General features: G+C 41.5%; 1 long non-coding RNA gene across 3 annotated transcripts; it reads right to left on the reverse strand.

Annotated features, from left to right (window-relative positions):
* Nucleotides 1-9714: 9714 nt before the first annotated feature.
* Nucleotides 9715-117486, reverse strand: LOC121476344. 3 transcript variants are annotated; one of them, XR_005983921.1, is made up of 7 exons: nucleotides 117351-117486; nucleotides 107924-108075; nucleotides 49021-49287; nucleotides 37372-37610; nucleotides 32285-32348; nucleotides 26522-26672; nucleotides 9715-10471 (listed from the first exon to the last, which is right to left on the reverse strand). It is a non-coding gene; the product is annotated as an uncharacterized LOC121476344 (long non-coding RNA). The 3 variants fall into 3 exon arrangements; XR_005983919.1 differs by lacking the exon at nucleotides 9715-10471 and adding an exon at nucleotides 12839-13474; XR_005983920.1 differs by lacking the exons at nucleotides 9715-10471; nucleotides 32285-32348 and adding an exon at nucleotides 12839-13474.
* Between the last annotated feature and the right edge of the window lie 26693 nt (nucleotides 117487-144179).

A 144179-nucleotide genomic window follows, 5' to 3' on the forward strand; every position in this document is an offset into this window, starting at 1 on the left:
CTAAAATACAGCATGTGTATGTATGTGTGAGTGTATGCAACCTTGGGCAGCATGGGTTGGAGGTTCATGGATCTACATATACATGGATGGATTTTTTCCAGTGCAGTACTGTAAATGTATTTTCCTTATGATTTTCTTAATAACATTTTCTTTTCCGTAATTTGTTGTAAGAATGCAGTATATGGGATCCCTGGGTGGCGCAGCGGTTTGGCACCTGCCTTTGGCCCAGGGCACGATCCTGGAGACCCGGATCGAATCCCACGTCGGGCTCCTGGTGCATGGAGCCTGCTTCTCCCTCTGCCTATGTCTCTGCCTCTCTCTCTCTCTGTGTGACTATCATAAAAAATAAGAAAAAAAGAAAAGAATGCAGTATAGAATGCATTTAAAATACAAAATGTGTGTTAATCAAATGTTTATGTTACCAAGTTTTGATCAGCAGCAAGGTATTAGTAGTTAAGTTTCAGAGTCAAAAGTTATACAGAGATTTTCAGCTATAAGGGGGATTGGTGCCCCTAATCTCCACTTCCTCAAGAGTCAGCTGTGTGTATGTATATACGTGCTGGAGGAATTAAAAGAGCAGCATAGCCAGTCTTCCCTGCAACTCTCACTCAGGCTTATTTTAAAAGCATAATACATCCGGCAGATGCCTACAATCATACCTTTTATCATTATGAAAAGTCCTGTTGACCCTTGATCATTTTCCAGTATATTCAAAGAAAACCTCAGGCCCTCAAACAAACTTCGTAAAGAGATGACACAAGATCCATCTTTCCCTTTCATAACTCATTATTTCACGTTCCAATTTTCTAATATTATAATTTCATATTATAGAAATAGTGTGATTTTATAAGTGCTCTGGTCTCTACTTTGGCAAAATAAAAGAGTACCTTGAAATTAGAGAAAAACTAAGTGTATAGTAAGTGTGAAGATAACCATCACCAGAGTCATGAAGATTAAGTAGGATAACCAATGAAAACAGCTTCCAGGGTCCTGAGCATATTGAAAGTGTTCCATAATTCCCCTAGCCATCATGTGCCTTTTACAATGTGTTCTCTATATGGATTACATGAGACAGCATCCTGCAGGGCAGTGGCTAGGAGTATTGACTTTGGAATCAGAGAAGCCTGAACTCAAACCTTGATTCTCCCATATGACCTTAGGTAAGCACTGAATCTTTTTGAGACTACCCTTGAATTTCCCTACTTATGGAATGGGAACAATAATGCTTGCTGACTAGAGTTTTAGTGATTACTGAATGGAATAACACGCTTGAAGTCTTTAACTCAGACACCAGCCTAGGGTAGATACTCAATTAGCCAAATCTATTATTTTTTTTACCCTCATTTTTTTCCCTTGAGCCCTCTGAGCTCATGATCTGCATTTTTTAACGTAAGGGAATTAAGGGAAAAAGAAGTTTAAGGACTCCCTAATTGCTAGAGAAAAGATGAGGAAGACAAAAACGAGCATCTTTGGACCCCTGACTAAGCTACCCCCTTCCCAATGGAGGGCTGTGGTTATGGTAGTGTAGATACATAGAAATCATCTGGACTGCATTCTCCATTGCTGGCAAAACACAGTGGATTCCAAGATAGTAAATAAAGGGCTTGAAATGTATTTACCACATTAAGACATTTCGTTTAATAAGTGAAGAGCCTACTACTCATTTAATGGATTAATTTCAACAACACACATGTTACAAGGGTAAATTCACTATAATTTCAATCTGCTGTGAATTTAAAGACTTGAGGGAGAGCAATGTTGACTCTTTTAAAATAAACTTTACAGTCATCTCTGGGATATCCTTCTCGATGTTATCCAGGTTGATTGACATTATATGGTGCTATTTAGATTTTAGAGCATTTTTATCTTGGTATGCTCTTTTCAGATTTCCTGTCTAGTTTAGTTTTCACCCCAACTGATGTGGAAAAGAGAATCTGTATCTGAATTGTTTCTAATACAGATACGGGGGTCTAAAAAGGGATTAGCAAATTCCATTCTTTAGGCATCCACTGTGAGCTGACTCCATGTTTGGTTTAGCAATGATCATGTTAAGTTTAATGAAGTAGCATATGTAAAACACTAATTTTCTCGTCTAGTATTAGCTGTGAGTTCACTGATTAGTAAGATAGTAGCAGATAGTAAATTTCCCATCTTATTTGAAATGAAGATGTCAAATAACAAATTATACAATGGCAGGATCCAAGTATCTACTATCGATTTAACAAAACGACTCAAGCATATCTACACATCACTCTTTAATTTAGCACAACCTTATCACTCTTATCACAAGCCATGGTCAAATCCTTTTTTTATTGGTTTCAAGAGAATATTAAACACATAGATTGAAGTTAAACAGGTAGATACATAAATGATAGATGATAGATAGATAGATGATAGATAGATAGATGATGATGATAGATAGATAGATAGATAGATAGATAGATAGATAGATAGATGATAGATAGATAGATGATATCCACTCATACTAAATTACACCACATCTAACTCCCAAGAGTAGATACAATCGAGTATGGCCATTTTTTTTTTTTTATTATTAGAGAGTGAGAGAAGGAAGGGCAGTGGGAGAGAGAGAATCTTAAGTAGGCTCCACACTCAGTGTGGAACCCAATGTGGGGCTGGATCTCACAACCCTGAGATCATGACCTGAGCCAAAATCAAGTCAGGTGTTTAGCCAAATGAGCCACCCAAGTACCCTATGTTTGGATACTTTTAAACCCACCTTGATAATGTTTTTTAAATTATGTTCCTTTCATGCTACTAGCTGATTATTTTTATTGTCTTTCCAAAGCAGTATGCTAGTTCCACCACAATGTACTTGGATGTCTTTTGGAAACTTGTACCATTGCTCAAATCTTGGTTTTGTTATCTCTAAAATGGAGGCACTGAACAAGATGACATTTAAAGACATTTTCCAATTCTAATGCTTTTGGGCTTTCCTCTATTGAGGAAGCCAATCATGAGGTACCAAAGTTATTAAGAACTCCGGATCTACTTTTAGCTTCTTATATCCTCATAAGGTCTAAGTACACTGTTTCCCCAAGGTTTTGCAGACCCACTTCCTAGGCTTGTTGAATAAACAACTTCTGTGAGGTCTTATAAGACTTAGGGCATCCAAACAAACCAATAGTTTAAGTAGCATTGATGAGGACAAGTTGTGGGGTCCGGTAGACCTAGATTAGAGCACAAAGTCTATCATTCATTTAGTCTGTGATCTTGAGTGAATCACTTAATCTCTCCAAAGAGACCAATTTCCTCATGTGGGGCTAATAAAAATATTTATTGTGTGGTCTAAGGGTTAAATAGGAAATTGGACATAAAGTTTTTGATATGGTACTTGGCAGAAGAACCCAGTTAGGAATAATTTAATATCTTTTTTATTACAAAGAAGATATTTTTTATTTTAAGTCTTTTTTTTTACTCCAATTAGCTAATATACTCCTGTCCCATTGGAATCCCCCACAATTTTCCCCAATAAGTAAAGTATTCTGGTTTCTCACGCTTTTACATGGAGCCAGTAATGCAAGAATGTGGGGGAAGGACCCACCTTCATAAATGATTCTAAACGTGGCAGAGAATGGCCCTGTAGAACTTTGAATTTAGGCTAGGAAAAGAGCTCAATTATTTGAACTGATTTTTAAAAGCCTTAATATTCATTCAGTGAATATTTATTGAGCTCCTACTCTGCACCAGCAATCCTGGTTTCTGCCCCCGTGGAACATATCAAGAGAATTCAGAGAAGTGTGATGCACGTACCAGTGTGAAGTTTACTGTCTAGGGAAGTGCATGGAAGGGACACCAGTTCCGCACTTCACAGATCAGGTGAAGTACCTCAGAGATCTAAAGGATGCAGAGGAGGAGTCAAAGAAGGAGAAGATGAGTGTACTTGGGAGAAGAATGAATGCATTTCCTTTTTTTCACTATCTGATATGTCCCTTTATGGAAGAACAAAACGGGGAAAATTTCACTTGTTCATCTCGTCAAATAACTGTCTGTTAATGTCCTACATTCCAGACCCTGTACTCTGTGAATAGAGCAAAAGAGTAGTGAAGAAATTAATGAATGTCCTGCTGTCTTGAAGCTTAATTTCTAAAGCAGGAGTCAGACAATAATGAAACTAATTAGACACAGGGCCCAAGGTTAGTCATTGAAAAGCTTTATAAGGAAAAGTACAGTGGAGAAGGGGATAGGACAGTTCTTGGTAGTACAAGCAGTACAAGAGGAGGTAGCAGCTGAGTAGAGATTGGTCAGAAGTATATTGGCCCTATAAATATTAAGGGAATGAGTATTCTGAGCAGAGGGATTTCAAGTGCAAATGCCCTGAGGCAGGAATATGCTTGGCGTCCTGTGCACCAGGCACTCTGTGGGGCAATTAGCATCAGAGGCCAGACGTAAAGCTTTGGTAACCATGGACCCCAGGGGTTAGACTAGGTGGAGTCTGGAAGACAGAGACAGATGGTAAATTGGGTAATAACAAAAATAAAGTCAGTGACTCCACCCCAAGATTGCTAGAACTCATACAGCAATTTGGCAGTGTGGCAGGATACAAAATCAATTGTAAGACACAAAGAGATGGAAAAATATTCCATGCTTATGGATTAGAAGAATTAATATTGTGAAAATGTCAATGTTACCCAGGGCAATTTACACGTTTAATGCAATCCCTATCAAAATACCATGGACTTTCTTCAGAGAGTTGGAACAAGTTATTTTAAGATTTGTGTGGAATCAGAAAAGACCCCGAATAGCCAGGGGAATTTTAAAAAAGAAAACCACAGCTGGGGGCATCACAATGCCAGATTTCAGGTTGTACTACAAAGCTGTGGTCATCAAGACAGTGTGGTCCTGGCACAGAAACAGACACATAGATCAATGGAACAGAATAGAGAACCCAGAAGTGGACCCTGAACTTTATGGTCAACTAATATTCCACAAAGTAGGAAAGACCATCCACTGGAGAAAAGATAGTCTCTTCAATAAATGGTGCTGGGAACATTGGACATCCTCATGCAGAAGAATGAAACTAGACCACTCTCTTTCACCATACACAAAGATAAACTCAAAATGGATGAGAGATCTAAATGTGAGACAAGATTCCATCAAAATCCTAGAGGAGAACACAGGCAACACCCTTTTTGAACTCGGCCACAGTAACTTCTTGCGAGATACATCCACGAAGGCAAAAGAAACAAAAGCAAAAATGAACTATTGGGACTTCATCCAGATAAGAAGCTTTTGCACAGCAAAGGATACAGTCAACAAAACTAAAAGACAACCTACAGATGGGAGAAGATATTTGCAAACGACATATCAGATAAAGGGCTAGTTTCCAAGATCTATGAAGAACTTATTAAACTCAACACCAAAGAAACAAACAATCCAATCATGAAATGGGCAAAAGACATGAAGAGAAATCTCACAGAGGAAGACATGGACATGGCCAACATGCACATGAGAAAATGCTCTGCATCACTTGCCATCAGGGAAATACAAATCAAACCACACTGAGATCCCACCTCATCCCAGTGAGAATGGGGAAAATTAACAAGGCAGGAAACCACAAATGCTGGAGAGGATGCGGAGAAAAGGGAACCCTCTTACACTGTTGGTGGGAATGTGAGCCTGGTGCAGCCACTCTGGAAAACTGTGTGGAGGTTCCTCAAAGAGTTAAAAATAGACCTGCCCTAAGACCCAGCAATTGCACTGTTGGGGATTTACCCCAAAGATACAGATGCAGTGAAACACCGGGACACCTGCACCCTGATGTTTATAGCAGCAATGGCCACAATAGCCAAACTGTGGAAGGAGACTCGGTGTCCATCGAAAGATGAATGGATAAAGAAGCTGTGGTCTATGTGTACAATGGAATGTTCCTCAGCCATTAGAAACGACAAATACTCACCATTTGCTTCGACGTGGATGGACCTGGAGGGTATTATGCTGAGTGAAATAAGTCAATCGGAGAAGGACAAACATTATATGGTCTCATTCATTTGGGGAATATAAATAATAATGAAAGGGAATAGAAGGGAAGGGAGAAGAAATGGGTAGGAAATATCAGAAAGGGAGACAGAACATAAAGACTCCTAACTCTGGGAAAGAACTAGGGGTGGTGGAAGGGGAGGAGGGCTGGGGGTGGGGGTGGCTGGGTGGTGGGCACTGAGGGGGGTCCTTGAAGGGATGAGCACTGGGTGTTATTCTGTATGTTGGCAAAGTGAACACCAATAAAAAATAAATTTATTATTAAAAAAATTAAGTCAGTAAAATAACTAAGTGATACAGGTACTTAGGGCAATGATTGCACATGGCAGATGGAAATGATGGGTCAGAGGATCCCCTGAAGACCTCTCTAAGAAACAGGTAAACGTGAACTTTCTTAATTTCCACTGAATTATGAAATCACGAGACACAGAATACAGGGATCAAATCTGCTTCAAATGCTACCTCTTTACCTGCTAAGGAACATATCCATATATTTGAATTTTATGGATATGTTCTATTAATATTATATATTAATATATATTATATATGCACAATTAATATATAATGTTAATATATTATTAATTATATTAATATATTATTATATGTGTATATATGAAAAGGACTGAACTGTGCCTCTATTGAAGCTCTAACCTCCCAAGTTAGTCATTTGGAGATCAAGCTTTTTCAAGAAGTTAAATGAAGCTATAAAGGTGGGATCTTAATTCAACAGGACTAGTGTCCTTATAAAAAAAGAAAGAAAAAGAAAGAAGAAAGAGAGAGAGAGAAAGAAAGAAAGAAAGAAAGAAAGAAAGAAAGAAAGAAAGAAAGGGAAGGAAGGAACACCAGGGCTCACCGTCCCACGTGAGCGCAGAGGAGAAGGCAGTCACGCACAAACTAAGGCGAGGCCTTACCAGAAAGCAACCCCGGCAGCGTCTTGATCTTGGACATCTAGGCTCCAGAACAGACGAGAATGAATTGTTGTTGTTCAAAGCACCCAGTCCGTGGTATTTGGTTGTGGCGACCCACACCGACTAAAACACTATGCACGTAACTATCTTTACGCATCATTTGTCTCCTATTTTCCTAAGGCTTTAACTTCTATCAGCTCTTCACTGAACTGGCCTGCCCTGGGGTAGACTGATGAATCTTCTCCTTTTACATCAGCGACCCCGGCCCAACAGGGACCGTGGCCCACGAGCCATCAGCACCCAGGGGCTTGTCTTCAAATTGAAGTCATCTGAGCCTCAGTTTACTTGCTGCTCACAGCTGTGGAAAGGAGGAAGAAGAAGAAGAAGAACAAGAAGAAGAACAAGAAGAAGAACAAGAACAAGAACAAGAACAAGAACAAGAACAAGAACAAGAACAACAAGAACAACAAGAACAACAAGAACAAGAAGAACAAGAACAGAACAAGAAGAAGAAGAACAACAAGAACAAGAAGAAGAACAAGAAGAAGAACAAGAAGAAGAACAAGAACAAGAACAAGAACAAGAACAAGAACAAGAACAAGAACAAGAACAAGAACAACAAGAACAACAAGAACAAGAACAGAAAGAAAGAAGAAGAAGAACAAAGAAGAAAGAAAGAAAGAAAGAAAGAAAGAGAAAGAAAGAAAGAAAGAAAGAGAAAGAAAGAAAGAAAGAAAGAAAGAAAGAAAGAAAGAAAGAAAGAAAGAAAGAAAGAAAGAAAGAGAAACAACAGCAAGGACAACAACACCGCGTCGAGCGTCCAGGTCAAAGGGTGGCCCCGGAGGAACTGCTAGAAGCAGCCTCGCCGAAGTCAGCACAGGCTCTCGACTAAGGCAAGAGGGAGGCAGGAGGAGCCCCTCCACCTTCTCAGATGTTTCTGAGGGATGAAGTCAAACGTTTCGCCAAATCAAAGTTTTCTTCAGAGACAAGAACAGTAAAATGGTTCATGTGTGTTGGGTTCTGCGCATCACAAACCGTGTCATGGTTGTGACACGCACTGTTGGGTGGGAGACAGAACAGAACAGCAGCTGACACTCGTCGACCCTTGGAGGCTTGGGGCTTTGTGCTCAGGACCCCTCACCCCCGGCCTCCTGGGCCTCCTGCGAGGAGGAGAACAGTCGCCCCTGGGAGGGAGCCGGTGTCCCGAGAGCGGAGAGGTGGAAGGTGCTCGGCTGGGCCTCCAGGGCCTGGCCTCCGGGTGCCCTCAGCAGAGCGGGCAGGGGCGCCGCAGCCCTGGCAGGGGGCGAGGTCCCGACACAGCAGGAGCATCTCTTCCCAACCCCCCTCCCACAAGGGGACACGCCTCGGCCTGGGCTGAGGAGCCTTCGGGCCGGGCTCCCTGTCCCTGTAAGGCCTGATCCCGCCAGACAGACCAGAGGCGCAGTCGGCGCAGAGACAGAGGCCTCCGCTGCTCAGTGAAACACAAGAGCCCCGGGGGAGGGTGCAGTCCCGCCCCTGCCCTCCCCTTTCTTTCCCTAACGAAGCGGCCCTTTGTTCCTTGAGGGACCCTGTTTATTAGGAGAAATGATGGGGGATTGGACCCGGCTGGCGAGACAGGGGAGCCGGCAGGTCAGAGGCGAGCCTGTTCCTACCCTTGTAGGGCAGATGTCACCCTGGCAGTCAGGTACCCCTGCTCCACCCTTTCCAGCCCTTTGAGCTCCTTGGGGGCAGAGATGCCATCAAGCGGTGCCGTCCTCGGGTGGGGGGTCGTGAGGCCCAGAGCCAGGCCAGCCCAAGGGAAACACCAGGGGCAAAAGCCGGGAGGAGCCTTTGCTTTGCTCGTGCTTTCGTGCGTCTGGCTGGCTCGGTGCCTCTGCACAGGCAGAGTCCCGGGACCTTCCGGCCAGAGGGACCCCCTGCTGCTCCCCACAAGTGGCTTCCTGACCTGCCAGTGACCCATCCCAGAGAACAGTGGACGCCCCCAGGACCCAGTGCAGCTCAGAGGGGTCCCGACCCTCACCGCCTGGCGCGCCCCCGGGAAGCGGCTCCCCTGCCCCGTTCAGGGCCACCCTGGGTCCCTGTGAAGGCCTCGCTGTCACCAGGAGCCTCAGGTTTTCCATCACGAGAGCTGTGAAGGCCTCTCCTCTGCGCTGCTTCTGGCGGCAGCTTCGGAGACACGGAGAGATGCACACGTAATGTGTTTTCTGTCTTAAATAGCTCCCCAAAGCTGCGGGCAAAATGTAAGATTTTTTTTTTTACACTTGGCCACATATAAAATTACATAAATAGCTGCAAATGCTTTTGGGAACTACCTGAGTCCCTTCAGCACGGATGTCAGAGTTTCTCACTAATCCTGTCAAAGTTTCTATTGCTCTGCAAGAAGAGCACTTTTAAAATAACGAACATCTAAATTGAGGGTTACGTGGAAAAAAAAATAGCTTGCTATTGCTGCTGATGATTGGGTTTTTTTGTTCTGTTTTGTGGTTTTAATAAGCAGAAGGTTTTGCATGCCAGACTGCTAAAAAGACCCTTTTTGGCCCCAGTATACCTTTCAAGGCGGGGACATCAGCCCCTCTCAAAACTACCCTTGTTTCCTTTCTTCAGCAATCCACTCGACACGAGTAATGCTGCGGAAACGTGTTTTTGAAACAATAAGCTAACAAGAAGGAGTCAAATTGATAAGAGGCGTGAAATATAATTTCAGAAGACAGAAATGGAGGTTTGCGACTACATCCTCCAAGGCTATAAACAGTAAAGAGAAAACTCCTTTTTGCACCAGAAAACAAATTTATTTACATGATTGAAGGGTGTGTTAGGTTCAAGGTATAATCTCTGCTCCCCATCGCCTGCGGACGAAATAGTCCATGAGACGTAGCAGCCCTCTGATGAGTTCAATGCATTTTAACATCTTATTTACACTAAAGAGGTTTTGAACACTCCCCAAATCCAGAACATTTGGTGGAATTTGGTGTGTTCACAGCTGTGGTGGAGTTCTTGTTTTGCCTAGTAATGCCGTGCAATTCCATATGTTGTATATGTCAAAACTGAAGATAATTTTTCTTTTGATTGAATAAACAAACAAACCCGTCGTCTCAAAGGAGAGAGTCTTGCAGAACTGGGCAGCCTGAAGCTTCGTGTGTGTCGGGAAATATTAATCATCTGATAAAACGCACCTGTGGATCAGTGGCAGCATGTGGCCCGCACGTGCCCGCAGGCCCACCGCCCGGGGCCCACCTCCCAGGGCCCATCTCCCCGAGCACAGGGGCCGACTAGACGCTGACTGGCCCCGTGTATGGACGCAGAGGCTGGATTTTGTCTCACGAAAGCAAAATCTCACAAACCATGGCAGCAGGCGCAACTCCGAATGTGAACGCAGACCTTACAGCAAGGATCGGATTGTCCAGGGGCCTCTGAGTTTGCAGAAAAAAAAAAAAAAAATCTATCTAAACCCAGGAGTGTGCTCCACTTGTAGTTGATCATAGAAGTCTCGTTCCCAACGGGCTCTTCAGCATCTTCAGCAGCTGTGTCCTTCCTCCACCGACAACTCTAGGGAACCGTCGTACCTACCGTTGAGTTGACGGGAAGATACAGTGATCATTTCGCTTGAAGCTGTCCATCGCAGTATTTGTACCATTGGATATTGGTGACTCTACGTGCCCAATGGTAAGCGATGGTCCATCCGTACAGAATGACACGATAGCCCCAGCGGTGCCGTCACCTTAGAGATCACAGTACGATGTGCAACCACATATTCGTGAACTCAAATGTTTAATAAAAATCGCAAGGAAACACCTCAAAATGTTAGTTGAGTTTGTGTCTGAGTCCCGGAATTTTGAGGGAGTTTTATTTTTCTATTTGTCACATCTTCTAGAATGATCTTATAACATCCATTAAATCAGAAAAAAAAAAATTATCTTACAATGAATGAAGTTTGCTTGCCAGAAACACAAGAGTAAAAATTGCTCTGCTGCCTACCAGCTATGCTACTTGTGAGACTCACTAATCTCTCTCTCCCTGTTTTTACCTCTGCACGAGAAAAAAAAAGAAAAAAAAAAAACCTACCTCATGAAGTTGCGAAGGTGGAATCAAATCATACCTAAAATCTCCTTGTCGATGCTTGTCACAAACCAGATGTTCGATACGTATTCAATAAATATTCCACATTCAACTATATTACAGTATTTTAAAAGTCTGGGAAGATCTTTCTCCCAGCATCCCTCTCTACAATTTTGTTGCTAATTTAGGGAAAATGACCCAAAACTTGGAAATAAGGCACAAAGATGACGCCGCTGCCTTTCAGAGCCGTACAGAAGTATTGTTGAACAAGCCCATGTGAGGGTCCAGTTTTGCTCCAAGAAGAGGCAACTGTGTTTGATTTGTAATTGTCTTGATTAGGGCCCAGGTTTGGTAAAGTTAGAGCTTAATTTACACAAGATGGATAAGCTGCAAATTATTTTTGTCTGGTAAAGATGCAAATAATTTCTGTCCAGTAGGAAATATGACTCAAAAGGTTAAGATTTTATTATACTGCAGGACATTAATCAGTTTGGAATCTAATTTTGCAGCCTTATTTTAGCATTCTTTTTTTTTTCTACTGACCACATAAATAATATTTTTTTCTCATTTTCTCCTTTGAACTGGGTTTACCATCCTGCTGGTTCCCTTATTAATGAGGTCCATAAATCTTTGACACATGCTTACTATATATTTGTATCAGAGCCATGTTTTTAACTTATTGAAAATCATACTTTAACTCGGATATTGGACATTTTTTTCATTAGAGATTCAAAATATATTAATGGATGTTTAACTTTGTAAGCATAACATATACAGTTTTATCAAGCCAGGAATATAGCAGTTGTGAGGCACCTGGGTGGCTCAGTCAATTAAGTACGTGACTTTGGATTGATTCCAGCTCAGGTCATGATCTTAGGGTTGTGGGATGGAGCCACTCCTTGAGCTCTGCTTAAGATTCTCTCTCTCTCCCCCTCTCCTCCTGCCCTCCTCCCACTCTCTCATTCCTGCTCTCTCTCTCTTCTCCCTCCTTCCAAAAAAAAGAAGGAAGGAAAGAAAGAAAGAAAGAAAGAAAGAAAGAAAGAAAGAAAGAAAGAAGAAAGAGAAGGAAAAGAAAAAAGGGAAGAAAAGAAAGATGTAACATGGCATCTTATGTCGGGACAGCCAGATACTTCCTGGGGAATTGTAATCCCTCATAATGAGATACACCAGAAGCAAATTTTGAAATGGGGAAATGCAGGGAGGGAGCTGATAACTGATGATTTCAAAGGTGGAATTCAACCCGGGGATCCCACTTGAGACACTGTACCTCTTAGCCTATGAAGAGTGCTATGAGGCAAGGGGGGGCGTGGAAGGGTGGGAAGTGGAGAGAGGGTGTAGGGGAGGGGCACATGCAGTGACAGATGCCCTGAAACAAAGGCAATTCTTACCTACGTTAAAATTTAGCCTGGATATAGTTGTGTCTCAAATACAGAGGTTCTCAAAGTGTGGTCTGTGGAGCCACAGGGGTGCCCGTGAACTTTTTAGGTACAAAGGCAAAATGATTCTCAAAACAACACTATGATGCTATTTGCATTTTATTGTGTGGACATTTGAGCTGAAGGTACAAAATAATGGTGAATAACACCGCTTGGACCTTATTTTTTTATTTTATTTAAATTCAATTAATTTAACATATAGTGTATTAGTGGTTTAAGAAGTATCAGTCTTATATTGCACCCAATGCTCATCCCATCACATGCCCTCCTTAATGCCCATCATCCAGTTACCCTATCCCCCCACCCTCCTCCCCTCCAGCAACCCTCAGTTTGTTTCCTAGAGTCAAGAGTCTCCTATGGTTTGTCTCCCTCTCTGACTTCTTCTTGTTTTATTTTTTTCCTCTCTTCCCCTGTGATCCTCTGTTTTGTTTCTTAAATCTCACATATGAGCGAGGTCATATGAAAATTGTCTTTCTCTGATTGACTTATTTTTCTTAGCATAATACCCTCCAGTTCCATCCATGTTGTTGCAAATGGCAAGATTTCATGACTTCTTGCATCTTAATGTGGCACTAAACTAGCACTAAACCAGTAATCATTAGATTCTTCACCAAAAGAACTCACAAAAAGAAAGCCAGTTTCACTTAACAATGTTTGATGAAGCAGTGAATATCATTGATCTTTGGAATCTCAGCCCTTCGATATATATTTTTTTAATATTCTGTGTGACAAAATAGGAAGCATGCATTAGGCATGTCTGCTAAATACCAGAGCTATCTCAAGAGAAGTATTTGTGTGATTGAGCTGAAAACTGAATTAGCTACTTTTTGTTCATGGATCATCATGAGAGTTGGGTATCTGGCGAACGTTTCCTCAAAAAATGAATGAAGCCAGTCTGTCACTTTGAGAAATACTACCAGTAGTATTTATTGTCGATGGAAACATTTCAGCTTGCAAGCAAATATTAGAAGTTTAGAAAAGTTGCTTCCACCGCTGTGAGTTTGACAGCTTCCCCAAGCTCAAGGAGTTTTGTGTTGCAATAGGTGGTAATATTCGCAGGTGCAATATTTCATGCTGTGTAATAGAATGAGTCAACATTTAGAAGAGCTGCGTAATTCAGCGAACTAATATTTCCAAATGACTTTTGAATGATGTTACAAAGTTATGAATGAAAACGAGAAAAATTCATTCAAAGATAGACCAGCGGATTTTAATATATACAGTACCACCTGTCAACTTTTGGTATAGTATCAAAGAAGGATGTCCTCAATTACATATGTGAAATATCTGAAGTCAGTGATAGCACTAGTGGAATAGAACAGTACAGCAGGAGCAGGGCTGAAAAATAACCTTGACATTAAGCAGGAATATCCTCATCTGAAAAGGCTGGTAAAGTATTCATCCCTTTTTAACTACTTATGTCTGTGATGCTGAATCTTCATCCTATATTTTGCCATTTTATTTAGCAGAACCATATTGCCATAGTTTGAGTGCAGAAGCAGATATGAGAACTCAACTGTCTATTACACCAGACACTAGAAAATTGGAAGAATTTAAAATAATGCTATTCTAAAAATAATAATAATAATAATAATAAGGCTATTCTATTCACTACTCTTTTTTTGCTTTGGAAAATATATTTATATTTTATTTTTAGATGTTATTTATGTTGACATGTAATGTGTTGATTAATGTGTTTTTAAATCAATAAATATGTATATTTTTAATATTTCTAATATGGAAATTATCAATACATATGACCATATAACAAAAGCTCTTTGGAATCCTCAATAGTATTTAAGAGTGTAAAGGGGTCCTGAGAACAAAAGTCTGAGGATTACTGCCTTTATATACCGCTTTTATATATAAAGACCTCTCCATGCTCAGTTAGGTTCTGCATCTAAAGAACAAAATCATCTTTTACCTGGCTTAGTATAGAAAAATGAGGAGTTTAGGAACTTGGTGCATTACATAGATTGGGAATCATTCCAAGGAAAAAAAAAAGAAATTCTGTGAAGTTTTTACAACAGGCTGAAAGGCATCCATTGAAACTATGGTTTGACAAATAATATATATTCGTTGAATGTATGGAACAGTTCATATTAAGGCTTCCGATTAAATAGACACAATGCTTCTTTTAAAAAGCATTTACTTTATGAGTTTCTATATAAAAGACTTTCCTCTGCAATAGTGTTGATATTAGTTCTATTTCTGTGTGTTAATCTATGACCAAACATACAAATGTTTAAAGTTTGCACAGATGTCTAGAATGAGAGGTGGAGGGGCTATGTCTGATTTTCAGTTGGCTTCGGAGTGGAGGCAACATCTTCATCAACCCAGCAATAGAAGTTTTAGAAATACTGTCATTAAATATCCTTTATTGGCTTCACTTAACTTTTTTTTTTCGGCTTGAAATTCTTATCACAATAAGGAATCACAATAGTCCATTTAGGTGGCAGGCAACGTTCTGGATAGATATAGGCAGCCTCTTCCTCATATTAGCTTTCCTAATATGTTGTCTATTAGCTTTTAAAACTGATTCTTATGTGTTCTTCAAGTGCCAAGAAATAATCCCTGAGAATCTAAATCCAATATATTAACCTATGCTGGTAAACAAAAAAAGTGAGGAAAAGAGCACAAGAGTACTCAGTGTCACACTGACTGAAAAATGTCCTTTTAAATGGATTGAAGATGTCTTTTTTCAGTTCAGCTTTCAATGGTAAAGTAAGACTAAAACTGGTGATGATGAAGAAGAAATAATGATAAGAGGAAGAAGACGAGATGGAGAAGGGAAATACAGATTTCCTACTTTTCATCTTGCCAAGGAATGGCATTAAGTAAAACTCCTACTATCTTCCATACCCACTAGTTAGTGAAAGAAAAGGCATTTTAACATTGAGAAAAATGTGAAGGATACAGTTTCAGAACGAAGACAGTCTTTCCTAAGACAAGCTAATGACCTCATACGGATTAGGCAGGTAGGTAGCAGATGAGGGTGTGGGCATGTTATGCAGTCTCTGTACATGCACATACACACGACGCAGCGCCAGGAACTAAGGAACCGCTTGATAGAACATCTATTACAACTAGGCTGGGCACGGTTGGCTTTTTAGAGGAGGAAGGAATAGCAGGTATCACACCAGCAGGAAAAGGGGGGATGTAATTAAAAAAAAAAAAAAACACCTCTGCCTTCCTGGGTTTTTGCCTCATTTTATATTCTTACATTTCAGAAAAAGTTTGAAGTCACTGAAGATAAATCCCCATGCTTTCCCTGGAATCTTCTACATGGGCCTCCAAGAGCACGGAGTAAAGAATCTAAAATAATATTAAAGGCTATTTCCAGACATGCCTGCCACTGTTTAAGAGATCCTGGACTTATGTCAAAGCAAGAGTTGTTTATTTTCTTTAGAAATACTCCCTTTCAAGAGTTTACAAGTCAAGCAGAAAAACTTGCTCAGCAATTAAATTAGCAATAGGCCCTCAGCTGAATCACAGTAGCAAGCTTGTATATAAATAAGTTGATAGTAGGCATTTAATCAGAAAATAAACTATCCATACAAGTGCTTGGAGTTACATGAATTTAGTCCATGAATTTAGCCAATTCTAGCCCAGGGAAGTCAAATAACTTAAAATGAATGCATGTACTTCCTCCTCTTAGATCTATCTCAGGCATCATATTAACCATGCCTCTTTCTTCCAAACAAGTACAGATAAAAGAGTCTCAGAATACTTTTTTTTTTTTTTTTTTTTTTTTTTTTACACTAGAGACTAAAACTACCACCTGACCAGATTTGGAAGAAAAAAAAAAAGGATGAAATGCATTTTATATTTCTATCCCAAACTTTTTATTTCAACATCTATAGAAATTGTCAGTGAAGACTTTTGCTCCAAAAACTTCACTGACTCATTCATTTAATATATATTTATTGAGTTCCTTATATGTGGTGAACCCTAGGCTTAGGCATCTGGAGTACGGAGGCAGTTAGAATGAACTGACCTCGAAAACCGTACAGACTAGGGGAGAGATAGAAAATAATTCACTAATTACAATTCCGGATGCTAAGTGCCAAGTGAAGTATATTAAAGGTGCTGTGAGGACCCAGAGGAGAGGTACCAAGCCCTCTTGGGAGAAATAATTTTGGAAGATTTTTTTTTTTAAAGATGGCCCTTATTTGAATCTTGAAGCATGAGCAGGACTTCACTGAAATTAATGGAGTTTACGGGGTAAACGTATCTTAAATAAAGAGAAGAATATTTGTGAGTCTGTAAAGTTATAAACCAAAATAGAAAATTCTGAGATGCAGAGAATTGGTGAGAATGGAGAAGGAGGGGTGTTCAGACAAAGTTACAGAGGAAAGAGTGGTTCAGTTCATAAAACTTTAAATGTTGAAATGGGGCCATTCTAAAAAAAAAAAAAAAAAAAAAACCTGCAAGTCCCTGCATGGCTTAATAAAATTCAAATGTATCTAGGATCTTATACCTACTAAGAAGATTTTTCAACATGTATTAAACAATTGGTTTCATATAATTGTATATACACACACATAATTATATATATACACTGAATAGAATTAATTATGAGAATACAGCTCCAGATATTGACTTACCATATAAAAATGAAACCCCAGTTCAATCTACTGATCTCGCTGCGTGCCCTGACCAGGCGTACAGATACACATTACTCAGGTTTACCTCTAATCCTTACATTTTATGGAGGGCAGTGGTGCTGGTGATAGGTCATTCTATGCTGATAGTATACTTGATAGGAGCTTCCAGTTCTTTTTAAATGATTTTATATCAACGCTCTAAAAACTCCACATTGGGATTTTTACTTATTGCTAAACTAATTTAGCCTTCCTGATGTAACGACTCAAACCTATATCCGCGTCTGCTTAATCACCAAACCAGAAGGACAGAAGAAATCTGCTTGGGAACCGTGGTGGTATGGGAGCTCTCCTGCAGATAGGGACCACGCCACCTGGAGCCACGGCCCTGCTTAAGCTGCTTTAACCTTACTGAGCATCAGCTCTTTATTTTTTAGAATGAGGGGAGTAAAAACGTTTCTAGTAGAGCTCCCATGAAGACTCCCATGGAGTATCCGCGCTACCTCTGATGACATTTGAGGACATTTTCTCCCACAGTCTCCAGCTCTTTGTAACTTACGCCTCATCCTTACAGCTTCGCCCGCAACATCTAACGATGTTAGATTTGCCCTTGGCTCCCGTGTCTCTCCCTTGCACACCCACCTCTGGTCACTGAGCAACTTCTCCAGGCTCCATTTTCAAAATGTATCTATGATCTCAGTCTTTCTCACCTCTGCGTTGCCGTCGCTCTCGTCCAAGGCAGCACCAGCTCTCACCCGAATAGGCCCATAGGCTCCTTCTCCTCAAGGCAGCCACAGAGCTCACATAGCATCTCTTCAAAACGCCAATCCTACTCGCCACTAGAGCCAGTCTTCACCACGACCCCCCCCCCCCCCCCCCCCCCCCCCCCGGCCTCCTGCGCTCTCTTCAGGCTTCTCTCCCTCATACTCCCTTGCTCCTTCCATTTCAATCTTCCAGAGCTTCTTGCAAACGTGTCGAGAATACTCTTATCTCAGGGCCTTCACCCCGGCTATTTTTCTTGGACAACAAAACTCTTCCTTCAGACAATAAGACCTTGCCCATTACTTTCTTCATTTCTCCACTTAAGTGCGCCCTATCATTGAGGCCCTCCGTGATTGTCTTACATCAAACAGCCTTCCCCCACCCAGGGCTCCCTGGCTCTGTTACCGGCTTCATTTCTCTTCCAGGCTCCCCTCCCTGTAGGTAAGCACCTTCAGGGCCGTGCTCCAGTCCTCCCAAGCATATGGCAGCATTGTACTCCCTACCTACTTGGACATTCGGCACAGACACGTGACTTGGCTCTGCCCAGGGAATGTGACATGAGTCTCTTCTTGGTAGGAGGCTTTCAGAGTCGGAGCACAGTTCATCATATATCTTTTGAGGATCATGGTGTGTGGGTCACGAAGGAGCCTCTATTTTGGATCCCTGTGTAACTGATGAGTTGCAGAGCCCCTGGCCAATGTGCTTTAAACACGTAGCGTGAGTGAGAAATAAACTCTTATTGGGTTAAGCCACTGAGATTTGGGGTTATTTTTTGCTGTAGCATAACCTAGACGATCCTTAATGTATCACCTGATACACTTACACTTGCATTTGGGTATGATTCCCTCACCAGGGCAGGGTTTTCATCTATTCTGCTCACAGCTGGATCTCTGGCACTCAGGACAATGTGTGGCACATAGCGCACGCTCTCTAACTACTGGTTGAATAAGTGAATATATGGATGAATGCTATCTTAATATGAGGTGAGCACTGTTCCAAGTGCTTTGTAGCTATTATGTGATTTCCACACTGTCACCTTATAAGCCGGGCACAATTATTACTATATCCATTTTGCAAACAGAAAACTAAGACAGAGAAGGGCATGGCACCTAATATGAAGTAGAAAATTAGTCATGTAATTTCTCTGTCTTTCCTAAGAGGAGGGAATAGGAGTAATTAATTTTCAATTCCCTCACTTAATAAATGTTCAATTTATGATGGCTAAAAGATTTGGATAAAGGTAGCTTGAAAGAATCTACTGATGCAACCTAAAAAAATGATCAATTTCTACCTTCACTGTTGTCTACAAGTGGTGCATTATGAAGAGAAGATTTTGTGAATTATTCTAATGGTAGTAACTATTCACATTCAAATTAATACTCATCCATAATATTCAAGACCTTTCTTCATGGGTAGGCATTCCTTTTTTAGGCTAAGGTCATGATAAAGGCAGAAGGGACAAGTTTAAAAAAAAAAAAAAACAATTGAGGGGTATGGAGGGCAGATATTCCTGGATTTGAATTCTAGCTTAAAATCTTGCTAGATGGGCAGCCCAGGTGGCTCAGCAGTGTAGCGCCTGCCTTTGGCCTAGGGATGATCCTGGAGTCCCGGGATCGAGTCCCACATCGGGCTCCCTGCATGGAGCCTGCCTCTCCCTCTGCCTGTGTCTCTGCCTCTCTCTCTCTCTCTCTCTCTCTCTCTCTCTCTCTCTCTCTCTGTGTGTGTCTCTCATGAATAAGTAAATAAAATCTTTAAAAAAAATCTTGCTAGGTGTGTGGCCCAAGATAAGTTATTTAATAATTCTAGGTGACCATTTATTCATTATAAAATAAAGACATTAATATTTATTAATAATGCCCCTGTGAGGAGTAAAATGAAATTCTGTATGCAAGCCTTGGACAGAAGGTTGCTCAATAAAAGGTGGTAAAAGGAGAAAGAACGTGAGGTCCTTCTCATCCCTCTCCTCCTCTCTGTAGTGCTGTTTCCTAAACTGCATTTTGAAAAATGCTAGTTCTTTGGAATTTAAGTGCTGTCACAATACAAAACAAAACAAAAATAAAAGTGTATACTGTGTTTAAAATTCAGAAGTACAGCACTGTCTCCAACTACATGGGTTTCGTAGCTGCAGTGCTGGAGGATCCATCCCACTTACTAGGTGTACATTATAGGCCACTTTCATAAGCTCTTGGTGACTCCATTTTGTCATCTGCAAAATGTAGATAATAATTATGTCTAACTTACAGGGTGATCTTAAGTATTAAAGGAGATTATCTAATATTGGGTAACCATATAATTTTACACTCAACATTTTATTTTGAGAAGTTGGAAGAATTTTATCCACCATCATATGTACCTACTACTTGGATTCTATAATTAGTGTTTTTTTTTTTTTTCTAAATATCTTGATCACATGTATATCCATCTATCCTTCTATTTTTTTTTTTTCCTTTTTTCTTCAGGGACACTTTTAAGGGTGACAGAAGACAGTATTAATATTTATGCTAGGACAGACAGGTAATACAGGGATTTTCCCAGGCACCCCTGGATACATGGATGCTTTCCCTATGTCTGATTTACCTAGCACAGTAACTGGCCATGGTAAACACACAATAAATGATAATTATGAAAGCTTCTATTAAAGTCCTGAGAGCTCTAGGTTAAGCATTTTGTCCTGCAGGAACAGTCATGAATAATCTCCTGACTGCTCAACTCAATGATTGTCTGAGATTGCCTTCCTATGACTACAACTTTTATTTTATAGCAATCCGAAGGTTCAATAATGTTTAGTGGTCACTGTGGCATTTTTGCCCCACCCCTGAAACTTTGAGAAAATTAATAAAACCTAAAGGCCAACTTGGCTAAGAGGCGTTAAAATGATATCTGCACAGCTCACCACACTGTAAAATAAAGTCCACTTCTGCTTACAAAGTTCCCCAACTGACCACTCAGTAACTGTCCTACTCCAATTTAGCTTCCAGCCCGCAGACACTTGTTTGATTGTTTGCAGCTGAGTGGTTTATCAGAAGGATTAAAGAATGGGCTCACTAGCTAGGTTTGCAGACATCAGCCAACTTGGCCACGGATTGGTATACTTACAAATCAGCCTGATGTAGAGAATGACAATAAAAGTAATAACAAAATATAACTACCATGTATTAAACACTTACATATGCCAGAGAATGTGCTCTGTGCTCCACATGGAGAATCTCTGGACTTGACAGCCAAAACCGGGTTTATGTTTCTTCCTTTACAATCTGATTATGGGACTTCTAGTGGGTGATTTAACCAATTCATTTATAAAATCTGGACAAGGATACCTGACCACCCTGATTCTCAGGATTGTTGGGAAAACCTAATACGATACTGAAGATAAATGCACTGTGTCAAACACAGATTGCTATGCATAATGTATCGTTTTATGCTGGTTATCAATTCTCTATCAGTACCTGGTAAAACCAATGAGAGATTCTACTAGTTCAGTAATAGATGCTAATAAAAAATATTGAAGTTGTAAGGCCTGGGGGGTTTTACCTGGGAAGGGAAAAAATATGTTTCTTTATCATAATAATATAATAAATAGATAATAATATAATAAACACACCTTCCCACCATATGTAGAATTTATGACATATCAGCTTGAGGTTCTACGACCTTAGAGAAGTCTTATGATCCCCAAATCCCTCATCTTTGAAGTAAGGATACTATCATCTGCAATACAGGGGTATTGTGAGAAATAGGATATATAAAAGCAAGTTATGAAACTGAAATGGATTACTCAGATATAATTACTCTTTCCATGTACCTAAATATTCAGTTTCTGTAATTTAGACAACTTAGATTTTTTTTTTTAAGCTTTTATTTGAGAGAGAGTGAGAAAGCATGAGCAGGGGCGAGCAGCAGAGGGAAAGGGAGAAGCAGGCTCCCTGCTAGCATGTGGGGCCCGATCCCAGGGTCCTGGGATCATGACCTGAGCCGAAGGCAGATGTTTAACTGACTGAGCCACCACTGAGAATTTAGATTTTAGAACTTCTTAGAATTGGTATTTATGAAGCTCCCAGAATGGATATATTTTATATTATATTCAAAAAGGCATTTCATTTAATTTTTACTAATTTATAGCATTTCTAGATATCCAAACTGTGCTACCAAAAAAAAAAAAAAAAAGGTAGTATGTCATAAAATGGTCTGCAAATGTGTATTAAATATCTCAAAGACTCTCCCAAAGTAATGTTTTCAGCCTGGTCTCATTTAAGACTACTAAGTGACACCAGTTGGACACAGCCCCCATCCCACACAGAACATGTAAAATTCTGGCTGAGAGACTGTGTTTGTAGGATAAATTTAAAAAATGAGAAATAGTGATGCTGTCTTTTGTCCCCACCCAATATATTTTTTTAAGTTTATGAAATATGCCTTCAACAGAAATCAATCCTGCAATGCAAAATTAGCTTCTGGCCTGTGACTCTGTAGCCCTTTGTTAATAAATATCTCTAGAGTTGTCTTGTACTGATATGTAACTAGGAAAACACAGAAAGAGAAAGAGGGAGGCCTGGAGAGAGAAGAGAAATAGAAGAGATAAGAGCTATAAGAGTTTCAGTGCATCAATTCGAAATACCCCCGGAATACGTTTCCTTATTTCTACTTAGTCTTTTATTTCTGCTTCAGAAGGGGTCTGACCTGGAGGAAAGAATGCAAACTTCAGCACGAGAGGTTTGGGGGCGGGTTTGAATTCCACCTTTGACTATTAACCTCGAGGCAACCTGTCAACTCTCTGCCCCAACCTTATCTATACGGTGGGTGTTGTGATTATTCTACGTTGAAAAAAGATCAGAAGTCTCGAGAGCACCATGTCCTCTCTCTTTTTGCATTCAGTCATTAGCTCACTCAGTCTTTCACTTTATATAATGTAAAAAAAGTGTGTGACATTTAGAGACACAAATACTAATTTTGTTATTTACTACTTGTACAAACTGCCTCTGAATTTCAAATTCTTCATCTGTAATATTGGGTTCCATGGAAGTGCCCCTAAGGCTCCTCTAGGGGTATACTTGGAGCGAGTGAAAGAAAAGGATGGTCACATGGCAAAGCTCAGGACTCCTACACCTCCAACTTTTACCATATCAGCTCTATGCTTATCCTCTTTATAAATTGAGATTTCTTGCAAGAGATTCTTGCCAAGGAATAATAACACTGATGTGAAATAAAGAAAAATATCTGGACCAGCCAAATAGCTAATGATAGTTTTCCATTTCTATTTGAAATTCTAATCTGGTGATTTGAAGTATTACTTGTAGGCTTATTAAGTGCCCAATCTCAGGGAGCTGTAGAAAGTATGGGAATAAAACATGGCTCCTACTTTTATTATTATTATTATTATTATTTATTATTATTATTATTATTATTTTAGGATTTTATTTATTTGACACAGAAAGAGAGCATACACAAGCGGGGGGAGCAGCAGAGGGGGAGGGAGAAGCAGGCTCTCTGCTGAGCAGGGAGCATGATATGAGGCTTGATCCCAGGATTTTAGGATCATGACCTGAGCTGAAGGCAGATGGTTTACCAAGTGAGCCTCCCGGGCGCCCCAAACATGGCTCCTACTGTAAAGGAACTCACAATCTCAGAGACAATGACAAATCCGCTCATGGACTATTGAGAAATCATGGGAGAGTACAAGCACCACTGTGAATGGTGTGGAGGTAAGGTATGGGAACTCAAGATGGGAGAGTACCTCAAGGCCCAGCCTAGTGGGGGTTTCAGCCAGATGATGAAGAGAGGGGATGGGGTCGTTAAAGAGAAATGAGAAGGCCAATACGCACTAGCGAAAATAGCATGAGCAAACACGTTAGGTGAGAAAGGGACCTGAGAGGTGCAGTGACCTCTAAGAGATGAGCCATTTCCTACGAGTCAGTGATGAATACGGAGGTTTTATGAGGCCTTAAATAACAAGATGAGCCATTTGGACTTTAGACCATGATAACTAAGTTCAGTGGGAGTTTTTTGAGTAGAACATGATAAAAAACCATGTTTTAGGAAGCTAAATCTCATGGTATTGAGCAAGTTGGGGTAGAAAAAGCAGAAATCTAGCCAAGGAACACTTCAATGCTCATCATACTTGGTAGCATTTGACCTCTCCCTCGACACACTTTTCTTCACTTGACTCACAGGACACTATGGTCTTCCGGTTTTCCTCCTACCTCACAAGTTGATCTAGTTTGCTTGGTTTTTTTTTCCATTTCTTCAGAGTCTTTACCTTAGAACACCTTGGGGATCAGCCCTTGCATCTCTTCATGTTTCTGTCTACATTAACCCCCTTGGTTATTTCATCCAGTCTCATGGCCTTTAATAGCATCCATATGCTGATGGTATTAAACGGTACTTGATGCTAAACTTAAAGCTGTCAGCTGAACCTCTACATTGAGAACCATATTATTATCAACAACTGCCTACTTAGCATTTCTAATAAGCATCTCAAACTTAAGAGCTTCAAACACACTCCTCTTAGAAAATGGCAACTGCATTTTTCTAGCTCCTTAGGGCCAAAACTTTTCAGTAATCCTTGAATATATTTCTTTTTTTTTAAAGATTTTATTTATTTATTCATGACAGAGAGACAGAGAGAGAGAGAGAGGAGGCAGAGACACAGGCAGAGGGAGAAGCCGGCTCCATGCAGGGAGCCCGACGTGGGACTCAATCCCGGGACCCCAGGATCACAACCCGGGCCGAAGGCAGTGCTAAACCGCTGGGCCACCGGGGCTGCCCGAATATACTTCTTTGTTCATACTCCATGTCCAATTTATCAGGAAATTCTCTTGGTTCTACCTTCAAAATATATGCAGGACCCTGACATTTCTTTCAGCCTCCACCCTTCCTACTCTGGTCCAAACCATCATCATTTTCCCCATGGGTTACTGCAATAGCTTCCTAACTAGTTTCCTTACTTCTCCATTGGCCCTTTTAGAGTCTTGTCTCAATACAGCAGCCAGAGTAATTCTGTTCAAGCATAAGTTATATCAAGTCTTTTCTCTTTGCAAAATGCTCCAATTGCCGTATGTCTCACTTGTCATAAAAGCCGAAGTCCTTACAATGGTCTTTAGGCTCCTGCCAGCCTGGTCTCTGTCCCCACATCTCCTACTTCTTCTCTGACTTACTCATTCTCACCTCAGAGACTTTGCTATAAACTTCTCACTCTCCCTGGAATAGTTCCTCCGGTAGATATGCACATGACTGGTCCCTCACCCTCCCCAAGTCTATGTGAGGATTATCTCACTTTATTATATACTTAATATTGTAGCGATCACCCCCAGCATCCCCTATCTACCTTCTCAGCTTGATTTTTCCTCCATGTCTCTTAATCTGCTAATAGACTCTTTTTCTCAAGTGATTTATTTTCTTTATCTTTTAACTTTATGCTAGAAAGTAAGCTTCATGAAGGCAGGATTAAGTCAGTTTTGTTTACTCCTATATTCTGGTATCTAGGACTGTGCTTCTAATAAAGACTCGTCAAATACTTGTTCAGTGAATGAGCGTTTTTAAGCTTATAGAGATTTGACTATGATGGCAACAGTGGTTTGAACGAAAGGAAAGAAAAAAAAACAAAAGGAAAGAAAAAATCAGAAGTTCTAAGTGGACTGCTGAAAATAAGTGAAAAAGGAGAAAAGATGAAGATTGTTACACTAGCAACTCTTTGTCACTCATATTTCTTATTGTAGGTACATAAATCTGCCATTCACATAGGTTCCTGCTTTCCTGAAAATAAAAACAACATAAATGAAGAGAAGAAAGCCTCCCATTTTCAAGAAAAGATCAGTTTTCATAAGGCAGATCCTCTCAGTGAGTTAAGTAAGACAAAAAGTAACTCCATATTTCTCAATTTCAAGAAGTTGTAGATAGATATCTTTTCAAGACAGAGTGGTTGTCCTCATTGTTTGGTAAGAAAATATGTCTGAATGTTAAATGATTTGCTCAAAGGTACATCAACCCTTCCCTGGACACAGGGAGCCTGATTTTTTTGTTTGTTTGTTTTTGTTTTTGTACCTAGAACAGTGCCTGGCATTTAGCGGACACCTAACATATGCTTGGAGAACTGAGTAGAACCGAAATGAATGGATAAAGTTGAATTTGGTCTCATTCCCAATATCAAAATGCTATAATCTCCACTACTTTGATGGTGGAACAGATAACATCTATATTTTTTTTCAGGGGATGTCATATGCTAGCTACTCAGTTGTTAACAAAGGATTTGGGTAACACCTCAAACTTATGCCAACTATAGTATGACAGGTAGAAAGAAATTATAACATAGTCCATAACGAGCTCAATAAATATGTTTTAAATTACTTAAAAGCATGTGGTCTCTTGCCCTCAAGAAACCTCCAATCTGGCTGGGAAGGCAAGAATTGCATCCTAGGAAGAAACTTTTAGAAATCTGATACATTACCCAAACCAAATAGTAAAAAGATAAGCAAGACAATACGTTATAAAAGCATTCACATTAGGAAAAAATAACCTAGGCAAAAAGTCTTTAGGTGGCAAAACAAACTTAGTCCCTTTTGAGGAAATAGAAGGGAGGGAGACATGAGGACAAAGTGGCAGGTACGGGTAGGACAGCAGGATGAGAACATCTCAGACAGGAAGATGATCAAGAAAGGCAATTCCAGAACATGCCACAAACAACATAATGAAAAATACATAACTCTTCCCCAACTCCAGAGGAAGACACAATCTCCCAGAAAACATAATGGCCAGCACTTACTTGGGAAACAGCCTCTGGATCCTCAAGTCTTGCCAGTCCCCTGGGACAGTAGAAGATAGTCAACTCCCTTTTAACTTCTTCATGTTACAGGGAAGAGCCAGAGCCACAGGGATAAAGGGAAGGAGTAGCTCTCTGCAAGTCCTCCTGCAAACTAAAGGAAATAAAATCATTGAAGAGGGAGGAAGGAAGAGCTGAACTACTTCTAAATCTTGACTTTGCTCAGCAAAGCACCTTGCTTTAATAAAAATGAAATCTTCACAAGTTATACATATTTAATTTACTGATTCAAAGATGAGTCAGAAAAGGAAAACAATAGTTGTGAACCTTTCAGTGGTGGAAAGAGATGTTTTCTAAAGTGTTCCCAAAGCCTTTCCGAGGTCAGACTCATCCCGAGGTTGCAATAACGCAAAGGATTTGTATTCATAGATGTGGCTTGATGAGACCGGAGTAATCATAATTCTTGTGTAGTAGATGTCATTAATCAATAGGAGGGGTTATAAAAAGTTGCACTCCTCCCTCCCTGTGCCAGGAAGGAGGATGGCAGTCCATTTCCGGATGTATGCCACAGCCGGCAGAGTGACTCATCCTGTGCCAAAATACCACAGGGACGTGAGGGGGGAAGGAAGAAATGAGGACTGTGACAGGCCAAGAAAGCAGTGGCCACCACAATCAATCTGAAACAAACCTTCTCTAATAGCTACAGTAATAAGAGTTTTGCTGAATCAGAGGCCTTTTGAGCTGGAAGGGGCTTCAGTCCAAACCCCTCCTTTTACAGATGAGCAAACTGAGTCCCAGAGGAGGATGTGACTGGTCCAAAGGTAGAAAGCAAGTGAAGGACTCATCTTGGCACAGAACCACGATCTCCAGCTACCGGTCGCCTGTACTGCGTTGTCTTTTATAACAATTGCGCTAACGATGAAAACCTCCCAACCAGCTGAGGTCCTGAAACCACTTGTGTGTTGGCTGTTGGAACCTGAACTATGGCCCCTAAAGAAATCATGATTTGTGTGGTCATCGTTTGGGGATTTGGTGGAACTAGAGCTAAGGGTGGACGGTATTGATGGCAATTTCCAGATTAGCCATCCAAAGCTTACTTAACTCATAAGCTGGAAAGGACAGTTCTACAAATAAAATTTCCTTACAATTGAACCTCTTTCATAACATTTTTATGGAGAAATGCAATTGGAACACTGGTGCGGGAGGCAGGCATATACATGATATCCTAAGAGCAATACCAACCACTCTTCGTAGAGCATCTTGGGTGACTGAAGCCTTAGATGGGTGGTGGAGGCAGCTTCGTGTCCCAGGAGCATTTTACCAGGAAAGACAAGCCTGTCACTTCCTAGTTGTTCTGATAAGAGGCTAATGGGGGTGGATGGGTAGGTGCCTTAGTGAGTTGAGAGGCCAGTTTTGGTTTTGGCTCAGGTCACGATCGTGGTATCCTGGGCTTGGGCCCTGTGCTGGGCTCTTAGCTTAGCAAAGAGTCTGCTTGAAGGATTCTCTCTCTCCCTCTCTCTCTCTGCCCATCTGTCTGTCTGTCTGTCTGTCTCTCTCTCTCTCTTTCTAAGATGGATAAATGAATCTTAAAAACCAAACAAACAAAAACCAGGGTAAAAGGGAAGTCTATCAAAAGGTAGAGCCTGGCTGTGCCAAGTCTTCATTCAGATTTAGGCTTTATTAATAAGTTGGTTTTCTAAACCCAAGTGGTTTGCACTGAGATGGATTTTTTTCCTGTAAACCAACTTATCAACAATGGCTAGCAGTTGTTAAGTGGTTAGACAGGGCTGGGTCTGATAGCACCATGATAATAAAAATAACTAATAGCTAAAGAGCGTTTACCTATCGTGCTAGGTATTATGCTAACCATTTTATATCCATTATAAACAATCTTTACAAAACGTTTTAGGTTGATAATATCATCTCCATTTTATAGAAGATGAAAATGGGACTGAGGGCAGTAAAACGACTTATTTATTCAACTTGGCTAATAAACAGGAGATAAAGGATTCTATCCCAGGACTATCTGACTCCAAAGTACAGTCTTCTAAATATGCCGCAAAAAATAAATGAATAAAAACATATGCATAAATACACACCTACGTAAGGACATAGATAAAAAGCATAATAAACATGCTGGGAAGTAAAACCATCCGGGCCATATTGGATTCTGCCTCCAGCTGTAATTAACACTGGACACCAGCCAAATGCCGTGACCTCCATGTGTCAGTGGGCTGGGATGTGGTAAGTCTAGGGTGTGATAAATTTTCATTCATCAAATACATTCATTAAATGACTACCTGTTAGGAACATTATGGAAGGTGCTAGAACAACAAGATAGACCAAGCCCCAGCCCTCATAGCATTTCAGAACCATATATTAGCTTGTCTTCCTCATCAGTACTTTCAAAAACAAACCCTAGATCACATTTTTTTTTTTGATAGCAATCATATGCCCTAAATTTTCCAGGCCAATTTTTTTTTTATATTTTTTTTTTACAAAAACCTACCACTTTGTCAGAGCTTTCAGTCAATGTCTTAGCTTAGATCTTTATCACCATTTCACCCACTCGTTTCTGAAATAGTCTTTTGGCCACTGATTTTTCTTGCCCCACTAGTTTATCATACGTATTTCTGCCAAATTGATTCCCCTCGAGTCCTAGCTCCTTAGTATCCTGTATTTATTGATGAATAATCTGAGGCTTAGAGAGTTTAAGAAAACTGGCAAGACTATCACAGTCAAGAAGTGGTGAAAACCAGAGCGAGCTTCACCCGACTTTGAGCCCAGGCTCTTCCTTGCCATCCCCATCCCCATTTTGGAAGCAGAACCTGAATGGTCATAAAACTCTCGGGTCATAGCTCAAGGAGGAGCAGTATGCATGAAGGGGCCCATTTCTAGCTGAATCGAGGAAAAGCATCTATGACTTTTTAACAGGTTTACCATTTAGAGAAGGTGAGGCAAGCACCAAACTACAGAGGGAGAAGACAGAGGCTTCTTGAAGCAAAAGAGAAGAGACATTGGATCAGATATTCTAGAGAAGAGGAGGCACAAGATGGCAGGTAACACCTGTCTCTGAGGAAACAGCGAACACATCACGGGCCCGCCCAGGAGCCTGCACAGAGAGCTCCTTGACCAGAGAGATCCCCTATAGCTTCTGAAGTCAAAGCACTAAATCTAGGGAATATGGATTTGCTAAGCGCACACTGCTCTGTGGCTTGTAATGTTCATATTTTTAACGTTAACGGCAATCCTGTTACTTGTGTTATGTCTTCCTGAGATTGAGGACTCGCTTCCCTTCTTTCAGATCTTCATGTCCAGTGGCTTGCACATGGTGAGGGGAAATCCTTACTAAATATTCGTTCACTGATTTATGAACCGATCTCTTCACAAATCAGTCCACATATGGAGCCAGATTATGCTTTTAATAGGAATGCAGAGGTGGCCTATCAGTGACTCTACAATAATGTGCCCCACTCATTTAAAGATCCATGGCAACACCATCTATCTGAAACGTAGCCACAAAGCAAACTTGGAAGGGGGGAAGCATGGGAGAGAAAGAAAATAACTCTCATGAAGGCCGTGCTTTTTGCCGCAGAACGAACAGAAGCCAACCTCAGACCAACATCAAAGATCGGAGGCCTTCAGGATGTTAAACGTTTTTCTGTGGCCCTATAGAAAACAAGCTGTGGCGTTAGCTCCCCAGCAAATAAGAGGTAGGAGATGGGTGATCGGTACTGGAATAGAGAGAGTAGAGAGCTAACAACCGACCAGCTGCACGGGAGATAGAAGGAGTAGAATTACCAAGACTAAGAAACCCAAAGCAAAACTACAAAATATCACTCAGACCAGAGGTTGGTTAGCATTGGTACAACTAGTTCTACCTCATTCAACAATATCTGAGAAGATTATGCCCTTGTGTAGTAGATTTTAGAGTATCTAAGGACCGTCGTGATAGGATTCAATCGGTTCACTATTTAGGTGGCAAAGAAAGAAGGCAGGGACACCAGTGTCATGTCTAAGGTCATTCACCAGTTACCAAAATCCAATAAGCTTTTAGCACAAGTGGACTACACACTAGTATATATGTGATATAAGGACACACACACACATTAAAAAATAAAATAAAATTCCATCTTTGCCCTCTAAGAGTTCATTTGTTCAACTGAGCATTGAGCCTGCTATGCAATCCCTTGGCCAACGCTCATTTGTTTCAGCTTGGAGAGAGAGGAGACGGCTGCCGTACCAAGGAAAATACCATGGAGAAGGGAAAGGGGTCGCGAAGGTGCCCACAAAGTCTAAATCCATCGCAAAACCAACGTGATCAACAGCTGCAGCCTTTCGCCAACCCAGGATAGTGACTCTAACCCAACAGAAGATGGGGTTAGTGGGGTTCATGTGTTTCGTGTGTGTTCAGTGATCCGTCGCTCACTCCACAGGACCATCAGTTCTTTTTACCTGCCTGCGACCACACGTTCAAGTATCCACTTTGGAAGTTTGCTAGGAATTAATGAGCTTGTGCTTTCTACAATAGATTTCTCTTCTGTAGAGAGAATTGACTCAAAATCTGAAGATGAGGGATTCATGAGGCCGACAGAGTTAAGGAGGGTGACCCATGGGCAAAGTCGACAGGTACTGTCATCAGGTGCCAGCAGGGGGCAGCAGATAGCAGTTGAGGATGGAGCTGAGCATGTACCTGGAATGAAGGGTACAGACTGGGGTACCCAGCTGGGCAGCTCCCTTGATGCAGAGAATGAGATGGGGAAAAACCAGAAAACTGAAACTCGGAGTGCAAGGTTGTGTCCAGGGGGTCATTAGGTAGTGGTTATAACCAGAAAGGGTTAAACAGGTTTACTACAGTTCAAGAATGCACAGAGGGGTGGCAAATGCTCTAGAAACATTGTCAGCAAAAGCAGTTAGGCTTTGGGGGCGCCTGGGGGGCTCAGTCGGCTGAGCATCCACCTGTTGCTTTCGGCTCAGGTCCTGACCTCAGGGCGGTGGGATCGAGCCCCACTTCGGCTCTACACTCAGCATGGAGTCTGCTTGAGATTCCCTCTGCCCCTCCAGCTCTTTCTCTCTCTTTCTCTCTCAAAATAAATAAATAATAGTTTTAAAAAAATGAATAAAAGCAGTTAGGCTTTGTATAAAGGTTACTGAGTCTGAAGAGCTGACTTTGTTATCCAGAAAGCTCTCTTTTCTGGAAAATACCAATTGCTGAAGTCACCATTTAAGGGACGCCTGACTGAACTGAAAATCTACGTGTGTGTATGCAAGTACGTGTGGGCCGTGGGGGAGAGGGAGAAGGAGGAGGAAGGGAAAGAGAGGAGGAGCTGATGAGACAGAGGAAGAGAATCCACCCCGAACTTATTTTCCGAGTTTTCCCATAGTCTCCTTAAAAATAAGTTCTTTTTAATCTTAAGGTGTCCACACTTCGTCTGAGCTCTAAGTTGAATATCTTCAAAAAGTTTTACGTGAATCCATTCAGCTCCTTTTTTAGTTATATCGGGATGAATAAAGCAAAACTTTCTATTCTAAAAAAAGCCTGCAATGATTATTTTTTTTTTTTCTCTCTCCGCTCCTCTAACTTCACAAATAGTCAAAGCTAGAAAGTTCAAGGCTGACGGGAGTTTAGCTCTCCTGGAAGAAGGAAGCTCATATCAAATATTCAGGAAAACAACGGTTACGTGTTTTGAAAAGTTTTAAAGCTTGAAATCGAAGGTCTCCACACGGGTAGGGCCCTGCCCTTTGGTGTTGGGGGCTCTTCTGTACCGTCAGCTCTGCGGAGGCGCTCCACGGTCAGGACGTCAGCTATTCCAGCAAGGCCCAGGCGCTACTAAAAGGATGGAGATATTAAAAAAAAAAAATTAGGGAGGGTTGTCAGTTGTGGATTTGCTGTGATAAATTGCCTTCGCTTGGTTTCCTGAAATTACGAGAGCAGAACCGTCTCGGTCATTAAAGATTCAGGGAGTTGTGGGGAAGGAGCAGAGGTGAAAGGGAATTTGGAGTCGTTCAAAATAAATCCTCAACTTGCTCTCTGCCCTCTGCATTTGTTTTCCGCCGCTTGCCATGCTCTCTCCATTCTAACCACACTCCTTTTTTCTTCCCAAGCTATCGCAAGCCCTCCCGCCTCCCCAGTTGTTTTTTTTTTACATTTTATTTTTTATTTTTATTTTTTTATAAATTTATTTTTTATTGGTGTTCAATTTGCCAACATATAGCATAACACCCAGTGCTCATCCCATCCCCAGTTTTGCTCTCGCAGCCTCAGCCTCGTAGACTGCTCCCACCTCCAGCACGCTCACAGCAGCCGCTCCATCTAGCAAACTCCGAAGCCCCTACTTACACTTCAAAGGCCCGTCTAAGTGCCACCTTGTCTGGAGGAATTCCTTGATTTTTCTGAGATAAGAATAATCACAGAATTTTAAACGTATCTCTATCATGACTCTTAAGATGGGTTATTATAATTGTCTGTGCATGTTGTCCCCCCGGTTAAATGTGACCTCTTTGATGACAAGAACTCGCACTTTAGATGACAGGGATTCACAAGAACCTCTGTATCACCGGCATTGTGGCATGTGACACACTACTATGCACATAGTAGGCACTTAACTTGCGAAACTAATGAGTAAGTGATGTCCTATTAATTATTTCATATAAATATACAGCTATGAACATCCTATCAACCAGTGATTCTCAAACATGTTGGTAAGATTGCATATTTTTAACACAATGAGAATTATTTGGGTATTTTGAGCAATAATACTCAAGTATTACTGTCTTGAGGTACTGGATAACTTCCCAAAGAAGATCCTATTGTGTTATTCATAATTTTGTATTCTAGTATTTAGAAAACTGAGGTGACCACATGCACCCAAGATAGAACACTAAGCCATGTATGAGGAGCATCATGAGAGAAGCATCACTAGAGAGCATCGCCAAAGAAGTAAGACAGAAATTTCTTTGCAGAAATGATCTCAAACCTATATTCGTCTAGTAAGATAAAGCTCTGGGTCATCCCAGACTCCTCTCTAGTTGAATTGACCATTTCCTTTCCATGCCTTCCTTTCTGACTTTACCTTTGCACTTTCAACAGTTGACTGCCCTCGCCAGCTGGCCTCTCTGCTTCCCCTCCTAGACCTAACCTAACACATACTACGGGCTCAATAAATAATTAACAAAGGAATAAATGAATGACTAGAGAAGAACTTGAGAAGGGGAGCAGTGCATTCTACATCCTTCTCCCAATTAGGAATCTAGGCAAAGATGTTTACCATCATCTGAACAAATGCAGGTGAGTGGAACTCTGGCACACACCTTGAACATGTATCAGCAAAGCTTTAAAATTTGCTAATAGGAGGAATACCCGGGGGGCTCAGTGGTTGGGTGTCTGCCTGTGGCCCAGGGCATGACCCCGGGGTCCTGGGATCGAGTCCCACATCAGGCTCTTTGCAGGGAGCCTGCTTCTCCCTCTGCCTGTGTCTCTGCCTCTCTCTGTGTCTCTCATGAATAAATAAATAAAATCTTAAAAAGAAATTTCACCAGTAGGACTTGATCTGCCAATTGGAAATTCTTTCATGTACACGTTAATGAAAATGTAGGATCATCCAAAATAAACAAGTGTTTATTCGCAAGAATCAAGTAGGATGATAGAGCGTTTCATGATGATGGGTGAATCCCAAAGCAATTCATGGCTCTGAGCCATAATATTCTCTTGTATTAAGAGAGAGCTGATAATAGTGCCTTTTCATAAAGTTTAATGCTAATTAACGGAGATAACCCGTGTAAAGTCAATGGGACGGTGCCTGAAATACAGTGACCAGTCGAGTGTTAGCTGCTCTTACTAACAACCATAATAATAATAAACCTCCGCTCTGAGGATGCCTCTACTAACTGGCCTGTCCTACAGAACGAGGGGCCAATGTTTTAATTCGGTATTCCTCAAAGGTCTAATTCCAGTTTTCAACGCAGCCTACTATTCTGGGATCTGCTTGGACTGAAGCAACCTGCTCTCTTTGTCCTTCTTTTTAACATTGACAAGAACTTGAGTTCATGGACATGAACCAGGAGATTGGGACAGATCAAGGAGTTTCACAAAGTCCCTTATTTTCCACCAAACGAGATTCCAAGTGCCCCTCTCTCCAATGCATCGCACTAAGGGAAGGGGAGACTCTTCACCAGTCAGCATTGCTCACTGGGCAGTGGTTGGGGGGACAGAAGAAAACACTCACAGAGGTTTGTATGCAGCTTACAGCCGAGTCTCCAGCGAAAGGGAAGGTGTTTTTAACCCTTTTCAGAACTTTTATGGGATAAGAATTGTGGCCCGTAAATTGGATTTGGGTTTTCAATGACGATCACCTCCTGTAGTGAAATTTCATTACAACTTTCTTTGAACGCACTTGCCTCATACAGTTTGCATTCAAGGGAACTGCCTTACTTGATCTATTTAAGGAAATATATACGGAAAAGAGCCTGAACAAAGGACCCTCAAGTGGGGAAGTGTAATGCGGTGCGTGCTCTCCACTGGTGTAGTCACAAGCATACCACGCAGAAAAAGACACAGCAACCCTGGTGTGTCCAGTTGACTGTATCAGTTAAGATGGCATTTAGTCGCATGGAACAAAGACAGGATCATGGCCCTCTCGACAGCTCGGACTTCGTTTCTCTTTTGTAATATGAAGTCGGAGGCAGGCAGCATGACGCCCTTGTGGCTCTTCAAGGACTTTGTCAAAACTTTAAGCTCATCTAGCATCTTGCTCCACCATCCAGAGCGTATGGCTCATCCCCCAGACATTGCTTCTGCATTCAGCCCAGAAGCGGGGAAAGATGGAGAAGAAGGGAAGACAGAAGGTGCTTGCCAGATGAAATGGTTCCTTTTTTGGAAGAAATAGAATTAATTGCTTGCCCAGAAGCCCCACCCCCACCCCCACTAGAATTTTACTTGAGTTCCAATGCCTGGAACAGGGTCATGGAGACTTGTCTAGCTGCAAAGGGTCGGGGGAGGTGAAAGTGTTTAAAATGGGCACGTTGACACTTTTTACCAAAGCAGCTCTAGCGGGAAAGCAGAAGGAAGAAGGGCGATAGTGAAATCACGTAGGCAGTTAACAGCAGTGGACACACTTAAGAGCAGTAATAATCCATTTGTCCTTGAAGGAAGAGAAAATTGTTGTAGTGTAAGTGCTACTTGTAAAGTTCCTCTAGGATCTGTAGTAACACCGACCCTCTCTTCATGATAGAAAATCTAACCGATTCCTTTCCCTCATCGTGACATTCATACGACTGCCCCTCTCCTCCTGGGGAGGTTTTATTCCCTCTTGTTTTCTACTGAAACTTTCCTCACTCTATGAGCCAAATCAAAAACGACTGTAAAGACTCCAAATGCCCGCCCCTCTCCATTCACAATGTCAATCCGCATAAAGCTTCTCGTCCTCTCCACTCATTCCAGAAGAATATGCTAACACGTTACCGATCATTAACTAATCATTAATAATTTATATTTATTGACTGCTATGTGCCAGTGCTGTGTGCTTCATATGCATCATTTTATCTTCACAACAACACCTGCAGCAGTTTAACAAATATCTCCATTTTGCTGATGAGCAGGGACCAGAGTTTTGAACCCGAGTCACACCGACTCCAGGGTCTGAGCTCTCCATCACTGTGTTATTCATAAATTCCTCTTTTCAGAAATTTTCATCTATTCTGAAGACAAAGATGCCTTCTTAAATTTGAATGTCTTCACAATATCCTTCATAGTACTGAGGTTTGTTCACTAGAGGGGCGGAATGTTTCATTTTACAGATAAACAGTTGAGAATGAGGATAGTTATTAGTCACAGAGCCCGGGCAAGAACTCTTTTTTTTTTTTTTTTTTTTTGACACCATCTATGGTCTGTATGTGACACCATAATATACAATTCAGTCTTGCAACAGATACTTATTGAGCACCTATCACAAGCCAGGCAGTTTCTGCCTTAAAGATTACAATCTTGTTCCCTCGGAGGGAAAAACAATCCTGGGAAAGATAAGATGAAATGCTTTCATCTTTCAGCTTGGGGTTGTATGAAACTGTTGCTGGTTGTGGGTCCAAGGGATTGCCGGGATGAAATCCATCACCTCTGAGATCATTCATCATTCTGCTGGTTTTCCTGCCCCTGGTTTCTCCTCTGCTCCCTACAGACCATTTCCGATGTCATAACAGCAGAGCAGCTCTACAGAAGACATATGTTTGGAAATCCTCCATTTTCAATCTCCTGAGCTCTGAGTCACACCACTTCTCCCACCAGCCTCAGGATAAGTCTATCAGAGGACCTCACAAGACTTTTCGGTATGTCAGAATTGTCATTATTTGCTATGCAATCTTTTTTTCTAGGCTCTGCAGTCTTTGAAACTATTTGCAAAAAGAACTTCAGACAACTCAAGCTTTTATCCCAATAAAAGAGTAAGAAAAGCCTTTGCTCCTTGCCTTTGGGTGAGCCAAGCCCTCCATCCTCTCTGACATCCCAGAGCATCCCACCAGAGGGTAGCTGGCATTGAACTCTATCTGAAAAAAAAAAAAAAAAAAGAAAAAAAAAAAAAGAAAATCCCCTCTTCTCTGCAAGGGATCTTCCTGACATTGAAGTAAATGTTGAGATTATCTATCTCTTCAGATCTGAAGTAACGTCCAGGCATATACAGATGCCCTTAGTGGGAAGAAGGGAGGAAGAGAAAGTCATCCATGGCCAGTGGTTGCTTGTGGCCCCCATCAAAATTGCTACAGAGAAAACAAAGCAAACTGGCCAGTGTGGTAAATCATTACGAAGATGGACTCCAAAACTCCTTTTGTAGCCATTACATAAGTGATAAAAATATACTTCCTACCTCCACAACATGGACACACTCTTACTTCTTCTTTTTCCTGGTCCTTTTTTAGAGAAGCTGAGGTGATAAAAACGCTCCTTGATGCAGACGTTGTGAATTATACATGCTTTCAGAAATGCATTTTAACAGAGATTCTTTTCTTTGAATCTTCGCATCCACTTCTGAGAATACAAGGGTATTTATGCAAAGCCAACGAAGATGACTTCTCTCAAAAGGTCTGGTTTGATTCGGCACTCGCTCTGAGGGAAAGAGGAGGAAAAGAGATGTCTAAAGAGGAAAGGCCATGTGTACCTAAGAGAGTCCACTTACTTACCTATAGGAGCTACCTTTGGTGCCCCTCTTTGGATCCCCTTGGCCCGCCCTGGACTACAGCTCGGCTGTAGCGGGTAATCTCCGGAGAGCTGAGACTCTCCTCCCTCTACCAGCATCCTTTGGCTTCAGCTCCACCCAGAAGCCTTCTTGAAGGAATAGGAGTCCATGTAACTGGAGGTGCAGCCTGGAAATGCAGGGAATGCTCGGGGGGTAATCATCAATGGAGGTAGGAGCTGGTGGGTAAATACACGCATCAGTCTCCTCCCCTCAGATGGATGATTCTGAGGGACATTTTCCTCCCTCTCATCTGTCCCAGAAGCTGCTTCAATTTGTTACCGTTACTACAGCCTTCGCACCTTCCCTGCCTCACTCTCCCGGATTCTTCGTTCCTACTCCCTGGGGCCATCTCCCGGGCCCAGAAGTCCCTGTCTGAAGTTCTTATAGGGCCTAGAAAAAAATTTTTGATTAATTTTTCAGTGATCATGCTGACAGCACTTGAAAGCAGATGATAGGCAATGCCAGACTTAAAACGCCTGGTCTAGGGTCACAAAGCATTATGTAAAATTTATTAGCATGAAGATCGCGTACACTAAGCCTCCCTGGCTCCTTTCTACTCTTAACTCAACGTAGACCTTGGGCCAGATAGGATGTTCTGCAATCTGGTGGTCAGGCCGTAACAAAATCCAGTATCCCAAAATCTAACGACATCCCATAGTACCGACAGGTCCTAGACTATTGAGATATTTGTAATTTCAACCAGAAAACGCAGTAGCCTCATTTGGCCATAATCAGGTCTTTGTCCCATGCTAGTGTTATACTTTAGGACGCTGCGTGGCTGCAGTCTGCCTGACAGCGCGCAATAACGGGCCGGTTAAATGCGGTTCAGGAGGGCGTTGATAACTATCCTCATCTGGGCTGGGTTGGCGCAGCACAGAAATGTTATGATTATCTTACTTATGTTGTTGAGTCAGAAAAAATTGAAAATGAAATAAACGAAACCTCTGTCACTAAGGCCTTTGTTTTTCCCCCGGCTGATTCCTTCCCTCCAGGTCCACCCGTGAATGACGTTCCGTAACATTTAACACAACAAATTTTGGTGGTTTTGTTTACTTATATACAACTGGATGAACGTTGAGGTGCAACATGCTTCATATGGAGTTGGGGCTTAATAAATATACATTGAATAATAAATCGATCCATTAAATACTCAGTAAACCAATAGAGAATGAGAGAGTCCACTTATCTGAAGATTTATGAAATCCCAGTCAAGTTCTGAACTTCAAAAAAAGAGTCAAAACTGCTATTGGCTATGCATTTCTCCTCTTCAGAGTTGGAGGCGAAGTCCCTAGAACTGATGATGTTTCTCAGTTAAAGCCACTTTTCCTTCTGTCCAGAGCTGCAAATGCATGTTCTCATCAAGTTACAGAGTCTGCTCCCAGGCTGCTGAGCGATCCCACCCCGGGCCCTCGGAGCCTGTCTGTCTGGGACCAGGAGTTAAGTTAAATGAAGCCAATTGGCAATTCCTTCCACTACCAGCATGAACAGCTTTATCATGTCAAAATGGTTCCTCTGCTTATTTCTCCTGAAAATTTATTTCCTTAAGATTTTGCCAGTCTGGCCAAATTTGCTGAGCTGGGAAATGCTTGGAAAAGACTGTAAGGAATGTTTTAACTCTGCCAGTGTTTTGTTTCCACTTAGAGAATCAAGCAGTACACCCCAAAGTGCAATGTGTTCATGAGCATCTTGTAGCCACATTGTAAAGTCTGCGCTTATAACCAAGCTACCAAACCCCAAGGCGGAGTGCAAAGGCCAAGTGACTCACAAATCGCGGCGTTTCATTTTCTTGCTATTATTTACTATTCGCCATAATTCAGAGCTGAATGAACTTTGAGTGGTTTATTTCATTTAACCTTCACGATAATCCTATAAATTCATTATTTTCCTAGCTCTCTTTAAGAAACCCAGGCTGACAAAAATTCAGGGATTTGCTGAAAGTAATACAGCTAGAAAGAGGTGAAGATAAAGGCATGACAAAGCCAAGTTTTAAGTATTATGTGCAATTGTGAAAATATCCCCCCCCCCCAAAAAAAAAACCCTATTGATCAAGCAAAACTGAGTTTATTGCTTACTACTGTGAGAACTCACTACCTCAACAAAGATAAAATAATGTCTCAAGGTAGAAGGACAAAGCCAGGGTACTCATGAGGTTTGGAGGTCTGGTTTAACACGGGTCTTTTGATTTGATTAGGGATCATGACATAGCGCTTCAGGACTGGTGGGTACAGCAGAGTGAGGATTTTAAGGCAGGGGTTTCCAGAGTCTTAGAGAAAAAAATAATTATTTCATGGTATTTATTGACAAGCTGAGCAGTCTTTCATGTGTTTTAGGGAAGTTTCTAGAAGAAGCTTTAACTTCTTGGGCAAAAGTTTTCTGGATTGGTGCCATCATGTTGGAGAAGACGTTGGAAGGAAAAAGTCACTTTACTTTTCGGCAAGGTGCGTGGATGTGGATGCTTTTGGTTTTCATCAATGTCAGACGAAGGGTTTTGACTCAGTATTTGGAAAACGTGGTTATGCGACGTACACCTATGAAGACAGTTTCCCAGGCGAAAACTATCCACGTGTGATTGGAATCTGTTTCATGAACTTTGGAGTTCACACCTACTGTTCTGCCTAAACTTACCTACAAACCTTCAGAATGAGGATCCTTCAAAAGAGAAAAAGATCACCTAGATCTAGAGACTGGAACGGTTTAGACTCTTGAAGGAGAAAAAAAAAGAATCCACTGTATTCATTCAACCTACCGTATTCCCTAAGGATTCCCAGACCCCAAACCTGTGCCTGCCGTACAAGAGGTGCTCAATAGAGATTTCTTGAATTAATGTTGAATGAACAGTGAGGGATAATAATAAAAGTTAATATTGATGCTTAATGAGTGAGTACTTGCTCTGTGCCAGGTACCAAGGCAAGTATCAATATGGATTATTAGATTCACTCCCCCAGGTGCCCCAAGGTAATGGGTACTATTTAATTCCAATTTTCAAGAGGACAAAGCTGAATTGAAGACACAGTTAAAACACCCAAAGCCCGGGAATAAAGAGGCAGAGCCTGGATTGGAACCTAAATATGCCTAACTGTGGAGCTGAGAATGCTGAGCCCAACATCTTATTTGCCATGTTATGAAAAGGAAAGAGCAAAAGAATATTAGATTATGAGTTGGGGAGAAGAAAATTATAGCGTGGAAACCCTGATTCTAGGATTTCTACAAGTGTTTGGAGTGTGTGCAAATTCCTGGCCTTGCTGTTTCTATCATGACATGTTTGTTTTGTTTTTGTTTTTAAGTTTCCTTCACACTTTGCACAAACTTTTATTGTTATAACAGACATCACGGTGCAAGGCCATTCGTCCTTTCACGGGGTCTTTCCTACTGAACCATAGACTCTTTGAGGAAAGGGATCTTATCTCTGTATTGGTAGGACCAGGTACAATGTTGGGCACAGATGTGAGACTCAATCAACACACCCGTTGAAGAAACAATACGTGACTTTGTCATATTAAATAGCAACAAACGGGACAGCCTGGGTGGCCCAGTGGTTTAGCGCCTGCCTTCGGCCCAGGGCGTGATCCTGGAGACCCGGGATCGAGTCCCACGTCGGGCTCCCTGCATGGAGCCTGCTTCCTCTGCCTGTGTCTCTGCCTCTCTCTCTCTCTCTTTCTGTGTCTCTCATGAATAAATAAATAAAATCTTTTAAAATAAATAAATAAAAATAAATAGTAACAAACACTTTAAATGTAAGGGCCTCAGGTTTTTTCTGTGTGTTGGGACCTTGAAAGAGTCAAGAAATAACACCTTAACTCTTCCCCGCCCAAGTTCTGAACATCTTGTGAGGTGGGACAAAACAATAAAGCAGGCAGGCACCAAAATACCATCCTTACGATTGACTCCTTATTAACATAATTTAAAATACGATCCTTAGAATCAGTTTATAATAAAGCTGATCTTGGAGAATGTATCTTCTATCTGTCGGTGAACGGGCTTCTTTATACTAAACTCCAAACCTAGCAGGCGTCTCGGAAGTCACAGATGGTCCCGGGAGGCTGTGGCCTTCTGCAAGTAGGAAGAGGGTCTTTTTTTATTAAATGCGTGCTCTCTGCAAGCAAGTGGGTTCCCCAGAAGAAGAAGGAGAGAAAGAGCCTGAATTATTCAAACACAGCCATGAGGCGAAGGCTCTACCCTGGAAGGAGTCTGTGAGAGGCAGGAGGATCGTGCTGGTGAAGCACGATCCACATATTTAAGAAAGCATAAGGAAAGGGTATCTGTGGTTTTCTCAGCTGTATTTGGAGGCAACAAAGATAGAGGGCATCTCGAGACTGTAACAAACTGTGCAACTACTCGGAGACACTACCAGAGAGGGTGACAAGCTTCTGGAGAAAAAAAGAGAAAAAAGAAAAAGAAAGAGAAAGAAATAGCTACTAAAAATTTGAGGAGGAAAGAGAATGGCAATACAGGGAGACTGCAGAAATTAGGAAGGTCTCTTTCACCCAGGGAAGACCTACATCATTTTTCTGATAAAACTGATGTTTATGGGCGCGGCTTCTGACACTATGAGGCTGACAGTAAAGGGCTCCTGTTTCAAATTTTACATAAGATTCATACATATCAGCTCTGCTCTGTCAAGACCACACTTCCCCAGGCTTAGAGATGGCTTCTTTCCTAACCCTGGGCTGGGTGCTGAAGGGATACGGGAAGCCATCAATCCAGCCATCAGTCTATTATTTCCAAGCCCAACTTTGCTTGTGGTACAAAGGATCACAGACTAGCCTAGAGCTGGTATTTTCTCGCAGGAGATGCTGTACAAAAAAAAAAAAAAAAATCTGACCACCACGCAAGAGGAATCTCCCGTGTTTTCATAGCAGTGGCTTCGGTTTGGGAAAAGCACGGTACCATTTACTGGCATTTCAGCAAATAAATGAGTGAAGGAGGAAAAGGCAATTTTATTTTTAAGCTAGAAAATCCTAAAACCAGCATCACAGGGAGACTTAGAATTCAACTGTTTCCCTTACTGGAAACCATCTCTTAAATAATGCAAAGAGAAAGCTGCATGCACATCTTCAAAGAGTGTGTGTTATGAAAAGGAGAGAAAGCAGGCCGACCAGATCCCGGAAAATCCCAGTGCTGCTCGGGGAGGCGCCCGGGCCGTCAGCGTGGGCTCCGCCTGGGCAGCAGGTTGTGCAAATGGGATGCACCCAGTGCTCAGGCCTGGACGTAAAAGGATCAATTCAAGCATTCTTACCACCTCAAGGTGCAAATGATGCATGGGCTGAGAGCTAGTCTCTAGGCCCAGAGACTGGATACAACACTTGAGAGGAGAAATATGAGAATATGAGCATAGAGAGGGGGGGAACAGGGAATTTGAAGTTGGAGAACTCAAGACCTAAGTTCTAAATCTCCGCTCTCTATGTGACCTCGGGCAAACCCTTAACCTCCATGGGCCTCAGTTTACAAACCCATAAAGTGGGAATACCAGTCCCTGCTGTGCAGGTTTATAGATGAACGAGGGAGACACTTGTGTGGCTGCCCTGTGCAAACTGGAAGGGGCATTAAGACTGTGGGCGATCTGTGAAGGCTAATAAGGCAGCTGCCCAGGAAATCAGACAAGAGGTCACAGCCCCGTCTGCCTCGGGCCAGAGACATAGTTGCTGAGCTTTGATTCCGATCTCCTTCTCTTGCTACTCTTGTGACTCATCTGCTTCTCTAGGCTTATGTATACTTATGCCCTTCTTCCAGGATCTGTTGTTCCTACAGTTTCCCTTGGGGGTTGTGCCTTGAATGACAGCATCTTAATTAACGGAGCACCTCCCTTTCTTTCTTTTCTTCCCTACTCGAAATTTTACTAGTTTGCCTCCCCATACCCTCCAAACTTCTGTTTTCTGTTAGGGAGGCGAAAGGAATGACTTACTCTGAGCACACTCCTCACTAAATGAGGCCCTTTAGACGGATGGTCTAATACAAGGGTTCTCAAAGTGCCATCCCTGGACCAGCAGCATCGGCACTTCCTGGGAACTTGTAAGAAATATAAATCATCAGCCCTTATCCCTGGCCTGCAAAATCAAAAGCTCTGGGACGGGGTCAGCAGTCTATGTTTTAACAAGTCTTCCAGGTGATTCTGTGAAGCCTCAAATTGGAAAACCATTGATCTAATGCAACCGTCCCAACAAATCAGCCAGAGGAGCATGATCAGCACTCTACAGGTAGGGAAACTGGGTGTGAGAGGTTAAGTGACTCGCCCGAGGTCACACTGCTGCTCATAAACTGCAAGCCCGGGATTCAGATTTGAGCCAGGCCAGCCACAGAGGCTGGCTCGAGTCCATGCTGCCTCCCGTAACACCATAATACTCATGACTGAAAATGGCATCTTAGTCCTCGGAGAGGAGAGTTGTAGCCTAGCAGCCACCTGGTACAGGGGCTGGAACACAGAATGCGGAGTGTCTGGGACAAACACGCGCGTCCCAGCGCCGTAACTGCGGGGAAGTCATTCAACATCTGAGCCTTAATTTCATCTGTTTCATCTGTGGAACTTTCACTTGATTTTATTTTCACAAATTTTACCAACAAAAGTTCCAGGTAGTTCTCTTTTCGTTTATGGAAGAGTAAGTACATGGCCCTGAGGCATGAAAATTGTCTTACTCCCACTCCTGAAGATAAACTTTTTGTGTTTTGAAGCATCTTAGAGATATTGGAGTCCTATTGGCTGAGAGGAAGAGAATCATCACCTGTTGTGTGTAAAAGAAAAGGAGAAGCTGTAAAATAGGTGTATGATTTCTATGCCCAGATTTATGGAAAAAAAAAAAAAAAAAAAAACCTTCTTTCTACCTCAACCTTCCACACCCGGAGTTATGAACACACTTAGCTCCCTAATGATCCCAGCTCAGGTGAAGACAACAAGATCTCTTACCCAATACAGGAGAAAGTGGAGTAAAAACTTTCATGTCTAGAAACAGAAAAGGAAAATAGCCCAACCATTAGCTGACAATTAAAAAAAAAAAGTGCATTAAAATCTACAGGGGACAGACACCAAAATGGAGTCTGACTTGGTATTTCCCGGGGGGCTGGAGCTGTGGAGTTTGACCCCCGCTTAGGAAGGTCGGAGTCAAGAACGCGGAGTTGTCACCTTGGCGACATAAGCAGCAAGGGCACAATTTTTCTTAGCTCAAGTCTAAATGGAAGAAATGTGACTTTTTTCAATGAACTTTAGTTTCCTCATCTGTAAAATAAGGATGAAATGAAATAATGTTTAGAAGAATTGCATCTTAATGCAACAATAATATTTATAAATTCAACTTCATTGCCAGTTCCTATTCATTTTTATTGGCCACCTGCAGAGCTGTGTTGAGAAGGGTTCTGAAGCTCATTGTCATAGCTCATTAGTCATGAATAGTAAGGACATGGCACAAGGGGGTAGATGGTTGACTTTAAGATAGAATCTGAGCTACTTAACATGGTTTCAAATAAAGACCTTCGTGATTTGGCTGTTGCAGACTTTATCCAGTTTCACTTCGTCTGTCAATCATTCACTTTATCCTCGATCTCCCAAGCTGCTCTAACCAAAATGAATAATTTCTTTGCCTCTGACATAGTGTTGCAATATTGCTTCTTCAGCCTGGAACGTTCTTGCTCTCTATTTCTCTTCCTCCTCTCCTCTTTACCACACTCTTATTTCCCATGTACACGTGGGTGCGTGCACACACGCCACGTTTTGCATGGCTTGTACCAGGATTATATCCTCCCGAGGTGTATTCCTTAGCACACCGTGATAGCCCTAAAGTGCAGTTATTTGCTTGCTCATCTTCCTCTTCACCAGACTCTTGGACTCGCTCTTCACTGCACTGCCATTTCCTGGGTCACAGATCCGGTGCCTGCTGTCACCCCATAGAGAACACTATGCCCCACCCAGATCAAGCTTTGTGTAAATATTGTTGAACTAACCAAATTAATGGATCAGTGACATATGCCTCAGATATGTCAAATTCACAAATTAAGAAACTGGAATCACCGACCTCTCTCTACACAAGCCTAAAGCTGTATGCGATTAAGTTATTACATCCATGGCTCAGTTTCTCACCTATAAAATAGACAAATAACAGTGCTTACCTAGGGGTGCTGTGAGTAAATACACATAGGAGAACACTTCAGAAATGCTTGGCACTTGGTAAACACAACGTAAATATCAGCTTCTAGCGTTATTCCTTGTGATCAACCAGTTGTTTTGAAATCACTGGTATCTGGACAGTTTCTTAGTCTTGGTCATAACAAAATAATGAGATTGAATATGTGAAAATGTTTAAAGTTAAGTAGTAAAAGCAGGAATAGCAACTTCAGCACTTAATTTTCAAGTCTGAGCTCTCTCCATTGGCGTTTCTTATGCAAGAACCAGAACACCTCTGAAGCGCTTAAAGATCAAGCATATGGATCACACAGTAACCTGAAACTGATTATAACCTAAAGTGCCACACATAATACCACCAGCGCATGCTGTTTTATTAATACTGAAACATGTTTTTTTTCTACCTATGCCTGTACTAGGCTGGGAGACAAACCACTGCCTCCTATTAGGCGCACTACGTACTGATACATTAAAATATTAAATAATTGTGATCAGCAATAGCCAATAAGTCATTTTTTCTCACTTGATTTATGATAATCTATTATCAATCGCATAATCAGGATTTGGGTATTCTTGAAACATGATTACTAAGCAATATTGAGTACATAGGAGTACTGGACTGTGAGGAAAGTAGATACTGGGTCATGGCTGAAATCTGATCCAAACTTAACTCTCAAGGGCTCTCCTTGCTTTGCTACTCAAATTCAGAAGGAATTGAGACTCTGAAATAATGACATGTCTTCATTTCATACAATTCTTGTAAAACAGCAACAACTGAGGAGTACGGAACAGAAAGGCCTTCAATAAAAAAAAAAAAAAAAAAGAAAGGCCTTCAATAAGCTTAAATTCAGGTTGAATTTTTTCAATCATTTTTTCCTCACCTGATAGAAAATGACACATACCCAGGTTCCTTGCAGAATCAAAAGTCAGTAATATCTCATATACAAACAGTACATGAAAAACTCAAATGTAGCTCCATTATTGTAAATCTGCAAAAACTATAGATTATAAAGTCAGTGGGAGAGTAAAACGTCGCACTGGCCCTCAATAGCTGATAAAACTGAATTTATGTACCCTTAACAGTGTGTTTACTTTAAGTTAAGTTTCTCTAGAAACGAGAGTTGTCACTTCATATAAGTAAAGGCATTGGGGGAAAAGCTACCAGTTTCAAGAAACTCGATGAACCAGTCCCATGACCTGGAGCAGAAATAGTCGTATTGATCTTCTTAGCTCCAGGCCTAGCGAAGACAGAAAAACATAGTCGACACTCAGGAAATGTCTGTTGAATGGATCTGGGGTATTAAGATGGAGAATATCTGATTCCTCATAGGATTATGAATGGTCAATTCTAACCAGAGATACAATTTATTTCAAAACATCTATCAAGTGGTGCTTAGCGTCTAAACTGCTATATTTCCTCCGTGGAACGGCTTTCGATTTGAAAACCCAACAACAAGTTTAAATCCAAAGTTCACGATTCCAGGTAGGTTTTCCTTTAAACAGTATAAAATGAACCAGAACCCATCGGCAAATGAGCAAAGTAAGCAGAATTCGACGCTCGGAATAATTTCATTTCCCGAAGGAAAGTGCCTCTGCACCTGCACGGTAGCTAAGACAAGTACTGCCAGATAAATAAGCAATGAATAGGGGATACTGATACCCTTCCTGGCGCCCCAAGAAGAAAGGATACAGAAGGAGGAATGACCGAACAAGTTCGCTCCCTCAGAACCTGCGTATGATATTGATACCAGCTTAGCAAGCAGGAGGACAAAAAGGACAAAAGACTTGGTTATTAAAAAGGATCTATGAGACCACAGAACCCTGCAGATCCTACAGAATCCACTTGAAAAGGTGCCGAGTACTGAGTCTGTCACCACACACACTCCAATGACATATGGCCAACAGGTTGTTGGTAAATATTTAATACACTGAAACGCGAGACTCTGACGCCAGCTGCTAGGGTTGCAAAGAGGTGGAGCCATCCCGACAAAGCCAGGCTGGCTGGTGGCACTGGTGCTCTGTTACGGGGCTCATAGCCTCACACTAAAATTAAAGCTCACTGCATTCATATAACACAACTCCCAGCAGGACTGCTCGGTAGATTCTGTCTTTAGTTAAAGCTGTCTTCTACGGTTCACCGGCCTCAGCACGGAGGGAAGTCGTGGTGTTGGACCTTCACATCTGACTTACACACTCGACGGCAGCTTGGGGTGCTGTTTGGTCTTGGAACCCCCAAGTCCCCCACCCAAAAGTAGTGTTCACTTTTTGTCAAATCTGTCACAATCTCCATATTCTGGGCCTGTGGGAGAGCCTCCGTGCAAGCGGGTCCGACGTGAGAAAGGAAGTCTGATTAGTGATGTATTGAGTTCTTTTCTTTTCTTTTTCTTTTTTTTTTTTTTTTATCACAGGTATGGACTTGGGATGGCTATAACAATGCCCCAGTTCTTACATAGCCCTGAAGACGATTTAGGGTGTTCAACAATCTACTAAATTGGAACATTCGTCTCTGCTCCCTACCACCCAATACTGTTGACTCACACCAAAAATTCAGGTCACAAGGAAAGCAACCAGACAAGGAGAGGAATGTTAATAATATTATTAGTTACTATTTTTGACTGCCTGTTTGCACCAGTCCTGTGCTAAATGCGGTGGGTACATTATTTCCTTTAATCTTCACAATAACTTTGTGTTAGCAGGTATTATTATCTACACTTTATAGAGGAGAAACTGAGACTCGGAAAAAGTCATCTGTCACAGTGGGAAAAGCCCAAAATTAGAACATAGGTTTGTCTGATGTAAAGCCTATGCTCTTTGCCACCAAACTGTGATGATAGACTCTCTGAACCGTCCTCCCAGGGGAAGGGTCCTATGTGACCAGGCGGGTTATACAGATGTGAGAAGCAGGCTGAGAGTAAGATAGAGACATAGCTACAAGAACTATTTTTTTTTTCTTTAAAGTAAAAAAAAAAAAAAAAAATGATTAATTGCAATTGAAACTGTCCTAATATCCGGGATACAATTGGAGGGCCGTTGGGGGTGGCACTGTGGTGAAGCCAAAACTAGCTAAGGCCAGGTGAGTCTCAGGAGACGAGATCATGTCCCAGTATTGACCATGTGCTGAGGCAGAGCCCGGAATGAGGTTCAAGAGCAAGTGAGAGCCACCGGTTACATACCTGCAATCAGCCTGCGACAGGGAACGGTGCTGAGGTCCAGAACAAGGAAGGACAGACACAAACGGCGGCGAGCACAGCCCAAAGGGGCAACTACTGAGAAGTTGGTGAAGGGACTGCATCTGACCGAGAGTGAACGTGGGCTGTGCTGAGGGGCAGGTCCTGCACTTGAAGCTGTATCGTTTATGAACATCTTCTAAGAAGGTTCCTGGAGGGGGGTGGCCACATAGTACACGCTAGTTCTCTTTGGCTTCAGTCTTCCCTTATTTCCTGGGGACAAAATAATGTAAGACTAAATATATTTAGCTGCTAGGGGATGAAGGCCTTTGTTAATTATTTATGCTCCTCCTAGTATCCGGTCTTGGCGTCTGTTCTCACCTCACTGCAAAGCACAGCACCTCCTGGACTCTCCCCCTCCCACCCCCTCAACACATACAACGCGCCCAGACTGGCCACCCTGGTTAGTGCAGTGGTCTTTAGGGCACAGTCTGACTCACAATCCCAGGGTTTTCACGGGGATCTTAGCTCCCAGCCAACTAGCACGGCTTCCTGGAGGTCAGGTGACCAAGTCTGTGTTGCATTACTCATTGTCAAAATTTCAGCCAAACGAGGAACATATGTAAAACTTATAGGCATTCTGGCATCACTCTTAATTAGTAACCACGATCTGAGCATTTGTTATTTAAGCTCATTTAATTCCAGCCAGATTACAGTGTGTTGCAATGCAAGCTGCCTTCTGCATCATCATGCGAGGTTCCATTAGCAGGCTTCAGGGAAGCATGAAAAATCACATTCAATCATTTCTCAGAGCACGCTGTCCTGAGCTGGAGGTAATGTGAGCTACCAGGGCCACAGCTCTGGCCGTCGTGGACCACGAGGAGTCGCTACCAATGAAGGACTGCTGGCTAGCGCACCTTGGTGACTGCTGCGGGCCTTTTGAATTTCCCACCACATGTTACATAACAAACATCATTTAGGTACACTCATTCGCACAAGTCCTCAGAGGAAAAAAAAACAAAAACAAAAACTTCCCGATAAAGATGGTGGGATCAGGAAATTCCATTGTTGACCTGGATGGAGACTGGGACACCAAATGAAGATTAATGAATTTTCAAAAATAAAAACAAGTGTCAAATTTGGGGTTCAAAGGCCCTCAGTTGGCCATGTGGTCGCATGTCAGAGGGCTTGATGTGGTCAAAATGTTACAGCTCTTTCTAATAAAACCTAAAAGTTTTGAATGCAAAATCTGGCAAAGGTTGTCTTTCCGCAGACACGCGGGGCAGTCTGTGCCAGAGTTTGCAGAAAATCAGGAGGGCCAAGGACGAAGAAAGATAAAGACGTTCAGTAAACTCTCCCTTCTCTTCCTTAGCAGGAAAGGAGATTATTTAGGACCTTAGCATTTTGAGAATGATTTGGCTTTGAGGTTCAGGTTTTGCACTAGGGGAAAAAAAAAAAAAAAAAGGAAAACCAGAGAAGTGTGGAATGGAGCCCAGGGGAAGGGAGGAGTTATGTCAATGTGGTCGGGAACAACGGGAACAATGCAGTCATTTGTTCCCTCTCACCTCCCACCTAGGAAGCGTGAGCTCTGGATCCTAGTTCTAATTCTACTCCTGTAGAACTTGGGCCAACGACTGCTTTTTGCTGGGTCTCGTTTTCCTTATTGGTCAAAGGAGGAGTTCATCTGCACGATCCTAAAGGCCGTTTCCAATTTGAGTATTCTATTATCCTTTTAGGTGTTGAAGCCTGGCTTCTCTGTTTGAAATAAGGCCCTGTTAAAGTTTTCTCTATTTTAAAGCAAAAGCAACAAATATAACGACAATAAGCCTTTAAGTAAGGATTTTGGAACTTAAAAGTCGTTTTAATGAATCAACGTGTGTTTACGGCCCTGCCTTCCTTGTGCTCAGTCCTCTGACAAGAGCTGCTGGGGAGACAAAGAGACCTGGAGGGTCGCTGCTATCCTCAGGGAGTGAGTAGGCAGGCAGGGAACACACATACTCGTGAAGCAATGAGTAAATGAGAGAGCGTGGGACAGAGGGGAGAATCCTAACAGGTCATCGATCGGTGCAAGGGATGTTGGGGACCCGGGTAGTCGCGTGAGCTGGAGCCGTCCTAGATCTGGAGGAGACGGATCTGACACCGGCTTTGAGAACTGTCTCCAGAAGTGTGAGAGCAGGGGGTGGCCTAAGCAAGGACAGGAAGACATTTCCAAGTCACATGACATATGTTGGCAGGAAGAGGGGCAAAAAGCAACCTAGATGGTAGAGAAAGAGTCGTATAATGAAGCAGTGGGAAACAGGAGGATGATGTAGAATCAAAGGAAGACCTTCAGAACCAGCAAAATTCAGAATATTTGTCTATATCTACCTACCTACCTACGTATACACATACATACATTTGTGTGAATATATATGTGTGTGTGTGTGTGTGTGTGTGTGTGTATTTGGTTTTGAGCTTAGCTTTGAACCATGTGATGGTCTCACATTGTATTGGGCTGTTTAATATTTTCATAAGTATTTTTCATCTATTAAGTATGCTGCATAAACGTTTTTAAATACCTATAAAATATCACATCAGGGACACCCGGGAGGCTCAGCGGTTGAGCTTCTGCCTTCAGCCCAGGGCGTGACCCCAGGGTCCCGGGATCGAGTCCCCCTCCCTCTGTCTCTGCCTCTCTGTCTGTGTCTCTTGTGAATAAATAAATAAAATATTTAAAAAATATATCACGTCAGTCTAAGGCTACCTAAATTTGAATCCCTGCCTTGCCACCTGTTACTTGGGTAGCCCTGACCAAGTTGCTTATCTCCGTATGCCTCAGATTCTTCTCTGTAAAGTTGGAATTAACAATAAAGTTTTTTATGAAAATTAAAGGCAGAGTCTAGCACAGTGTAAGCACTCGATAAATGTTGCTCTCACGTAGACCTATTATAATGTACTTAATCATTCCCCAAATGCAGGAGTTTCTGTTGTTTTCAACTTTTCACCATTGATAAGGCACTGCTGTTCCCCTCTAAAAGGTTTCGGTTTTCTAGAATTAGCTATTTCTTTAGGAAAAAGGTTCCCAGAATTGGAATTACCAGAGTCAAAGAGCATGAATATGTGAAGATGCTTGTTACGTCTTGTCTTGCCAAGTAACTCCCCGGCGGGCTGTGCAACCTTGCCTGCACGACGTATTTCCTTTACAAGCAAAAGAGAAGTCGCCAAGTGGATGGGGGTACCCGGGGTTGTTGGTCTGACTTGCATCTCCTCGATTACTGATGAAAATGAGCATCCCCCCGTCTCTGTCAGTGAGCAATACTTCCACTTTGCGAATGATCCGCTCACTAGTTTCGCTTATGAATCTGTTAAAGTCTTGATTGCTTTACCATTTTCTCTCCTGGCATTTTCTACTCTGTTTGTACTTAGGTGATATTCAGCAGACACTGAGATATTTCCCCATAACTGTTCTCATATCATTTATTCCACGTGTACCCTGTTCTGTGAGAAGGACATTAGCTCACAATTCCTCAGTATCTCTTCCTGACAATTCTTAGTATCTGAAGCGATGCTTTGTATACGGTACGTATTCGGTAGGTACTTGATAAACCCAAAGAATGTCATTTTTTCCACCTATGATTGTTTTCCAAAATTTGAAATTTATACATATGTACACACACATACAGACATATATATACACATATAAATACATATATATATTTTAGATAATGCCTCTTACAGTTGTCTAAGAGTACATATACATATAATTTAATGTATGGGAGAAAATTATGGGAGAAAAATGACTCTTATAATCCTCAGTACATGGCTCTCAACCACAGTCACATGCTTTTCTTAGATAAATGCCAAACTTGTTTCTTATTACAAAGAGTATATCACTGAGGCTTCATCAGAGAAGAATAGCATCTCAGCTTGAACTGCTGTAACAAAAACACTGTAGACTAGTAGCTTAAAAAAAAACAAACATTAATTTTTCACATTTATGGAGGCCAGGAAATCCAAGAGCAAGTCACTGGCAGTCAAGACATCTGATGAGGGCCTCCTATCTGGCTTGTAGATAGCCACATACCCAGAAGAGCAAGCTCTTGCTTCCTACTCTTCTCCTAAGGACACTAATCCTATTATGGGAGCTCCACCCTTGTGACCTTATCTAAACCGAATTACCTTCCAAAAAAAAAGCCCCACATCCTAATACCATCTCACTGGAGATTAAGGCTTCGCCATATGGATTTTGTGGAGGCACAAACATGTAGTCAATAACAAATAGTATTTGCTGGTAAATCCAAACTATCTGGGCCCAGGGAATCACTTCCTTAGAGCAAAATATTAGCTCCATTATTCAGTAAGCACTTTGGTCTGCAAAAAAGGGAAAAAGATAAGGCACTGTCTCCCCCTAACACTTTTTGGACATAGACGTTTTGATGGATAGCAGAGGATAATGAAGTGCATATTCTCCTGGACAGTCTGACGTAAGCGAGAGAAGCAGAGTGGCCTATATTTCATGAAGGAAACGTTGACGGGGCCAAACTGCATGCTCTCAGCACTTGGGTCATTTCATTAGCATTTGTTATTTTTATACATTGGTAGTTATGGCTGTCAATGGCATTTTAATATCCCAGAATGGTCATAGCACCAATATACTCACTCCCACTAATATTTCATGGCTCATGGATCATTTTCAAATCAAGAGCCTAGGTGGCAATATGTCTTAACACTTTCTAAAGCAGAGCTAGGAGGAAGAAAAAAGGATACTCTTTCCTGGGTACACAATATACTCTCCCACTTAGTTTATGATAACCAACATTATTTTTCATTTATTTTTATGAGATTTATAGGATGCATTTCCTCCAGAGAGTTCTTTTCAGAATTGCAAGTACTTAGGTGATTTGCCTGCATGCTATTAATTTTTACTTACTCTGTTATAGCTTTAAAGCATTTAAGACTCAGGGATTGCTATGCCACATCCTTCTTAAAGACCCAAACCAAATACTAACCCCCTACAAGTTCTTTATTTTATGGTGTGCACCTTGAAAGCATAATTAACATGAATTAAGCTCCCATCCCCACTTAGAACATATTACTGCATGATACATTACGCTTTGTTGTATGGAAGGCACCTACTGGGTTGTCTGCCCAGCTTCTTATTATGAAAATCAACATCTTAGAGAGTAACAGATCACAGAGTGAGACTCCCCAAACCCACCCTTTAAATGTAACCCACCTGTCTAAAACTGATTGCCTCAAAAGTAGCCACTTGACCAATTGGGCCCAGCAGAGCCTTTCTGAAGAGTTTGAAATTAGGAGTAAGACAGAGAAGGGAGAAAGGTGAAAAGTATGGGGAAGTAGAGGAGTGAAGGATGGAAAAGACAGAGATTGAGAAGCACAGTACGAGGTTTGACTGTCTTGCAAAGCAGAAGTGGCACGACATGGCCAGTGCTTTTCCATCACAGGTACCAGAAGAGCACAGGGGCCCTCGTCTAGGAAGAGCAGAAGCAGCAGACAATGAGGGAGGAGCAGAATCCAAGAAGGAGTGAGTCTTCGTGGCTTTCTAGGTCCTGTGTCCAACCTCTCCCTAGTTTCAGTTGTATTCTTGCCTGTGGCCTCAGTAAGGCAAGTATTTCTTCTTTTAATAAATTCCCTCTCTTTGACTTATACCAGATCAAACTGGCTTCTATTGGTTGCAGTCAGAAGCATCTTGGCAACTTGGGTGGCTCAGCAGTTTAGCGCGGCCTTCAGTCCAAGGGGTGATCCTGGGGTCCTGGGATCGAGTCCCTCATTGGCTCCCTGTGGGGACCCTGCTTCTCTCTCTGCCTGTGTCTCTGCCTCTCTCTCCCTCTGTTTCTCTCATGACTAAATAAATAAAATATTTTTAAAAAATGCATCTCAATATACGTGTGTCTCTGTCTCCCCAACTGGATTATGAGTGTCTCTGGATTTTACCCTAACATGTCTAAGACAGTCCCCGGCAATAGTATGTGCTTAATTGATACTGATGTTAAAATGCTGTTGAATCATCCAATCATTCAACATGTACTCGTGAATATGGCATCGAAGAGACCAATGGTGAACATTTTGGGATGAATTCGGCAAATATTTAACAATTGCCGCTTCAACTTGGGAGCTAATATGCTCCATCCACTTTTGAATGAGATAGAGGCCAGATAATTCCAGATTATTACAAAGTTCCTTTCTGATAAAAAAGAAAGAAGAAGCCAGTTTTCACTTCTCTCAAGATGCTCCTTCTAATGTCAAACATTTTGCACCCACAAATATATATATATATATATTTAAGTGAGACTCCAAAATTTTCCAGTTCATAATAGGTGGGTATCTACTCAATGTGCAAACATATGCTAAACTCTTACCTCATCCTAGGTGCTAAATCTGGGACCCAAATTGAAAAGAAAGAGATTAAGAGTCTCTGAGCCTGAAGCATTCAGTAACTAGTGGGAAAGAGAGTTATAAACATACACAATTATTGAGCTTGCAAATGTTCTAGAGCGGAATTCTCCATGGAGGAAAGGATAAAGAAATCCTCCCAAAGGAGACAAGTTTGGAACCAGATACTGAATGATAAACAGGAGTTTACTTATTCCAGCAAATTTTTAAAAGTTGCATTAAGTCATACAAAGTAGAATATAAAATAGCAAGGGGAGGGGGGTTGTTTAGGTTGATAGTGAAGGCCTTTATTGTAAGTCACACTTAGAGTTCAGAATCCATACTGTACGCAATGGTACGATGAAATGATGACTTTAAAAATAATTAATGGTATAAAGTGATCACACATGTGTTTAAGTAATTATTTACTGGATGCCATCACTGAGAATTTATGACGTGCCAGGTGCTGTAATCAGTACATGTAATGCTATGAATCTATGGGAGAAAAATGACTCTTAGACAACGAACTGTAAGAGGCATTATCTGAAATTATATACACAACTAGCGCATGCTAGCACGTACGCTGAAGATGTCGGTTCTTTTTCCTTGATCCCAGCCTTAGAACTAATCCACTGGACAGCAAGCTCTTTGAGGGTGTGTTAGGGGAAGGTCATCAAGAGGCTGGGCCTGCAAGTTGACCTGTGAGCTAGACCCTGGCTGGCAATTGGAGGCTCCTGGCCACCACTCCCCAACCCCCCCACCCCCACCCCCACCCCTGTCATGTCTTTGAAATGTACATCCTGCCTGCTATTCCCATACTAGCAGATGTTTTGAGGAAGTCTACACCCTCGAGAGAAGAAGATATTGCTGAGATCAAGACTGAAGACGCAACTGAACCCAGTTAAGTCCTCTATAGAGACTTCAGATTTTGGAGCGTGAGTGTGTAGATGGACCCATTTTGAGGCTGCGCAAGTTAAGCCTTGTACGTAAGTTCCTTTGCTTATTGAAAGTGCCACCTACCAATCTGCAGGGCCTGCCTTATTCTTCGTTGCCCCTCGCCCTCCATGAACGGGCCCAGTTTGTGAACCAACACGGTAAGTGCGAGGATTCATCCCCCCTTGAACCTGGAGGCACATAGTAAAAGAGTAATGAATGTTTTGATCAATAAACTGATTGACAAATTACTCAGCCTCTAGTGCGTGGTAGAGGTACAATGGAGTAAGGTCTTATTTATAGTCAGAAAACTCTTACATCTGGCTTGAAGTCGTCTCTAGGATATTCAATACTTATCCTTTAATTTCTTTCCCAAAGCAACTGCCATAATGATTACATGAATTGAAAGGAAAAGAAGGGGCAGCCAGAGCACAAGGCCCCCGGTTCGGAGTTTCAGGGTTTCTAGGTTGCTGGTCCCATACTGCTACTCATAGGGCATATATTACCTTTGACATATTATTAACCCCTCTGAAAGTGACCCTTCACTCAGAAGTCCACTTTCTGGGTAGTGGAATAATTTAATAGTATGCAGTAGAAAATACTATATAAATGAAAATAACTGTGTGGGTTAAAAAATGGGTTAAAATAGAACCATTAATTAACCATTAATTCTTCCTCAACCAACAGACTATAACCAGATCCGACTCTATCTCTGAGGATGTGGTTTAACTATCATGAATTTTCCTACATAATGTGTACCACAATGTCTTTTGGGGGAAAAGTCAAGATTAAAACAGTATTAAAATAGTAACCCAACCATCTTCAATCGATACCATACCTTGGGGCCTCAGGACAACCACTAACTCTGGGAAAAAAGTGTCTTCTCCCCATAGATGTGGCATATTGGTCCAGGTGCACCAGAGGAGGAAAGCATTCATCTTCTTTAGAAACATCTAAAATAGGCACTAGCCAGAGGCAGGGCAGCAGGCAGCAAGACCCGATGGCCCATGAAATATTTTGAGAACTAAAGAAAATTGTGTTTACAAGTGTGACATTATTCCTATTGGCATAACTTCCAAAAGAATCTAGAAGACCACACCAAGGTTAAAAAAAAATAATAATAAAGAACCATTTGATAAAGGCAAACCAATACTCACTGCTCATCCTCAAAACCAAGAGATCCAGATTCCAGTCCCAATGCCACCATTTCTTAACCTGGTGACCTCAGGCAAGTAACTAACTTAGGGTCTGTGGGTCCCTGTGACGTCTTACATAAAATAAGTGTGTTGGATTTGAAAGGTGGATGTTGGGATAAGTAACTAAAGTAGTTTCTGGCTAACTTAGGTCTAAAAGCAATTTATTGGAAGAATTCAAATGCCTCATTGAGAGGAGGCCTGGAGAACCAGCCCAGAAAGGGGCAGAGACCAAGAGAGGCCCTGGGAACCTCTGGGAAGCAGGAATTCCTGTACAGCCTAACTAGGATGTCCATGCCAGAGCAAATAAGCATCAACCCTTCCTTTTTCTCCCTCTTCTTCTTCTTTTTTTTTTTTTTTTAATCTGTATTTCTATCTCTTCATACACTCTTGAGGGAATCACTGACCTACTTTCTCTCTCTGACTTCCCATTGGCGAGGTGAGAGCAAGACTGGTACATTATAAATTCAATTAAATCTGCACATGATTGGGAGAGAGTATTTCCTAAAGTGAAACATGGCTGTTATAACCAGAAGGTAAAATGTGCTCTGAACAGCCAAAAATCTGCAAGTGTCCACTTCAATGGAGGTTAAGTTCCTTTACAGCAATAATATCCTGGGAATCCATTTAGACCTTATTTTACTATAAAAGAATTCTGATAGAAATAATTGCCAACACAAGGGGGAGGTATACTTAAAGGCAAATGGTGGTTCCCCTGAGAGTCTGATTTAGTGAGTCTTGGGTGAACCCATGAATGTGTATCTGCAAAACACTCCCAAGGGGCATGATGCCAGGTCAGATTTGGGACCCACCACTGTTCCATTTATTTAACAGGAAAATACACACACACACACACACACACACACACACGTGTGCATATCTATCATAGTATCACTAGTTAATATATAAAAACATTCCAGGAAGAGATAGAGGAGGGAAAAGAGAGATGGATGGATGGATAGATACATAAATAGGTGATAGATAGATGATAGATAGATAGATAGATAGATGATATGTGGATGGATAGATGGTAGATGGATGGATGGATAGATGCGACAACGGGACACCCTAAAAAATCACAGTTCCCCCTAAACTTCTCTATCTTACACTCTAGGCGTAGAGGGCAAGAGAGAGGAGTATTACACACTACAGTTTAGCCCAAGCAAAAAGAGCAAATATTCCCCCACTCTCCTTTATTAGAAACACTCGATGTAGCAATCCTCCTCCCCTCTGCTGTGCTCACTGCTCCCCCTCCCCCCCTCATACACCATATGCTTTTAATCATGCCCCCACAGTTCCTCTTCCTGCAATGTCCCGGGCAAATTAAACCTGAGAAACAGACATCTGAGAACTTGGAGCAAACATGGAAGCTTGTGACAACGGTGGTTAATCAGCAACCAGGCTGGGTTCTCCAGGCTACAGGGAGGCAAGGAGATTGTTTCGACCCTTAATACACCTAAACCTATAGTATACAGACTATGGTGAAAGGGGTTAATTGCGCTCTTTGTGACTTTTCTTACATTTTCCTCATGGGCTTCTGAAAATCTATTCTAGAAGGTGCTGTTAGAATGAATCTGGTTCAGATTTCTGAATTTCTAGTTACTACATTTTAGGAACTTTATGAGATCTTTGACACTGCCTCCAAAATATTGAGTGATATAATCATAATTTTTTTTTTTAGAGAAATAACACTATAACTTCCAACAGATTTTAACAAAGACTTTTATACTACAAAAAACAAAATTCACTCCCAACTACTCTCCCAAAAGCTATAAATGTGATGGCCAAAGCTTCTAAATCTATAGGTCAGAAATATCTGCTTCAGTTCCTTTTCTTACCATCTTTTAAAATGTGAGATGGGATCCCTGGGTGGCGCAGCGGTTTGGCGCCTGCCTTTGGCCCAGGGCACGATCCTGGAGACCCGGGATCGAATCCCACGTCGGGCTCCCAGGGCATGGAGCCTGCTTCTCCCTCTGCCTGTGTCTCTGCCTCTCTCTTTCTCTCTGTGACTATCATAAATAAATAAAAATCAAAAAAAATAAAATAAAATAAAATGTGAGACCCTGGGCAATTCACTTCTAAATCTCTGGCTCCACAGCCTTTTATGGCAATAAAAATATCTGTTTGATAACATTTTCATATAAATTAAATAGACTAAAAACAAAAAGGGATTGCATGGTATCTGGCTGTCCTAGTCTGCCCAAGCTGCTTTAACAAGGTACTGTAGACTAAGTGACTCATAAACAACATAAATTGGTTTCTCACAGTTACAGAAGCTGGGAAGTCCAAGATCAAGGCCTTGGTAGATTCATATCTGATGAGAACCTGCGTCTTAGGTCATAGATGGCTGTCGTTTCACTAAGTCTCCACATGGTGGAAGGGACGAGGGAATTCTCTGGGTTCTCTTTAATAAGGACATTAATCCCCTAGAAGCCATTAATCCCATCAGAGCTCTGATGACCCAAACGCCTCTCAAAGTCTCCACCTCTAAATATCACTACATAGGGCATGAAATTTGAACATATGAATATGAGCAGTACACAAGCATTCAGCCTATAGCATTGGCGATCCATGAACATTAGATCATTATTATTATTATTATTATTGGCAATCCATGAATGTTAGATTTTATTATTATTATTTATTAGCAACCCATGAAAGATTTTATTATTATTATTATTATTATTAGCAATCCATGAATGTTAGATTTTATTATTATTATTATTAAGCCTCGTTGACAGAGAACTTGAAAGCCAAATAAGCCCAATATCATCAGGTGATGGCAGAACCAGAACGTGGAGGCAGGTCTTTTTATCTGTAGAAAAATCCACCAATGGGAACAGATGCCTAATTTTACAGGATTTGTTGGGATACCCCAGCCAAGAGGGAAGAAACATCATAATATTGGAAGCATGTTTGCAGCATGGCCAGTGTCACATGTGACAGGCTTCACTTCTAAAAATATGAGTTCAGGGATCCCTGGGTGGCGCAGCGGTTTGGCGCCTGCCTTTGGCCCAGGGCGCGATCCTGGAGACCCGGGATCAAATCCCATGTTGGGCTCCCGGTGCATGGAGCCTGCTTCTCCCTCTGCCTGTGTCTCTGCCTCTCTCTCTCTCTGTCTCTCATGAATAAATAAATAAAATCTTAAAAAAATAAAAAATAAAAAAATAAAAATAAAAAGATGAGTTCACCTGAAACACCAACTACTGAAATTCACACATTTACAGCTTCGCAAAAATCTATGAGACCTCAGTTGTCATTAATTCCAAGACTTCATGTCATAAATAAGAAATCGAAGTTCACATTTGTCAGACACTAAGACACAACCAAGCCCAACTGGGAGACAAGCTAAGAGGCCAGTTTGTCGTTGCCTAAATGATCATCCTAGATCCCGGCTGTATTTTCTAAAACTTTCCCTGAAGGTCAGAAGAACTGAGTTGGAATTTGGGGCTGGATATATGTACTAAATAATCCTTCTCAGAATATCAACTACCAATTAGAGGTAAGGCTCAGGAGCACCAGGAAATTCAATAGTAAAGAGTAAAAGAGTAAAACGAATCAGGTCTGTGCCCTTAGGGAACTTATGCTCTAGAAGATAAAATGTGCATGAAATGACTGATTACAAACTGATTTAACTGCAATTGTGCTGTAAGAGCTGAGCCATCTACGTACACCTGCCTCACGCGGTGTCCGTGGGCCGATTACACGGGCGAATGCGTGGAGGCACCTGACAGTCAGTGACCCTCACTCATTAGCTCTGTCGGATCAGCTCCCCCACCCCCCCAATTGTTTCCCAGCTACTACTCTTGGTGTAAAATACTTCAAGCCAAGAAATCACATTTCACAAAGTAAGTTGTTTTTGACTCCAGTTTGGCAGAGGTCACCAGGATTTTCATTTTTTTTTTTCCCACAGATACCCCTGAAACCCTTTCATGTTTTAGAGCTCTTTAGTGATCTTCTCTAGGTTTTATTCATTTTTTTCCCCTAGTTCTGGGAAAGCTTGTCCTTTGACAGGTGAAATCATGAGTGACTTAAAATGAAATAGCTTTTTAAAAAATTTAAACACAGAGGATGTTTCTTTTTCTTCACTATTTAAAGAGGTGGGGCAGAGAGCAATGGTCCAGGAGGTTCTTTTCTCCAGTGCTGATCTGAAAGGTCAGGACTCTGTGAAGTTAAATTTTATCTCTACTGCATCTCTAGCAGCCTGCTTGAAGCACCGCCATCCGTGACTCTATTCATCTTGCAACCATCTCCCAGCACCTCCGTTCTTCCCCCCGCTCCACACTGACACCACATATTCCTCCAATGCTTATTTTGTGAAATCCCTGCCCTGCTCAAGCCCCCAAGTTATCTCCCTGTTTCTGAAGGATCAAGTTGAACTTCTGCTGACTTTCTAATCCCAGCTCGGCCTTGTACTCACGGTGTGGCCTTGGGCTAGCTCCTAATTGTTCTAAGCTTATTTTCAATGCATGTGAAACGGGCAAATCAGCTCACCTTTGAGGGCGATTGCAGGATTAAACAAACGGTCATGAAACGGTTTGCAAGGCCACATGCAGTCGGGTTCACAAAAGGTTAGTTCCCTCTCCTTCCTCTAACAGAGCGTCTAGCCAGGGGTGAGGGTTGTCCAGGGCTGCGCGGCACAGCCCGAGCTTCTGCAGATGGCATTGAGGATGACAATGGCAAGTGAGAGGAAGGCGAGCCTAGGGCCCTGCTGTAACCACAACTCCTTCTTACATCTGTTGCAGATAACAGGGGTCCACGGGTATTTGGCTTTAAAAAAAATAATTTTAGATCTAAACTGAGTTGGAAAGTGGGGGGAGTTAGCCAATGCAAAGTTAGAAGGAAGAACGAACCCAAGACTTCCCTCACCTCTGATACCACTGCCAGTTCTCCACACCAGCCTTCAGGTATAGTTTTTCACTAGAGGGTCTCACAGGACACAATGAAAGTGCTTATATTCACAGTTACAGTTTGTTCCAGGCAAAGGACGCACATTAAAAATCACCCAAGGTAATCGGCCCATTGGGTAGCGTCCATGAGGATTTCAAATATGTAGCTGGAAATTGTCCTTTTCCCGTGGAATCAGAGCAGTGTTATTCTTCTGGCATCAAAATGACAATGCTCATGGAATATTGCCCACCAGGGAAGCTCACCCAGGCCTTGTAGTCCAGTTTCTATGGGGACCCATCCTGCGTAGGCATGTGGATTAGCCAGGTAGCTGATCCCAGTCTCCATTCCAGAGGTGCATCAACGCCATGTGACCCAAAGCCCGCACCCTAAATCTCATTGTTAGACTATCCAGCATGATCCAAAGGCCCCACGCCGGATAAAGATATTCCTTCCAGGCGTGACATCTCCAAGATCACCTCTCAGAAGCCAAGGGCAAAAGCCAGACCTCTTTCTGAACAAGGTTAAATTCTTTACTACCCAGAAACCTGCTCTCAAATGCACACTACCCACTCCAGCTGACTCAGTTACGATCTCCTGCACCTCAGCCTTTCATTGTTGCTGTTTGCTTTGCTATGTTTGTTTTTGTTTTCAACCTTTTATTCATTCGTGCACCTGAAATTCCCTACATTCTTCTCTCTGTTTACCCTTAGTTCGAGACCTGTCTCAAGTCACACCACCACTGTTACCACCCCTGGCTCACTCACGTTACTCCTTCACTTTTTTATTTCTAGTTGTGTATTCTGGAGGGGGGAAGAAAAGAGATTGTGAGAGAAAGAGAAATGACTAACCTATTAAACCTTGATTTAAAGGAACTTAACATCTAATAGGACAAGACAGGCGGGTTATTTGTATTCACTTGTTCAGTGCATATTTATTTGAAGTATATTCTACGCAAGGACTTAAACTAGTTGTTAGAATTTATAATCATCTGGAATCACAGAAAAAAAAATGTAAGACACAGTAAGGGAGGATGCATGCGGATGATCAGATCAGATTCTGGTAGGTCTTGGTATCATATTAAGGAGCTAAGCTTTTATTCTAGAGTCCTGTATTTCCTTAATGGTGAAACATTTACCCTAATACAATGTTAGTTGGTTTGTAGACGACACTTTCTAGTTAGTACTCATGCATTTAATGAATCTCATATAAAAATATTATGTGACCGGCACATTTCAACCTGTGATTTGTTATTATTGCTTAGAACAGGGAAATTATCGAGAGTAGATCATTTTACAGTATTTAATGAGCACTGTGTCCATATTGCTCTATGCCACCTGAATCAGCCCTGGGTATAATCTGCAGCTATGCTCAGGTTATGGCCTGGAGAAAGTCTCCAAGGGACCATGGTGGAAAGTGGATCAGATTGGGCTGAGGCAGGAGCTAGGGAGATCAGTGAAGATGCTACTGGAATCACTGAGAAATAAGGAAGATACGAATCAGACCAGAGAAATAGGCTTGGAGAGGAGACAGATCTTTATCAGTCATTATTATGACTTGGGGAATGGACCAGAAATATGAGTTGGAATGGGGAAAATCTGAGTTTCTAGCTTGTGTGATTCAAGATTATGGTAGCAACCAAGACAGGAAATACAGCACGTAAAGCAAGTTTGAAGGGAAAGAAAATGAATTTGTTTAGAAGGTAGGAAGAGTCCTCCGTAGATTTAAATTTATGGTATACTATCTCATTACTTCATGTATAAATTTTCTCTTCAATTAAAATTTAATGAAGACAAAAAAATAAGTGATATCCCTTTTTTTTTAATAAATGCTGGAAAATGTTTACTGAAAGAGCACCAGTTTTTTTATCGGAAGGCTTTGAGTGCCAGTGCCAATTATCTGTGTGATCCAGCCCAAGTTGCTTAATGTGAGTCTGTTTCCACAGCTCCAAAATGTGATGATGATGATGATGATGATGATAATAATAATAATAAGATAATACTGATATCTGCCACACATGTTATAAAGAACTACATGATTCTTAGTCAGGTGGGGGTTGGGAGGTGGTCTTATGTTGAGTAAGAATTTCTCCCTGATTGTCTTGAATCACTTACCAAAGTACCAGTAGTGAGAAAACATCTGTTTCTGAGGAAACCAAAGTCAACAGCAAACGTATGCTTCTCCCCCAATCTAACTTCCAAAAAGCAAAGCTGCCTGATAACTGTATCCAGACATCAAAAGGGAAATAGATATTGCCCCACTTATCTTTGCACTTCTTTGTCCTTGAGACAAACAAGATCTTATACCTCAAAACACCCTGTGTAGTCAAGAGGGCTTTCTCCCTTTCTTCTGCCTCACTCCTGAGTCTCAGTTATCTGAGGTTATGCCCAAGCCCGGTTGTGATTTGCATTGTATATGGCAATGCCTATCTGATGAGTAATTATCTATTCTTAAAATAAAAAAAAAAAATGTCAGGCTGTCCAAGAGAACTTGAAAGCCAAATAAGCCCAATATCATCAGGTGATGGCAGAACCGGAACCGTGGAGGCAGGTCTTTTTATCTGTAGAAAAATCCACCAATGGGAACAGATGCCTAATTTTACAGGATTTGTTGGGATACCCCAGCCAAGAGGGAAGAACATCATAATATTGGAAGCATGTTTGCAGCATGGCCAGTGTCACATGTGACAGGCTTCACTTCTAAAATATGAGTTCAGGGATCCCTGGGTGGCGCAGCGGTTTGGCGCCTGCCTTTGGCCCAGGGCGCGATCCTGGAGACCCGGGATCAAATCACATGTTGGGCTCCCGGTGCATGGAGCCTGCTTCTCCCTCTGCCTGTGTCTCTGCCTCTCTCTCTCTCTGTCTCTCATGAATAAATAAATAAAATCTTAAAAAAATAAAAAATAAAAAAATAAAAATAAAAAGATGAGTTCACCTGAAACACCAACTACTGAAATTCACACATTTACAGCTTCGCAAAAATCTATGAGACCTCAGATGTCATTAATTCCAAGACTTCATGTCATAAATAAGAAATCGAAGTTCACATTTGTCAGACACTAAGACACAACCAAGCCCAACTGGGAGACAAGCTAAGAGGCCAGTTTGTGGTTGCCTAAATGATCATCCTAGGTCCCGGCTGTATTTTCTAAAACTTTCCCTGAAGGTCAGAAGAACTGAGTTGGAATTTGGGGCTGGATATATGTACTAAATAATCCTTCTCAGAATATCAACTACCAATTAGAGGTAAGGCTCAGGAGCACCAGGAAATTCAATAGTAAAGAGTAAAAGAGTAAAACGAATCAGGTCTGTGCCCTTAGGGAACTTATGCTCTAGAAGATAAAATGTGCATGAAATGACTGATTACAAACTGATTTAACTGCAATTGTGCTGTAAGAGCTGAGCCGTCTACGTACACCTGCCTCACGCGGTGTCCGTGGGCCGATTACACGGGCGAATGCGTGGTGGCACCTGACAGTCAGTGACCCTCACTCATTAGCTCTGTCGGATCAGCTCCCCCACCCCCCCAATTGTTCCCCAGCTACTACTCTTGGTGTAAAATACTTCAAGCCAAGAAATCACATTTCACAAAGTAAGTTGTTTTTGACTCCAGTTTGGCAGAGGTCACCAGGATTTTCATTTTTTTTTTTTCCCACAGATACCCCTGAAACCCTTTCATGTTTTAGAGCTCTTTAGTGATCTTCTCTAGGTTTTATTCATTTTTTTCCCCTAGTTCTGGGAAAGCTTGTCCTTTGACAGGTGAAATCATGAGTGACTTAAAATGAAATAGCTTTTTAAAAAATTTAAACACAGAGGATGTTTCTTTTTCTTCACTATTTAAAGAGGTGGGGCAGAGAGCAATGGTCCAGGAGGTTCTTTTCTCCAGTGCTGATCTGAAAGGTCAGGACTCTGTGAAGTTAAATTTTATCTCTACTGCATCTCTAGCAGCCTGCTTGAAGCACCGCCATCCGTGACTCTATTCATCTTGCAACCATCTCCCAGCACCTCCGTTCTTCCCCCCGCTCCACACTGACACCACATATTCCTCCAATGCTTATTTTGTGAAATCCCTGCCCTGCTCAAGCCCCCAAGTTATCTCCCTGTTTCTGAAGGATCAAGTTGAACTTCTGCTGACTTTCTAATCCCAGCTCAGCCTTGTACTCACGGTGTGGCCTTGGGCTAGCTCCTAATTGTTCTAAGCTTATTTTCAATGCATGTGAAACGGGCAAATCAGCTCACCTTTGAGGGCGATTGCAGGATTAAACAAACGGTCATGAAACGGTTTGCAAGGCCACATGCAGTCGGGTTCACAAAAGGTTAGTTCCCTCTCCTTCCTCTAACAGAGCGTCTAGCCAGGGGTGAGGGTTGTCCAGGGCTGCGCGGCACAGCCCGAGCTTCTGCAGATGGCATTGAGGATGACAATGGCAAGTGAGAGGAAGGCGAGCCTAGGGCCCTGCTGTAACCACAACTCCTTCTTACATCTGTTGCAGATAACAGGGGTCCACGGGTATTTGGCTTTAAAAAAAATAATTTTAGATCTAAACTGAGTTGGAAAGTGGGGGGAGTTAGCCAATGCAAAGTTAGAAGGAAGAACGAACCCAAGACCTCCCTCCTCACCTCTGATACCACTGCCAGTTCTCCACACCAGCCTTCAGGTATAGTTTTTCACTAGAGGGTCTCACAGGACACAATGAAAGTGCTTATATTCACAGTTACAGTTTGTTCCAGGCAAAGGACGCACATTAAAAATCACCCAAGGTAATCGGCCCATTGGGTAGCGTCCATGAGGATTTCAAATATGTAGCTGGAAATTGCCCTTTTCCCGTGGAATCAGAGCAGTGTTATTCTTCTGGCATCAAAATGACAATGCTCATGGAATATTGCCCACCAGGGAAGCTCACCCAGGCCTTGTAGTCCAGTTTCTATGGGGACCCATCCTGCGTAGGCATGTGGATTAGCCAGGTAGCTGATCCCAGTCTCCATTCCAGAGGTGCATCAACGCCATGTGACCCAAAGCCCGCACCCTAAATCTCATTGTTAGACTATCCAGCATGATCCAAAGGCCCCACGCGGATAAAGATATTCCTTCCAGGCGTGACATTTCCAAGATCACCTCTCAGAAGCCGAGGGCAAAAGCCAGACCTCTTTCGGAACAAGGTTAAATTCTTTACTACCCAGAAACCTGCTCTCAAATGCACACTACCCACTCCAGCTGACTCAGTTACGATCTCCTGCACCTCAGCCTTTCATTGTTGCTGTTTGTTTTGCTTTGTTTGTTTTTGTTTTCAACCTTTTATTCATTCGTGCACCTGAAATTCCCTACATTCTTCTCTCTGTTTACCCTTAGTTCGAGACCTGTCTCAAGTCACACCACCACTGTTACCACCCCTGGCTCACTCAAGTTACTCCTTCACTTTTTTATTTCTAGTCGTGTATTCTGGAGGGGGGAAGAAAAGAGATTGTGAGAGAAAGAGAAATGACTAACCTATTAAACCTTGATTTAAAGGAACTTAACATCTAATAGGACAAGACAGGCGGGTTATTTTTATTCTCTTGTTCAGTGCATATTTATTTGAAGTATATTCTACACAAGGACTTAAACTAGTTGTTAGAATTTATAATCATCTGGAATCACAGAAAAAAAAAATGTAAGACACAGTAAGGGAGGATGCATGCGGATGATCAGATCAGATTCTGGTAGGTCTTGGTATCATATTAAGGAGCTAAGCTTTTATTCTAGAGTCCTATATTTCCTTAATGGTGAAACATTTACCCTAATACGATGTTAGTTGGTTTGTAGACGACACTTTCTAGTTAGTACTCATGCATTTAATGAATCTCATATAAAAATATTATGTGACCGGCACATTTCAACCTGTGATTTGTTATTATTGCTTAGAACAGGGAAATTATCGAGAGTAGATCATTTTACAGTATTTAATGAGCACTGTGTCCATATTGCTCTATGCCACCTGAATCAGCCCTGGGTATAATCTGCAGCTATGCTCAGGTTATGGCCTGGAGAAAGTCTCCAAGGGACCATGGTGGAAAGTGGATCAGATTGGGCTGAGGCAGGAGCTAGGGAGATCAGTGAAGATGCTACTGGAATCACTGAGAAATAAGGAAGATACGAATCAGACCAGAGAAATAGGCTTGGAGAGGAGACAGATCTTTATCAGTCATTATTATGACTTGGGGAATGGACCAGAAATATGAGTTGGAATGGGGAAAATCTGAGTTTCTAGCTTGTGTGATTCAAGATTATGGTAGCAACCAAGACAGGAAATACAGCACGTAAAGCAAGTTTGAAGGGAAAGAAAATGAATTTGTTTAGAAGGTAGGAAGAGTCCTCCGTAGATTTAAATTTATGGTATACTATCTCATTACTTCATGTATAAATTTTCTCTTCAATTAAAATTTAATGAAGACAAAAAAATAAGTGATATCCCTTTTTTTTAAATAAATGCTGGAAAATGTTTACTGAAAGAGCACCAGTTTTTTTATCGGAAGGGTTTGAGTGCCAGTGCCAATTATCTGTGTGATCCAGCCCAAGTTGCTTAATGTGAGTCTGTTTCCACAGCTCCAAAATGTGATGATGATGATGATGATGATGATGATAATAATAATAATATAATACTGATATCTGCCACACATGTTATAAAGAACTACATGATTCTTAGTCAGGTGGGGGTTGGGAGGTGGTCTTATGTTGAGTAAGAATTTCTCCCTGATTGTCTTGAATCACTTACCAAAGTACCAGTAGTGAGAAAACGTCTGTTTCTGAGGAAACCAAAGTCAACAGCAAACGTATGCTTCTCCCCCAATCTAACTTCCAAAAAGCAAAGCTGCCTGATAACTGTATCCAGACATCAAAAGGGAAACGGATATTGCCCCACTTATCTTTGCACTTCTTTGTCCTTGAGACAAACAAGATCTTATACCTCAAAACACCCTGTGTAGTCAAGAGGGCTTTCTCCCTTTCTTCTGCCTCACTCCTGAGTCTCAGTTATCTGAGGTTATGCCCAAGCCCGGTTGTGATTTGCATTGTATATGGCAATGCCTATCTGATGAGTAATTATCTATTCTTAAAATAAAAAAAAAAAATGTCAGGCTGTCCAAGTATAAAATGAAATCCACCGAGACACATCTTAAACAGTAGGTTTCTAATGAGGGGGAAATGTCAATAAAAAGCTTCTTAGTGCCTCTTTTTCCAGGAAGACAGAAGGAAAATATTAGACTGCCCAGAAAGAAGAACAAAAATTCTATTTACAAGCCTCCCTCGATGGGTCAGAGATCTCAGTGCCAGAGAATACAGGTCATTACTGGTTGCCAGGTAACTTGTACTGAAGATCTTTCACGGGATCCCTGGGTGGCGAAGCGGTTTAGCGCCTGCCTTTGGCCCAGGGCGCGATCCTGGAGACCCGGGATCGAATCCCAAGTCGGGCTCCCGGTGCATGGAGCCTGCTTCTCCCTCTGCCTGTGTCTCTGCCTCTCTCTCTCTCTCTCTCTCTCTCTCTCTGTGACTGTCATAAATAAAAAATAAATAAATAAATAAATAAATAAATAAATAAATAAATGAAGATCTTTCACTTGACCCTATAGATCCATGGTCCCTCCCTCTACACCTGACCTTAGCAAGTTATATTAACAGGCCCTCTCACCCTTTGGGTTCTTTCCAGCCAATGAAAAAGCTATTATTAAATTCACCTCAAGTTGTCCAGTTCGATCTATGTGTAGTTTCTGTTTCTTGCTGAAACCTGCCTGATACACTGGTCTCAAGAATGATAAAATAGGCTCAGAATATAAAGGCCATCCTCCAAAATTCAGTCTCCTTGTTGCCGGGGTGTCTGATACTGTCTGATATCCCCACACCTCTTACTCCTTCAGATTACAGAAGGCAGCACTGTCCAAGGGAACTCTCTGAAATGATGGAAATGTTGAATTCAGTGCTGTCCCACCAACATGGTAACCACCAGCCACATATGGCCATTGAACACTTGAAATATGGCTAGTGCGGCCAAGAAACTAAATTTAAATTTGTATTTAATTTTAATCAAGTAAAATTTAAATTTGAATACCTGCGTGTGACTGGCGGCTACCACGTTGGGGAGCACAGCCTAGAAAAAACACAAATATTATCAGGAAAGAGTTGTGCCTTAATTCTTGGCTGGTTTTCAAGTGTTGTTGCTAGCATTTCAGATCACCTCTAAATCCTAAAGTCATGGGCAGGAACAAAAGGATTCTTATTCCCTCTTGTCTACCTTTCATCTTTACCTCCTAGTATTAAAATCCAAACCCACTGCTCGAACTGGATTGGGCTCCTTTGCTTGCTGTTCTGGTTTTCCAGCTACTTCATCACCACCACCACCATCTCCACCTCAATCTCTTTTACAGACTCACTTTATTCTTCCTCGTAGGCACGAGCAGTATTTCCCGAGTCACGGTCTTCATTCCTTAACTTACTCTATAGTACCCTTCAGTCACTTACCTACTTCACCTGTCATGGCTCTGTAGGTGGTTCCCAAATCTCTATCTCTAGGCAGGAGCTAGCTCTCTACATGCATTCACCGTTCCTTTATTATTCTTTCAACAAACACTTTCGAGTGTCTACCATGTATTAGGTTTTCAAAATACTGCTACAGCTTAATAACAATAACATCAATAATAATAACGGCTAATATTTATTTAGTATTTTCACGTGTCAGGTACTATTGAAGAGCTTTACTGTTTAACTCACTCAAACCTCTTACAACACTATAAAGTAGGAGCTATTATCAGCCCCACGTAAGGGTAAATAAGCAAGCACAGAGAAATTCAGTACTTTCCAGAAGCCGTATAGCTAGTAGGCAGCAGAGTCAGCATTTGAATGCAGGTGGTCCAGCTCTACAATTATGCCCTTTACTATTACTGCGCTGTAGTGCCAGTGGCCCCAGCCCTGGTAAGGGCAAACCAGGAGCTCTCCAACTATCTGCTCCTAGAAACCATATACAAGTACCTCTTATATTAGACATATTCACAGTGCACCCAAATCCAGGGGCTAGTCCTCTTTGCATAATTTCCTAGAAATTGCAAGATATAAAAAGCTTGTACCTTACTTTTACCCCCCCAAAAGCCTTTGGTGGTAAATATTGCTAATGCGGGTCAGAGCCATTCCTTCAAACTCAGACAGTAGTATTTAGACAAGGAAATCAGACATTATTAAGACAGAGTGTTGTCATAGAAAGAATATCACCCCTCCCTGGAAGGCAATTTGCCACAATGTATAAGAAGTTGTAAAAATATGCATAATCTGTGACTTGGCAATTCAGTTCTAGAAATCTATTCTGATAAAATAATCAGAGAAATGTGCAAATATCTATAAACAAGGATGTTCATCTGCAACATGATTTATAATAATGTCAAACTTGAAACAACTGAAACATATAGCAAAAGGGAATTAAATATTTTTGTATCCATGAAATGTATAGGAAGCGGTGATCAACGATGAGCCCGTTTATATGTTCATTAGAAAATGCCTATAGCCTATTTTTAAAGTAAAGAGTCCATATAGTATAACCATTTTTTTGTTTAAAGAATCATACATAAACGGAAGAAAATTTTAAAGATCTGAGAGTATACATACCAAATGTTATCTCCAGATTGTAGCATGGATGGATGATTTTTGTACTCTTTAGTACCAATATATCTTATGCTACCTCAATTAATAATTGCTTTAAATAAGAATTCACTAGTTTTCTTAATATAAAAAGGCATATTAAATTTTCTTTTACTGAGGCTGAATCAGAAGTGGATATATTAGTATTTATTTACTAGGAGTCATGGTTCTGTAGAAATCAAAAACAAGTCTGTTCATTGTAAATGTAAAGCCATCAATTTCACTATAGATTTCTATTTATATTACCAGGGTCTAATTTATGGATAACTTTCCTTGACTTTTCCCTTAATTAAAATTTGATTAAGGAAGGTCAACTGTGCCTTGATTAGATGGATGACAAGGGAAACAAACAAATACAACTAAGTAAATAAAACCACTGGAATGCGGATCTCTGTTCTGACATATCCTGGAGATAATGATCTCCGAAAGAGTTACTCAATCTTTTCTAACTTCAAATTAGATTCCCTGTATGGGGAGATAAAAACAGATAATTCAAGTACATTTAATGGGTATAAAATAAGGGATGTATGGAAGAGGCATTCTGTAAATTTAATACATCCCATAAATGTTGATCAGGGAAGGGTGATGATATTCTTGGTTTGTTTTCCTCTGTCATTTACTCATTTTGAGACGTTGAGCAAGTCACTTAACCTTAACGATTGTCAAGATCTTCTTCCTTAAAACAAGGATTGAATAGGACTGATGACCTCTCCAGTTGTTTCTGACTCTGTCATCCTATGATTCTACTGGCCTGTTTGTGGCTTGTGACAGCTTCCTCCAGAGCCCTGGAAAATGACATGGAAATTGAGCTCATCGAGTTTGGCAGGAAACACGAAGCTGACTTCAGTGCTGATGTGATGATAGGTAGGATGGCTTTAGAGGAACTGCTCTGTCCCAGTGTCCTCTCTGAATCATTTCCTCTCCAAGTGAGGGCAACGATGAAGAGTAAAGAAATTCTTCAGTGACTGTATACATGGAAATCAACCCAGAATTGATCCCTAAGGAAATTTGTGGAGAAAGCCATGCCTGGAGAGTGAACCCTGCCCCTCTCAAGGATGCCTCTGCCTTCGCAAAAGGCTCAGCTGACTCTCCTGCACTGCTTATCTTAGAAAGCCCTATGGTGAAACTGAGTGGTAATGACTCTTTAAACGTATTTATGGTAGCGAAAAAAAAAAAAAAATGTGTGTGTGAGAACACTGAGCAGAAGAGTTCTGACCACAGGATATGTTACTTATAGAAAATAACTTCTGGAAAAAAAAAATGTGCCATTTTTCTCACTTGTGAAAGTTATAAAAATGTCCAAAAAAATAGAATATCAGAGGAGGAAAGATATTAATCAGTTGATTCAGCTCAGTCTTGTATAAAGGTAGAAAGTAAGGCCAAGTGGAGGAAGGGGGTACAATAAGGAAATTGAGTTATCCAGTATGTTACTGTGTCTCAATGCTGAGCAGGGCCTTTATACATACACATCTATACATATTATGATAAATACATATTATATATATATCAGTGGGTATGATCCTGAGATATGTAGACAGATTTCATGATACCAACCCATAAGATAGCTATAATTTACTCTCTAGTTTTTAAATAAGGAAGCAGAGATTGAGCTAGATTGAGTGACTTCTCAAGGTCACAAATCTAATTAGTAGCAGAGCTTGAGCCTTTTGTCCTTGACAATCAGAATCAGAAAAAAGGAAAACTTCTTTTTTTTTTCTTTTTTCTTTCTTTTTTTTTTTTTTTTTCCAGCTAAGAACATCCGGCCCAGGGATGAGTAAGCAGACACTAAGGTACTTTTTTAACTTCCTAAAGATATAACAACTTGGATGCCTCTAAGTATCAGCCAGTTATTCCTTTATAGTCTTGCTTTCTATCCTGGCCACTGGCAAAGTGGCATTATTATACTGTGAGTCATCATGCTAATAAATAAATCTAATTTGAAGATACCCCTTCTTCACTTTCTGGCACGATTTAACCCTCCCCGCTTCTTCCCATCCCTTTCTACTTCCAGCAACACTCCCTGGTATCTAAGAACAAAATGTCACTGAAGCAGTTGCATGAAATAAAGAGAGGACAGGAAGATGCTAAAATATTACAAAACCGTGACTTTGGAAAGGAAGTTTTGGAGCTGTTTGAGATGACTTAGAGAATGAGTATCCTTGATGACAGAAAGAATGCAGAAGGAGTGTTCAAGGATGTACTAGAGATTGCAAAGAGGCTGTCTGAAAATTATTGGTCGTGGTCAATGAAGAATAGAGAGGGGAGTGGTCGGGGAACAAGTCCGTATTTTTTTTAAGATCTTCTTCCAAGCTCCATAGCAACCACCACTTTGGTTTGCAATGTTATTTATCTTTCTCCATTTTGCCCATTTCTTTTCATATCTGTATCTTCAAGGGCAAGGTTTATTGATTAAAAAGATAATACTCAGGGCCTATCCCAGAGCTTGGCATAGAGAACATTTACACAAATATCTACTCGCTGTGGAAATATGGTTCATATAGGAATTGGGAGAGTTAAGTGGGGTGATGGAATAGTTTCTGTCTGAATAGCATTTCTTCCTTCAGGGAAGCATCTGTCTTCAATGCTATGATAATTCTCCTTTCTTCAAAATATTCAGGCCCACCTTGGCCCCAGGGATATGAAACCTGAAAGAGCTCACTCCTTCTTGGACATCTTAGGTCAGGGAACCCCATGAGGAATCTAAGCCAGGCCCACCAGGGTTTTCCTCAAACATTTTGCTAGCACAATCAGGAAAGCTGCTCTTATTTTTCTGACTTCTTGTAGTCCAAAGACCAAGTAACTGGCAACTGTCATGAGGCCTTCTGCTAATAAGAAACTGAGAGAAATGAGCGACAGTATGTCTTGGTGCCATTCTATTAAACTTGAATGCAGCCGTACCTGAATATCTCTCTTTTGTTTTTCCAGCTATATGAGTCGATATATTCTCTTACAGTTTGAGTTGGGGTTCTCTCATTGGCAACCAAGAGACCTGGACACGATGATAAATCATGTGCCTTCATAGAATTTCTTTCCACATTTTAGGTTCTGTAATCCCATTCAGAAATAAATGAGAAGGATGAGCTACAGGCTCATAAAAACTCCATGAAAAGGAACCAACTAAAGATTTCATGGGTGATTTATATTAAAGAAAAATGCCTGTTAATAAGTGTTTTCTAGGCCTGTGAGAAAAATCTCAGCAAAAGCCATAATAGGGTATTTTCTTTCCAAGTTTCGAGTGCTGGGCTTATATATATATATAACCTCTCCTCTGCTTTTAGAGCAGTTACAGGACAGTCCATAAGTAGTGGAAGGATTACCAGAAGTGGACTCAGAAGACACAGGCTCTATATCTGCTATGCTGTACCTCGCTACAAGCTCACATAAGGGCACATTTATCCTTTCAGATCTCACATTCTTTGTTGCTAACAAGGGGATCATGGTAGCTATTTCATGAGTGGCTGTGGGCATTAAATTAAATTAAACTATATATAAATATGAAAGCTTAGTCCAATGTCAGACTTAAAACATTTTGTGTATATCTGTACTATAGCAAAATGAATCATGCAAAAAAAATTTTTGCTGAATATTTTCATTACATATGAATGAAAACTCTGTGAACTAGTGTTTGCTTTAGACTGGGGTAAAGTAGTAATACAACCAAGGCTACTACAGACAATAAGAAAATAACAAATAAGAAATAAGAAAGACAATAAGAAAAAAAAAACAAATGTATAATATGACATAACACAGTATAGGTTATGACATTGATAAGTGCCACAAAGAAAAATAAAGCAGGGTAAAATAATACCATTTGACTTGGGAGGGTTATGGAAGGCATCACCAAAAGGGTGATTTAAGCAGGGACCAAAATGAAGCAAAGTGATAAGCCATATGCCTATCTGGAGTAGAACATTCCAGGCAGCAGAAACAGCTACTGACATGTTTGAGGACCAGGAAGGGGGCCATTGTGGCTTCAGCAAAGTAAACAAGGAAAAGAATTATAAGAAATGGCATAAATATCTGATTTTAGCATAACTGTCTCTTTGATCATGTTTACCACACCAACTTTAAGCTCCTAGAGAATAGGGACAGCACTTTCTGCATCCATATTCCCAATGCCTAGCATAATACCAGCAAAGAATAGATTTTGAAACACTTAGTAAATATTTGTAATAAATTATGCATGTATGATTGAATTACTGGGATCTCAATAAGTGATTGTCAGGTTTGGATCTAAATTATACATTCTGTTTAGGCCAGATGTGGCATGCTTAAACATTCATAACTACAGAAATAATATATGGGAACAATAGTTAGTGTTATGTTTTGACATTGTTCAACAAAATGAAATCACCTATATGAAAGGCACTGAGGTGCTACAGAGCTGCTGGTGGGCGTATTTTTGTATGTGGCTCCTGGTTAATTTAATGTGCTAAATGTTTTAAGACTGTTATTTTATAGCGTCTGTGATAGATCTATGTGAAAGACAAAAGAAAACGGCAATGAAGGGTTATGAAGCGAAGCAAATACATGAAGTCTGATCTAAATCAAGTCATCTTGGTTGAAAAGCAAAAATGATAATTTCAAAAGTTACTTCTTTGTCATTGAAATGACAAAGCAAATTCTCATTTACTTTATTCTCTCACTTATTTTTTTTTTTAAGATTTTACTTATTTATTCATGAGAGATACAGAGAGAGGCAGAGACACAGGCAGAGGGAGAAGCAGCCTCCCTGTGGGGAGCCCAATGTAGAGCTTGGTCCTGGAGTCCAGGATCACATCCTAAACGGAAGGCAGACAGACACTCAACCACTGAGCTACCCAGGCATCCCTATTCTCTCATTTAATCTAGATACCACCCAAAGATGTTTATCTAGATATTCTGGAGAATAGAGAATCTTTCACATTTTACCACACTTTTGAATTTTTCAATGATATTTTACTTAAATCCCAAAATATCTTTCAAGTAAGACTCAGAGAGGCTACATAAGATGACTAAAGTTGCAAGAGTTGGGAAAGAACTTCAACTTAAGTCTTATATTACCAGCTTAGTGTTCCTTCTTTTCAAGGATTCAGCTACTAGTATGGATTGAAGAATCATTTTAAATAAAACAAATGTGAAATTAAAACATCCAAAAGTGGCTACGAGTAGTTCTTTTAAAATTTCTGAAGTTGGATTATTTAAATGGGAAACAGATAATCATCATCTTAATTTCATAATCATATTGAACTAGCCATGAAAAATATAAACAAACACTACACGCAAAATAGAACAGTTTGTATTTATTCAATACATCAGAATAGAATAAAGTGCAATTTTAGTTAAAGTAAATTTATATTTTCCTTGCCTAACCTGCACTTTTATGAATTTACATGATGTCTAAACAAGGGAGTATAAGAGGTCCTCCTCACAACATTACCATTTATTTAAATCCCTCTAATTACAAGACTTTGTGATAAAGAAATTTATCATAAAATGAAAATATTCTCCTATAACCACAGGTAAAATTTTTCTCTACTTTAACATTGCTTCTTTCTTACTAACCATTTCTTCCTACTTTTGAGATTATCTATGAAGTCATTTTCTGCTATTTATAAGGTACTAAATATCCAAAAACTATAACATGAACACAATGTAAATTAACTGGAAGCAAAACTACAAATCTTGCAAGAAATTCATAGTTTCACGAAGCATGTAAATTCTTATTGTAGAACTTCTCAGATTCTCCCAAAGTCAATGATACAGGGGAATCTGATAAAATTAGATCAGTTAATTAATCTAAAAGAGAAAATCAGCAAGGATGATGAAATATGAATTCCAAAGTAGAAGTAGTTTAATACCAAAGGATTAAGTGCAGTCCCATGGAATATTTTGTAGAAGTCACCCTCTTAGTTTTCATATTGCAATCAAATATGTAATAAAGGTTATAATATCATACTATCCTACAAGTATGCTGTAAAAGTATGGAAAAATGAAATTGATACTCAATATATTCTTTGTTCTAATACTGAGCATATAGTTGCAATTATAATGTAAATGTTACTAACTGTAAGAAAAATAGTCTGTGTTTAAGTTTTAAAATTATAGAAAAATAATAGAAAAAAATACAGAAGCTGCTTCCTGATTCTTCTGGAAGTCACCTCCAAAGCAACAAGGGTAATATAAACAAAACCACAAGATTCTTGCTCAAAAAAACCATAGTCAACTAACATCTAAACCACAGGATATAACCAAGGAGGACAGATACATTAAAAAGCATAATAGTGGAAAGGTACTAATGAGAACATTCATACCTTTAGAACTAAAAACAAAAACAAAAACAAAAAAAAAAAGTAAAAAATAAGACACATTACTTCTCTATAGTATGTAGTATATTGTAAGAAATAAAACTCATCAGAATACAAGGAGAGAGGAAAAGCATATAAGTGGTAGTGGGAGCTTCCTTGAATCAATACAAACATGAAGTCTAGAGAAGCTGGGAAAAGCAAGATAAATGTAATGTTTATAGAAAGCAATCTGTCAGTGACATACAGAAAAACATATTTATACTATGATTAGTAGAACACAAATTTAAGACTAAATAGATTTACTCATACTTCTGGTCTATACTAGAGCTTTTGTCTCTCTTTTACATTTAGCACCTATAAAACCCTCCTATTTCAAGGCCTAAAGATGTTATATGGGAAAAAGGAGAAAAGGGAACAGAAAAAAATGGCAAACAAATGTTATTGTGCACCAGAAATTTTGGAGAAGAATATTTTGACAAAATATATCATTATGGTTTTTAAAAACAATATAACAACAACTTTCTATAAAACAAGAGGACATAGAAGAGATACAAGAGCTTAGGACTGTTATAAGGTAACATAAGATGAAACATTTGTGTACAAAATTCAGAAAAGAGTGAAAGAAAAATTAAGGCCAAACAAAAAGTAGTACAAAAAAATTATAGCACTGTTGAAAACACAGTTAAGAGTGTACAGAAATGAGAAACATGAGAAAATAAGATAAAAATAGATGGAAATAAAAAGTATCAAAGAGAAAAAAAAAATATATATATAGTATGGAGCTACACAAATGTATTAATGGTGATCCCAAAGAAAAAAACATAAATTATGAGAAAACAAAAATGTTTAGAGTTGTAATAAAAAATATTTCAATTTTTTAAAAGAAATTTAAAAACAATTTTACTGATTAAAAGAGAATAATGTGTCCTAAGTAAATATGAGACAAAATTATTAATAGTGAGATATACAGTCCAGTAAAATTTCTGAACTATAAAATTAATATTCCTTTAAATATCTGAAGGCAAAAGAGGTAGTCATGTACAAGGGGAAAAAATATGGGCTGGTATCACACTCCTCCACAGCATTATTTAAAAATATAAGGATTTAATGCCTTTAACAATCTTTAAGGAAGAAAGAAAGGGAAAAAAATAGGGGCAAAAGGAAGGAAGGATAAGGCAAGGAAAAAAGAGAAAGATATAGAAGATAGCTAAGAAGAGGATGGAGAGAGGGAAGGAAGAAAGGAAGAGAAGGAAAGGAACAAACTAGAAATTAAGAACAAAAAGAAAACAAAAAATCTACCTCCTGGAAAGTCTGAACTCCTCTCCTAACAACTATTGGATAAAAGAAGAAATAAAAATTGAGTCTGTAAAACATTTTGAAAGTAACCATAATTTATATTGCACATACTGAATTTATGGAATAAAATTAAAGCAGTGCTCAAGGGAAAATTCTTATTCTTAAAAATTATGTTAATAAATAAGAATGAAATAAGTGAATCAGTGGAAAATCTGATTAACTATTACTTAATAAGAGTAAAACCATATAATTATTTCCATAGATGTGACAAAGGCAATTCATGAAACTTAAAAGTAAGTTTTGAAAGTACCTTTTAAGAAAATAGGAATAGGACTTGGAGCATCTTGATTCATGGAAATAATAACTATTTCCATAAAGTAGAAGGATAGATAAGAATGTCTTTATCACCATTAGTATTTAATATTGTTATGGAAGAAATAGCTGATGTAGTCAGGAAATGAAAAAGAGAGAGAGAGATGTATAAATATTTAAAGGGTGGATATAAAATCATTATTTGTATACACACACACACACACACACACATGCACACAAATTATTTTTTAGAGAAACCCTGAGCACAGATAAGAAACTGTTACAAATTTAAGACTTTAGTATGGTAGCTGTATACGAAATTCACGTGTAGAAAACAAGGGCCTAAATATATGCCAACAAAAAAACATTAGAAAAAAAATAGATGAAAATGCCTTATTTGCAAATAAACCAGATAACTTCCAATTTTTTTTTTTTTTTTTTTTTTTTTTTAGATAACTTCCAAATTTAAGGAAACAAATGTAAGGTCTCCATGAATAAAATTTCTAAATGCTAAACGCAGACTCAGAAGTAGTAGACAAATGGAAATGCTTGCCATGATCTTGAACAGAAAATTCAATACTATACACTTCAGTCTTCTCTTAATTAACCAATAATCTTAATGTATTTTTATTTTAAAAAATAAATAATTTAGAGAAACTAAACAATAATAATGCAGTATTAAAAAAAAAAAAGAGTGGGGATCCCCGGGTGGCTCAGCGGTTTAGCACCTGCCTTTGGCCCAGGGCGTGATCCTGGATTCCGGGGATCGAGTCCCGCATTGGGCTCCCTGCATGGAGCCTGCTTCTCCCTCTGCCTGTGTCTCTGCCTCTGTGTGTGTGTGTGTGTGTGTCTCTCATGAATAAATAGATAAATTCTTTTATAAAATCTAATAAATAAATAAATAAATAAATAAATAAATAAATAAAGAGTGCTAAAAGGATATAGTCTTATCAATATAAAGATAGAAAGTGCAGTAATTCAAAGAATGTATGTATTCATTCTGGATCCTTTGGTTGGAAAAGACTAGCTTTATATCCAAATAAGCTGAAACCCACTCAGAAGAGACTTTGAGACCTGGAAACAAAGAACCCTCGTGTCATGGCTTAAGAGCAACTGCTGAGTTGATGAAAAGAGAGAGTGATAGTCAGCAGAGCTGGTGATTATTGAGCGATGAGATCACTTTCAACAATTATTTCCTGGAAAGTAGCAAGCCCCATATCAGGTGCTAAGATATATTGTTTTATAGCATATACTTAGGTCGTGCATCCCAAAGTAACTAACAATATTCTCCCTTTTTGTGGTCTTTTTTTTTTTTTTTTCTGTCTTTTATAAAGTTGGAAAAGCCAATTACTTTCTCAGCCTCCCCTGCAGGGAAGGCCATGGGTAGTCATCAGGCAAGGAAATACAATGGGGACTTTCAGGAGAAGGAATTCTGTCCCACATAAAACATAATGGTGAGGAGAGAGGCTCTCAGCACTGCTGCCATTCCCTTGATTTCTGACTGGGAACGCACGCGTAAGTTCTGGATCTGTTTTAGACCCCTTGAGAGCACGAACAAGAACACTATGGGAGAAAGGCGGAGCAGAAGGGTGAGCATTGCCCGGGTCCTTGTTATCCCTGGGTGTCTGAATCAGGCTAGCAGCTGCCTATCTCCAAACTTCTTTTATGTTATGGAAGAAAAATACTGCTATTTGGTAAAGAAATTGTTAGTGGGAAGTAGAAGTGGAAAACATCCCCAACTAATTTTTCTTTTTTCCTAATAAAACTAAGCAGATGTCATTCCTACTTTCGTGGAAACTAGAGTAGCGAAAACTTTTAAAATACAGTATCAAAAAATCCACTCCGATCTTGGTTGCCGGTCATGTTTCAAACTCCTCTTTCACTGACTGTTGTTTAGAAATCATTCTTAATCGTTTGCTTTTTAACTCATGTAAGTTCCACACCTGAATCTGAATTGTGGATTTGTGTGCATGTGAGTGTACACGTACGTGCATTACGCGCGTGCACTAGTATCAGGGGGTACCAAACTCAATTAATGGGCAACGCGTTCAGTTGATGTGTGTGCCCCAGCCGGATATGGCACGGATAAGATGCCTCTTTTAGGTTCTGAAGGGTGGGCTCCAAATTCAGTAGCTAGATCAGAGAGTTTGTGGCGGGTTGAAAGGCTCACCGCTGACTCCTCGAGAGGAAAAGACATGATTCACCCTGCCTTTACGTTTCATGTCCTTCACTGAAAAGGCATATGTGAGACGTTGCAGCTGCAAGCTGGTTTCCCTTCACGTGTGACCTGAGCCTCCAACGAAGAGGCTGCAGTGCCTGTGACTCACACTGGACAAGGGGATCTGCCCCTCAGGATACACAGACGATCACTGACACATGTGCACAAAACCAACCAGAATTCTCCATGGAAAGGTGTCTTTACCATCCTCCGTCATGCGTATTAATTATCCTCCATCAGCTGGAAGACAGAGGGCTCCTTGAACTGGGGACGCGGACTGGGGTAGGCACCACATTCATCCCTGGACAACTGGTGGAGGCTGACATAATGTACACAGACCTGATCCCAGACGGAGATAACCCTCCATGGCAAAGGCTCACAGCCTTGTGGTTTCCCAGACACCTAGTGCTTAAAAGACAGGTTGACCTTTTCAAGTTCAGCTTCTCGGGATGCATGTTCACCTCACCAAGAAAAAAAAAAAAGAAGAAAGAAGGAAAGAAAGAAGAAAGAAAAGAAAGAAAGAAAGAAAAAAGAAAAGAGAAAGAACGTTCTGCCTATAGTTCAACACAGGAAGTCACTGCCTCACCTGCAGATGGACTGTCCGTCTCCAACTTTTAGTATGAAGCAGAGGCGGCACGATACTGCCTGTGTATGGTTAGTTCAACATGTGATCCATTCACTGGCTCAAGTGTGTATCAGATGAGATCATATGGGCTAAAACTTTTAAAAACACTAAGATACTGTGTTGATACACATATGAATACTAAAACAAAGGGATGATGGTTATTACGTCCTTATTCGGAAGACTTCACAACTCCCATTTTCTATAGGTTGGCAAATTGAATTTAAATCTAAGAAATAGCAAATAAAAACAAAACAACAAAAATACCCTTCCATTTTCTACAGAATCATGTCCTACCTTCTTATCCTTGTGGGGGACTATTATTCCCCTTCCCATGAGTCTTTATAAAAAAAACACGAGAGGACTGCGAAAGGCGGTAACACCCAAGGCACACCCCCTGGCCTTCTCTGGTACAGTGACCCCATATAACTGATGAACACAATAACCAGAGTGAGGCTCTCCCGCTGACCTGCTGACATGGGGCACCGGAACCCCAGGGCACATCTCTACTTCTCTGTTTCAGGTTCATCCCCTGCAAACAGCTGGGGGAGGGGATCTAGGTCATGTATCAAGATCCAGGCTTAACGCTTTTCTAATCTAATTATTCCCAGAAAGCTCTAGCTAATGTTGGTTCCTTGCCCCATCTGGCTCTGCAACCCAAAACCTGAAACCAAAAAGGCTGAGTAGCAGAATTCAAGCACAAACCTATGCTGAGGCCCCAATACCTTCGAGGCCCTCCAAGATGAGGGACAGGCATCTTAGGTTGAAGGAACAGCATGAACAAAGGCAATGGGCAGGACAGGAGCAGCATCTGGGGAGTGTTGACTAATCCGCGGCGACTGCAGCCTTTCAGAATCTGTGCACATGCCATGAGAAAAGAAGCTGGAAATACACATTTTCATGGATTCTTGAACAGAACCTCCAATGAAGCCCAACATTATTGTATTTGCCCCGAGTGGCCGTGCCCTCCTGACCCCCGGCCCAGGATGCCCTGAGTGCCCTGACCCCCTGACCCCCAGCCCAGGGTGCCCCAGCCCAGGGTGCCCCGAGTTGCCTGACCCCCTGACCCCCGGCCCAGGATGCCCAAAGTGCCTTGACCCCTGACTCCCTTGTCCCCGTGGGGGGCAGGGAGGGGCCCCCAGTAGGCAGGCTGCACCCCACGTCTGGCCCGGGCCGCCGCTCCCCAGGACAACCGGGGCAGTGCAGCGGGATCTAGGTGGACAGGGGACCTGGGCACAAACTGAGGCTGAAAGATGGTTTGCGGGTGACATGAGATCGCGGTGTGGCGGCCTGTCCCTGCGGCCGGTAGGTGGGGGTCGGCATGTCCCCCCAGCCCAGCAGGTGGGGGTCGAGTGTCCCCCTGGCCCAGCAGGTGGAGGCTCGGTGGCCGCTCCGGGGCAACCCAGCCACCTCCCCGACCTCCACCCGTGCCCTCGGTGGCCCCCAGGGTCACCCGTGCCCTCTCCAGCGCCCGAGCACAGGGCAGAATGAAGGGAAAGCAGGGCTCCTGCTGCTCCATGGAATTCGGCTTCTCTGCGGGCACCACGTGCTCACCCCCCAGACCCCCGGTGCCCAGGCAGGCCATTCCCAGAACAGAGCAGCCTGGACCTACCCGTGGGCAGGTGCTTGCCCCCCAGAGGCCAGCCCGGACCCAGCAGCCGGCAGGTGCTTCTGCTCGACCCCGGCCCATGTGCTTGTGCCGGTGTTTTTCAGGTGGATGCGCCCTCTGGACGGTGTCGCACCTGGGAAGCGCCAGGAGTCCTCAGGGAATACAAACAAAAGGAAGTATTGTTGTCCCTGAAAACCAGTTTCCCCATAACCAGGACGGTGTCCCAAGCCTGTGGGGCCGTGTGCTCAGCAGGGTGGCAGATGCCCCGGGGCCTCGGAATGTGCTTTCTCCAGGCGCAGGTACCAGGCCAGGAAAGGAGCCTGGCTGAGCCCCTCCCCCGGGGCATTTCCAGCTTCAAGGTCCCCCCAGGGCAATCAAATCACTTCATCTCTGTCCTTTATACGTCCTCCTATCAACCTTTTCCAAACAGAAAAGAGGAAAATAATGTTTTCATAGCGTTGCCCCTTCCTAAGTGACACCTCACCTTGTCTAGACAGTTTCCAAAAGAGCCTCTTTTCAGAGCCCTCTTTTGTGTGCTGGGTGGAGAAAAGAAAAGTGTTTTCGAAAAGTCTCACTGTGATTTTACAGAAATGTCTCAGATGATTCTATTTTGTAATCTCCCCCTGCCCCTGACACACACACACACACGCACACACACTCACCCAGACACATATCAGATCCTAAAGCATTTGTTAGCTTACTTTTATTCACAAATATTTATTAAGTATATTTATCACTAAGTGCCTGGCATTACGGTGACTACTGGTGATATGAAGATTAAAAAAAGATAAATCAATCACTGTCTTTGCAGAGTTTTCTTCTTTATACAGCCTCAGAAGTAAGTCTGAATCTCTACATACAGTTCATTTCAGTTAAACTAGTATTTATTGAGGGAATTGAAATTCCCCAGGATAAAGTCTCTAGGAAAATAAAATCTTATTGAAGGTATAGCTGATGTTCTTTTTCATTCCTGCCTTTCATCAAATAAATATCTATTAACTGCTCGTCATGGCCCAGACACTGTGCTGGAGCGCAGGTACCCAAGAGTGAACGAAACTCTCAGAGGAGTTTGCTCTTGTGGAGATAAAAGTTTGGAGGGAGAGAGACACGTTAAAAGATCATCCTTAAAATGAAACAAAAAATGCCGACTGTGATAACATTTACGATGGTCCATGTTGGTTGAATGAATAAACGAATAAGGGACTACAAAAGCATTGAACAGGGATGTCTGATAAGAGCCACAGGCCAGGCAGTTTAGGTTTAGTGGAATCTGTAAGTATAGGGCCTCGTGATGGAGGGGAAGAGGAGTGAGCGGGAGTCAGGCACCGGGCTGCAAGTTCGTACATTTTGTGTCAGCATTTTTTTTTTTAAGATTTATTTATTTATTTGAGGGGTAGGACAGAGGGAGAGAGAGAAGCTCGAGCAGATTCCTGGCACAGAGCCTGTCGCAGGCCTCGATCTTACAACCACAAGATCATGACCTGAACTGAAATCCAGAGTCGGAGGCTTAACCAGCTGAGCCATCCAGGTGCTTCGTGTGTCAGCCTTTTGAGGTATTTATTATTATCTTCACTTTCTACACAAACTGAGACTTACATTTGGAGTAATTTGTCGACGGTCATAGGGCTACACAGTAATGGTGGCGCTTGAATTCACACACCCAGGACTGTGTGACTCCAGAATCCAATTCTTTTCATCACATTTCCCTTCCCTACACCAAGCAGCATAATAAACATCATGGCTTCCTCTCCTACCAGCCCACTGGCCTCTGTGTTCCTCAAACACATTCCCATCTAGGCCTTGTACGTGCCCATACGTCTGCAGAGTTCTCTCTCTTTCCCTAAATCAATGTTTGCCCATAAGTGACCTTAGAGAGGCCTTCTCTGACCACAGGCACCACCTAGCACCTGCCTACCCTGCTTTATTCTTTGTGACACCTACACAACCTGAAAATGAATTTGATACTTATTTGTTATTTATCTCTTCCCCGCTAAAAGGAAGTTCTATGTCAGTTAAGGACTATAGGGTCAGACAGCGTCTCAGCAAAACACAGAATTCCCCTCTGTTTAACCCAATGGATTAAAAAGGGAAGTGGACATTTTGTGGAGGCATAGGCGGGTCTGACGAAACGATGAGGCATATAGAAATGAACAAAAGCTAGAGGCCATTACCATCCCTAGGCCTAGAGGGAGAGGTAAGGGGAGGGACTGTTGCCCCTGGAGCCAGTGGCTACTGGAGCTTAGGGGAGGGGGGCGCTGGTGGGCAGCCACCATGGTCAAGGAGGACATGGCCAAGGCTGGAGCTGTGACCTTGGGGCGGGGAGGAAGCCCAATGCCTCACTACTCCACACCCCCATCTTCTGCTTTGGCTCTCATTGGCCAAACCAAACTAGAATTGGGTTAGCAAGGTTGCACAGTCAGCTTCCCAGGCACACAGTAGGGCGAAGAAGGTAGAGGATGGATCTGAGAGTGGGAAGGAGTGAACAGAAAATGATCTGGTACAAAAATTTCATTTGTTTTGTTTACTTCACGTTCCTACCACCCAGAACACCGCCTCTCACACCTCGGGTGCTCAACAAACATGCATGAGTGGAGTATGTCCCATGAAAGAGGACAGGAGTGTGACATCGGAGCAACCAGGAGCCACCTGGATGGTTTCATGGAGACCTCTAACCAGGTCCCACCCTTGAGCCTGGGATAGAAGACCAGACCTAAAAGCGGCCTCTAAAGAGGGACAAGATTTCTGTTCATTCATTGTTACACATTTCTACACAGTGTGAAGGTCACATTAATCAGGAGACATAGGTCACATCCATAAAGGCTAGGGAATGCCTTCTGTGTGCGATGTAAAGCCACATCCAACCATTCAAGGGTCTGAGCTGGTGTCCAGGTAGGAAGGAGGAGGAGGGGGAGAGTGCTCATGCTGGTCAGTATCTTCACTGCGGTTCGTTGAGGTGCAAATAATAGAAACCCACTCAAACGAGCTGAATAACAGAGGAGGGAAATATTGTGAGGATACAGGGCTACTTGAGAAGTCTAAGGAAAGGGGATGTAGAAGAGGGACCACTGCGACTACTCTTTTCCCCTCTCTTGGGAAAGATGAGTCTATCAGTCATTCGGAAAACATCTACTGAACTCCTGCTACGTGCCAGGCATTGCGCTAGATTCTGAGATGAACACAACAGTCTCATCTCTGCTTCTCTGGTCTCATTTGACTTTTCTGTTATTCTCTTTCCTCTCTCTCTCTCCCTCTCCTTGATTTTTACCCATTTCTTTGTGCAGACTGCCCCAAACTAACAGTCCTTACCCCACCATGCCCTTATGCCCTTTGAAGTCTAATGTCTACTGAAATAATGACGTTTCTGAGTTTCAATTGTAGATTCCACAGAGAGAGAATTCAAGGACCTGATTGGATGATTCTATTGTCCAATTAAGCAATCATCAAGTATGCCAGGGGTCAGAGTTACCCAATTCCTTGCCTGCTCGGTAAGGATGAGAGAAGTACACTTTGTGAAGGGAATGGGGGAAGCTCTCGAAAAAGGGACTGGATGTATAGATGTGTGTGTGCACGTGTGTGTATGTGCGTGTGAGAATATTACTCAGCCATAAAAAAGAATGAGATCTTGCCATTTGCAACCTAAAGGATATTACACTAAGTGAAATAGCCAAAGAAAGACAAATACCATATGATCTCTCTCATATGTGGAATTTAAAAAACAAAACAAATGAACAAATAGGATCTTAAATACAGAGAACAAACGGGCGGTTGCCAAAGGGGAATTGGGTAGGGGGATGGATGAAATAGGTAGAGGGGATTAAGAGATACAAACTTAAATTTCTAGCTATAAAATAAGTGACAAAGATGAAAAGTAGAGCATAGGAAATGTAGTCAATAATAGTGTAATAATGTATAAGGACAGATGGTGACCAGCTTCATCGTGGTGAGCACTGAGCAACGCATAGAATTGTCGAATCAGTATGTTGTACACCTGAAACATTGTTTGCCAATTACACTTTAGTTTAAAAAGGGGGACTGGAGAGAGGAGGCATCATTAGTATGACGGGCATCTTTACCCATTCAGCCTTTATATGCCATCTCCATCATTTGTACACCTCGTGGAAATTACTCAAGAATGGGAATGAAACGGGAAACGAGAGGGTACACAGATGAATATAACATTATGGGACTGTTTATGAATGCGCTGTGAGAGGACACACACTCTCCAAGGATCTGTCGTTCCCACTTGTTTGCAAATTGTTCATATAAATCATCGGATGTGGCATCTACCCATAGACACTGCCCTTTGCGGATGCCATGGGTAGAATCAGAATGAAATGTGACCAAGGGAAAGGGAGGGCATCTGTGGCTCAAATATAGTTCTGACTAACTGAGCAACTACAGTGAAGATAGGCGGATCAAAGAGAAGATCCTGGCATTGGTCCATATTAATGAAAACGTCGTATTGCAATTAAGGGTAAAAACGTCTCCTTGAAAATATGAACCCATAAGACAGGGTGGTTCATGCTGAACCAAAAATAAAGCTGTCTAGGTAGTGCTTGGGTGGCTCAGTCTGGTAAGCATCAGACCCCTGATTTCGGCTCAGGTCATGATCTCAGAGATGTGATCAAGCTCCCTGTTGGGCTCTGAGCTCAGCGGGGGGGTCTGCTCAAGATTCTCTCTCCCTTTCCTTCTGCCTGCCCCCCAAAGTAAATAAATCTAAAAAAAAAAAAAGCTTTCTGGAATCTGAGCCACGTGGTACTCAATAGATTACTGATTCTTGCCAATGGCCATAATGTTCAGAATTTCAAAAAATACTATAATTCATTTAAGCTTTAGCTTATAAGAGCTGAAACAAGGCAGAAATCTGGAAGGAGAACAGAATCATGTAGGATTGAGCCAATTCCACTGTAAAAAAACAAAAAAACATCTTTCCAAGATGCTTCTAACCACGATGGGTGCTAGGATTAGAGGAATTAGAAACATGGATGGAGAGATTGGTCCTTATATGTGTCTCTGCTTCTCAGAGGAGTCCTATAAACAAGTGGTAAGATGAGAACTGAAGCCTCAGCCAACATCTTGATATCAGACTGATGAGACACCGAACAGAAAATCCAGCATGTCATGATCAGACTTCTGACTTAAAGAGATTCCAAGATTACAAACAGGTAATGTTTTCAGCTGCTAGGTTTGTGGTGGTTTGTTATGCAGTAAAAATAAATAAATTAATTAATTAATTAATAACAATAATAATCCCCAAGAACTATTCTAGATAAGACCTTTTTTAGTTAATTTTCTTAAAGATTTATTTATTTATTTAGAGAGAGAGAGAACATGCCCATGTAAGCAGGTGGAGGGGCAGAGACTAGAGGGAGAGAGAATTCCAAGCAGACTCCCCAGGGAGCCCAACACAGCTAGATTTTAGGACCCTGAGATCGTGATCTGAGCCTAAACCAAGAGTCGGATGCTCAGTTTATTGTAAGAGTTGAAACTTATCAAGGGCACCTGGATGGCTTCGTTGGTTAAGCATCAGACACTTGGGTTCAGTTCAAGTCATGACCTCAGGGTCAGAGGTTAGAGCCTCCCCGTGGGGCTCCACTCAGTGCAGAGTCGGCTTCTCCCTTTCCCTCCTCCCTCCCCTTCTGCTTCTCTCTCTCTGCTCCTCCCCCACCACCACTCCCTGCTTGCTTTGACAGGTGCACGCTCTCTCCCCACCCCTCTCAAATAAATAAATGTCAAAAAAAAAAAAAAAAAAAGAAGAGTTGAAACTTATCAAACCAGCTTGAGTAGAATAGAAAATGGTTGCAGGGGAGGGGCCGTTACAGTAAAGACGCCGAAATCTTAGGGAATCCAAAAACAACAATAACGACCAAAGAGGAAGGCTGGATTCTTGTAATCGCTTTTACAACTGATTCAGCCACTTCATCCGCTAACTGTACTGCGAACCCCACGTTCCTGCCACGTGAACTATTCCCAGCCACTTAAATGTACTTCCCTGCTTCTATGACATGGTCGTAAAGACATTTTGTCTTGGGTGCCCAGTTGGCTTGACTGGCCATAGCTGTCTGCAGTGTTGCGTTGACGACGGTTCTGAGAGCAACGCCTGGAATCAACCAGAATAAGGAGCCAGGATAAAAGAACAGGTAGTGGCTAAGCCACAGGAGGCAGGGCATGATAGCCTGTGGGCCGTTTATTTGCGAACTCTCCCTCTGCCATGGTTGATTCTGGATCTTGAGCTCGAACTGGCTACTTCTTATCCTAACCTGCTAGCCCAGACTCTACCCATCATTTACGGCTTCTCCAAGAAGCCAATGGGTCTCTTTTTACTCTCTCCCTTCTCTTGCTCCCAGAATACATTTTTTCCCCTACTTCTATTTTCAGATTTAATATTATTATAAGATTGAGTTTTGTCTTCCACAAAGATATTTAGAGTCCTAACGCCCAGTACTTCAGAATGACTCGATTTGAAAAATAAGAGTCTTCACACGTGCGATTACTCAGGATGAGGTGATACTGGACCAGTGAGTGTCTTCAGCCTAATATGACCAAGGTCCTTTGAAGAAGAGAAGAGACACAGAAACGCAGACACCCCCGTGGGAAGACGGCCATGTGGACCCGGAGGCAGAGAATGCAATTATGCTGCACAAGCTGAAGGAGGCCTCGGGTTAACCAGAAGCTAGGAGAGGCTTCAGAGGGAGCCTGCTCCTGCTAACACCCTAATTTTGGGCTCCCAGCCTCCAGAACTCTGAAAGAATAAATTTATCTTGTTTCAAGTCATCCAGTTTACGATACCTTCCTTTGGCGCCCCAGGAAACTAATACAGGTGTTCTATGGGTTTTGTGTGAATGTCTGTCTCCCTCCTTAAATTCGGATCTCTCGGAATATAGGGTTCCTGTTCTATTCATCTTTTTATACTTCATGACAGATATGCTCAGCAAATGTTGGCTAGAAGGATAAATAGCGGATGGATTTATTTATTAACCCATTAGTTCATTCAGCAAATATCTGAGTATCTGCTATGTGTTGTCAGATACAACTCTAGGCAAAATTAATTTTTAAAAACCTGACCTCAGGAAGCATATAAATGAATTACAGATGGATGGATGGATAACGAACAACTGCCAAAAGAATCTTAGATCTTCCAGCCTGGGCCAGATAGGTCCAGACAGCTGAAATAACTCGATCTGCAGAATGAGTTACTACATTGAGTTTCTAAAGGTAAAGCAGTTTGTCTGAGCCTGAGCAATTTTGCCCCACCCCCAGCCCACCCCAAGGGATATTGGGCCATGTCTGCAGATGCTTTCAGTCCTTGCAACTGGGAGGGGGGGTTACTGGCATCTAGTAAGTAGAGACCAGGGTGGCTGTAAATGTCCTACAATGCACAGGACAGGCTCACAGCAAGGAATTATCTGGCTCACATTGTCAATAATGCCGCAGTTGAGAAACCTTGATTTAGCAGAGTCCAGGAACACAGGGAAAGCGGATGACCTCTCCCATCAGCCAAGTACCGTGCTGAGATATTTATGTATGTTGATGTTTTTAATCCCATTTTACAGATGATGAAACCAAGGCTTGGAATTTAAATAGCTTTCTGAAGAATAAACATTTAGGAAGTGGTAATAGGACCCTGAACCCAGGTCTGATTCCCATCCCCAAGTTCCTTCCCCCACAGCACAGAGGCCTCATTCAGAACACTTCCCTGATTTGCAATTGGATTTGCAATTGAAATCAACCCCTGGAGTTGGTGGGGGAGGCTATTAAATCCCAATCAGCAGACAAAAGTCCTGAGGCCATTGTTGCAGGGCCAGGTCTTCAGGAGAGCCCTGCGGGGATGCAGGCCTCAGGGAGTGGGCAATCCAGTGGTGAAGAGGGAAAAAAATCTGGGGAACAAATGAAAGGGACAGTGGGGAGATTGAACATCTGGGCCCTCCCCTAAACCCATGAGCCAGATAAAAGCAGAGGTAATGGAAGGTAATTCCCTAATACGGACGTCCCATAAACTAATGAGAACAATGGAAAGAGGAAGAGACTGTGCGAAATAAAATAGATTATAAAAGCCACAGCAAATAGAAAAAGACGCAAGAAATGAGAGAGAAGAGGGGCTGGAAATGCAGTTTGTCCTCTCAACCGTTGCCTCCAAAGTGCCTGCTTTGTGCCAAGTGCTATGCAAACACTGGATCACATATTGGTGACCAGAGAGATGTGGTTCCTACCCTACGAAGCTTATGATCTGGTAAAACAGGTCGATCCACTGCCCCATAGTAGGAGAGAGTGTGTGTGTGTGTGTAAATATATTTAGTCTCAATTAGATTTAGTGGCAGTCAGGAGAGGCAAGAGGCTATTTTGCAGCCTTGAGTTTCCATGTTTTCTTAAATTACGCGTCCTCTGTCAGCCTCCTTACATGCTTTCTTCAAGGGTAACAGCATAATGATGATAATAATCTTCTCTCTTGTGTTCAAAAAGATTGCTTAGCAGCCTCTGATGAGGCTTAAGGAGTTGGGGAAAAAAGAAAAAAAAAAAAAGAGGACTGGATATGGAGTGGCACATTAGAGGAAATTATCTGGGAGGATTAAGCTCTCCAGAAACAGAAAGGCTCTTTCTACCGTGACCTAGTTGAAGTGATTTAAAATATAGTTGGCGCTCTAATAATATCATAATCCTAATTTTCTTGCTGCTCTTCCCTTCCTCACATCCTCCTCCCACAGAGAGCTTCATAACATCCAGTTAACAAGTGATTAAGGAAAATTACAGATTATTTGGGGGACGTCTCTGATAAATCTACGAAGCAGGTCAGTTGTACCTTCAGAGTCCATTCATGCCCAAAGCCTAGACAGGTGCCAGCCCATAGTAAGTGCTCGCTGAGTATTTGATGCATGAATGAATGAATGAATGAATGAGTGTTCCTTTCCTTCGGGAGCTTCTCTCCTTGCAAGATATTCACTTCCCTCCATTCTTTGATGTCTAGAGGGTCACGTTGGTCATTCATACCAATCATTCGTGTATTTAATGAGCACTTACTTACGTAAGAGGATGCGTGATTTAAGAAATTGCATAAATTACGCAGAGGATGCGTAATTTAAGAAAACATGGAAACTCAAGGCCAGGTGTTCCATTGCTGGGAACGTCATAACAGAAGCATTGTTAAGGCTCCTGCTCCTATTAGGTCATCTAGCTGCGTCACCTAGGAAAGGATGTGCACTCTCATGGAACATGCATCCTCTTGAAATGCAAGAGGTTCCTCCTATTAAAAGGAACAGATCTCTCCCTTGGAAGAAATACAGCAGAGAATGCATTCTGAAGGGAACACATCCCACAATCACCCACTACCCACCGCCCAGCCCGTCTCCAAATCTAATTATGGGAGAGGACAGAGACTGCTGCACTCTGTAAAGGACGTGGCCTAGAGCTTGCCTTACTACGCAGGCTAACCCGTCTGGAGTTATGCCTCCTCTTTCTGGCCCGTACACCGTGGTAGGCGACATCCTCTGCCTTACTCATCCCACAGTCTGGCACCGCAGACAACCCTTGTAGCCCAAAGCCCACTGAAATTTTTCAAACCCGCCAGGACCTAGCCCTGCCCTTCCTTGCCCGTGGAAACCCCGATACAGGCTCTGACCTAAACTTTCGGCTGGCTCCAGCCTTGTGCCTCTCATCCACCCGGGTGCCTGCCCATGTGGCCCTGCGTGGTGTGCCATGCTTCCTGTCGCTAGGTCAACTACACCTGGTTGATGTTATCATAAAAGAACACAAAACACTGGTTCTCTATTTACTTGTCTGACCTTATTGCTAACTACTCTCCTGGCTTGTACCCTTCCCTTCCGCCCAGCTGAACTACAAACACCCCCCTGACGGCACTGTGATCTCATTTAGGTCTTGATTTCTATACCTTGTCTTGGAATTATTTCCCTACCCCTTCCTCTTTCCCCATTTAACACAACATAACGTCTCCTGCTTGTCCTTAAAATTCTGCTTAGATATTAGTGTATTTGGAAGGCGTTCCTGTTGCACTACTCCCAGGTCTGGGTAAGCATCTTGGGTGCTGCATAGTAACCTTGTGTACAATCTTCTCTATAGCACTTATCATTGGCTTATTTTTTCTGTTTCTCGGGGTGCCTGGGTAGCTCAGTAGGTTAGGTGCCCTATGCTTGACTTTGCCTCAGGTCATGATCTCAGGGGTGTGAGAATGAGCCCCCACGTCGGGCTTTGCTCTGGGCATGGAGCCTGCTTAAGATTCTTGTTCTCTCCCTCTCCTTCTGCCCCTCCACCTTCCAGGGCCTACACACACATGAACCCAAGCTTGCTCTCTCTCTCTCTCTCTCCCTCAAAAAAAAAAAAAAAAATCCTGTTTCTTGCATATATAGGAAATTCCAAGAAGGCAGAAACTGTGTCTTATTTAATGTCATATCCTCAGCATCTGACATAGGGCTTGGCATAAAATCAGTACCTAATAGGTATCTGTTGACTACATGATAAGTGGTACAGTAATTTGAAAAAAAAAAAATTCTACATTAAAGTTGATAAATATTTTCTCCTAAAGATGGGAGTCAACCTTAGCTGCTGCCTCCCCCAGAGCTAAGATCAGGTCTCGTTGCAGTAGAGGGAAAAAATAAGCAGGAACAGATGATGCAGCATATGCAGCTCCTTGCTCTTTTTCTGCAGCAAGAATTTGCTTTCAGTTTCAGGTAGGTCCAGGCTGCTGTGCGGTCTATTCCATGGCCTCCTCTGGGAGCCCAGAGAGAAGACAACTTGGCATCGAGTGAATGAACTGCATTCTGATGAAAAAACGGGGGATTTTCCATCTCATTGTCAGTCTAGCCACACTGCCAAGTACCGATTTTGTCGGGTGATGGAGAGGTAGGAAGAAAGACTCGCAGATCAGCCCTAGCCAGTGGTGCATTGCAGCTCCCAGGAAAGAGAGAGCAGCAGATTTCCCCTGGCCACACACACAAGGACCTGGGAGGGATGGGCTCCCTAGAGAGCCAATCTTATCCCCTATCTGGGCAACACAAGTCTTCCCAGGAAAGTCTGTTCAAAGAGAGCCTTTTGGGGAGGGCCTACCCTAAGCCCGCTGCTTCCATTAAACCTTCCCTAATTCTCCAGCCTACAATAATCTCCCGAACTCTCCTATCAACTACCATAAGCACGTACTGACGGTACATCCATTGCATTGGTACTAAGGACTGGCCATTTTGCTGCAAAGAGTGCTGGATAAAGTAGTTACGTGATTTAACCACTAAAGCAGGTTCTGACTTTCTCCCCGAGTAAACTGAAAGGTCAGGGACCACACTGTGCACTTCCTTGTATGTTCTTTAAATATTCACAGTTAAGCATAGTGTTAAGTTTATGATTAAAATATCAAGAATCACTCAACAGATGAATGAATAAATCCGACTGATTTAGGCTCACTCTAGAAGAATCTACTAAACAGACCCAGGAGAGGCTTTCTATAGGAATCAGCTTCTGCCGACCAGAAAACACAAGGGTATCGGTGGCAGATCTTCACTTTATCCTCAACCAAATGACATTTGATAGACTAGATCGGGTGCTGGAAAATATGAGCTTCTCCACGGATCCTGTATCATATGCTATCTATGTCCTCTTATGTTGACAAGTTTGTTCATAATCTGCAATGCGATCCCCAGAGCTCCTGCGGTTAGGGTTAAGTACCACTGATATTAGTCCCTATTTGGTTTGAATGGGATCAAAATGTAGGTTTCTTAAGTCACAGTGAGAAGTCTGTTGGTCCAGGGAATGAATTTGGACTCTGTTCACTAGGCAAGTGCAAGCGGGCCTCACCTCCCTGTGATAAAGGAATCAATGTATAATATTTAAGGCTCATGCCATATTCAAAGAAGCATTAGAAAACCCTAGGGCTTCAAGGACGAGCAAAATATAGGTCTCCGCTCTCAGAGAGACTGGTTGGGAACTCGTGCTTAGCAAAGGGTGAGTTGACCAGACAACAGCAGTTCAGAAAAGGGAGCAAGCACATCAAAAGGAAAGGTACTCGGATCGAGCCCCAGCAGATACATGGGATTTAGTTACTGTAAGAGGTCAGTAAGTTAGTATGAGGTCATTCCAGGCCAAGAAACCCGAGAAAGTCCAGGTTTAAATGCAGAAATGTGCTGGACTCTTCAAGAAATAGTGTGAAAATTAATCGTTTGCAAAACAGATATGTAAATGCTTAGTTATTCCTGTAATAAAAATTCACCACAGGAGTCTCTCTACGAAAATTTGAATGTACTGCAGTGGTTTCAGGGGGTTGTTGGAAACCTACCCTTCATCTTTAGTGAGGCTTTAGAGTATGTTTGTGAGACGTGGCATTGAGCGCTGAGCACCGGAACACTTGCACGCGTCATCTAGGGGTCGCGTGAACATGCAAACTCTTACATTTTTAACTAGCTCCTAGATGATATGGATGCCCCCGCTCCGTGGATCAAGCTTTGAATAGCAAAGTACTAGAACATCTTCACTTTGTTGAAGGAGCTCCTTTAAAAAAAAAAAAATTATCTCAAAAGACTTATTTACTTATCTTAGAAAAGACAGAAAGTAAGGGGAGGGTCAGAGGGAGAGGGAGAGGGAATCCCAAGCAGACTCCCGGCTGAGCGGGAGCCCAACACAGGACCCTGAGATCATGGCCTGAGGGTCATGACTGATCATGACTCATTGATCAAAATCAAGAGTCGGAGGCTCAACTGGCTGAGCCAACCAGGCGCCCCACTTCTGTTTATCATCTCTTATTTCTCATTAAACAAACTAAGCGATAGAATCTTTGGGGGGGGGGAAAGATTAGATCTTATAGATTGTGTACAACGATAACTATATAATCAACTTTTCAAAAAGTGTATGTAAATAGTGATTGTATAGTCAGTGTTTTTAATGGCTGCTCGCCATCACATATAGAGTTCAATCAGAACAATGAAGGACTTTTACGGGCTCTACAGATGTCAGCAAACTACCACGCCTGGGCCAAATCTAGGCTAAACCACGTTGCTTACAGTTTTGCTGGAGAACGGCCACACCCGTTCATTTACACAACGCCTGTGGCTGCTTTGATGCTACAATATCAGACTAAAGCACTTTATACAGAGACCACATGGTCCTCAAGGCCTAGAATATTACTATCTGGCCTTTACAAACGTGGTTGCTGACCCCTGGCCTATGAGATCGAGGACATATCTGAGTGTATCACTGACTCTGGGCTTGGGCACATAAGATTCTCTTAAAGTTCTCTATTCTGAAATGCAAACGTCTTTCTCAGGCTACTGTTTTGAAGTAGCATGAAGTCCTCTCAAATTCTGTTGCTAGCAGAGGGAATGGAGTTGCCAAGGAAACCCCCACATCACGTGGCGAACGGGGAAGATCTTGGGAGACCTGAATCTGGAGGGCTCACATGAAACTCGCAGCAAAAGTACAAACACCTTGCAGCACACTTAGTCCTTGTTATCAGTACAACCTGTCGGTGCCTGGTGTGCTGCTGCAGGTGTGTGGATGCGATCGTCCATCCCAGGATCCAGACCAGGCTTTGCCATCTGGCCCGCCTCACCTGATAAAAAGCCAGTCTTCCTGAGAATCCTTGTTCCAGGTGAGACAATGTCTCTTCCCAACTTGGTGTAGAATTGTGGAAGCTTCAGAAACATAGGGGGTAAGTCCCTGTCCAGCTGCCTGGGAATAGGAACCTTCCCAGGAAGGAGGCCTTGGCCTGGACTAGCCTGTGGCATTGGCCGGGATTGGTGGAGAGTGGAGACCAAGAGAGGATTAGGAAGGACACATGGTAAGAAGGGATGGAGGCAAAAGCAAAGTTCCGCTAAGAGTTTGAAACAAGGAGAAGTAAAGGCCTCTGGGTTGAACTATAAGATCAACAGAAAATGAAGCAGAATAAAAATATGAGAAGTCACATTAAAGATTCAGAAGAGTTCTTCCAGCCTGTAAGACTTGACACTGACCCGCATGAAATTACTAACACTCTGTGTCTGGCAACAGGCTGCTCAGCAATAGAAGCAGAGAGGGGAAAGGTGTGGGGGGTTGACCCTGGGGGCCCCCGTCTTTGTCTACACCAGAGAAGAGCGTGCACAGGACAAGGGGCTCAGTGCGTCTTCTTGGGAGATTTCTACTTCCTTTCTCCCTTCTTCCCTCCTTCTTCCCCTCTCCTCTCATTTCCTCTTTCCCTTTCTCCCACCCCCCTCTTTCCCTCCCTCTACATCCCTTTCCCTTTCTCTTTCCCACAAATAAATATGACCTATATGTTGTGCGTCAGGCCCTGTGTGCTCTAGAGTCTGGGAACACAATGTTGAAAAAAAAAAAAATTGACCGTCTGTTCTCCGGAAGCTTAGACATTTAGTGGTAAAGGCAAGCATCAGTACAAGTAATAGTGTATATAAACCTGTAATTGCCAGAAATAATGCTTGTGACAAATGGTAGAAAGCAATAGACCAAGCACAAGACTACCTCAGGGCCTTTGCACTTGCCATTCATCTAATCTGGAACCATTTTCACCCCCAATAAACTTAAAGCCTTCTCCTCACTTTCTTTAGGTCCCTGCTCATATTTCTTTTTATCGGTGAGACTTTCCCTAATAACCCTGCAAATAAAAAACCAACTTCCCCCCCTACTCCTTTTTGCCTTATGTTTTTTATGTGTTCTCTATCATATTTATCAGTTTAAGGTAGTTTATACATTTTTAACAAAATACTTAGGTATTTTATATATGTTTTATATATACATTATACTCGTGTGTGTGTGTGTTCACATGAATGCTGGGTGGGTAACATGTATTTTCTTTGGGTCGTTGTTCCCTATTGTATGTCTGTCTTTATAGAAGGCTAGAATGTGAGCCTCGTTTTGGGGCCTTTTGCTCACCGTTCTGCTGTATCACCAGTACCCACAGTAGGTACTTCCCCCCAAAAAAGTTACTAAAAAAAAATAATAAAACTCTGGATGATCTGAGAACAGGCACTATACACATTTTTTTTTTTTTAAATAAAAAAAACAGTGGTAGGAGTAAACCAGGCTAAGGGAGAGAAAAAGGCAGGCAGCATGAGGACAGCAGGCCTTGGAGCCTGGGAGCCGGCCCGGAAGCCAGAGCCAAGAGGACGTAAGATCCTGTTACCTCCTCTTGTCCAATGTTGGACTTTATGAAACAAGTTACTTTATCCCCTTTGATTCCAAGAGCAATTGAAAACCACTGAAGTTTTTAGGCCAAGAGATGAAGGCTCAGATTTGCATCTTTAAAGTATGATCGTGGCTCCCGGCGGGATAGTGGATGGGAGCGGTCAGCAAGGCCGCACGGCTTTGGGATCACGCAGCGAGCTGCACCTTCTCTGAGCCCCACTCACCAGATCCTCTCCTGAGTAGAATTCAGATTTGTAGAACTTAGCAAAGAGAGCAGGGCATGCATTTTCTAGGGTACGTGAGAGATAGGCGTGTCAGCGTGCGTACCTGGGTGCTCGGTGTTCTCTGTCGGTCGGTCCCTGGGGCCGGGTTTCTGCGAGACCCTCCTGAAGGAAGCCGCGGCCCCCAGCACTGGCAAACCAGGGCTCGAAGGCAGCGAAACGGAGGGTGGGACCTGGGGCCTCACCCACGTGGCCAAACTGAATGCTCGTCTTGCGGCCCCTCGGTGTGGCCCACCAGCAGGCCTGGCTGATGAGTCCCCAACAGCCAGCCCTGCCCTTCACCCAAAACTGTGAACTTCCGAGCAGAAAATCACTATTAAAGTCTGAAGCAGGCTTGTGAAGGTCTCCACGAAACTCTGGGCAGGTGTAATGCTCCGCTTCCCCGGGGGCTGCCCCGGAACAAGGGAGTCACGTCCAAGAAAATGTGGTGGTTCGACAACTCTGGATGTTTTGGGGGCAGGCCCCAGTGAACACCCATAAATATTATTTGGGGTGATGGAGAAGGTGATAAATGAGGCGTTTACGTGAAAGCCAATTAAATGAGTCACTCTGAGGCTCCGCAGAGCTTATTTGGAAAGACGTCTGCGCTGCAAGTGTGAGAGCGGACAAGGAGCTGACCCACCCACGGACACACGCGAAGAGCCTAGTGAACCAGAGCACGCCCGAAAGTTCTGAAGAGCAAGCGGCTTCCTGTCAACGCGGCCGCATCCCACCAGGTTCGTCCTGCCTGAGCATCTCGAGGGAAGAGCCCTGATGCTCCCGGCCAGGTGTGGCCGCAGCTCTCCCAGGCGGCAGGACAACCGCACCGACCCTTACACCAGCGCGAGCGAGACAACACGCGGAGACTCCTTCCACGCGGGCCCCCGGGACGTTCGTGTCTGTGTGGTTTTGTGTTTGTTTGTTTGTTTGTTTGCCTTCTAGCTCCTAAAGGCAGAGCTTTCCCCCCACGACTGCGAATTCAGAGGCATCGATTCCCCCCCAGCTCGGCCGCCGGCTGCCGGAGAGCTTGGAGCAGGTCCGAGCTGGAGGTGGGATTTCCACCTGTTCATCGTCCACCGCCTTTGATTCTTCAGACAGCGGCAGGCCCCCTGCTATGTCCTTAGGAAATGAAGATGAGTAAGAGAAATCCTTCCCCTCAAGTTGCTCCAAGTCCCCCTGAGGCTTTGAGGACATGGGCAGGGAGGAAGCACGGCCACGGCAGCACAACGAGCCATTCCAGAAATCTGTGCGGGGTATCAAGTGGGCTCAGGGGCCAGGGCAGCTCGGCCCGCGGGACACCGGGGATGCGTCCAAGGCGAGGTCGCAGCTGAACTGAGATTGGAAAGAAGAGCTGAGATTCCCAAGGGCAGCTGGGTGGGCCGCAGAGAACGGGAGATATGCCGGGGCGGGCCATGGTGCCAGATGAGAAAACAAGGGTCTTATCGACAGAAGCTGCGAATCTTCAAGGGGACCAAGGGCGTGATGACTTGTGCAGGGTGACAGTGCACACAGGGCAGAGGCTGGAGTGCAGCGCCTTCACTTTGGGCATCGGACCCTACCCGCCAGGTACTCCCTGGGGGCCATCTCGAGTCCCGGGAGCACGTCCTATCCACACACAAGGCCGACTGAAGAACTGAAGCTTTAAAGCCACCGGGCACAGACGTGCACCACTCACGGACGGTAGCTGGCTGACACAGGCCCAACCCACCCGGTCTCCGGGACGGTCCCTGCACGGTGCCCTGTGGCCTCCATGCGTTCATAAGTACACAGTATTCCCTCCCTTCCCTGTCCCCCTTCCCCTCATGCCTAGCACTGCTTCCTGGGATCGCTTCCCAAATAAATACATTACTTGCACTGACATCTTTGTCTCCCTTTGGGTTTCTGCCAAAGATTTCAGTGCAAGGAAGACAAAGATTTCAACGCAAGTAATTTATTTGTTGATACCCACAGCATATGTAGCTCACGATTATTGAAACGTTCACCTCTTGAAGGTTGGGATGGAGTATGGGTGGGACACCTGCGCAATAACTCAAGTATTTTTAAAGACGCGGAGACAACATTAATTACAAAGATGGTGAAATTGGTTTGTTTTATAGGCAAATTTCAGAAAGCCTGAAAGGACAAATGACACATCATCAGCCAACTATCAACTCGGGGAAAGATGAGGGATTCCAACTCAGGGATGTCTCCATGGCAGCGTCTAAAGAGACTTAATTTCTTGCAGCCAGAAGGCAGACTGTGCTGAAGACCAGGCCCAAGATTAGATTGCAAGGATGATAGTTACAAAGGAGGCTGGTCACAGTTCCAGCACCTTCCCTACGTGAGGCTCAGTGAGAGTGAGACTCTGAGAACAGAAGCAGGGGTCCTTGGGTGGATCTGCTTGAGGACATTTAAACCTCAGATTCCCCTCCGCCCTCCAGCTGGCAGCAGAAGCCACTTTCCCTTGGATATAGAAGAGCCTGGAAACCCTCCATTGCCTGGAAACCATGCAAAGCCCTCCTTCAAGGTAAACTCCTCTTGAGATGATTTTCCTTCTCAAAATCTGCTCTCCTCTCGCCCCATTGCTTTAAGAAGAGTGAGAACTGTATTTCACTAATTAAAACATTTAGTTAGGTTTTTTTTTTTTTTTTACCATATTTATGACTCTTACTATACATAATTAAAAGAATGGGTTTTGTTTTGTTTTGTTTTTAGTATTCTGTATAACCTCACTGGATATTGAAATAGATTTTATTATATAACTTATACCCTGTGTTTTATTTCCTTAATGAAGGTGAAAAGGGGATAAAAATAAACACAGCCTTAATGAGTTTATTTTTCAAACACGATAGTGCAATAATGTCAAAATACATAGCACATTTTGACCATTACAGAAAATCTTATCAGACTGTACTGATGACAGATAGATGATAGGAAAAATATATAAGACGAAAATCTCAGCATGGCCCACGCAGGGACTTATTGAAATGAGAAGCAACACCAAAATGGCAAAATAATAATCGCTTGGGGTTTCAGGTGATTACTGACAGACAGTGAATGTTTCAGAGTCAAGATAGATGGGTGGCCAACAAGGATACTGCTTAACTTACTTAACAAAAGATAAATAAATAATAAACTATAACTCTCAAAAAATCGGTAATAACTCTCAAAATACACCAATAAAAAATGAATAAACTATTTGGACAGATGCTTTGCCCAAGAAGATATATGGGCGGCAAGTAAACACATTGAAAAGATTATCAACCTCGCAGGAAATGCAAATTAAACCACAATGAGATTCACTACACACCTCCTAAAATAGCTAAAACTAAAGAGACTGACCACATCGAGGATTGAAAAGGAGGCAAAGCAACTGGAAGTCCCATGGAGCAACCACTTGGGAAGACAATTGTAGTTTCTTAGAAGCTTAAATATACACCCATGGTGTAAATGCAACCATACATTCCTAGGTGTTTACCTAGAAGAAAAGAAAGCATATGCCTTTACAAAGACTTGTATATTAATTTTTAAAGAAGATCCATCTGTGAGAGCCAAAAACTAGAAACATCTTAAATAATCCGTCAACATATGAATAAACCATGGTATATCCTTATAATGGAATATTACTTTGAAATAGAGGAATGAACTACAGATACACTTAACAGCATAGAGGAATTTCATACTAAGAACATTCAGTAAGTAAAAAAAAAAAAATTAAGTAAAAGAAATGAGGCTCTGTCTCTCCCCAAAAGCAGGCCTGCTTTTCCTTGCTGTGAAAGCATTAAATTCCTCAAGCTCAGTGTTCCTCAACGACATTGCAAACCCGGTGTATGTAGGTTCCCCTACATCATTCCCATGGAATTTGAGCAGTGCTGGTGTCTGGAATAGAGATTGCACATTGTCACTCACTAAGGCTGATATAGTTACACCCACTAAATTACGCTGACTATGCAACCTGTCAGCCTCAGATACCAGCACTGAGCACCTGATGTAGTACCACTGTCCCTCAAGGAGATGAGCCCATCAGACTCCACCGTAGAAAGGGCCATAATTAATCCTAACTGCAACTGGTAAATATTCTGGGTGCTTATTTTCCTTTCCTTCCTGTAGTGCCTTGGCCAGCATTTCCACTGGACGGCCCACAGAATATGTGATTTAATGACTAGCATTTCAGATAAAAGACTCACTTTAAGACAAAAAAAAGTATGTGAAAATGGCACACGATGGTGAGATCAATCTTTCCTACTATATACTACATCATCTGAAAGGTTCTGGTGTGCAAAATGTTGGAATAGCTTCTAAGTTATAGCCGATGCACGAGCATGGGGATGAACCCAACAGAATTGGGGTGTTATTCTCTAAGACGCAGAACCTACTTGTAACCAAGGGCCATTGTATGATGCTGGGTTTCTAAGAATCAAGAATACAAGAATCTGGGAACTGAGAGGTAGGAACAAGGAAGGGCCTGGGAATAATTACTTCTAGTGACCCACTAGGTGAATTGGTGCTTCCCATCGCCACAATTTTAGGCTCTTCCGGTTTCCACGTTGGGGAAATACCTCAACCAGTAAACATAGTAAGATCTTTCTCACACTAAAGCTGTATCTGCTTCCTTGATCATTTTGCATTTCCTTATTGCCAGGGACAACTGACAGCTTGTATATTGTCAGCAGCAATTAACCCTTGTTATCATGAGAACATAAAATCATTGCTACGTAATTGGGATAGGATAAAGAGTATACGTGGAACTCAATGATTTGCTTGAGCTTCTTCTTATTTCCAGACTGTTGATAAACACGGAACCATTAATTTCCACAACCACATACTGACAGGGTGGGCCCACTAAACCCTTCGGGGTGAAGGTCTGGGTCACTCTATAAGGCAAGCAACCTAGACAAGCAGAAGTATTGGCTGCGGATGAGAGCACTCTACATGGATGTTAGAGGAAGGCGATAATAAAAATCAGTAGTAGCTCCAGGGCCATCTACAGCAGTGGGGACTCTACCTTAGGCTACTAATCTTTTTCATTTTGTTAAGAAATTGTGACCATCCATCACACTGAAGAGTCAGTAAGAGAACAGAATAAACTTAGGAGAGGACACTAGTCAGTTTCAGAAGGGAAAAGGGCGGCCTGGAGCACACGCTGCCCATCCCTACCCATGTACCACTACACGTATCGTGTCTAGATAGGCCAATGGTTTTTTACCACAAGCTCCTATGATTTTGCCTGAGGGTTTTCTGTCCATGTTGTAGTATGCCGGACCTACACATGGGTTAGGATAGAATTGTTGGAGAGTAGACCCCCAACCCCAGAAGTACTCCTTGACAAAAAATGGACTGAAAAATATCTCAGCTTCCTGGTCCTTCAAATACAGCAAATGTGAAGCAGCTCCAGCTGGCCTCTGTGAGGGCCCTGCAGGATCGAGCACCAATTGTCCGCAGCAGTAAACCTTTCATTAATCAACCTTCTATTCTCCTCCTTTCCCTCCTTGTCTTACTTCCCACTAGGTGAAGAATGTGAAAGGCTGTGTGAAGGCAGTTGAACTGGATGATTTCTGCATTCACTTCGACTTTGAAGCTTATAGTTTGAAGACTAAATTCAAGACTCGAGCCCTTCAGGACTTTTCCCTTCATGAGTTCCATACAAATTGAGCACATCTTAGTTCTCCTGCACTGGCAGTATGGATTACTTTAATACAGACTTATTTTGTTTCCCTGTTGTGTTAAAAATGCCTGTCTGGCTTCCCCAACTAGACACCTTCTCAAGCCATATCATCTAAAGTAGTGAGTTTCCAAGTATTTTATCCTCAAAGTAATAATAATAACTTCACTCAAGTACTCACAACAATCCCATGAAGTAGGTTCTATTTTTATTGTTCCTATTCTGTATAAGTGTGAACTAAGACCCAGGGATATTAAATCATTTCCCCAAGGGCACTCACCTAGTAAGTGGAAGGGTCAGGCTTTGAACTCAGGCACTCTGTCTTCTTAACCATTATCCTCTACTGCCTCTCAGGGATTATTTTTAATAATGGTTTTCCTTCATGAAAACTTTATTTTGAAATATTTATCTGTATAAACTAATTAGTTATGAATTACCCAATTTTCTAAGCAGCAACTTTTATTCTTATTTTTTTTTAATTAGAGTCACATAAAGAATCTCCAACCACAGAGTAGAGCTAACTAGTATGATAACTAGACTATACTCCCTATAACAGCTACTAGTGGAATGGATGAATGAATAAATGAATGAGAAACCTTACCTTATCTAATTTCAGCCAAATTGAAATAGAGGCTTGATGTTTACATTAGCCTGGGCAGCTTAGAGCTAGAGAGCTTCGTATTAGGCTATTATAAAATCAAACAGCAAAACACAAATTTAAGAAACATTATTACCTTGTGAACTCTAAGTGATCCAAGGATTATAATGATAACTTCTCATCAACTGGGCTTTTTTGTTTTATTGTTTTTTGGCTATTGTTGCTTTGTTTTGTGCTTTTAACCTTTTCTTCTATTGAAAAACCTCAAGTTTCTTTGCAAAGGACAAAATGGACTCCTCAGGAATATTCAGGCCACATGGTAAAGAATGGAGCATTGAATGTCATTTGGATTACTCCCAATATAACTAATCTCTCCAATTTTCCATTCATCCCTATGTGGCACAGGCTTAATGTTAGTTACAAATATGAACCTATCACTCCAACACTGGGACTGCCCATCATACTTAAGATTAAACCTAAATACCTTGCCTATTCAATTCTATGAAACATTCTTTCTAAGCAAAATACTATATGAATATTTTTCCCTTTGGCAAACTGAATAACCCCTTGAAAATCCATGACATTTAATGGATCTTCCTATCAAAACAATTCATTCACCATGCAATTACCCAATAGTAGTCCATTGATTCATTCCTTAAACACAACTTTCTATTGGTTTCTTAATGTCTCACACTTGAACATGAATTGACAGTTAAGGATTAGTAGACATTTTAGAAAAGCTTTCAACATGAAAGAAAAAATCCCAAAAGGCAAATAAACAGAAACAAATATATTTATCCTGAATATTCTCACAATTATGAAATGATATTGAAGATTTTTGCCTCTAAAAAACAAAGAGAGTATGCCGTGAAAAAAGGAATAAATAAGTAGAGAAACATGCACTCTTGGCAATTAAAAGTATCAAAAGTAACACATTCAACAGGAGATTTAGAAGAGAGAGTCAAGAGAATCTCCAAGAAAGTACACGAATGAATAAGAAGAAAATGGAAAAGGAGGGGGCATATATTACTGATGTGGACACCACGGAGATCTGAAAAACAGAGACATTTTGAATTTATTTGAGAAGTGATATAAGAAGATTTTTTCAAAACTGAAAAATAAATCTCCAGAAAGGAGAAACCACAAGAAAGCTAAATCTTTATTTACCTTAAGACAGACAATTAATGTCTAAAATTAACAAGCCAAGAAGTAGCAATATAAGCGTGTTATTCAGAAATTTGTGGATAATTAGCAAAATAAACAGATATGACAGCTGAAATGAATTCCTCCAAGAAACAGATCTGGAGGTTAGTAAAGGGTAGGCAAAAGTAGGGGGCAAAGCTTTGCTGGTTATATATATATACACATACACATTATATATATAGAATAGATATATAGAGAGAGATATGAATATATAAAAGTATATGTATCTCATATACATATATATTCAAAGATATGTATGTGTATATATATATGTACATATATTCAAAGTATGTTCTTTGGATCTTAAAATATGCATTAAGATATATATAACTTTGATTAAAAAATAAAATAAAGATCCAGTAGATAAACTATTAAAAAAAAAAAAAAAACTCAGGTTTTTCCAAGGCATTTTTTTCTTCCTAGGCCTATTGGCCTTTTTGTGGCATCTTTTGGGGATGTTTCCAACCCGGCAATCCTTTGGAAGTGATGTGATTAATATAGGTACAGTGTAGTATAATACGGTGAGGTATCTTTCTGATGTGGTTCTTATGGAAGTGATCTAAGGGCTATGCTTTGGGAACCTCGTCTAGACCAAAGGATTCCCTGCAACTGCAAACATTACAACTGAACTACGGGTAGAGCCAAGTAATTTAAGGCAAAAACAAACAAAAAGCAGCCGTGTTATTTTAATTTGTTCTTTTCTTTGGCCCACATCTTACCTGGGAACTTTGTAAAATTGGCTGCAATTGTGGGAAGTGGCTGGTTGTGTGGTCAGGCCTCTGGGTACCATGTCCATTCCTTGGAGATGATTGACAGTATCCAAGACAGCAGTTTTCCCAGTATTAGGGATGTAGAAGTCACCCAAGAAATGCTTATGGAAAGGAGTAAAAAAGAAAAAGAAGAAATGGGATTGAAGAAAAGGGATATGGGAAAACATTTTTATGTTTTTATGTCTGAGATGATATGAAACTAACAGCAATCTCCTAGTTAGGGTTTGGCTATACATGTAGGAAGCAGGCTGATTGTTTTGACTTGGATAAAAGACCCTCAATCTGCAGTTGCTGAGCATCTAAATGAGTGTCCAACACAAGATGTAGGAAAAAAACAAACAAGCAATGACTAATGCCCACAACTACTTTAAATCCTCTTCTGGAATACAAAGCTGACAAACGTGAAACAAATAGCAAGCAATCGCATAGCTACTATACACTGTCATAGAGACAGCAAGTGCAAAAGAAATTGGATGTCACAGGGGCCAGAAATTAATGGAAAAAGGAACCTTCAAGAAAGAATTCGATTTGGGTAATAATATATGCATTTATATAATGTGAAGCACTTTTCCTGTGTTCTTCTACAGTGTAGTCATACCTGCAACTTATAAATAATTTCAGCCATCACCTCCGTAGGGATGAGGAGGACTTGGAGAGGTTAAGCAACATGCTCAATTCACACAGCCAGGGCGGCGATGGAATTTAGCCGGACTCCAGGCCTTTCGTGTTTACTTACTCACCGCACAGAGCTCTGAAGAAAGGGTAAACCACGGAGAGGTAGAGAAGCGGCCTTTGTAAGTGAGAAAAATAAAAACCTGGCCACGGTGAGCACAGGAAAATGCACAGCAGAACCAGCACAGGAAAGCTTTTGATAGAGAAGGGATCCTGGGCTAGTTGAGAATTTATGGGCTTTGGAGCCAGACAGAGTCAGAGATGGATTATAGCTCTGCACCTTACTGACAGCAGGGGAGAGGACCCAAGCTCCCCAGCCTCTGCTTCCTCATCTATAAAATGGAACAACTGCCTCAGAGATTCGTTGTGAGGTCTTCATGGCACAAGTTATATTTTTTTAAAGAGTACCCAGCATAAATTCTTATTTCTTTTTTTCCTGATTGAAGTAGAGTTTTATTTACGGTGAGAAATAGGGGGAGGGGGTTGTCGGTCACAAACACCTGGTCTAATCATCAGTCAAAGCAACCACCTGCACAAGCAGGGCTGTACGTTATTCACTGGCTTCTGCCAGGTTCTTCAGTTGTCTTATTCTGACCAGCTCGAGCCGGTCCAAACAGTTTGTGCAGCTCTAGGAAACAGGCTGAGTTTGGTCTGTGCATCTTGGCATCCTGGGCCACGGGATCAAGTGGGGCAAGGATGGAAAAGTACCCGGCAATGCCTTCTGACTCCAACTTCCTGCCGGTGACATCCACCTCTTGCTGACTCTGAGTCACCGACAGCATGCCTTCCCTCCCCTGCGGCCCAGCCGCCCATTAGGCCCGGCAGTTCTCTTCCTATGCTGACTTCCCTTGTTCGCTCCCACACGTGTGCTCAAGGTGGAGGCAACCCTAACGAGGAAAAACGAGGCAGCTGCTGCAGAAGGCACTTCTTCCTCAGCCAGCAAAATAAGGGCTGCCCAGCCCGAAGCCTTGCATGTCACCCCTCAGACCCAGGATGCTCCCAACCCTGTGCTCGGGAGCTCTCCCAGGAGATGGGGAGCCCTATGAACCTCCAGACTGGGCTTTTGGAGCTCAAAGGCACAGAGCTACCTCCCTGGCAAGAAGGAACCCCCGGGAACTCACTCCTTGGAACCGTCCTGTGTATTCCCAAATGTGTTGTTAAAAATGAGCTCCCAGAAGAAGTCACCACAAACTCTCCTTGAAATTATCGTTCCTCAGACTGATATCGAGGTTCTCCATAATCTGCCTTTTCAGTCTGTTTTCCAAAGTGTCCCTCTGCTCCAACTCAATGTTTATCATGAATTTGGCTCATCAATCACACGGCTTCCCTGGAATGCTTGATAGAAACGCAGACTCCAAGATTCTGAGTCAGCAGATTGGGGTGGAGCTCAAGGACTTTGTGTGTAAGAAGTATTTTAGGTGATTCTACTGGTCAGGTGATGAGGGAACATGTTCCTTGATGGTTCAGGGGTGCTCAGCGTCCCCAGTGAGCAGTCCTGAGGTTCAGTTAAAATGTTGCCGTGGTCACTTTAGGAGAGAGGAGTCACAGCAAGGGAAACGCAGTCTTAAGAAAGTTCCCTGTTGCGTGTCAACTTGTGTCTCCCAAGAAGATAAAGTGAAGTCCCAACCCCAGGTACCTAGTGAGTAGGGTGTTTACAGGAGTGATTACAGGTGTTTACAGTAGGATGAGAATACTGAATTAGAGTGAGCCCGAAATCCAAATGTGACAGGTGTCCTAATAAGAAGAGGAAAATGGGGATATGGGTGCAGAAACACAGAGATACACAAGGGAGAAGCCACATGAAGACGGAGCCAGAGGTTGGGGTTATGCTGCCCTACACCAAGGAATACCACGGATTGCCAGCAACCACCAGAAGTAGCAAGAGAGAAGGAAAGACTCTTCCCCACTGCTTTCAGAGGGAGCATGGCCTTGCCAACGCCTTGATTTCAGAGTTTGAGCCTCCAGAACTGGGGGGGGGGGGATGAATTTGTTGTGTTAAACCACTGAGTTTAAGGCAATGTGTTATGGCAGCCCAGGGGCACTAACATACTTCTTCTGGTTGTGCTCAACGTCTCTCTCCGTCTCTCTCTCTCTCTATCTCTCTTACACACACACACGGTAACTAGAGCAGCTTGGTTATTTTGATTTATGTTATATTTTGGAACTCAGCACCATTTCATTTGGAGAAGAAAAAAAAAAAGGAGTTTTACTACTAACCAAAGTTTGAAAACCCACCTCTTTGGCCAAACTGAACTGTGAACCATTCATTCCCCCAGACAGATCCTCAAGTTTTTTGATGCCATGTTGGTATTCATGATGTCCTCGACATCTGGAGACTTTATCTACTTTTCATCTGTTAAAATATTTATTCATGAAGCTCAACTTGTATGATCTCCTCCACAAAGTCATGCCCCAATATCCCTTCAATTAGATTTTTTATTTCTTCTGCTTCTGAATACCAAGTGAATTTTTAAATCTTATTTTATTGCATTCACCTCATTCCACATTGTGTTCTAGCCTTGTACGATATGTTTCAGTCCCCCTCCTGGCTCCATTCTGAGCCCTGTGTTTTACCCATTTTTGTATCCTGCTTCCCAATCCCATCCCGTGCCTTACAGTGTTTTCCACACCGAAGCTGGTATTCAGTGAGCATTTATTCAATAGAAGCTGGTAGTAAAATTTAACAAAGGGCCCTATTCACTTGCTTTAAGTGCATTATTTAGGTGTGAATGGTTTTTTGCTGTTTCACACGGAGTAAACTTCTATAAGTTACTTTATTATAACCTAGGCTTTTAAAAAAATCCATACCAATAAAAAAATTAACTGAATGTAGATTTTGCAAAACAGAAAGAAAAGACAGGCCCAAAGCATAGGTATTTGTCTGAGTGAAGGAGAGTCCAAGGCACTGAGGAGAGAGAATTAATGCAGAGAATGTTAAGAGGGAGGGAAGAAAACAAAAAATAGAGTTTTCTCTAAGTTTTTAATCTTAGAGATTAAATAAGGACTTTATTTAGTCCTTTATTTAGGACTTTATTTAGCTCTAATAAGGACTTTAAAGGTGGGGAGGGAGACTGGAATCCTCTGAAACTATGCTATGCTAAACAGTATTCATCCAATATTCTCCATTAATGAAACATAACTTAAAAGTCCCAGTTCCATGGCTTATATTTTAAGGAAATTACTTGCTACAATGCAAACACAATATATATTATCAACTTTTTCCATGCTCTCATAAGAAAATAAACCTGTTTAATATTTCCCAAATAGAGAGTAATCTCCAAATCCTAAAAACCCATTTGCCTAGCTAAATAAATAAATAAACAAACAAATAAATAAATAAATAAAGCCTAGCTCTCAAAAAAGTCTCTTTGGCCCATTTTATTTGCTAAAAGACTGTGCTTTTTCTTATTTAAAAATAGTAGAAATATTTATTTTACTCTATCCTAATAGTCCAAGGCAATGGGTTCTTATCATTAGAGCCAAGCAAATAATAATAATAATTAACCCAAGAAATAATAAAATTGAACTTGAATTCAATACTATCTTCTTTATATTTTCATATACACTAAGCTTAACAGCCAGAACCTGGCTAACGGTAGTCTTCTCTCTGACGTAGTTCACCTTTCATAGTTACGTGCTGGAGTCTAATGATCACCGAAGATATTGTCTTAAGGTTCTTAGGTTAACTTCAGGAATATGTTGATTTTAACCTATTGTCATCCCAATATCTCTCAGTTTCAGTGGCTACTTTTATTGTTCCTTGAGCACTACAAGGGCAGGTTCCCCATCTTGAAGTCACCCACACCCACTATAAAACCTGCTACATTGTAATTTCTTAAGAAAAATCTACTGAATGGATAGAGTTTTTATTAATCCATAAAAATCCTGAGGCCTAGCTAGATTTTCAGTCTTCCATTGGATTGAGACAGACAAGGAAATCTGGACATTTGTGAAACAAGGTAGACAAACCATCAGAACATCTAATCGCCCAGAATCCCCCAGTCTCCAAGCATTCAAGTAACCGAGGTGTCCTGTTACCTGAAGATAATGAAGTAAACTCAAAAAGGCCCCTCGTTGTGGAGAACACTGTTTTACATCAATGTGCTGCTGAAGAAAGGGATTCTATTCTGGTGAATTGGCTAACAGCGCTAGTTTTCAGGTGTCCACAATATTCTCTATTTAGTCATCGAACGATCTCCTTCAGGTTACCACGTCCTAGTGCTATTCTATTTTCATAAGTGTTCTTTCGTCACCAACACATTTTCATCCTTCTTAATATTTCCAATGGCATCACTTCACTCCACTAACGTAAAAAACAAGCAATCTAAAAATTATCCTCTGCTGTTTCCCACTCATCCACAGAGTGAAGTTGCCATTTACGGACACTTGCTGTTGCCATGTTTTTCAGAAAGTTTGCCATTCCACAAGCTGTTTTTAGCCCCCATACCCACGACACTTCTACAGGCATTTAGTATTTCTTTATCTGATGCTTTTCCAAGGCAATACCTCCGCCTCCTCATTGAATCATGCGGGCTGTCTCTTAATCAAATGATATTTTTTGAAGTGTTTCCTCACTGGAGCCCACAAGGTTGTTTCTCATATTTTCCCCCACACCTGCTTCGTACACTAACCTAAGGAGAACTACTTACGTGGTTTATTGTCCTTTTTGGAACAGAAATATGATATTTGTCATTTCCCCATTCCACAATCTGGCCCAACAGTTGAAAGTATCTAAAAATATCAACTAATATTTCTTCATTTTCTTGTTCCTCAGAAAATGATATATTTTCTCTGTTTATATCTAGTGTTCCATAAAAGATCGGTTAGATTCAAAACTGTTTGACACAGTGAAAAAAGCCTGAAAATTAGCAGCAGAAAGATGGGTTCAAATCCCACTTATTAATGATGTGACTTTGGACACAAAGACATCTGAACCTCAATTTTCTCCTCTGCAGAATGGGGACATAAGGATTTACCTAACAGAGTTGGATGTTAAATGAGATATTATACAGTAAGTCACATATCTAACATCATGTGTGACACATAATCTTGAACCAACAATGTCTCCTAGTAGAGAACTGCCATGACTGTGGCAAAATGATACAGCAGGTACCTGCACCTGTACATGTACACCCATATACTTTAGTGTTGAGATAAAAAGAAATTATTATCTTAAGGTTAGAAATAGAATTCTCCTTAAAAAGGAAGTAGTTTTCATTTAAGAAAAAATATTTTAAAAAATTTTAATAGCTAACATTTCTACAACATTCTTTACAATAGCCAAAGAAGAAATCTTGATAGGTCTCTTGGGAGTAAACGATGAAACCCATCACAGAATAGCAGAAAGAAATTTTTTTTTAAGATTTTATTTATTCATGGGAGACACAGAAAGAGAGAGTCAGAGACACAGGCAGAGGGAGAAGCAGGCTCCATGCCGGGAGCCCAATGTGGGACTCGATCCAGGAACTCCAGGATCACGCCCTGGGCCGAAGGCAGACATTCAACCGCTGAGCCTACCCAGGCATCCCAGAAATTTTTTTTTAAGTAAGTCAACCGCTCACTAATAGGAAGAAACTAGAATTTGGGGCACAGGAGAAAGCAAGGAAGGAAAAGGAGAAGAGAGAAAAATGAAGAGCGTAGAGTATTTTGGTGAGAGATTGGCATCTACATTAGCCAATGTGGTAAGGGGACCTTTTGAAGAAGAGAAATGTGAGAAGGTCCAATAATGGATTTCAAGTTCTTTTTTTTTTTTTTTTAATAATGTGGGTGCCCTCCATATCCTCAAAGCCTAACTGTCCCACGAAGTTCTAGAACAATGCTTGTTAACTTGCATTTTGTTGTAACGGTTATGGACATTGCAGAGTAGGATCGAATTTTGCCCTTGTGAAAACAGCGCTGATGGGGAGCCCGTGTGTGGGACGGTGAAATAATTGATCTGTGAGTAGAAGGACTCAGATCCAGAGAGGATCATGAGTAGATAAGCCCCCTGGGAGTTTCCAGAAAACCTACAGAAGATAATAAACTTTCCACAGGATGGAAGAAGGGAGCTCAAGCACTTTTATCTAAACAAGAGATGGCAAATGCTTTCTCTGAAGGGTCAGATAGTAAATCTTCTAGGCTTTTGCTATAGACTGAACGGTGTCCCCCCAAAATCCACATGTTGAAGCCTTGGTTAGATAGCCAGTATGATGATATTTAGAGGTGGGGACTTGGTGCGGTAGGTAGGGTTAGATGAGATCATGAGGGTAGGGCCCTCATGACAAGATTACTACCCTTCTAAGAACCTCTGGAGAGTTTGAGTTCTCTTCTTCCGTACACACATTGAGGAAAGGCCATGTGAGCATACAGCAGGATGGAAGCCATCCACGACCCCGAAGGGGAGCCCTTGCCAGACCCACCCATAATGGCACTTCGACCCCAGACTTCCAATCTCCAGGGCAATGAGAAAATAAATATCTATTGTTTAAGCCGCCCAGTCTATGGTATTTTGTTATGGCAGCCCAAGCAAAATAGGAAATGTGGTCTCTGCTGCAACCACTCAACTCTGTCATTATAGCAGGAAAGCAGCCATAGACAATATGTAAACAGGCATAAATCTGTGTAAATAGGCATTTTATTTACCAAAACAAGTGGCTGGCTAGATTTGGTCCATGTATAGTAGCTTGTCAACTACTGATCTAGACCAGGGGTCAACAAACTACCTTATACAGACCAAATCCAGCTACTTTCCTGTTTTATTTATGAGGGATAGATTTTATATTTTAGATGATTACATTTTAAACGATTATGTCTCTACATGATATCCAATATTGTGCTTCTTATTTTGCAGACTAAAATATTTACTAACTACTCCTTTAAGAAAAAGTTTGCCAATCTCTGTTTTGAAACATAAGGTCCAGTTGACACCTAATTCCATATATACCAGGTCAGAATTTCTGTCCCTATGTTAAGACCCAAAGTTGACATTTGGGAGGGAAATATTGAGGGAAAAATTTTTGGGAACTCCTAACTTTCCTCCAAAACCTATTTTTTGCATTTCAGTAAAAGGTAGCAACACACAGTTAAGAAAGCACAAAACCTATCTATCGTAATCCAAGCTACCAAAATTACCATAGATGTTACCCTAATGCACGCTATCACCCACCTCTCACCCAGATAACTATCACAGCCTCCTCCCCAACTACTCTCTTCCTGCTTTTACCTTCCACCAACCACCACCTAGTCCAGAATAGAAGCCAGATGATTTTTTTTTAACTTAAATTCTGTTTTACCCCTTTGTGTAAAATCCTCCAGTAGATCCCCTGGCTGCATTTAGAATGAAAATCCATACCCTAACCATACCCTGCAGGATATTTGACATACCTGCTTCTCAGACATCAACAAAGTGACCTGAGTCCACTGCACTTTGGTCCAGTTTCCTCTGCCTTCTGCCTGTCTCTAGGATAAGACCATCCTCTTTCTCCAAACAGAGGTTTAGGCTTGCTATTTCCCTTACCTGGAATAATTTGTTCCTGCCTCTCACATTGATGACATCCTTTTATCATTCAGGTCTCAAATTAAATACCACCTCATCAGAGAAGACTGTCATAACTCTCTAAAGTAGATGCCCCCAATTATTCTCCATCACAGCACTTTGTTTAATCCTACATGATGAATTTACTTTGTTTATAAACTCCATGCACGCTATCCACTTCACCTGGGGCCGTGCTTGGCACTCTGCAGCAGGCACTTGATAAATATGTGCTGAGCAAATGATGGAATGTGACAAAGTTCAAATTGATAAACATAAGATAATCCAACATTTGTAGTGTAATTTGGCAGTTCATAAAACCTTTTCAGACAAATTAACTCATCCAATTCTCATGGAAAATGGAAAATGCACAAAGTCTCAGGAGTGTACAGCTTAGTATGAGAAACAAAAGTAACTCTGATAAGAGGCAGCACACGCTGAAGGCACTACTGGTGGTACAAATGAGGTATTTTACAAAGAGAAAAAAAGTTGGAGTTCAGGGGCTTTAGAAAAACTGTATTAGTTTCCAAGGGCTTCCATAACAGCATACCACAAACTGGGTGTTTTTATTTTTTTATTTTATTTTATTTTATTTTATTTTATTTTATTTTATTTATTTTATTTTATTTTATTTTATTTTTTACAGTTCTGGAGGCTAGAAGTCTGAAATAAAAGTGTCGGTAGAGCTCTGCTCCCTCTGAGATCCTGAATAGAATCCTTTGACTTTCCCTAGCTTCTAATGGTGCCTGCCACGCTTCGGCATCCCTTGGCTTGCAGCTGCATCACTTTAATGTCTGCCTCTGTCATCACGTGTGATTTCCTCATGTTTCTCTGTCTGCATTTCTCCTTTTCCTTCTTAGAAGGACATCAGTTATACTGAATGAGGGTCCAACCTAATCAAGTATAACCTCGTTTTGACCTGATTATATCTGTAAAGACCCTATTTCCAAATAAGATCAAATTCAAGGAACTGGAGGTTAAGACTGCAACGTATCCTTTTTGGAACACAATTTAACCAATAATAATAATAGGAAGTTTTCCAGGGGAGGTAATAAAGACAATTATCTCGAAGACACTCATATTAAATGTGTTGTAAAAGGAGATTCTATCATTCAGATTTCTGCTAAGGTAAAGCTACATAATAAACAGCTCCAAAAAGTCAGTAACTTATGACAATAAACATTTCTCACTAACCGGTGTGTGAGCTGGCTGAGGCGGCTCTCCTCCCAGTGGCAGGTCGGGTTGAGGTCTCTTGTTCTGACACCAGTGGTTGCTTGGGGCTCGCTCTTTTCATGGTAGTTAGCCAATGTGCAAGAGGTCAAACGCTGCAGGCAAGCACATAGAAGCCTCGGCTGCATCAGCTCTGCTAACACCAACTTGGCCAAAGCAGTTCGCTGGACCTAGGTCAATATCCAATGGACCCAGAAAAGATCCTGCCCACTTCCATGGGAAGCCAGAGGAAAATGAATGAATAATCAAATACAATTATTCAATCTTCCAAGGGATTATCGCCAAATTTACTCATTGTTTCTTGGGCTCTGACACTTCCTAAGGAGCTCAGAGACAGAGATCCTAACCTAGACTTTCTTTTACAACCCTTCACGAAGGTCTCACATATGGAGATCTCTAGACTGTGCGACAATTCCACGTCTCAGATGAGAAATGTTCCAGTAATTTAGATGTGATGGAGAACTCTTTCGAATTAATGAGAGGTCAGTTTTTCATGTGCTCACATTGTACATTTTTATCTTCAATGATTGTTAAAATGGGCTTTGCCAGTATACCATACAGGAAGGGCATTGGAGGGAGTATGTTCCAAGAGGCTGAAAAATGGGGAAGGATATTTTATATGGAGCCATTGGAAAGAAAAAGAAAAACCAAAGAAATAATATCCAATCAAAGCATTTAAAGAAATATTCAGTCAGAGTCAGGTGAAACCTACTGCAGTATTGAGTCTAAAACAGGGGATGTATCAAGGGGAACTAGACAGAGTGAGGGGAGTCTTAGAAAATTGCCCAAAACTTTTTGCAAGCATTCTTAGCTCTCCCTCAGTGACTGGCATGAGTGTGGTCCATTAGGATGTCAGACTGGCTGAAATACAGATTTAGGGTACACATGTTCCATCAGAATGCTGATTGCAGAATAACATGCAAACCTAATTTTGTCTTGTTCAGAGAACCCGTTCCACTCAGGGAAAAAATTCGCTATTGGAAAGTGATGACAGGATGGAGCCGTAATGGGGGAAATTCCCTGTCGGTCAGTATGAAATGAGTCAAAGGGGTATGAGATGGTTTAGTGAGGACTCTGCATTTAAATAAGCAGAAAGGTAAGCCATGATATGGACAGAGGAACATCGTAGAGCCAGTGAGGGCAAACCTCTAGGTTTTCCAGGTATTAGAAGATGAAACAGAAGAATGAAGGTCCTAGAGACTGGTATCTGAGAAATGCTGAAAGACACTGGAGATATTTCAACAATGGGAACCCCCTGTGCATGTGTCAAGGACTTTTTGATGGAAGAGGAAGAGGACTGGTTTGTTCTATAAGTCTCCAAAAGGGAGCCCAGTAGACAAATGTGCATTATCAGTTCAACCTATAAAACAGAGATCGTGAGCTTTCTATGAAACCTATACTGTGGGTATAACCCAGTCTGGGTCGCACATTCATAAGAGCCTTGAGTCAAAACTTTCGGCACTATCTCTATATGATGTTGTGCATTTATCATTGTGTGTCCTTAGCATTTTTAGGTGTACAGCAAAAAAAAAAAAATTCATTTAGTGTAAATATAAGTTTAAAATAATCCTATCTTGGCATTAAAAAAATATTTTATGAACCTGCAAAAGCAATGGACTCAGGTCTCTCTCAACCTCTAAGAACTGCTGGTTAAAGGAAAGAGGACAACTATTTATTTAAGATGTGGTCAAGGTAATTTGTATGCCAGGCATAGTGTTAGACTAGATGTCTAAGATTCCATTCAAGATTGACAGTCTTTAATTTTAACTTTTCTAGGCTGCACTTTCTTTGTCTGTAAATACAAGAGGTTGGACTCGCTCAGCTTTCTCCCCGTGCAGTCTGAAATAACACAACCGATTCCTGGAATGCTCTTTGCCCCCCAACACGGTCCCCGCCCCCACTCATCCACCTCACAAGAAACTAACTCACGCCCTCCTTCTGGTTTTAATTTGAACCTCAGTTCTTCAGAATAAACAGCTAATTTTCAGGTTAGGCTAATACCTCTGTTGGACACACACCTACCTCACTTAAACTCCGTGAAGGGCTAGATTGCTCTATCTTCATGCCAATATTTAGTACATAGCATAGTGTCCCACAAACAGCAGAAAGCTCAACAAATGGTTATTAAATAAATAAACAAATTACTTGGAATATTAAGAGGTGTTAAATGAAAAAAGGCTTTGGTGGTAAAATTCATTTAAGAAACACTGAACTATTCTTACCAGATTTCTTTATTACCATTTTCAAAATCTTTGATATGTAAACAACTACAGAAAGGAAATGTAGTGCACTTGCTCAATTCTAAGAATTACTTTTAAAAACTATTTTACATGTCTCAAATCTATGTTTCTTATTATATAGCTTCTTTCCCACCCTTCCTTACACCTCCACACCAAAATCTGTTATTAAATCTTAACTATTTCCTACATTTAATGGTATCACAGAATCAGGGGAATCCATTAGTAAGAGTGTTTCTCAAATGTGGTTGATTATGGAATCTTTTTTTTACAGAGATTCCTCTGGGACTAATGAGGTACAGGGTATATTTTAGGAAACACCAGAATAGAAGGTCAACTTCAAATTTACTAACCTTTGAGACTACTGGCCAGAATTAGGAAGCAATATGCTATAGATGAAAAATAAATAATAATAATAATTAAAAAATAATAATAATAATAATTAATTTTTTAAAAAAATATATGACTCCCAAGACTTGAGTATTCCAGGACCTATTTAGTAATCTCAAACATGTCATTTATGCAATCTAAGTCTCAAGCATTTAATCAGTAAGAGAGGGACAATGTCATCTTTTCTGCTTACCTCATAGGACTATTATTAGAGAACAACAGGAAATTTAAATGTAGAGAGGTCAGATTCTGATTAAAGAAATTAGAATGAACAAACAGTTTATATTCTGCTCTTCCCCAAAATACACTGAAATGACAGCAAAGTGATCTTTTAAAAAGGGTTAACTACACACACAAACACATACACACGTATACAAAGGCAACATTTTGGAAGCTGGAAGGCAGATAGAAGAGTGATAATTGATTTAGCAAATTATAAAATGCTGAAATCGTAAAAGAAAAGCAGATAAGTATCTTAATTTGCACTCCTTAACATCTGGATACATTTGTAGGAATAAAGTCCTTGAGAGGGCAAGAAAGATGGGTTCTAGAGCAAAATACAGGGCTTGAAGGAGAAAATGGAGAGGAGGAATTATCCCCTTTCAAACAAGAAAAAAAAGAGAGAGAGAGAGAGAGAGAAAATAAAGAACTGACATATGTTCTTCTTACTGAAAGTGTCTGCTGGGTGCCCAACACAATGAATAAAGTAAAAATAGTACCACTACACATTATAAAATTTTGGAATTCAGAAGGTAATGACAACCCAAAAGCTCTCTGGGGTGGAGGCAAAGAGAGGATCAGAATGGAATCAACCTTCTTACCAGCAATAATTAAGTTGACAGTTTGCCCATTGTGTTTGATCATATTAGTAATACGCTTATATAGAGGATTTAGAGATGAATTAGTGACAGGTACATAGAAAACAAATCAAAGAAAACTAAGACATTTATTTATTCTGGAAAATAAAAAATTTAGAAAGATGAGACTCAACTGTAAAATGTGTTCATAAAATTATAATAGTATAAAGATGGAACATAAATTTAACCATAAATTTTGGTATAACTATATTTAAAGAAGGATTTGTTATTTTTCTGTTGTGTGGTACCAAAAATTATCTCAAATGTAGCATTTTAAAACAAAACACATTCATTCTTTCATATTTCTGTGGGTCAGGAGTGGAAGCACAGCTTAGCTGGGTCCTCTGCGTAAGGTCTCACAAAGCTATAATCAAGATGTCAGCTGGGCTGCATTCCCATCTGGAGAATAATCCACTTCCAAGCTTATCCGGGTTATTGAGAGAATTCATTTCCTTGTGACTGTGGGATTCGTAGCAGCTCTCTTCTTCAAAGCCAGCACAGAGGGAGGGAGTGGGTCTGCTAATAAGAGGGACTCTTGCATAACATAACCATGGGAGTGACAGCCCATCACCTTCGTCGTACTGTAATGGTACGGACCCTCAAGGGGAGGAGATTATATACAAGGGTGTAAACATCAGAACATGGGGATCATCTGGGCCACCTTCATGTTTAAAATATCAAAGAGCAGAGGCAGCTTCTATTTTTCTGATACCCCATAGTAGCACAGTATGTCAGAGTTAGATCTCGATGGTAGCCGAGCTCCTCCATTTAAAAATTTTTTTTTTTTTTTGGTGAATTTACAAAGTAGTGTGACCATCATAAAAATCCAGTTTTATATCATTTCCATTACACCAAGAAGATCTCTCATGCCCAATTTGCAGTCCTGTTCTTAACCTCATTCCTAGACAATCACTAATATGCTTTCTGTCCCTATAGATTTGTTCTAGATCCTCCATTTCTGCTCTCCTACATGAGCCCACCTTATGCCTAAATGCTTTCAGAACCATTCTGTTTCCTGCATCCTCTCCAGCCTTGAGGGCAATGGCATCCTGGAGATGGCTCTTACCAACTCATGAGAGTCAACTGTTAAGTATTTGGGACTTTTTCAGTTCTGTTGTTAAACCACTGCTAGCTTAAAGATGGCCCTTGTGGGAGTTTTTACACCATGGCAAACAATACAAGTCAGGGTATTTTTGTTTTGGTTAATTTTTTAAAGAGCTGGTTTACCTATTATTACTAACTTCAGGGTTACTTCCTGTTATGTAAGGTGTCTTGCAAAGCTCTTTGCCTCCTGGTGTTCACATCCTTATCTAGTTTGTTCCCAAAATTAACAGGGCTGATTTATGTTACCATTAAATCATTGCAGAAATAAGGATGTTTCACCACCAGTGCTAGGTCATGAAAGGCATCATGGTTTCTTACTCGCACATGAATCATCCCCTCTGAGCTCAGTCAGCTGCTATGTCATGAGTAGACTCAAGCAGGCCTACAGAGAGCCCTAAAGAACTGTGGCCTCCTAAAAATCACACAATTGAGCCATCTTGGAAGCAGATCCTTCAGCCATGCCCAGCTTTCAAATGACCATAGCCTTGGCTGGCATCTTGATTGCGACTTAATGAGACATTCTGAGCCCAAATCAGAGAGCTAACTTCTTCCTGAACGCCTGACCCACAGAAACTCCATGAGATAACAATAAATAATTATAGTCTGATCACTAAGTTTTAAGGTAATTTGTAATGCTGAAACAGGTAACTAAGACAGATTTTGGCACCAAGAATGGGGTGCCACCATTACAAAACTTAAAAGATGAAGTGGCTTTGAAAATGAGCAGTGAGCACAAGCTGGAAGGACTCTGAGGAAAGCATCAGTGAAAATCTGGAGAATCTGTTAAGTAGAAGCCTTTGTGCAGGCTGCAGGGAAGGGCTTAGAGGAAATTGAAGATAATATTATCCACATCCAGAGGAAAGAGGCTACTTGTTATGGAATTGCAGAAAAGTTCATTAGCACTGTCCTCTCTGATGACATAAGAAGTAGGAAATGAACCTAATGAACTGGGTAAGTAAGCTAAGGAGATTTCCAGGGGAAGTGATAAAGGTGCCACCTCCCTTTTGCTGCTGCTTATAGAGAAATGCAAGCAGAGAAAGAAAAGCTAAAGAAAATACTGATAAAACAGAACAAGAAATGTTGAGTTTAAAATTTCTCAGCCTTTCCAGACAACCTATGATGCTAAAATTAAGAAATGGTTTCTAGGCAAAGATCAAATCTAGGACACATTCAGGAAAACATAGTCTAAATATGAAGCCAAAGGTGTGGCCTCAGGAAGATTCAAGCCAGTGGGTTAGAGAATGACTCAGCCAAATAATAAAGCTTCTAAGCAGCTTGAGAATATTGACCTTCAACAATCTCAACAGAAATCCAAGGAAGAGAAATCCTTATCTTAAAGAAATTTGCAGGTGTGACTTTTGTCTATCTAATATCTCAGAAGGAATAGACAAAAAGTGATCTTCATTCCTGGTTCCTATAATAGTGCTTACACTCATCCTGACTCAAGATGTTGACCTAGAGACTGCAATCCCTGAAGAGACTGTTATCTCAAAGACAACTGAACATTGTATGCCCTGGGTAACTCCAGTGGGCCCAGGACAAGAACCCAACTGCCAACTGTAAGCGTACACTTGCTTCTCTCCTCTCATCTTTCCAGAATGAATTTTTAATTTGTTACAATAACCTAAATTCACTGGCAAAGAGACTCATTTCAACCACTGGCCTTTCCCTCAATGGCCCCATTTCCACATTAAAGGGAAGGCACAGCTAATAGAAGCAAAGGGTCATCTCCCTACAGTCACAATATTTTACTTATACACAAAAGTAAACCAACAACTACATTGTTTCCAGAAATTAGAGAGATAATTGGATAAAGGGTGGGGGGGGGGGAATAGAGAACAGAATTGGAGTTCCTAAAAATTTAAAAATAAATTATCGCCACCCTTCCGTACACACTAGGAGTCTCTGAATCAATCAGATTTAATTCAAGAGTAATGAGCTACCCAAGGCAGTTTGAAATTCAATGGATGAAAGAAAAGTTCTTAGAGAATGTAGAGGGAGAATAGAGAGGCACTGTGTTATCCTAGCAAATTACTGCATAAAATAGAAAGTCTGCCTCAAACACCAAAATAGAAGGCTCCTGCATGCAGGGTCAGTAAATTATCTCAATTGAGTATGTGCAGTATAACAGGTGTCAAAACCTATTACTTGAATAAAATAGTAACCTAAGGGCCTAGCTGCATATGGAGGGCTCTCTCTTTGGGATATACCGATGAAAGACAATTTCCCAAAATGACTAAACTAGTTCTCCAAGTCTAGCTTCTCTAAGGAGAGAGTAAGTATCTGTCCATAAGAACATAGCACTTCACAGAACTGTATAGTTTTATAAATAAATTATACAGAGGTTGAAATTTCCCCAAGATAACTTTAAATAAGAATGGAGATACATAGAATAGACGAGTAGCAATGGCCATGGTGTGAAATCATGAAAGAGGAAACCCCCAGGCTGCTCAGATCATTTTCACTGTCATAAGTAGCACATGGTAGGCATTTGGGAAAGCATTTCCAGGGCTTAAACTCATTGATTTTTTTTTTACAGATAATAATAATTATATCAAACAATTTATGGAATGCTGAGTATTTCTAAACCCCCATCAATCCTCACAAAACCACACAATGAGCAAAGTGCTATAAGGATTCCCAGTTTTCATATCAGAAGAAGAAACTTGGAAGCTAAATAACTAGCCCAACATCACATGAGTAGTAAATGGTCAAGTCAGGCAATGAACCTAAATCCATGCTCTTAACCACACCAGATAGAGATGCAGTAAATAAAACTAAGCTTTGAACAATTATACATAGAAATATCAAGCTATTCTATTAGTAAAGTTAGGCCTCTGGTATGGGAAGGAACGGATAAGTAAGGACCACAGAGAGGAGGATAAGCACTTTATGGTTTTCATAATTATTACATAGATGTAAATTTTAGTTCACTGTGTAAGTACAGAAAGATAAGGATTTCATTCCAACGCGTAGATCCATTCATTTATACGTGGTCTATCTTACTGTCCTCATGAGTTCTGAACTCAAAACTGTTCAAGGTATTATTGTTACTTTTATATCTGAAATGGATGAAATAGCTAGGATGACTGCTAACTACTACAGTTAGTTTGCCCAGAAGGGACAAAGCCAAGAAAGCAGCTACACCTTGTAGGATACAGCTTCAATTAACTTTAGTTTTGTCTGAAAATATAAAAGCAATGCAATCTAATCTGATGGGACTGAAATAAAGTGCTTGTTTCTCGAAGTTCATGTGATTGAACATGTTTATACCATTTACAGATAATACCCTATTTTTACTGATTACTTCTACTTAGTGACATTTACTAAAATTTAGCACAAAATCTAAAAAGGTCTGTATAAATCCCAAAACTATTCACTATTTGAGCTATGTTCCAAATTCATGACTGTATGATTCTAACTTACTATTTCTCTAAAGAAGGCTCCCACACAAGTAGGCCTGGTCTCTTAGCTGTACCTTGCACATTCTTCCCAATTATCTTTTGTGCATACCCTCCCTGGCCCTAAAGGTCATACCATTTCCTCTTATGACTGGATGGATGAGGAAATAATACAGAGGCTCAATGAAGCGCTCTCAACAGTTGTCTTCAACTTCCAATCCTAACGGGTAGGGGCAGGGCCAGGCAGACAGTATGTGCCATAACCATTGCGCATTTTGGGGGCAATTCCGCTGTGTGGTAAAACAGGCTGTCGGAACGAGCTCCAGCCCATCCACTCTGTACTGCGAAAAAACAAAAAGCCTACTTGACTTCGAATTAATGGGATGGTGGAAATATTTTTTATTTTTTGCCGGGCAGAGGAGTAACCTAAAATTGAATGCAGGGGTGCCTGGATGACTCAGTCACTTAAGTGTTGACTCTAGATTTTGGTTCAGGTCACGATCTCAGGGTTGTGGGATCAAGGTCCATTCAGGCCTCGGCTCTGGGCATGGGGCCTGCTTAGGATCCTCTGTTTCCTTCTCCCTCTGCTCGTCCTCCTGCTCTCTCTCTCTTGTACACAATACATAAATAAATAAATAAATAAATAAATAAATAAATAAATAAATTTAAAAATAAATTTAAAAATAAATTTAAAAATAAAATAAGTAAAATCAAAAAGAAAGAAAGAAGAAAGAAGAAAGAAAGAATGAAAGAAAGAAAAGAAAGAGAAAGAAAGAAGAAAGAGAAAGAAAGAAAGAAAGAAAGAAAGAAAGAAAGAAAGAAAGAAAGAAAGAAAGAAGAAAGAATAAAGTCGAATGCAGATTCTGGTGAGCCATTAAACTCCTAATAGGATATTTTGAGAAGATAGATATAAGGATATAGATTTCAATTCCTTTTCTATAAAATGCTGTAGCTATTCTAATCCAAAATTTGTGCAAACTGAAACATCTAACTCTTTTATGAAAAAGAAAGAGCGTTGGTTAGGTACTTACTATGTGGCAGATACTGAAGTAGGTACTGAGGACTACGGCAGTCATTGGATGGTGAGCTATTTAATGGAAAAGACAATATCTAATATACTTTTGTGTCCCAAGTGTCTAGTCCTTGCTCTAGAATGTTTAGTGAATAAAATAAAGTAGATAAAAATTCTCCCTAGGTTTAAAACACTTGGTTATAATTTTTTTATTATTATTTTTAAGTGTCAGGCGAGATGCCGTGTATTTTTCAGATGGCTCTAAATTGGTCCTTGAATCCTTTGACATAAGAAAGGAGAATCCAAAAAGTTGACAAGATTGGCCTTGGTGAGCTACAAACCTGGAGGCATATTTAATGGATCAAATTCTTTTTTTTATCTTACTTAAAACACAAAGGCTCAAAAGAATTTGGCCTGGGAGAGCACGATTAAGACACAGAAGAGCAGCTCCAGGAGGTTGACTCTTGAGAGGACAAGTAGGACAAGCATGGTTCTTGCTTTGCTTCCCGCTATGGCAGGTCTCACAGGGTGCCCAGATTTCAGAAAAGCCACTAGAGGTGCCAAGGTGTAGCCAAAAGACCCTGCCTGGAACTGAGAAGATATGTGAAGCCTGCAGATTTCTGTGGAAGTCAAGAATTAAAAAAAATAAAATAAAGTATTTGTGATTTTTTTTTTTAAGTGGCAGGAGAGGGAGCAATTAAAATACATGAAAAAGCTCAACCATGATACTCTTCTGGAACATAGGATTCTTTTTCTTTCTTTCTTTTTTTTTTTAGGTAGTAAAGCTTTACTATTGTAAAGCAGCTTACTACACAATGTGTTCAATTTCCTCAACATCAAGTTGTCCTGAAGGGATATAAAATTGGGAAACCGGAATCACGTAACATCCTTGCCCTGAGTACAGTTATTTATATATTTAAGATTTATACCCCATAAATTCCAAAAGGAATTAAAGTAACTCACTGGCTAATCCACAATATAAGTTACCTTAGGAGATTCCCCTTAATTAAGTACAATTTCAAGGCAAAGATGCTCCTGTGCACTTTTCAATAGATAGGACAAATATTCTGATAAAGTTGACAAAATTTGGCTCTAAACATTCTGGTAAATCTGACAAAACTGCAAAAACATTGAGCTATAGCAGTCCCATATCCTGTCACGGGCAAGAACTACATCTAGGGAGAGTCAAAACTTCTCTCGAAATTAGAATCAAGGAGGAATTTATCATGCAAAACTAGCAAGGGAAATGTTGCATAATAACATCCTGGCTGCTATTATTCTGGGCTAGGAAGTCAGAGAAAGGCTATTCAAACAGATAATGTTTACATCAAGCCTCTAAAAAAACAGGGTATCATAAACTAAGAGCCTCTAGGGTATTTCTGCAGAAAAATAGAAATAATATAATTCAAATACTTTGCTTGACGAAGTAAATAGAATATAAAGTCTCCAGTTCCACAAGTACTTGACAAGTTTATTTAAATATCGGCTGTCTTAGGAGAGAATTTGGCTAACGCTAAAGTCGTAATCAGCCCTCCCAGTAACTGTCGATGGTATAAAAAGTCTATATTACTAATTAGTGACAATGGCAACCAATGAGTATACAGGTTTGGGGTTCTTTGTAGTTTATCAGACACTTTTTACATCCGTTATCGCATTATTTTTTCCTATAACCCTATAATCAGGAATCAGGAAAATAGCAGCAGCATCCTTCCCTTCGGGACCAAGAAGGGAGACGCAGGATTGTTAGGTAATAGGCCAAGGCGGTGCGTCTGGTAAGGAACAGTCAGAACTCAAACCCAGGTTTTAAGTTCTATTCTATGTCCCTAAAATCGTATGTCCCTTTAACTATGTATTTCTTGTCATCTCTAGTTAAATATCAACCCAAGTACAATTGTCTTGGGGTGTGAACGAGACAGGTCTGGTTTGGGGCCATTGAGAAGCTTTACTTCAGCAAGCTTCAGTCAACGAGGTGAAAGGAGGTGGGAAGAAGAAGGAAGAAGGACCTGAAGATACCATTTGCTGAGATATGAGCCAGACCTCCAGAGCCTCGTGGACTACGGCAGGAAAGGCAATGTCCTCCTCTCCTCCAGAAGGCAGGGTTCTAGATCAGGGGACACAGACCAAAATATCTTCTTAAAATTGCCTAAGGATATTACAACTACCCATTTTTCCTTTGCGAACCTCCCCTTCAGCTCTGCAAGTCTGTGGCATATCCCGGTTGCGCTCAGGGCCTCCCCTCTCAGCGCAGTCGATGGCGGACCCTTGTGGGGTGGACATAGTCCTTGTGGGGTGGACCCTTGTGGGGTGGACATAGTCCTCCGGCTCCCGGTCAGTGGCTGGGAGCACAGGGAGGGCCTGCTTGGAGGAGCTCTCCCGTCCCTGGCGTTGATGTCATCCTGGCCAGGAAACCGGTGACATTTATTCTGCTAGTAGACTTTCAGAGGAGAAGGCACAGTCAAGAATTTTTTACCCTAAATTTAGATTCCTCTTTTTATACATTCACTCATTTATGCTGCTAGGCCTACCAGGATGGGTTAACTGCAAAAGACAAAACTAAGTAGGCGATGCTTGAAGGGACAACGGCTACTGACAAACTGCTCTCCGGGCCTGTCCGAGCCAGAAATACCAAGCCCCCCTCGCCGTGCCAAGGCTCTACCCCCTTGGAGGGGGTGTGGCCATCAGGCACCCGAGCCCGTAGACCCCAGGGCCATCGGTGCCAGAGGACTGATTAAGGACTGAGCCGTGCATGTGGCTTCAAGGCCACAACGTGGACAAGCCAACTGGCTGGTTTTTCTCTCTCTTCACAGGGCACCCAGTACAAATGGCCGGGTCAAACGGCCTGAGAATATTCATGAAAATTCTCCCTGATGACATGAAAGTCCTTGTAGATTTCCGAGAAATCTTTAAACAAAGTCATTTTGCGTGATGGAGACTTTCAAGGTATAATCTGAGGATGTGACAGTTCTTTCCCCACAGTTTTGCTGCTGATGTGATCTGAGGCACACGACATTAGTATTTACTCGGAAGAGAAGCCACTTGCTTAACCTGATCCCTCTGCGTGACCTGGTAACAAGGTTAAAAGTAGATTGCACGAGAAGGGGCCGCGCTAAGATTCACGGAACAGCCATCTCCTAATGCAATCACAGTTATTACGCGGGTGACTGTGACGTATGAGGACCAAACTTCGGTGTTAAGGATGCGCAAGTGAGCCAGAGAGGTGAGTTCTCTGCCCCCACTGAGCCGGTGGCCTAGTAGGAAGGACACATGAACGTAGCACAGAGAAGCCGTATGTTCAGAACTGTGCTGAGGGCTTTCATAGAAAGTTAGGAAGGGGGCATTAGCAGACATAACCCGCAAGACGTGTCTGGAGAACTGAGGGACAGCACAGGCCTCCTCGAGAAGTCCCTTTGGAGGAAAAGGCTCAAGCAATACGTAAGGGTCAGCGAGGTGAGGGATGTCACTGTGTGCTGGGGCATATGCCTGGGGGAGGCGAGGAGACGCACCCCAGGAAGAGGGGACAGCTGTGTCTGACGACACCGTGGGAAAGGGGAGAAGCTTGCAGTGAATACAAGGAACTAGTGCTAGAGCTCACGCAAGACATCGTTACAGTGTCAACTTAGTTGTGCCCGTGCAAATGGAGAAGAGTGGATGGGCCATACAGGACCTGGGAAGTGACAGGAAGTGAAGGGGGAAGATTCCCAGGTTTGGCACATGGGTAAACCTTGGACGGGATGGAGGGGCCGTTTACTGAGACGGGAAACACAGCAAAAGGCACACAGGGCCAAAAAAGTTCTAAAGGAAAACTATCAGCATAGCTATGTCGGCGCACACACACGCGTGCACACACAGACTATGATTTTGCTTGGAAAACAGAGTTAGAAGAATATTATTTGCAAAGAGAATCAATCAGTCCTAGAATGTCAAAATAACTGTAGCGACACAACCTGCTTAAGGGTCCTTTAACAAATATTTACGAGTAACTTGCTTCTTAAAGTGCTGTTCTAATGGAGGTATTTGTTTAAAATGTCTCTAGAACACTCTGAAGTACTCCCAGATTAAAAGAAAATACGAAAGGTCTTTAAGACCCTGTGTCAGATACCAGCTTTCCGGGAGAAAGGGACCTGGTCTTGCCCGTCTCCGAGAGGAATGGCGGATGTCACCTGAAAAAGTTAAGATTGCTCTGACCAATTCACATTTTTAGCTGCCCTAGGGATGTAGCTCCCGAAGATTGTCATCTGTTGAAAGTAGCACTTAGTCTGCAAAAGGGTGTCACGTAACCAGGTGCCTGTTTGACAACACGGCCAGGACTTGGAAAGTCTTTGGATGGTAGGTGGACTAGGTCCCTGGATTTGGGGCATGAGTTAAAAACAACAGGAAAAGCCGTAAAAACTTTACAACTTATAGGATCTTCATAGTTTCCGGAACACTTTCACCCTTGTAATCTTATCTGATTATAGCTGCTTCATTTCTCATGGGGAAAACACGACGATAAGCTAAAAACCCTATTAAAGGTACCGAATTCTGGAACACTGCAACTAATGTGCCCCCCTTAAAACTTGGAAAAAACAAGTAAGTTGAGGATAAATTAGAGACATTTTACTCCACACAGTGGATAGCAAACTGCCAAACCAAGAAACACTTTCTCCCAAGAAATAGCCCAGGCCAAAATTTATCTAAAAGACTGAAATAGATTAAAAGATGACACATCTACAGTGACTTATTAAGGGAAACCCAGGATTTCAAGAGCAAGGTCCCTAACATTAATGGTGGATGCCAAGGAAGATTTAAAACCTACTCTCCCACCACACAGCTGTTGGTGCCTCCATCGTCAATAGTTCCAGGCTAGATGGACAAAAGGTCTGCTCCAAATTGGCGATCCTTATGTTCTTATTATGCATCTTTCATCACTATGCTCTAGAAGAAGAAAGACCATCACCACCAACCAACATCTTCTCATTCTGGTGTCATCTAAAAATACCTGCAGACAGTATTACCCTGCAATTACCTCACACTCCTGCCCATCAGCCATAGCCACCTCCTACCTCCCGCTCACTAATAGCACAGTCCTGTATCACCTCCCACTCAGCCAAGCAACACTACTGTAGCTGCTTTAGATACACTCATATCTATATATATAGTCTCATATATAAATATATATTCAGACATATACTCATGTGCACACAAAAATGCTTTTACAAAAGAAAAAAGGGAAAGCTAGTTATGTGAAAGTAGCTGCACTTTGAAAAGTTAGTGTGACATGCCATTTGGGAAGTAGTTCCTGTTCTGTCTCGGCGTCAGTCTAGATGCATTTGCTAATCCCAGGCAGGAGAGCTATTTGGTTTTATTAACCCCTGATCCTTGAGCAGTTGGAGCCTCCATTTCCTGAACCTATTTCATTACACTTTATGCTTCCCCTCTTAACTATTATAGTAAAACACCATAAACTTAATATTTAAAGTATAATTTTTAGATCGGTCTGGTACATTGTTTATTTGGAGGATATTTTCATGGACATTGTACTCAGCCTTCAACAAACATCTATTCTACGACTCCTTCCCTTTCCCCCGTTTCCCTTTTATATTCTTATTATTTGGTAAACCACTGAGGCATCGGCATATCATTTAGAGACGGAAGGGAGTGGAACAGAGAGGACTCGGGAGCAGAAGCAGAAATGAGGTTGAAGAGATGCTTTGTTCTCTGAGAGCAGCAGCAGGCAGAACCACTATTAGCATGATCCGAGCAACCAGGGCGTGCAGCTGGGAGCAGGGATCCCGTGACTCTCCAGCTAATCTGCACCTAGCAACAAGCCCAAAGGAGCACCGTGGAGTAGCACCTAGGGCTGTGAGGAGTAGCTGAGATCACAGCTGGGGAAGCACTTGGAGGCTGAAAATGACATGGAAGGCAAGGGAAGGTTTTCCCTACGGCTGCATCACGTCACCTGCCCCATCGGCCAGCGCATGTAGAGCGGAGTGGGGAGAGAGCACTGGGGCCCTTGTCAGAAGCCCAGGCCTCACATCCTGACTGACACCAACTTGCTCAGCGACTTGGAGCAAATCTCTGTGGATATCTGAGCCTCAGATTTCCCCCATCTGGCAATCACTACCTCTCCCATCTGCCCTGCAAAGTTACTATAAACATCTAATTAGAATTGTAGGTGAAACGCTTCGGTAAGTACAGCAGAGCAGATAGCTGTGTGCTTATGACCGAAATACCCCACCTGGGTACCATCCATGTTCCCAAACTAAAAGAAGTCCTTGCCAGCCCCCTCGCCCTGACCTCGTCGATGATGCCATCTCAGTAGAACGTAAGCTCCGTGGGGGCAGGTATTTGGACCAGCGCTAGGCACAGAGTGAGCCGTCAGTAAATAGTCACCACGTCAAAGAAAAAAAAAAAACACAACAAATCTATTCAGTTGCCCGTTTGAGGGCAGGTCACCTGTGATGCACTCTTGTCCTTCGTTCTAATGCAACTAATAGATCACCTCCAAGTGGCTCTGACACCTGCCCGCCTCAGTCTCTGCCATTCAGTGATATGCTGGCAGATGTCTAACAGCCCCCTCTCAGGGAAACATTCCTGGCATTTGCCGATATTAGTGGTATAACAATTCCCACCATGGCCAATTTCAAGCCACCAGCATGATGACACGTTGAGGCAGAGAGGGATGCCTACAGTCAGCTCTCAGGGCTGGTACGAGCCAGCTCACATGGCTCCCACTGTCCTCACCCTAGTCAAGGTGCTCACCCCCACAAGGATGCCTTGGTTCCTGGATGGTCCTCATGGAAACCTCCCACCCCCATTCCCTGGAGCGTGATCTTTCAAACACACACATCTGATCATGTTGTCATCCTACTTGAAAACCTTCAATGCTCCCATCCCTCTTGCTTACACAATAAATGCCAAATACCTGGTGTGTGAGACAAGGCACTTCCTGCATATGCAGGCAGTACACTGGGATGCTCTTCGGAGCCTACCTGAATTCCAGCCACACCGAACGGCCTCTTCAACCCCTTAAGCATCCGTATCCCTCTCTATTTCTGCTCATGCTGTTCCCACTTCCCAGATAGGTGCTTCTCTTTCCTCTCCATCTGGAAGACCACCTACGTATCCTCTAGGCCCAAGTAAGAGATGATTTCCTCATCAAAGCTTTCTCTGATTATTACTTATTTCTTCCTTACCCTTCACTTACCTATTAGCCGAGGCAGAATAAATTTCTCACTCGTAGATCATCACATCATTATATCCATAGTCTTAGGATAACCAATACCAACTTTTCTTATAGTTATTTGCCTATTTCTCTCTTTTCTGCTGGTCCGTGAGCTCCTCTGAAGCAGGAGTGGTCTTTAATGAACTCTCAGCAGATGCTGAATCACTTAACCAGTGTCTTTCAAAGCATTGCTACTCGAGTGCTTTGCAGCAGGACTAGTAGTACGAACTTCACCTGGGACTTTGCTGGAAAAGCAGAATCTTAGACCTGCCCAGACCTAATAAGCAGAATTTGCACTTAAAAAATATTTTCATAAGCACATTAAAGCCTTAAAAAGCCATACTAAAGCTTGGATAGGCCCAAAGAAAGGCAACTCGAACCGAGGAAATACAGCAAAAGCACCATTCACAGGAAATTAATCTCCTAGCTTGGGTGAAATAGTTCAAAAGGATGAGATTACAGCAGTGGTTCTCGACTGAGGACAATTTCTCTCCCCTCTCCCCATCGGGGAGCATGTGACATCGTCTGGAGACATTTTTGGTTGTCACAGCTGGAGAAGTACTCCTGGCATCTAGTGAGCAGGGGTCAGAGATGCTGTTAAACATCCTATAATGCCCTGACAATGAGGAGCCCTCTAGTCCAAAATGTTAATAGTGCAAAGTTTGAAAACCCTGGAATAGATAGAGGAAAGACAGGAAGCTAGTGAAATTATACAGGCATGTAGTGATGAACCATTACTGGCGTTGGGGAGGTGTTAGGTCAGCTTGGAGAAAGATGAAAAATAGAGTTGCTCCTAAATAAATGAGCAGAATTTAGCAATGAAGGCCAAGAAAGAAGGAGGTAGAAGATAGCTCTCAGTTCTCGCTTTTGAGTAAATGGAAAAATGGCAGCAACACCGCCAATCCTAGAAGCAGCTGCCACTTCTCTTTTTAACAGAATAGATGCATGGAAGCAAGGCTCAGAGGGATTTAGGCAAGTCACAGGGATCTTGATTAAACTTATTAATTGAGCACCGAAGTCCCTAGAGCTGTGCCCTCTCACACATTTGACCTTATGTCATCCTCCAACAACAACCCTTAGAGTAGCGGTTGGTAGATTTTCCTGCCAAAGAAGCTGAGGTTAAGAGAAGTTGCCTAACTTGGTAAAGAAATAATTAGGCCCCAAACCCACACTTCTGACTCCCGAATCCAATGCAGTCTCCTCTCCAACAGACATAACAAATGGAATTCCATCAGTTGCCCCTGATTCATCACGGCAGGGCTGGCTATGTGAAAAGGCATTCAGAGGCATGTCCAGGCTCATCACCAAAGGACGTCATTATCAGTTAGAGATGGCTGCCGTGGAATGGAGGGAAGGCACGGGGGGCGCACGTGCTGCATATTTGGGGTGTTCATTCCATACTCGGTGAACTCAGAGTCAGACTGTAGACTCAGTCTTTCATTCATTATAAGGCCCAGACATACACTTTTGAAACCAAAATGATCACAGTTCTGACCATTAGTGAAGGTTTCATTGGTTGTAAGAAGAAATAGGGTATGGATTTTGTGATCTTATATGAACAACCTTCAACAATGAAAATGAACAGAAAAGAGGGTGCATTCAACACACATGTTAATGCCAATTAGTATTGACATTATTCATATTGAAAAATTTCTAATGTCATTGAACAAGCACAAAACTCCAATCTTGCCTGGTATTATAATATCCTATTCTTTAGAAGATCTCTTTTGTTAAAATAGAACCAAAATTATTTTTAGTATATGTCAATGCTGATGATTAGAAGATGAACCACCAATTGTAGGGCAAGGGAAGAGATGTGAGTCAACATAAAGGAAAGGGGAAAGTTGAAGATATTTTCTCTTTCTACACTCCCTTGTCACCATAAACTCGCACCCCAATTTCCTGCCTGACAATCCTTATTCATAGGTCAGAGCTAAACAAAAATTATATTTTCTCTTTGTCTCTTTCCTTGACCGTTCTGGATAGAATTAGTTTTTCTCGTCTGGCTCCTCATAGCACAGAATACAGACTTCTGCCAAATACACTACCTCAGTGAGTTATTTACATGTCTATATCTCTACCAGGGTATGACCTGCTTTAAGTCAGGGGCTGTTTTGATTCACTTTGTAGCCTTAGCGCATGGAGCCATGGAGCGACACCTGACTCCCAGCTGGTACTCAACAAATGCTTGTTGAATTCAATTAGCATAAAGTCAGTCCCAGCAAATGAGTGTTTTAAGTTGACTTTTTGCTGCATCTTTGCTCCTTTCACATGTACTTCATCCTTCTAAGCTGTTTGCATTGATCTACACTGTTTAAATTGTTTAGTGAAGAACAAAGAGAGATCTCTGGTCTCTTTCACTTAGCAGGACAATTTTAAGGTTCATTCACCTTGTAGCATGTATCAGTACTTCAGTTTGTTTGTTTGTTTTTTCTCTTTTTATGGCTGGATAATAATCCACTGTATGGGTATATCACATTTTTAAAATCTATCTGTCCGTCTGGTTGTTTCCATCTTTTTGGCTATTACAAATAGAGCTGTTATGAATATTCAAGTATAAATTTTGTTTGACCACCTGACTTCATTTATATGAATGTGCAGGGCAGACATATCTATAGAGACATAAAGCAGATTAGCAATGGCCAGGACCTTGGGGAAAGGAAGAATGAAGAGAGACTGTTTAATGGGTGCAGGATTTCTATTTGGGATGATGAGAAAGTCCTGGAACTAAATAATAATGTTGGTTCTGCAACATTGTAAGTTACTTAATGCCACTGTTTATATACTTTAGTTTTTAAATGGTAAATTTTATGTTGTGTTTTTTACCACAATAAAATACATATAATATGTATATTTTAAGAAACGGACAGAAAGACAACACAATTGAACCAGGATTAACTACCAGAAGCAAGACCCTTTCGTTCATGAAAAACATTCTTTCCTCACATCTGAAATTCCCCTAAATTTGCATGCAGAATCTGCAATATTATTTCCAATGTTGATGAAATCCTTTTCTATTGCTTCTGGTGGTTCAGTGCAACAATTCTGTAGAGTAATTTTATACTACATGGCAGGAACCATAACAGCGTTCATGTCATTTAAACTTGGAACACTTCTAAGAATTTATCTTAAGGAAATATTTCACAAGAATAATATAGCTACATGCATAAAAATATTTATTAGAAATATGCCCATAATAACTGAATGGAGGAAATCTTTGTCCAACAATAGAGAATTCTTATTTAACACATGCGACATCAACATGATAAAACATCTATGGGAAGTATTTAAATATTTCATGTTAAGGAAAAGGAACAGAGTACTAAGTTTTTACCTTCCTAGGAATAAAACTGATTTAAAATATATTCCAGTGATTGACATCAGAGAGTCGTATATTGGAATGGAAAGTGTAATAGGAATTAAAATGACTTATTTTTTTTTCCTTTTAAAAATTCCTTTACTATTTCTTCTATCATTCATTCATTCGAAAAGTATTGTTGAGCAACTACAATATGCCAGGCATTGTGCAAAGAGTTGTGGCCATGATGATGAAGATGAAAGTTAGGTTTCCTGCCTTCAGCAAGCTTTCACCCTAACAGAGAGGATGGAGCAAATAATTACAAGGTTAATTATTTAGCTGCAATTGTGACAAGTGGTATGAAGGAGATGTACCAGGAGTCTAAGAACATATACATGTTTCATTTGAGGTCTCTTGGATACTCAGTGTTAACATCTAGTAAACTGCTAAATATAGGTGTCTAGAGGTAATAAGGGATGGAGGAACTATCCATACAATGTGGGGGATTATTAGTCTTTTGATGGTTTAAGCCATGACAACTGCTGTGACTGCCTAGAAAAGAAGCACAGAGAAGCTAAGAAGTTTTACGAATAAGATCCTAAGGAATTTCAATAAACACAACCAGTCTAGAGTAGCTGTCAATAATAGGAATTCTGGAGCTGTATTATTTCCTACGTTCAAATCATCAGCTCTGAGAGTTACTTAACTTCTCTGTGTGTCAATTTTCTTATCTGTAAAGCAAAGATAACTTCTTGTCAGGTGTTATAAGGATTTATGGAGATAATATGCACAGAATGCTTAAAAGAATGCTGGGCACATATTATTAATAGCCACGTAGGCATTGGCTATGTGAAAGTCAGATATAAGATGAGAATCTCCCAGAGGATCCTAAAAAAGAGTAGCAATAAAAAATAAATTTATTAAAAAAAAAAAAGAATAGCCAGAGAAGTAGAAGGAAAAAGTAAGAAGGGTAAGATAAAAAGGCAGTGGGGAAAAAAAAGGCAGTGAGTAAGAGCGTCAAATACTGCTGAGAATTATATATAATGAGGAATGGACCAATGTGCATTTAATTTTTGTTACAGAGATGTTAGCAGAACAGAGGACGGGGGCACAAGGCTGGAGTCAGATAAGGAGGGAATTCTGATTTGCTATCTCCTTTTCCTAACAAAAGATATAATATTGTTGCTATCTTTTAAAGGAGATAAAGGAAAGTGGGGGATGGGCAAAATGAGCACAGGGTAGCCGGAGATACGGGCTTCCAGTTATGGGATGAGTAAGTCATGGAAATAAAAGGGGATATAGTCAATGATATTGTAATAGCATCGTGTGGTGACAGATGCTCACTTGTGGTGAGCACAGCACAGCCTATAGAGAAGCTGGATCACTACCTAAAACTAAAGTAGCGTGTGTGTCAACTATCCTTCAATTTAAAACTGAGAGAGAGAAAGGGGGAAGCAAAGAAAACTTCACAGAGTTACAAGTGACTTACATACCATCATTCTAGAATGTTGTGGCTCTGACTATATATTTACTTTTAGAGGGAGTTTTAGACTTCCATATATTTTCATGTTGTTAATTAGGGTCTTTTCATATCGGCTTTAAGAACTCCTTTCAGCACTTCATATAAGACAGGACTAGTGATGATGTTTGGGGACGTCGTTCCCCATTTCTCAAGGACGACTTACTGAGTTGGCGCTTTTGGTTGGCAGTTTTCCTCCTTCAGCACTTTGATCCCGTCATTCCATTCTCTCCTGGCCTGTAAGGTTTCTACTGAGAACTTCACTGATAATCTTACTGCAGTTCCTTTCTATGTAACTCGTTACTTTTTTCTTCCAGTTTCAAAATCCTCTCTTTGTCTTTGGCTTTTGACAGTTTGATTATACCGTGTTCCAGTGAAGACCTCTTTATGTTCAGTCTATTTGAAGTTCTTTGGATGTCATGGATCCACATGTTCATTTCCCTCCCTAGCTTTGGGGAGTTTTCTGTCATTATTCCTTTAACTAAGCTCTCGTTCTCTCTCTTCTCCTCTGCTCCTTTTGTAAAAAGCTTTCAGTTTTGTGAGATAAATAAGTTCTAGAGATCTACTATACAGCCTAGTGCCTGTAGCTAACGATACAGTATTGTACACTTAAAATTTGCCAAGAGGGTAGATTTATGTTAAGTATTCTTATCACACACACACACACACACACACACGTCATGATAATAATAATAAGGAGATAGGCAGAAACTTTCAGAGGTGATGGCTATGTTTATGTCCTTGATGGTGGTGAGGGTTTTGTAGATGTACACATTTTCCAAACTCATTGACTTGTATACATTAGATATGTACCTATTTAGCATGTTAATCATACCTCTATAAAGTGGTTTAAAATGAAAACAAAAATCACAAGGAGCATCTTACACAAAGTGCCAATATGGCCTCCAATCCCGATGTCTCCTAGACTACAACAGCGTGTAAGAAATTACTCTTCAGGTTGGTAACTGTGATGCTAACCTTTTCCTCTGTCACCAGACCTAAATGCAAAGGCTTAAATATTTCTAATACCTCCTTTAAAGGCCAGCCCCTTAATTGCTGTCCTGGCTCTTCCCTAAAGCCCTTACAATTCTGTTTGTTAGTGTCCAGCTGATTGAGTTACAGAGGAGCTGGCCAGATTTATCATCACAATTGCTCTCACTGTAATCGCATTTGGACCAAAATCTGACTAGAGTGAAAGTGTGAGAATTGAGACCTTTTTGTTAATAATGAGGAATGCATTTCTAGTTTGAAAAAGAAATGCTAACCATTGATTGCCAAGCAATAACATGAGAGTGGTAAATCATGGCTGTGATGGTGTGAGCAGTGGACAACACTCAGAGTAATGGTGTTTGAACCAAGAGGGGCTTTCAAATACCTTAGGATGAGCATCGCCGTAGGAAAGGTAGGAACTAGGAGCATGCAGTCCTGGGTCTATGGGTGGGACCTAAGGGCCCAAGCATCAGCAACATCAATGGGATAGGTCGAGGCGGGGAATCCAACATTCACAGATCAGACTAATTCTATCCACTGCAGAAATGGAGTTTAAAAAGGCAGTGAAGCCCAAGACCTGGTCCAAAATTTTCAAAGGGAAAGGAAGAGAGGAGGAAAGAAAATGGAAAGAGGGAGGAAGAGAGGAGAGGGAAAGAAAGGAGAAGAAAGGAATTGAAACTACAAAGAGCTTAGACTGGCTAGTAGCCTGAGCAGCAGAGAGCTGCTCGTTTATTATTTAACCGGTTTCCTCCTTTATGAAACGGGAGAGATGCTGATGACTACTTCAGAGGGTTGCTGGGGGAGAACTACACAGCAAAGGGAAAGCACCTGGCAGGCACGCACATCAGATGCTAGTCTTCTGCCCTCCTCAATGACAACCACTGCTCCAGCAGCTGCCTGGAGATTTTACGTTGCTATTTTTGTTGAGGCAGCCAGGCTTACCTGTTGGGTCTACCGAGAGAATAAATTTTAATTTTAGAGAAGACTTAACCCAGATAAGGAATTGGCTACACTGGCTTCAAAAAAAATCTAACAGTCTGCCTGACTTCCAGCCCCTGTGGCACTGGGCTCTCCTCAGCGAACAGCTCGTCCCCTTGCCCCCGGCACTTCCCTTGTACCACAGGCTAGTGGGAGGAATGCTGTCCTTACTTAGAGCCATCTTCAGAATCTCTGGATGAATAGCTTAGAATTCAACCTCTACATTATCCTGCTAATGATTATGCTCCAACCTTACAGGCACAGCCCTCCAAATCCATCCTAGTTTCACTCCTCTTACTCTTGGCTCCATAGGGTCTTAGGTGAACCAGTAGTTGTATTAGCTTTCTCGATACTCCTACGTCTCTCTTAGGCCACCTTGATCTACTGATGTCCATCCCGTGTTCTCTTACTCCTTCATCATGGCCGATTGGACCAGTGGCAGACACTTGCCCAAAACTGGTCCCTTACATTTCCTCTTCTCTGCGTTTGGAATCTAGAAACCAAAAAGCTGCTGTACTTGTTAGCAAGCCAGGCAGAGGGGTCTACAGAGCGGAAACTGCCAATTAGCAGAAATACAAACTAATTTGCAATAAATGAGTAGAAAGGATCAATCTACTGGGAGAGAAGATGAGAAATCTGCCTAGAGAAAGAGAGATGAGGGCCAGTGAGGCTCCAGAAACAAAGCAAGGACGGAGGGAGTGGATGGCTACAGATTTCCCAGATCTCTTGAGGCTTGGCTGTAATTCCAGCATTTTATTTATGGGTAAATTTTCCTATGACCACACAATGTGCTGCCTTGTTCTTAAGTTAGGTGAGTATATCTCTTTTGTTGGTATTATTTTTCAAGACACCAGGCCCAGAATCCTATATTTTCATCCGTCTTGAGGTAGAGCGTCTCCTGTCAGTGTCTCCTGCCCTAACTCCACCTCTTACCTGCCTACAGCAATTTCCTTCCAGAGGCAGCCGCTGCCTCCAGGTGAGAGGTTTGCATCTGTCTCCAGACCCTTTATTACAGAAGCTGCCCACCTCCTAGATTTACTACCGTCGTCTGCTGTATCTGTCATTCTCTCAAAAAGGCTACAGATGACAGAGGATGGCATCACATTTTTGAAATAAAATGGAAACTTCTGAGAGTTTGAAAACTCTCAGTATATAAACACACACATATACGTGCACTGTAAGTTTCCTGCTCAGGAGAGAAACGTTGAGATTTCCAAGACAGTGGCTATAGTTCTAATAATAGTTCTGCTGCATCCAAAATAATGTGACTTTGGACAATCACTGCCTAGCAAACATTCAGCTTCTTAATCTCAAAAACAGGAATATTTACCCATCCTACGATGTTACTAGTAGGACTAAATGAGAAAATGAGTATAAAAATATCCTGTGAACCATTCGGTGCTACACAACAATAAGGCACCACCATTTTCTCAGTAAGAAATAAACTTAAAGACCCAAGATCCAAATAAGGATCTCAAATAGTAAGACCAGTAAATTTGGAAACTTACACTTTTTATTGAGATATGACTGACAGAGAACATCGTATAAGGTGTGCAGCTTACTAATTTGATATAGTCATATATTGCAATGCGATCGTCGCGGCAGTGTGAGCTAACACTATCACGTCACGTAACTAGCATTTTCTTTTTGGAGTAAGAACAATTAAGATCTAGTCTCCTAGCAACTTTGAAGTTTATAATACATTATTGTTGACTATAATCACCATGCTGTGCCTTAGGTCTCCAAAACTGGTTTATCTTCTAGCTGCAGGTTTATCCCCTTAAACATCTCTCTGACCCCCTTACCTGCCAACCCCCGGTAACCACCATTCCACTCTCTGTTTCTGGGTTTGGCTTTTTTAGAATTCCACATAGAAGTGAGGTCATACAGGGTTTGTCTTTTTCTGTCTGGCTTTTCTCACTTCACATAATACCCTCAAGTTCCGTCTATGTTGTCACAAATGGCAAGGTTTCCTCCTTTCTTGTGGTTAAATAATATTCCATTGCATATATTAGAGAAACAATCTGTAGATGCTTAAGGGCACCACATTTGCTTTGCAAACAGCAGAGACTCCCACTCCCTTCATCTTCACAAAACCGCAGCTCAGTGACCTAGCTGCCACTGTTTTGCAGTATTCACCGAAATGAAGAGTAGGGAGAGAAATGGAGCTTCCGCACAGACACATGATGGTACTGAACCAAACAAACTATGTAAAAAAAAAAAAATTATAAAGCTTCATTAGGTGGTGATCTCTATGCCCTGTTCAGTTATTCATGCATTAATTCAACAAGAATTTTTTTAGTGGCTTAAAGCGATCTCAACTCCATAATAGGCATAATAAGGGAAAGAAGGAAATGATCCAGTTCTGGTCCTTAGAGAGCTTTTGCTCAGAATGAGAAAACAAGATGAATTCACTTTAATTCAGCATTCATTCAAACATGCATCACTCATACATTCAATCATTCAATCAACTAACATTAATCAAGGTTCTGCTCTGTGCTAAGAGTAAACTGCCTCAGCTAAAGTGATCTCTTAAAAACATCCCAGCTCCTATTCTCAAGCAGCTAGGTCTATTCAGGGACAGAGATAAAGAAATAATTACAGTTTCTTCTTTTTTTTCCTTGTTCCTTTCTTTCTCTCCTTCCTTCCCTCTTTTTTTTTTCTTTTTTCCTCTTTCCTCTTCATCTTTCTTCCTTTCCTTTTTCAATCTAACCACTATTTATATAGCCTCTACTATTGGACAAGCACTGGGCTCTGTCCTTGTAACCAACAGGACAGACAAGTGCAAGTATAGACTGTGATAGTTGACCTCCAAGTCGGCCCCAAGGATCCTTCCTTCCTGGCGTTCACACCCTTCCACACTTATCTGTGTAGCTATGATAGGATATCATGGAAATGATGGTTTGTGACTCTTCAAGATGGATCGTAAAGGACATTTTCACTTTTATCTTGCTCTCTCAGATCACTTGCTCTGAAGCCAGCTGCTCTTTGGAAAAGATACTCAAGCAGCTTATGGATCGGGCCACACAGCAAGATACCCCGGCCTCTTGCCAACCGCCAGCCGTAACTGGCTAGGTATGAGAGCGAGCTACCTTGGAAGTCGAACTTTCAGGCCCATTGAATCTTTTAGATGACTGCAGCCCCACCTGACATCTTGATGGAAACCTCGTGAAATGAGCCACATAATTACAAGTGTAGTAGTAGACACTTTATGAGATATATCATTGTGGAGATAGGAATGGAGTGCACACACAGAAGCATGTTAGTCAACCCAGCTGAGCAAAATTGAGGAATGTATCATCTAAAGAGGCAGACTTAGGTCTTGATAACTGACTTAGTGCCTGTCACATAGTGGGATAAAGACCCACGTAGATGAAGTATATGGTTGTGAGGAAACCTGGCAGCACGCAGTTGATAAGAGTGACCACTGGGTCTGAAAGGAGAGGAGATAAAATTGCTCCCTGGGTATTAAGCAATGAAATCCACATGTTATGAATTGGCGTTGAGATATCCAAAATGAACTGGTAAAGAATGAGTGACTCCCATCTCTACAGCAGGACTAAGACTATTAGCATAAGTGAAGAAACAATCATAGGATGTCACCGTATAATGAGTAAGGCAGCGAGAGGCCAGTGCCTATCCCAGTCTTGTCTACAAGGCTGGGGAGAGGGGGATGTGATAGGGCTACCACAAGTAACCTGTTCGCCTCAGTCTATCCCAGTAGTGGAGATAGTGGGGACAATGGTGGATGCAGCAAGATATCCAAACTTGAAGTTATAGAGCACATGAGAAGTATATAGCTT

This window comes from Vulpes lagopus, chromosome 15 (assembly GCF_018345385.1).
Source record: "Vulpes lagopus strain Blue_001 chromosome 15, ASM1834538v1, whole genome shotgun sequence".
Taxonomy (NCBI): Eukaryota; Metazoa; Chordata; class Mammalia; order Carnivora; family Canidae; genus Vulpes; species Vulpes lagopus.